Below are 113,303 nucleotides of genomic sequence, written 5' to 3'. Positions count from 1 at the left end.
TTAATACCTCCTGGTCTGCCCTCCTATGAGGCCAGAATGATCCACTCCAGACTGAGGCAGGCAGCTTGGGGGGGGAAACTGCCTATCACCCAAAGAATCAGCCATCACATTGAGCACCTTCAAAGCCTGAGATCAAGGCCAAGGCTGGGGCTGCAGAGTAGGGAGGAGGGAGGGGAAGCAGGTTGCTAAGAGAGAAGCCTAGTTCTCTCTGCCTGAGTGACAGGAAGGGTGACACTGTTGACCGGAGTGGGTTGATGACGTGCTTGGCACTCTCTGGAATGAGAAGCTAAGGGGAGGGCTTGGCCGGTCCTTCTGCGTCCCCACGGGAACAATGGATCACTACTTCGCAAGGCCAAGCTCCCAGGTCTCAGGCTGCACTTCCAGGGTGCACAGACAGCCCCTCTTCTGCTCTCCCCACCTCGCTGCCCTCCTCCACCCCTGACCTCGTCCCAGATCTCCCCCACCCTTCCCAGTGAGGTCAGGTTGGTGCTGAGTCACTTCCAGGGCTCTGCCCTGCTCAGTGCACCCAAATCCAATCCCTTTCAGAGCTGGTGGCCCCTTCCCAGCCACATGGAAATCAACTCCTCTGGAAGCTAGGCACCTTCTCTCAGGAACAAAAGGCTAGCCTATCCCACTTGCCTGAAGCTGGAGTCAGTTCTGTGGTACCATCATGCTCTGATGCTCCCCTGAGAACCAGGCTGAGGACAGTCTCCAGATGAGAACACTTCCAAATTCATGTTTAACTTTCTTCCTCTTGTCCTGTGTTGTTCTCCTCACTCATCTACTCCCAGGAGCACTCCTTAAATAAATGTAATAAACAAATAAATAATCTGTTAATTAAGATTGATTCATTAATCTTAATTAAATTAATGTCTTGATGAATTTAAATTAAGATGTAAAATAAATCTCTTACATAAGAATCTTAAGTAAGAACCTCTAGAGCTTCCCTGGTGGTCCAGTGGTTAAGAATCCATCTTGTAAAGCAAGGAACACCTCTTCAATCCCTGGTCCAAGAAGATTCCAAATGCCTCGAGGCCACAACTATTGAGCCTATTCTCTGAAACCTGCAAGCTGTGCCAACTACTGAGCGCACGCGCAGCAACAACTGATGCCCACACCCCCTAAAGCCTGTTCTCCACAAGAGAAGCCACCGCGATGATAAGCCTGCACACTGCAGCTAGGGAGTAGCCTCCACTCTCTGCGACTTCAGAAAGCACATGCATAGCAACAAAGACCCAGCACAGCAAAAAATAGTAATAAAAAATATTAAAAAAAAATCTCCATTGCAGACTCTGTTCTAGGGACCCCACCCTATGAGAGCCTCTTGTTATTCATTATTAGCATCAGCCACAATTTATTGCCTCAAAAATTCAGCTTTACTCAGGACCTGAGTGAGTGAGTGAGTGAAAGTCACTCATTTGGGTCCGACTCTTTGCGACCCCATGGACTGTATAGTCCATGGAATTCACTAGGCCAGAATACTGGAGTGGGTAGCCTTTCCCTTCTCCAGGGAATCTTCCCAACCCAGGAATCCAACCCAGGTCTCCCACATTGCAAGCAGATTCTTTAACAGCTGAACCACAGGGAAGCTCAAGAATACTGGAGCTAGAATACTATTCCTTCTCCAGAGGATCTTCCCCACCCAGAAATCTAACCGGGGTCTCCTGCATTGCAGGTGGATTCTTTACCAACTGAGCTATCAGGGAAGCCCACACAGTATCTAGTACCTTGTAATACATTCCTTTCTTTTTAAACTGAGTATTAGATTCTGTAGTTTGCACAAATCACTTTGACCAATACAGTGATTCACACCAAAATAGTTGCAGCAATAAACGCTCAAGGGACTGAGAGTCTGGCATCCTTAGGGGTGAGATTGGTCATCCTCTCTGGTTGAGTTTGAAGGCAATGGAGATCCTATGAGTAGTAAAGGATGATATGGTGAGGACTATTCATTTCTTGATTTCATTTTTTAAAATAATATAATGAGAACCCATGAATTTGGTACTCATCCCAAGAGCTAAACTATTATCAGTTACTTAGGTCTACCATGCACTCCTCTTCCATCCAGTACTCATGCCTCCCCCAAGAGGTCACAATTATCTGAGGGTTTTATCACATATATTGATGCCTAAATAACATATTGTTTTGTTTTATTTGCTTTTGATCTTAGTGAAAAGAGTAGTCTTTTGACACTTGCTTTTCCACTCAAAATTATAATTATGAAGATTAGCCATGTTGTGGCACAAAAAGGAATATCATTTTCATTTTTACTGCTGCATAGTATTCCATGTGTGACTACACCACAAACTATACATTCTGGGGTCCATGGGCGTATGAATTGCTCTTTTCCTGCTCTCTTACAGACAGTGTTACTGGCACTAGTTTGTTCTCCGTATCTGTGAGAATGCTTCTTTTCTCTTATGTTCACTAGTTTGTTGTAGTTTTTTAAATCCCACCTATAAGTGGTGTCATACAATATTTGCCCTTCTCTGTCTGACTTATTTCACTTAGCATAATGCCTTCCAAGTCCATCTATGTTGCTGAAAAAAGGCAAAATTTCATTCTTTTTTATGGCTGAGATGTGGTATTTTCTGTACCCATTCATGTGTTGATAGATATTTACGTCGCTTCCCCATCTTTGCAATTATAAATAATGCTGCTATGAACATTGGGATGTAGGTATCTTTTAAAATTAGTATTGTTTTTTTTGGGGGGGGGGATATATACCAAGGAGAGGATTCCTGGTTCATGTGGTAGTTCTGCTTTTAGTTGTTTGAGAAACTTTCATACTGTGTTCCACAGGGACTGTACCAATTTACGTTTCATCAACAGTGTACAAGGATTCTCTCTTCTCCATATCTTCACCAACATTTTTTATTTATGTTATTTTTTGATGATAGACATTCTGACAGATTTGAGATGATATCTCACTGTGGTTTTGATTTGCATTTCCCTGACTGATTAGCAATATTGAGCATCTTTTCATGTGCTTGTTGGCCATCTGCATTTCCTCTTTGGAAAGATGTCTATTCAGGTCTTCTGCCCATTTTTTAATTGGGTTGTTTGATTTTTGTTTTTGATGTCAGATTGTACGAGCTGTTTACATATGTTAAATACTAATCCCTTGCTGATCAAATCATTTGCAAATATTTTCTCCTATTCAGTAAGTCGTCTTCATTTTGTCAATGGTTTCTTTTGCTATGCAAAAGCTTTTATGTTTCATTAGGTCCCATTTGTTTATTTTTGCTTTATTTCCTTTACTGTAGGAGGTGGATCAAAAAAAAATTATGCTTCAATTTACGTCAAAAAGTGCTCTGCCTATGTTTTCCTCTAGGAGTTTTATAGTATGCTGTCTTACAGTTAGATGTTTAATCCATTTTGAGTGTATTTTGGTATATGGTGTTAGAGAATTTTCTGATTTCATTGTTTTATATGTAGCTCTCCAGTTTTCCTAGCACCACTTATTGAACAGACTGTTTTTTCTCCATTGTATGTTCTTGCCTCCTTTGTTGTAGATTAATTGACCATTAGTGTGTGGGTTTATTTCTGGCCTCTCTATCTTGTTCTGTTTATCTATTGTGTCTCTTTTTGTGCCACTACCATAACAGTTCTTGTCTTTTAAACAATATAAAGTTCTTTCAAAAGATACCTAGTTAACATACTTTCTCTTAAAAATGACATTAACTATCAACCTATTTTCAAATTAAATTATTTGAAAGTTCTTTGTCAGTGTTTTTGTACACAATCAACAGCTTTCAAACCATCATCAATTACTATAGCATTTTACTCATGAAAAATGACATATATATTTATACTTCAACTGGATGTTGGAGTCCAGCCCCAGCAGCCAGGGAATCAGCCTGAAGGGATGAGCAGTGTTGGCGAAGAATGATGTAGCCTCTGACTCGAGGTAAGGGACTACATGTTTATTTCAAGCATCAGGTCTTCTTTTATACTTTGAAAAAAGCATTAGGTCAGAGATTTTACATTTTCAGCTCCCCCTCACCCAGATTTATTGTCTCCTGGTTGCCCTTCAAACAGAGTTCCTGTTTCAGTGATTCTCTCAGAATCATGTTTACTTGTGATTATATTGTAACTCATACTTACCTCTGGGCTGCATACCACATTCCTCAGTTTATTTCTTATCTTTCTAAATCCTGCTGCCCCTAGTATCTTAAGCTCACTATCTCCTAAAAAGGCTTCTAGCTATTCTTAATTATTCCTAAACCCTAAGCTCAGCAAACTTCCTTTGCCATAAACATTCCCCTCACAAACAGGTCTCAGATAACAATCCTTCCCATGGCCTCAAGCTGCAGCCTACATGCTCATCCTGGAACATTCTTTGTAAAGATCCTTGAACAAATGTCAATGGTTACTTTATAGATTATTTTCTGGGCACAACTGCAGAAGGCTTTGTGCTTTCTCATGCTTCTCTCAAGAACAATAAGCACCTTAACATTCTTTCCAGCCAACTCAACCAAAGAAAGGAAAGAATAAGGCAGAATCGCAAAACTTAACTCCTTCATCCTGGGACCGTGCCTGCGGGATGAGGAGAGGGGGCTGGGGCCATGCCTCCATTTTGTCAGTAATGCCTAATGCGGCTCCCGACAAACTGACTGATAGAATTTCAACATATAAAGCAAAAGAAGTACACTTTCACTGAATTACATCTTAAATAACCCTTACATTTGAAAATGAATATTCAGACACTAATAATCAATCCAAGTAATGTGGCTACTATTAGGTTGACAAGATGTGATAGAAATATACACAGTGGGTCACACACAAGTTCAAGGATGTCAGAAGTGATATTGCTGTAGGTTGAAGATGATTGTTTTGGGGTAGTGGCATTTGGGGTAATTAAAAAAAAACTTTTTTTAGTACTTTCTGCATTAATTTTTATGAGGAACATATGTGTTTTAATGATCATTTATTTAAGAATCTTTCCACAATCATGATATCAAGAATTATTCACACTTAACCACAAAGAGTATTTTCATGTTACACTGCAATGTCAACAAAATATAGCATAAGACTAAAGCTGCACTTGGCACAAAGATCTGACTCAGTAACATCTCTCTTAATAGCAGGCAGTCACAGGACTTTTTTCTTCTTATTGGCATAAAATTTAGATACAGTAATGAGTACAATATCAGTTTTAAATACATATATCCCATAGAATCTCCACCCAGATCAAGAATAGAATAGCCCAGCCTTGCAGAAGACTCTCTCGTGGTTCCTGAAAGTTAGTACCACTTTCATGGGTGACTTCTACCTGGCCTCTCCTACTGTATTGGTTAGTTGTGCCAGTTTTTAACTTCCTATAATTGGAATAATACAGTATAGCCTCTTGCATCTGATTTCTTTTGGTCAAAATCATTGAGGTTCACCTCTGTGGTTATACTGCCATACTTTGTTCCTTTTTCATTGCTGTGTAATATTTCACTGTATGGGCACATCACAGTGTATTTCCTCCTGCTGCTGCTGGACTTCCGAGTTGTTTCCAGAGTGGGTTATCATGAAGACAGCTGCTGTGAACACTTTTGCCCATGCCTTCTGGGGGATAGAAGCACTCATTTCCATTGGGCACATATTCAGGAGGAGAATTGTTGGTCAGGGGTATATGTATGTTTAGTTGTAGGAAATATTGTGGGAGATTTCCAAGGTTATTGTACCAGTTAACACTTGCACCAACAATGTAAGGTTGTCCTGGCTTTTCCTCACCCTTGACTTTAAGATGTACGGTTTGGGACTTCCCTGGCAGTCCAGTGGTTAAGACTCTGCATTCCCAATGCAGGGGGCATGGTGTTCAACCCCTGGCTGGGGAATGAAAATCCTGCATGCTGCAGAGCAAAAGGAAACCCTAGTTGAGTCAATAAAACTTAAAATTTTCATAAAAGTATGTGTGATTTTGAAAAGACTGAAAAATAAATTTATCATTTTTAAATTTGAGGGGTATATGTGTATAGAAAGTAAAAGATATCTGATTGATTGTATATTTGATCTTTAAAAAAATTTATTAGAGAATAGTTGATTTACAATGTTAAATTAGTTTTGATCTTAATAAAATAAAAACAATACCTTTAAATTCTGTCTTATACTAGAGTTAAAATACATTCAATTAAAATTTTGAACTAAAATATTTTCTATTATTTCTTTTGAGGGGAGAAAAGGACTGATAATACCAAGAATTGAAAAACATATAAAGTTTTTGTGACAGTGTGTATTGGCAGTGGTATAATGGTAACTATTTAACAGCTGGCTCACTAGGAAAGAAAGTGTGATTTGTAGAAGTTGCCAATTTCTGTGGGATAAATACTTTTACCATGGCTGACTCTCACAATTTGTTGGTAGGAGTGTAAATTGCCACAACTACTTTATAAAACCATTTGATGATATCTGTAAAAGTTGAATGTATGCAAATGCTGGGAAACAGCAATCCAAACCCTAGGTATGTGTACCAAAATATTTATATTTTCTGGTCATCAAAAACTGAAAAACTAGAATGAATAAATAGTTGTGTATTCATGCAATGGAATAGTATACAGCAATAGAAACGAATAAGCTGCTTTTACACATAACAACACGAATGAATCTCACACACACAAAAGCATATATACTGTATAATTCTAACTATAAAAAGTTCAAAACCAACCAAATCTACTGTGGGGGATCAGCAGTCAGGGTAATGGTTGCTTTGGGAAAGACAGAGAAGGTAGTGATCAGGAGCATCTTTCCTGGATGGCTAGTGTATGGACTGAATGTGTTCCCCCAAATTTATGTTCAGTTTAGTTCAGTTCAGTGTTTATGTGTTAAAATTTATGTGTTGAAACCTTAACCCCTAATATGATAATATTGTTACCGAGTCTAAGCTCATACAGCTCACCACATGACAGGTGTCCCAAAGAACCATCTTACCCAAGCTAGAATTCAGGCATCTTTTATACTGAAAGGGTAGGGGATGTGGCTGGTTGTCGCAAACTTCTTGGTGCTGACCCGACCCCAGAGGGAATGTGATATGCTTTGGTCTTGTCCACTCTAGGTCTCGTCACCATATTCCTATAAATCTCCAAAAGAGAAAAATTATCTCTATATGAAAGTAAATTGTGATATCTTGAATAGTCCAGCCTGGAGTCAGAGCCCTGAAAAGGAGCTATGATATGTGTTTCAGGCTGTAGGTGGCATTTCTTTCCAGGGTGCAGAGCCAGCAGGAGTAAGCACAGGAAACAGAAAAGGTTAGAGCTAAAGCAATAGCTCCAATATGGAGTCAGGTTTGCTCTCTGTTACATTATGAGGTGGGGCTTGGGGGAGGTATGTGTGTGGGTTTAGATGAGATCATGAGGTGAGGCCTCCGTAATGGGATTAGTGTTTTATGAGAAGAAACCAAAAACTTTGTCCATCGTTCTCTCCCTCTCTCTCTCCCTTCGTCCCTCCCCACCACGTGTACGCACAGCAAAAATGTGACTTTCCGCAAGCCAGGAAGCCAGGAAGAAGGCTCTCACCAAGAACGGAATCTGCCAGCACCTTGATCATGGATGTCCCAGCCTCCAGAGATGTTAGAAATAAATGCCTGAAGTTTGAACCTCTCTGTGTATGGTATTTTGTTACGACCTGAAGAGAGTGAAATAGTTATGTTTGCACAGATGTGTTCAAGTTATAATGGTGCATTAATGAGCAATTTCAATTAAATTTTATTAACCTAATCGATTATTTGCACACACAAAACCAAAAACATCTTCACATCATTATCAGAATAACTCAGCTTTTTCAATGTCTCTTAATTCGTCTTACTGTGTTCATAAATGAAACAAATTATACCTTGGCCAGTTAAACACATAAAGACAGTTTTGCCAAGAGCAATTTAGGCTCATAGTAGAGCAATTCATTTACATACCTAAGAGAAGCCATTCAAGCAAACAGAATATTTTCTAAATCCCCAGATACTAATTTTTAACCAACTAGTTCTAAATCCAATTGGATCAAAGACAGTTTCTGGCTGGAAACAAAGAGTATGGTACTGAAGGAGAAAAAGTTAAACACATATTTAAAGACAAAAATATTCACCATTAAGATGAAATCTCTAACTCATTTCCTCTTACATGCCCTTCCCCCCAAACCCTTCTATTTTCTCATCCTGACAAAAGATGTACTTTTACTTACTATGGGCATACTATCTCTTGGTCCTTCTCTTCTTTTGCCTTTTTTTTTTTTAAATAATGGCAAAGCACTTTTTATTTCTTGTTCCAGGTGAATCAGGGGAATTAGTGGAATTGGAGTATTTCTCAGTTTAACTAACATCTAGAATCACCCAGGCAGTCATCCAGTTCTGCTTGGAAAGTTACTGGCTGTGCCTTCTTATTTAAATCACCTTACTTAGTCTACATCAAGCGAGGGGAGAAGTTCCTATCTCCACAGCCTTGTTTTTCTCACATTTTAAATAAAATCCTTGGGTTATTGCCAACTACTCCCACATCTTTCTTCTCTAACCATTTCCTGATTTCTGCATGGTGAAGTTAGGGGAAGCTGCATAGCTCCCAACACACACACACTCACACACACACACTCACACACACACACACACACACACACACACACACAGAGTGTTTCTTATGGGCCTGCTTCCCAAACACTCTGAAGAGGAACCCCTCGGTTAAAACCAAAACCAAAACCAATTTGCCACATCCAGTCTGATATTGTGTAAATTCACAACGTGTCCATTAGAGAGCACTATAACCTCACCTCTGATGCCAAATTCCCCAAAAGAAACTTCCTCTTCCTAGTCAACCCACTCACATGCTTTCCTCTGGTTATTCCTTATACTAAGCACCTAAGAAGCATTAGGTGATATGAATAAGGATGTAAGTAGCACACCTATCTATCTATGCCCCTTGTCTCGCACCCTTGGCCCTAGGGCAAGATAAATCTCACAATGCAGGCATTCTTTCCCTCAAGATGTGTGCAACTGACAGCAGATGTATTATTAGTGAATTATTGATTTGACCGTCAATGCTTCAGGGAAAGTTGAAAGGTTGAGTCCCATCGTGGGTCATCATCCAAACAAAGAATTTGTCAACCATGGCAGTCCTATCTCAGGACAAGGACAAGTCTAGATTCTATCTAGGCTTAGTTTTGCTCATCACCAAGGTCCCTTCCTCCCTCCTACCCAACCCTTCACCCCAGGACCAGCTCTTATTGTTTTCAATCACCAAGAAAATCACAACCATTCTCTCATTAGTCCACTCAAGAAACCAGATGACTAATGACTAATGCAATTGCTTTATCTTAGAAAGATAAGAATGAGCAACTCTTTGTAATGAAAATGCTTCTGTGAATGCATCTTATGAACATATACAATGTTGCTTCTTTTTGCACATTTAAAATAAAACCTGATATATCTAAATATGAACAATCAAGATGGTGGCTGTGAAAGAAGGGTGCATCTTTTAAAACCAGACTACCCTGATCCAATCTTGGGTTTGCAAGTTACTGAACCTCTGGGCATCAGTTTCCTTAGCTGTTAAAAGAGGAAAGTAAGAGTTCTACTCCAGAGAGTTGTCATGAAAAATTTGTCATTGTGTTTGACTGTTTGAGCCCCTATGGCCTATAGGCCTCCAGGCTCCTCTGTCCATGGTATTTCCCAGGCAAGAGTACTGGAGTGGGTTGCCATTTCCTTCTCCAGGCGATTTTCCTAATCCAAGGACCAAACCTTGGTCTCCTGAATTGCAGGCAGATACTTTACTTCTGAGCCACCAGAGAAGTCTTCATGGAGAATAGAAGAGTTAGTCTATTTATGTGATGTTCTGCAAAACGTGGGTGGTCAGGTGACCCAGGCTTTGCCAATCAGGGCCATTTCTTTGGGATTTATAGGAATTTGTCTCTTTTCCTCAGAAATCACTACATCTGCATGACATGAAAACACCAGCTGAGATCTGGGACCTGGGACCCTTTGCTGCAATGCTTACATCTGGACAAACGTTCCTGGAGCAACAAAAATACAAAGAAACTATAAGGCATGAGAAATAAGTGTGCACATGCAGTTAGGGCAAATTATGGACAAGACATAAAAAGGCCAGAAACCCAAATGCCACTTCTAAAGAGCTGGGAACAAAAGCGGGGGTCAGGAACAAAAGCAGGGTATTCCATATGCCACCTGCACTCAATAGCACCTAAGGATGGGCAAATCACCCAAGGCACCCTTCTGGCCCAACCCCTGGACAGAGCCCTAACTTCACCCCATATACGGAACCATCTTGCCCTCCCCACTCAGGGAGCCAGCAAGGGAAACTTAATTGTTTTTGTTTCCCCTTGCTGCAATAGAAGCCCCAGTAAAGTCCTTGCATGAATTTCTTGTCTGGCCTCTTACTTTTTCTTGAGTAAGGAAGGCCAGTACTTTGGCCAACTGATGTGAAGGGCCGACTCATTGGATAAGACCCTGATGAGGGCAGGAGATTGAGGGCAGAAGAAGGGAAAACAGGAGGATGAGATGGTTGGATGGCATCGCCAACTCAATGGATATGAGTTGGATGTGAGCAAATTGCAGGAGATAGTGAAGGATACAGAAGCCTGGCGTGCTGCAATCCATGGTGTTGAAGAGTCGGACACGACTTAGGGACTGACCCACAAGGAAGGCCAAGAACCCTGGTTGGTAACTTTAAGACAGGAGCACTTTTGGCCATGGGTTTCCTGATGGAAGAAGGCTATCTGAAGTAGAAACTGTAACGAGGAAGGGAGAGAATGTTTGGGTCACTGAATTTAACCCTACCCTTGTTCTTTCCAGGCCTGAGTCAAAAAACCCCTACTCTGTGCCAGGCCCAATTCTAAACATTTGACAAGAGTCAGCTCAGCAATCCAAGCACTCCAGAAGGGTACTGCCTGTGTACTCCACATTAGACATAAGATTCACCCTGAGCCACAGAGTGCAGAGCTGGGATTTCAGCCTGGCAGTCAGGTTTCAGAGTTGGCCCCATATTTAGGTCCTTCTGCGGGACCAGCCTGTGGCGTGGCCTGTGGAGCAACATCCTGGCTCTACACGCCACGCGCTAATAGCACAGCTTCCCCTCAGATGAGATGACTGAACGCATCTCCACACACAGCCGAACGTCCCTGGAGGGGAGGGACAAACTGCCCTAGTCAAGAACCACTGCTGTCGCTCCGCTGCCCAAGAATTCATTTTGAATTGCTCTGAGTCACCAGATCCTGTGTTAGCCAAAAACTCAGACTCACCCAGTCTGTGTGTCAAGTATGAACAGCCCAATGTCCCTCAAACCTGGGCCACCCGCAACGCGTTGCCACCGAGACCCTGTGCCGTCCAAGACCTCACATCACCTACCAGTCTGTGTCTCCAAAGACTTGCTGTCGCCCGCGGCCCTGTACCTGAGGTCTGTGCAGCCCATTTCCTAGTGGTGTCCGTGCCCCTCTGTCAACCCACCAGGGTTTCAGGGAGCCAGGGCCACAGAGCTCTTCACAAAGACAAGGCACGAAATACATGAGGAGTTGGGGAGACCAAACACAGAGGCACCACACAAGGCAAGGCAGGCAGAGGAGTCCCAGAAGCAGGGAGACTCACAGAGACAGGGCCGGAGAGAGGCCTGACCCCCACGGGGCCGCAGCTGGTTATGCTACATGGGTCAGTGGGGACCTGTCAAGGCCTCCCCCGCTCACCTCTGGATTAGACTTAGGGGTGCAGAGGCTCGAGTTCCAAGGGCAAGGAGCTTGGCCCAGCGTGACAGCTCATCGCCTGCCCAAGGCCTCTGTCTAGGTCACGGAGCCCTGAGCAGCCCCCGCCTCGCACAGTCACTCCTCTGCTCCTCCCATCGGGTACTCAGTTGACAAGGTCTGATCCCTAATACGTCTCAGCCCAGAGGGGCAGAGGCAAGGGGTCAGCCCCTCCCTGCCTCCCTTCCTGCTCTGCCTCCGGAATGCCCGGAGAAGACGTTCACCAGCATCCAGAGTGCAGGAGTGGGGCGGGCCTGGACAGAGGGCCTGAATTTCCCCTTGGACTGTGTTGGCAAGGACCTGGCTGAGACCACAGAAACTTCCTTCCCTGAGTTGAGAGACACGGAGGGGAGCAGATGGTCCCTGCTGGTCTCGATCTCCCAGTCCTCAGGGTCCCTGAACACGGCCACAATGAGAGGAACAGGCCTATTCTTTTTTTTTTTTTTTCAGGCCTATGTTTTGAAGCAATAAAAGTCTTTAAAACAGTCCCACCACACTCCCATCCTGTCTGGCCTGGTTGCTATGGTGATGGCCAGTCGCTCCAGAGGCAGCTGCTGGTCCTTGAAGTGGGAGTGGTGGGGGCTGTGGATCCTGAGCTGAAGAGGGCTGGGCTGCACTGTCTGGGAACATTCCTGGCTGTGGCTGGGGGCCAAGAGCCCAAGGTTCCTCTCCATGCTTGCTTCTCTCTGCTTACACTCCATCTCTACCCACCCCCTCACCCTCCAGCCCCCACTTCTTCTGCTGCTGCCTATTAGGTGCCATCCTGGAGTCTGAACCCACCCAGATCTCAGCTTGAGGAGTGAGGTTCTGGTGTGAGGGTGGATGACAGGGCCCAGGCATACAGGATGCAGAGAGGAGCTCAAGCATGTTGCCCCAGGTAAGGGCTCAGAGAGACCACTGCAGAGGATGTGGCGGTGAGGTGGGGGTGAAGGCTCAGCATAAAGCTTTTGGAAACAGTCCAGGCAAGACATTGTCAGCAGGGCTCAGACATGCTCTCCGCAAGGGGGGGTCTCAGCAGCCGGGCCCCAAACATCCTTAGGGCCCTGGTGCGGATCTGTGCTCATGTCTCCGTCAGTGGTAATTTATTACTAAGAACAATTGTTGAAGTACCAAAATTAGCTGGGCAACTTTCCGAATGTGTGAATTAAAAGGGCTTTCCAAGTCATTTCCATTTCTAGAGGGTTCTCCTAAGCTTTCTGAGGTTGAGTTTTCTTACCTATAAAAGGAGAATCATAGTTTCTAGCCTGTAGAATCATTGTGAGGATTAAATGAGAAAAGAAAGATAAAATTACACAGTCCTTAACAAATAATTGCTTTTTTAAAAGGGTGTTTAGAAATAGGAGAGATGGGATGAGGAGTGCCAGGAATTACAGACAGCCCAGCCAGACGACTGACCGATGTCAGCGCTCCTGGAGGCAGGAGCTCCTGAGGGATCAGTTTTTCTTCTCATGAAGGAAGACCAGGCTGTACAGGGAGAAGGTGACAAGGTGAACATTCCACAAGGGAGAGACAATGCCACCAGGCACACCGTGGAAATGCTGAAAATCTGTGACTTCTTTGCATTGTGATGGAAGCAGTAAAAGCAGCTTATTCTCTAATAGTACATTAATAATGACAAGAAAAAATTAAGTCCCCTTTAAAAAAAATGAGATATAATTAACATATAACACTGTGTACATTCAAGGGGACCACATATTAATTTGATACATCTATATATTGCAAGGTGATAGCCATTGTAGCATCAGCTAATGCCGCTAGTGTTTTACATAATCATTATTATAGAGACGAATTAGATCTAGTTTCTCAGCAAGTTTTTCAACACAGTTTTGTCCTTTTTAAAGTAAAACTCTAATTCAATGGTTCTCAAACTTTTTCAGCTTAGGAACCTTTACACTGAAAAGTAATTGAGGACCTTCACTGTATAGCACCTTAAAGGTGTGTGGCTCAGATGGTGAAGAATCTGCCTGCAGTGGAAGATACCCAGGTTCAGTCCCTGGGTCTGGAAGATCCCTGGAGGAGGGGCACGGCAACCCACTTCAGTGTTCTTGCCTGGAGAATCCCATGGACAGAGGAGCCTTTTTTTGCAACAGGCAAAAAAAGTTCACAAAAGTGTCGGACACGACTGAGCCACTAAATAACAACTATAGCCTTTTAGTTTGCTGTGGCTATTCCTCTTTGATACTACACCAAAACTCATCGGATGTCATTTCTTAAACGTTAGTGACAGTGTGGAATCTGAAACTATATCAATGAACCGGTAATACTCTATTAAAATCCATTGGTCTGTCTTGCTTTTGTATGATTCCTTTATCTGGGCGTGTTTCTGGAACTCCTACCACGGTCATTCAGAAAATATTGGTTCACTGAGTTAGTTATCAGCTCTTCCAAATGTTGGCACATCTCATTATACACAATACCCAACAACCAACCAACCAACAACACAAAAATCCAAACAAACGAAAAAGCCTGTACATTCATTAATGTCATTACCAATCTCATCAAACTTGGGACACTTTCATCCTCACGGTAGCAGGTGGAAGTTTTCCATACTCTAATATTCACTTGAAAGCTCTAACTGTATCAGTGGCCACAAATACCAATCGATTTTTCCCCTTGAACTGACAGGCTCACTTCATTCACTTGAGAAAATCATGCCCAAAACTCAAGTCCGAGTAACTATTTTTATCATGTGCTCTTTTAAGTGAAAGAAGCCAGTCGGTGAGAAAAGTGACTTTCGGCTCACAACTCAATCGTTATGAGTGCTTTTCCTAGAGATAACTATCAGACTTCTATATGCACACTTCCCCTTTGTCACACGAAACGTTGAAAAGATGTACTTGAGATTTCATAAAATTTATAATTTTGTTGCTTTATCAACAGCTAAATCGGCCTTTTCTTCTTTTTTGGTACTGAGCTGGCACAGTGACGGAAAAGAAGAGAGAGGCTGAGCCTGCTGGTACGGTTGGGAGTCACGCCTTGATTCCTATTTGGGTGCCAGCAGCTCTACCCGCTGCTGCTCTGTGTCATCAGTGCAAATATCAACCAAGTGAAAATGGCAAAGAACAATTCAGTAGTATTATGAACACCATTTTTGCCTTGTAGATCCCCTGGAAGGGTCTTGGAGACCCCCAAGGATCTGTGAACAAGACCTGGAGATTGAATAAGAGCTGACACTTGAATTCAAATGAAAGAATTAGAAAAGCTCTATTTACTTTTTCTTTTTTAAATGATTTTTTAAATGGAGTTATCACTCAAAGGTTCATTAAATTCTCTCACAAATATCCTATGGAAAAACTGAAAGCCAATTCCATGGGCAGCACTATTTGCCTTACTTCCTGCGAAAGAAGTCGGGAGAGAGGGGAGGATTAAGAACTGCAAGGCCCAAGGGAGTGTAACAGCCATGTGGAGCCACCCATCAAGTGTGTCATGGTGAGCACACAGTCCTGGGACCACAAAGGCAAAGGGTGATGGGAACTCGGGGCCCTCAGTCAGCTTACCCCACACAATCTTGCTAGCTAGCCACACACCCCTCCACAACAGTCACACACATACAAAGAGGTGCACTTTGCCATGGCTAATTTTACACAATACAAACGACCAGTCTAACTACGGTTATACTCACACAGTATAATCATATAGCCACGCAAAACGTCTCCATAGTCAAACACCCAACCTCACTGTGCTCAAAACCAAGTCACACGATTTTGTATTCACAGCTGAAGAATTTCAATGAACGCACACCCAGGCATTGCTGCATTCCAATTATCAGTATGGCAGGTAAAACTTTGACTGGGTCACCACATGACCACTGTTAAAGGAGCCGCGCCCCCTTTCGGGCCAGTTCTCAGTAGGCCACGCCCCCTCGCTGTCCACTGTTAAAGGAGCCGCGTCCCAGTCTCTCTGACAGCTCTCAGAAGGCCTAGGTTTGTTTCTTTGCTGAAACAAGCTTGATGCTACAGCTCCAAGAAGATAAAGGTTGGGGGCCAAAGACTGGAGAGGGAGAGAAGGGCCTGAGAGGTTAACGAACCCCCAAGTGAGGGCGTGTCAGAAGATCGGAGGGTAGTGGGCAAGGGGGACTGGTTCTAGGAAGGGACTATTGGGCTACACTGAGCATGCCCAAGTGCTTCCAAGCAACTCAAGAAAACGCCCCCTTAACTCGGCCTACACTGAGACTGCAGCTCAGTGCCCAGCTCTGAGGATGCAGAAGAATCACACTTCTGCCCTGGGATCTCTCCAGCTGGTGGAGAAGGAAGATTTGGACACAAGTGACCATGCCACAATGGCTGCGTGTGAGGAACGTGTTGATCAGACGTACACTGCATGCACTGGATGTAACCGGGGGCACAGTGGAAAGACTGACTGCAAAGGCAAGAGAAAGGAAGGCTTCTTGGTGGCAATGGCTTTGGAACAGGTTTTGAAGATGGGTGGGGTATATACAGAAGGAAATGGGGACAAGGGTGCTCACGGAAGAGGGAATTGCCTAAGCCACGGAATGAAGGCAAGAACCCTCTGGGGGTGCTGCATAGTCCCACATGGCCCACAGGTAGCCATAAGTGGCTCGAGGTAGCTGGTTTTGGCTCTAGGCAGACCTAAGGGCCCCTTCCCCACTCCCACAGCCCCTCCCCACCCTCCTTTGCAGTGAATGGGAAATTATGCTTCCTCTTCTATCTTTCTCCTAATCTGTGAGGTTCTTGAAGGCAGGGAAACAAACTTTGTCACCTTTCCATCCCCAGTAAGGACTTCAAGGCTTGGCCCAGATGGACCCTTAAAATTGATAGAGCTGACAGTCCTGTCTGGAGGAGAGGAAGACTGAGCAGTGAGGCAGTAAAGATGGACCAGGTCCTATGACTATCCTCTCCCTATCCTCCCTTGGGTGGCTCACAGGCAACTTGAACCCAGCTCACCCAACCTAGCTCATCCCCTCCCCACTGCAAACCTGCAGCATCTCCAGGGTTTCTGTCTCTAGTCTCTGGCTCGGGCACTGGATTCTTCCTATTATACCATTAGAAACCAGAGACCCCTCCTTTTCCCTCACCCCCAAGTCCAATGCATCACCAAGGCCTACCAAACTTACCTTCTATATTTTTCTCAAATCTGTGCACCTCTCCCCACCCCGTCATCATCTTCCTGAGCCGGCCCCCTCTGGCCTTGCCTGGCCTGGCCTGGCCTAGTCCTAATCCATTTCCTTTCTTCCCCTCTTCCCTCCCTCCAGTCCTTTCTCCATACCAATCTAGGTTGGCATTTTCAAAATGCACACACCACCAACTGCTCCTCCACTCGTTATAACTCTGGTTTCAAGACTTCAGTGCCTGTCATTGGCCTCAGGATAAAGATCAAAACAAGGCCCCAAAGACCCTGACCCTACTTTTGCATCCACCTTCATCTTTGGGCACTTTCTCCCTCACTCTCTGAGCCCCAGGCTCCTGGTCTTTTTTTGTATTATTTCATTTGCTTGAATCTCTCTTCCTCTTCTGTTGCTCACTGTTGCCTAATCATCCCCCTCTCACTCTTAAACATCACTTCCTCGGGAAAGTCCTCTGTAACTCGCGGACAAGGCTGGGCCCCACTGGTGTAGACTCTGGTTACAGAGGATCGTTCGCTTTCCCACCCTTCATCGTAGGCTCTGATTATATGTATTAGAGTCACCTGTTTAACTGGTTTCTGTTTCCACCCAGCCTGTAAGCTGCAGGAGGCCAGAGACTGAAGAGTTCATGGCGCCCGGCACAGGCCTGGCCCAGAGCAAGCCCGAAATAAACATTTGTGGAATACGTGATTGAACTGTGGCCAGCCCCAGCTGCCTGCTGAATGATGTAAGCCTTATCCTGTTGGCTGTGGAAGACTATTGGAGGGAATCAGGGTTTTAGGAGTTTGGAACGATGAATGGATTGGAGGGGAGGAGAACGTGGAGGCCCTGTGGAGTCGAAACTTAAGCAGAAACCTCAAAGATGCAAAGGAAGTATAATTAGCCCCGTCTTCCAGATGGAGAAAGCAAGGGTCAGAGAGGTTCCGTGATTTGCCTGACGTCACACACCTGGTGAGTTGGCAGAGTCAGTTCCTCCTCCCAGGTCCCAGCGTCCAAGCTCTTCATCACAAGCCAACCTGACTCTGACCCTCATGGCACAGACAGCTTGTCAACAGTGGTCAACAGTGGGTGAGGGGCAGGCCTGGTGCCTGGGTAATGTGGATGCCCAACCCCTATCAGAGGGCCTGACCTATCATAGGCCTTCAGCTGGTACCTTTGGAATGGATGGATGGGGCCAGTTAACAGAAACAGCAGAGGCAGGAGAAGCAGCAAAGCTTTGCACCCAACTCATTGTCCTGGGAGCAGCTGCCAAGCAGTCTTTTTTCCACCAAGAGAGAGAAGCACCTTGAACACAAGGGCCATATTGCATTACTCAGGGATATCACCCTGTAGGCCAAGTTCCAGGACAGAGTGTCCTCAGGTTACTCATCTGACCAGAAGGCACGATGTCCAAGCCATGAGGTGGCTGTGCTTCATCACTGTCATCATTGTCACTGTTCTTTGTTAGCCACAGAGTGACAGCTTTGAAGACAATAAGTCTGGAGTTTATGGCTTGGAGGGAGGGATGCGGTGAGTGAGAAGAAGGGTATGATCACATTCCCTGTTCTCCTGACTGTCCCCAGAAGACCAAAGCCATGAGCAGGGACGACTCTAGAGAGGCAGGAAACCTGGCCTGGGTGACTAAGCAAAGGAAAACGGCCACAAGTCAGAGCCTTGCCTGGCACTGAGGAGGTTATGCAGGACACCTGGTGGCCAGGGCAAAGGCCAAAGGGAACCTAGGGGCGATTTGATTTAGGTCATACCTGAATAGTCTAGTGGTTTTCCCAGTTTCTTCAATTTAAGTCTGAATTTGGCAATGAGGAGTTCATGATCCCAGCCACAGTGAGCTCCTGGTCTTGTTTTTACTGACTCTATAGAGCTTCTCCATCTTTGGCTGCAAAGAATAGAATCAATTTGATTTCAATGTTGGCCATCTGGTCCATGTCCATGTGGAGAGTCTTGTGTTATTGGAAGAGGCTGTTTGCTATGACCAGTGCATTCTCTTGGCAAAACTCTATTAGCCTTTGCCCTGCTTCATTCTGTACTCCAAGGCCAAATTTGCCTGTTACTCCAGGTGTTTCTTGACTTCCTACTTTTGCATTCCAGTCCCCTATAAGAAAAGGACATCTTTTTTCAGTGTTAGCTCTAAAAGGTCTTGTAGGTCTTTGTAGAACTGTTCAACTTCATCTTCTTCAGCATTCCAGGTCAGGGCATAGACTTGGATCAACGTGATATTGAATGGTTTGCTTTGGAAACAAACAGAGCTCATTCTGTCGTTTTTGAGATTGCGTCCAAGTACTGCATTTCAGACTCTTTTGTTCACTATCATGGCTCCTCCATTTCTTCTAAGGGATTCCTGCCCACAGTAGGACATATAATGGTCATCTGAGTTAAATTCACACATTACAGTCCATTTTAGTTTGCTGATTCCTAGAATGTCAACGTTCACACTTGCCATCTCCTGTTTGACCACTTGCAATTTGCCTTGATTCATGGACCTAACATTCCAGGTTCCTATGCAATATTGCTCTTTATAGCATTGAACCTTGCTTCTATCACCAGTCACATTCACAACTGGGTGTTGTTTTTGCTTTGGCCCCATGCCTTCATTCTTCCTAGAGTGATTTCTCCACTGATCTCCAGGAGCATATTGGGCACCTGGAGAGTACCCTGGAGAGTTCATCTTTCAGTGTCCTATCTTGTTGGCTTTTCATACTGTTCATAGGGTTCTCAAGGCAAGAATACTGAAGTGGTTTGCCATTCCCTTCTCCAGTGGACCACATTCTGGTTTCTGACATTGTATAGGTGACAGGGATTGAGACCATCCCCAAGAAAAAGAAATGCAAAAAAGCAAAATGGCTCTCTGAGAAAGCCTTACAAATAGCCCTGAAAAGAAGAGAAGTAAAAAGCAAAGGAGAAATGGAAAGATATACCCATTTGACTGCAGATTTCCAAAGAATAGCAAGGAGAGATAAGGAAGCCTTCCTCAGCAATCAGTGCAAAGAAATAGAGAAAAAAAATGGAATGGGAAAGATTAGCAATCTCTTCAAGAAAATTAGAGGTAGAGATACCTAGGGGATATTTCATGCAAAGATGGGCTCATTAAAGGACAGAAATGGTAATGGACCTAACAGAAACAGAAGATATTAAGAAGAGGTGGCAAGAATACACAGAAGAACTGTACAAAAAGATCTTCATGACTCAGATAATCACAATGATGTGATCACTCACCTAGAACCAAACATCCTAGAATGTGAAGTCAAGTGTGGCTTAGGAAGCATCACTACGAACAAAGCTAGTGGAGCTGATGGAATTCCAGTTGAGCTGTTTCAAATCCTAAAAGATGATGCTGTGAAAGTGCTGCACTCAATATGGCAGCAAACTTGGAAAACTTAGCAGTGGCCACAGGACTGGAAAAGGTCAGTTTTCATTCCAATCCCAAAGAGAGGCAATGCTAAAGAATGCTCAAACTACCGCAGAATTGCACTTATCTCACATGCTAGTAAAGTAATGCTCAAAATTCTCCAAGCCAGGCTTCAGCAATACGTGAACCGTGAACTTCCAGATGTTCAAGCTGGTTTTAGAAAAGGCAGAGGAACCAGAGATCAAATTGCCAACATCCGCTGGATCATGGAAAAAGCAAGAAAGTTCCAGGAAAACATCTATTTCTGCTTTATTGACTACGCCAAAGCCTTTGATTGTGTGGATCACAATAAACTGTGGAAAATTTTGAAAGAGATGGGAATACCAGACCCCCTGACCTGCCTCTTGAGAAACCTGTATGCAGGTCAGGAAGCAACAGTTAGAATTGTAAATGGAACAACAGACTGGTTCCAAATAGGAAAAGGACTACGTCAAGACTGTATATTGTCACCCTATATATTCAAATTATATGCAGAGTACATCATGAGAAACGCTGGGCTGGATGAAACACAAGCTGGAATCAAGATTGCTAGGAGAAATATCAATACCTCAGATATGCAGATGACACCACTCTTATGGCAGAAAGCGAAGAGAACTGAAGAGTCTCTTAATGAAAGTGAAAGAGGTGTGTGAAAAAGTTGGCTTAAAACTCAACATTCAGAAATCTAAGTTCATGGTATCTGGTCCCATCACTTCGTGGCAAATAGATAAGGAACAGTTGCAACAGTGACAGACTTTATTTTGGGGGGCTCCAAAATCACTGCAGATGGTGACTGCCACCATGAAATTAAAAGATGCTTTTTTGCTTCTTGGAAGAAAAGTTATGGCCAACCTAGACAGCATATTAAAAAGCAGAGACATTACTTTGTCAACAAAGGTCCATATAGTCAAGGCTATGGTTTTTCCTGTGGTCATGTATGGATGTGAGAGTTGGACTATAAAGAAAGCTGAGCGCCGAAGAATGATGGTTTTGAACTGTGGTGTTGGAGAAGACTCTTGAGAGTCCCTTAGACTGCAAGGAGATCCAACCAGTCCACCCTGAAGGCAATCAGTCCTGAATATTCATTGGAAGGACTGATGCCGAAGCTGGAACTCCAATGCTTTGGCCACCTGATGCAAAGGGCTGACTCATCTGAAAAGACTCTTATGCTGGGAAAGACTGAGGACAGGCTGAGCAAGGCATAGAGGGGTCAATAAAACACATCCAACCCCTCAGGGAACTGCCCTACCCACAGTTGACCGACATAAGCAAATATGTCTGGAGTAAGTTGATAGGAACACTGGTACCACAAAACACAAAAGAGGCAGCAATGTGTTCATCCTGGAGTGGAGTGGGGGCCGTGTCAGGGACAGCACAGAGAAGCGACACTGAAGCAGGGTCGCCAAGGGTTTGTAGAATCTCACCTGGGGAGCAGGAGGGAAGGTGTCTGGCAGGGGCCCGCCTGAGCAGGCGCATGGAGGCGTGCCGCACACGCTGTGTTTGCTGTGCCCAGAGCTTCTGGTCCAAGTCAGTGTAACACCAGATGCCTGGAGCCCAGGCTGAGCAGCATCAGGATAGGGAAGGCCCATCCTGGCCACCTGGCTGGGGCGAGGTAGGGAGCATGTGCTGATCCAAGCTGACTCCCCTTCAGGGGAAAGGTCGAGGCCATTCACACAGAGGATGAAGGAATTGGACCCTGTCCCAGTTCTGTGTTCATTTTTTTGTTTTTATTTTTTTATAGAATTGGGTGTCTGGAGAATCAAAACTAAACCATTACCCATTGGGACAGGAAGCCTGGAGCCCAAGGGTTTCAGGGGAAGGGTTGGGAGAAGAGTGAGGTAGGAACTGGATTGAGGGTCATCCAGAAAGGAACAGGACGGGAGGGAAGAGCGGCAGGTGGTCTGGGCCCTGCACTAGCTATTCTGGAGAGCCACACATGTCCTGCCCTGCCCTCCCCGGGCCAAATCCTCACCTCATTCTCTGCTCTCTCCACAGCTCTGGAGGCCTGTTCTCTGAAAGGTGCTAGAAAGAAAGCCTGTGAGTGTGGTCCGGACTCCAGAGCCCCTAACCCACCACCACCATGGTAGGAAAAGGTGCCAAAGGGATGCTGGTGAGTACAGGGAGCAGACTGCCTCGAGGGGGTGGGGGTCATGAGCGCCGTCCGTCCCTTCTGGGGCCTGCTGTCAGCTGCTGGCCCTGACAGGAGGGCCGAGGAGGCTCCATGGGGCCCAAGTCTGGCACTGCCAGGACTCCTGAGTGCTAGGGCTATCGCAGGCTCAGGAGGCAGCCCCTCACCCAGGAGGTTAGATACCAGTGTGGATTGCAGCCCACAGCAGGCAGATTCTGCTACAGAGCCCGAAAGTCACGCTGGGAGGCAGGAAGCACACTCCCCACCCTCATCACAAGATACCCTGGAGATCAAGAGGCAGTCGATCCTGCCGGGAGGGCTGTCCTGTGGCTGACACCCGGACATCCTCATCCTGTGCTCTGCCTGCTGTGGGGGGCATTCAGTAGGGGCTGATCAAGGAGTCCTCAGAGACTGATTTTTCTCTTCTTCCACTAGAAAAATAGCATAGAGCATTTCATATTGAATTCTCTAGTGAGGTCTTTCAGGAAACATCCCTCTCCCCTTTCCCCAAGACATGGCTCTTCACTGCCCACTGCCTCAGAGCACAGGAGAGGTGGTGCGAAGCAGAGGGCAAGAGCAGGGCCAGCTCATGGATGGATGGCTCATGGATGGACAGAGCTGGCCAGCTCTGGAATCAGAAGCCAGGAAAATACCCCAAGGGTGGTCGTTGTATTCCTTCTCTGGGGATACTGCCTAAGAACCAGTGAGACTGGGCAGCTGCCCGGAGGAATCCAGTGGCTAAGCATGGCCCTTCCCTTGGCTCCTCCCTTCCCCACAGGGATTCTCCTGTTGCTGTTCTGATTCAGTAAAAGACTGACCCAGGGTCTCTTGCTGAGCCCTCCCCAAACAAGCCCTGTCCCACCAGGGATTTCTGGGACTCTTATGTCCTCGGTCCAGAGAAATGCTGTTGGGGAGGGAGCCAAACGGTTGTGCTCCAGGCTGAGGACCCTCTGTCCTGCCTGGTCCTGAACTTCCAGCATCCAGTCCCTCAGGCCCACTCTGGTCTGGCCCACTCCTGATTGGAACAAATTTGAACGAATTAGGCTTCTCAAAGTATTCCTGAGCCAGCCTGAACTCTTGAGTGGTCAGATGTGGGCAGAGACAGAGGTCTCCAGACCCACAAACTTGCTAGGGGGGGAGTAGATGCCATGATAGGATCAAGACTGGCTTCCTTCTCGCCAGAAGTGTTGGAATTGCCATGGGCCTGTAGCAGAAAGTGGAGTGCAGCTCTGCTCCTCCCTCCATGGAGATTCTGAGTTCTGTGAAACTTAAGAAACCCTCTGAGGACTTGCTGGCTGCTCTGCTTTCTCTGGAGTGGCCCTGAAAGGACTGGGGTGGGCAGGCAGGGGTGATGTGGGACCCACGTGGGCAGCACAGAGAGCTTGAATCCTAAGGTCCCAGAATCCCTGCCAGGGCTGAGCTTTCCAGACCCCAGGCTCTGCCGGCTAGCCTGTCTGTGGAAGGGAATGCCGCCTTGGGATGCCTGTTCCCAGCACCAGGATGTGCCTAAAGATAGCCAGAGCGTAGTTTCCTTCGTGCCCTTTGACCTTTGACATCTGCCCACTGCTGCTGCATCTGAAGCTCCATAGCAGGTCCCCTGGGCACCCCCAGTGGTTACTTGAGATTCTGTTCTTTCTCAGTTCTGCTTATGACCCTGGGCTACACTATTCTCAGGACTCAGTTGGAACCAGTGCTGCCTCCATGTAGCCCCTGTCTCTGAGGAGCGCCATCCCTCTTAGCTAACCTGGGCAGCTGTACCTGGAGTTCATTAGCTGCCCGTGGTCCCCTAAGGGCAGATCATGAAGGATGCTCCTTCTCTCGAGGCCACGGTGGGGCAGAGCAGAGGGAGCTGAGGGCCATGCGTGTAAACCAGGGGCACTTGGACCCTCCAGGTGTGTGGCTTCTGTCCCCATTTGTGTCCTGGTATCGGGAGCAGGCAGCTGGCCCTGGCCACGAGGTCCTCACTTCCATCTCCCTTTGCCCCAGGCTTGGGTGTGAAGACATGGGCCCCCTGGGGCTGCTCAGTGTCTACCAAGTGTCACCCTTGGAGCCTCTGCTGGACTCCCCGTGTGGCAGGTGCCCCGTGGAGGGCAAGCCACTTCCCAGCCTGTGCCTAGGCCCACTGCCTGCCGCATGTGTTCGTCCCCCCACTCCCAGCCCAGATGGTCTCTGCCAGGCCAGTGCAGCTGCCTCCCTCATGCCTCAGCAGCTCCTAGGACAGAGCCATGCAGGAACCCAGCTGGCCAGGGCACTTCCGAGCCTGGGAGCAGCTGGGATGCTTGGTGGCACCAGTGGTGGTGCGGGGAGTGGTTCCTTTCATGGAGACCTAGTGCCTCTATTTATACACATGTAGGGCCAGGTTTCCTGGGGCTCAGAGGACAGGGAGCTGGTAGAGAGGAGCCCAGGACAGGGGAGGCCCACTGGGTCAGCTTTAATCCCAGTCTCACATGAAGTCCAACTCAGTCCCCTTCCCTGCAGGCATGGAGGAGCTCCTGGTCTCTACTGACACTTCTACAGCCACCTGTGGTAGGGGTCAGCCCATGAGGGCTGCAGAGGCCCAGGAAACACGTGTCAATCCTGGGAGGCTGGTTCGAGCTGGGTTTTAGAGGATGAGGAACAGACATCCAGACAGATACAAAGAGAAGCGCTTTGCAGGAATAGGGAGAAGTACACGCAGATATGAGTGGAAGGGAAGACTTCATCCAGGGGTCCGGTGTCCCTCAGGCTGGGAGAAGACTGGGTTAGAGAGGGCTAGGGACTGAATGAGATAAATCAGCAGCAGCGTGTTCATCAGTGAATGGTAGCAACTTATGCCTCACACATCCTTATGAAGGGGCTAGTGTCCCCATTTTGCAGATGAGGATACTAAAGCTCAAAAAGGATGATTGACTTTCCTAGACTCACACATAGGAAAAGGCAGAACCCATGCGCAATCCCAGGCTCCAGATCTCCTCCTTTTAGTACCATGTTGTGTTGTCTTTGTTAGAAAGCATTAAATTATCTAGGAGAAATGGTATTTGTGTCCTGAAGGCCTGGAGTGAAGCAGCAGGGAGAGTGAGGTTTACTTCATCTGCCTGCAGCTGTCACTGGGACCTCAGCATCATCAAGGACCAGCTGAACATGTCCCACACTGACCAGGCTGCTGGACACCTGAGGTGAGGCCCCCAAGTGTGTGCAGTGGGGGTGGAGACAGGGAGGGTGGTACTGTGGATAGACCCTGATATTCCATCCCTCACCTGGAGGAGGGAGTCCCCATCTGTTCTCCTTAAGTGGAACAGGGCGTAGAATGTAATACAAATGACAAGGACAGAACCATAAGGAAGCCAATGACTTTGGCCCAGCTTGGATATTTCTGTTGTTTTTAGGTGATTGGCTTGGACTGATCTGAATTAGCCTGAGCAGAGGCTGGGGTCTACCCCAAGGGCGGGAACACTGGTCAGGAGGCCAAAGACTCAGGGTCAGGGACAGGTAGGGGACCCACTGAGAACCTCAGCCTAGGACAAAGTGTGGGGGCATCAGAGGCCATGTGAAGCCCAGCAGGCATCTGGGGACCTGACCTGAGATCTCTTCAAAGTGCTACTGGGCCCCCCAGCAACCCCCACATCACCCCCCCCCCCCAGCTGCCATCTTGGCATCCAAAGGACCTGTAGACACTAGGGACACGAGCACAAATGACCGTGCTAGCAGTGGTGGCCAAGGTGACAGGGGCCACCCCTGGCCAGGACGTGGTGGGGGCAGGCGGGGACGCCTCTCCACTGTCTCCCCAGGCTCTGAGTTGGGAGCACAGGGTGGGGGTGGGGCACTCCCCCAGCAGCTGTGCTCACATCTGGGAGTCCTGCAGACGGATGGGGTCATTACTGCCCACCATGGGAATCTGGGCCTTGTCCGGGTCCAGCGACTGGAACTCAAGCCCATCTTCAGGGGAGGGTGGAATGGTGGGGGCGTAGGGCCCTGTTTGGTGCTCCAGGAGGGCGGGACCCCAGTCTCTGCTTGGCTTTGTTGAGTTTTTCAAATGCTGCAGGAGAGGTAGGCATGGGGGAGGGAGGGACGGGCAGGCAGAGTGCATCAGAAGGGAGCCCTGGAGCGCCATCCATCCATCCACCCCCTTCTGATTCACCTGGCTGCCCCTGCCCCCACCCCTCACCTGGAGGAGGGTGTCCCCATCTGTTATCCGGAAGTAGAACAGGGCGTAGAATGGAATGCAAATAACAGAGGACAGAGCCATAAGGAAGCCAATGGCCTCGGCCCAGCTTGGATACTGGTATTCGTTGTAGGTGATTGTCTCATACTGGATCACCAGGAAGATGAGAATCAACTGCAAAGAGTGGGGGTTGGGAGTGGGCGTGAGTCCTGCCCAGCCCCACGCAGGCCTTAGGCCTCCTATCAGCACTGCTCCCCTCCCTCTCCAGTTTCCCAGACTAGAAAGAGGCATATCAGGGAGGGCAGGGGTGACATCAACGTTTGCATAGCAGAAGAAGCTGATGGCACCAGGGGTCCAGGGAATGATGGGCAGGTGGGCACTGCTGAAGGGGAGGGGTCTGGCTTCTGGAGAATCCTGAAGCAGGCAAGAAATTGTTCAGCTGCCGTGGCCTTTGGAAGTCAGTTATACTCAAAGACTTGCAGTGCCCCCCCACTGCCTGCTGAAGTAAGGCCAAATCCGTGGCTTTTAAGGCTTCAATGGCATTTCCCATCTAAGCCTTTTTTGAATGTTTCCTCCAGACCTGGGAGCTCCTGGGATTGTATCAGCTCTAGGTCTCCAGAGCCCAGCACAGCGCCTGGCACAATCTCATGTGCTGATCTGACCTGACTTGTGCAGGGAGGTGGGAGCAGTGCGGGAAAGGAAAGGGAGAAGTACTGTGAGTCTCTGGCTGCAGAGACGGCAGTGGACAGCCCGGGGAGGCTCCGAAGCCTGGAAACCGTGTCAGGCAGGGGGTGCTCTCAGGAACCGCTGTGGAAAGAGCCGAGGGACTCCAGAGATAAAGCCTAGGGTTGCAGCAACAAAAATACTACGGGAAGCAGCAAGATGGGCAGGTGGCTCATGGGGCACCTGGAGGGTCTGAGGTGCTGCTTGGTAGGAGGCTTCAGCATACTCCTCTCAAGCCTTCAGCCACATCCTGGAGCTCAGGCCCCACCAGCCTTTTTTAGGGACTAAATTCTAGAAGTCAAGACCTGCATCCATCCAAGGGACACTGCACTTAGAGGAGCTTATAGCAAGTTTCCTGAATGGAACTAGAGCCTGATCTAATGTGTGGACAAATTCTTTACTCGAGCTGACAGAAGGATGGAGTTTGTAAAAAAAAAAAAAAAGATCTTTTCAGTACTATGAAGAAGTAAAGCCTTCAAAAGGAAGCTAATAGCCCAGAAGCACATGGTCCACAGAGCCTGGCATCCTCACCCAAAGGTGATTCTAGCCTGGCTTTCTGAGCACAGAGAGGATGCTGTGGGCTTTGCCTCAGTGTCCTGGAGACACCGGATCCAGGCTGCCTCCTGCCCTGCCTGGGCGGTGCCCTGGGTCTCCCCATAGGGCAGCAGCTTGCTGGGAGCCCTGGAGGATGAGCTCCCCCAGGGCAGTTCCTCGGCCAAAGCCACAACCCTCGAGGGCACAGTGCTTGGGGGTGGCGTCTGCCCTCCGCCGCCTCCCACCACTTACAGAACAGCTTCAGTCCTGTTTCAAAGCTGGGCCAGTGGCTAGACCTGGTGCCTGTGCCAGGCTCGGGAAGATCCCACACCCCATGTGATGGAAGCCTCAGCCCTCAGGGGCCTTTTTTTTCTCCCCAGAAGCATGAGCCAATGTGGAAATCTGGTGCTGACCTCTCTGCAGCACAGAGGAACTGGCTCGACTCCAGACACTGCCCTGACCATCGGGCTGACCCCTCTGTCACTTAGAGACAGCCCTGCCTCTTCTCTGTGGAGGGACCATAATGCTGCTGGTGAAAAGACAAGGAAGGGAAAAGCCCGCGAAAATAGGACAAAGGCAGATCCGAGGACTAGAGTGAGGACCTCAGGCGGAACAAGCAGCACTCCTGGCTTGCCCAGCTTACATAGGGCAGGCCCGGGGGGAGGGAAAAACATAAGCGGAGCCAAAGAGCCAGGGCTCTGTCTTCTCTTCACGTCTCTGGGTCTGCATGCCCTCATGCCTCGAAGATGTATTTTCCTGCTCTTTTCTAAATAAAACTGAGCTGTAACACGGAGCTGTAACACTGATCTGTCTAAGAGGTATAACACGTTCTGTTCAAGACCCAAGAGCTAAAACACGGTGTGTCTGAGAGCTGTGATGCACTGAGGGCTTTAATGTCCGTTGCTTCAAATTTTTGTTGAGACGAGACAGAACTGAGGAGATTACACTCGCCTGACCAAAAGTACAAAGAGATCATAAAATATTCCACTACCTGCACTTTCAGCTAAGACTCTGAGAAAACTCTCAAATTCCAGACTGTGTTTAAGTGTGAGGGTGAAAGATCATCCCAAACTAGCAGAACAGGTTCAGAAAACCATAAAGTTAAGAAGAATGGAGGGTTCAGAAAGGTCTTGGCTTTGGCAAAACTTAGAAACCATTCACAAATATTTTCCTACAGAAGAGGCTCTCAGGACTTCCCTGGTGGTCCAGTGGTTAAGAATCTGCCTGCCAATGCAGGGTTCACAGGTTGGATCCCTGGTCCAGGAAGATCCCATATGCCACAGAGCAAGTAAGCCTGTGCACCACGACTACTGAGCCCACTCTCCTAAAGCCCGTGCTCCAGCAAGAGTCATTGCAATGAGGAGCCCACTCACCACAACTAGAAAAAGACTGTGTGCTGCAACAAAGGCCCACCACAACCGAAAGTAAATTTAAAAATTTTAGAGGTACTAATTTATGGAAGAAAAAAAAAAGAGGCTCTCATCTGAGTAGGAATGTAGCGGCTAAGTCTGAGATCAAGCATTGGAAGAAGTAAAGAAAAGGGGAAGACTTTTAAGACCACTGTTTACAAGTGTCAGGGATTGTCTTAGAAGTCAAGGGCAGTATTCCTTGACTGACTGATATTAAGGGAAAAGAGAAGAGATAGGTGGTAGAACTTCTTGAAACAGGACAGGATCCAAGAATCATATTTTTTAAAGATGTCAATTACAGTTCCAATAGAGAGAGCTCTTGAGTTGAGAAACTGGGAACATAACTCCAATATCTCTCCAGAAAAGACCAATCCATTCAAATATGAAAACCAAAACATGAGTAAAATACAGTATCCACAGAAGATACTAAAACACCAAAACAGAAATGGAAGATTGTAACTTCTCAAAAGAAAAAATTCACTAGAAAAGTGCTGTTGAAGATCGAGGAAAAGTTAACAATATTGAAATACAAAAAAAAAAAAAAAAAAAAAAAAAAGGAAAACAAAACTTAAGAAAGTAATTGCAGCTTTTACCAATTACAGGAACACCACAGGGCAGACAGAGGAATTCAAAGAAGTTATGTCCAGACAATAGGCTATGAGCAGTAATAGAGGGGAGGGTGGTGAGGGAAACTATAGGGGCTTCCCTGGTGCTAACAATGTTTCAAAGGTCTTTATTCTGTAATAACCCATTAGACTGTGTACTTACATTCACTTTTCTGTTTGAGTGCTATTTATCACAATAATAAGGTTTTAACATAATACTGTGAGAAATGCGGATTTTCAGCACAAGTGAAATTATAAAAATCAGAAACAAAAATAATGCTAGATTGAAATAGGAAATATTTTATACAAGCACAAATCCCTCATGCTGATTTTTGCCTTCAGTTCCACTCCTTACTAAAAGGAAGAGTCGGAGAATATTCTGACTTCAAGTCTGGGACAAGAAATAAGTGAACCTGGCGCTGCTTATTGTGCCAGAAAATAAGGGAACTTCCCAAGATAATTAGGACTGTGTCAAATGGACGTGGAGAAGGCAATGGCAACCCACTCCAGTACTCTTGCCTGGACAATCCATGGGTGGAGGAGCCTGGTAGGCTGTAGTCCATGGGGTCACTGAGAGTTGGATGTGACTGAGCAACTTCACTTTCACTTTTCACTTTCATGCATTGGAGAAGGAAATGGCAACCCACTCCAGTGTTCTTGCCTGGAGAATCCCAGGGATGGGGGAGCCTGGTGGGCTGCCGTCTCTGGGGTCGCACAGAGTCGGACACGACTGAAGCGACCTAGCAGCAGCAGCAGCAGCAGCAGCAGCAGCAGCAAATGGACGCAGCTGAAGTGACACCAGGGAAGATAGTAGAGTAGGAAGCACCAGGAATTCACGTCCTTGACTGCAGAATTTGCCTGATGTAATTACTTTGGAACGATGGAGTCTACTAAATGCTTATGACTTCAAGGGAAGTTGGGAAAGGTATACTGAAGTTAACTACAGTTTTAACACTTAGGCAGTTAGTGGCTGTCCCCAAACAGCCTGGGCCCCATACCAGGAGGCTGTGCACACTTTTCTGAAGCAGCCTGCCTCAGCTTGTGGGAGTCAGAGTGGGCAATGAAAACCTTGTGCTCCAAATCATGGGTAATCTGTGTTCTAATAGCTGCTTCTGATCATGTGCAGACAGAGGTGGGAAGCCATTGTTGCAACTCGCACTGCAATCATCGCAAACCACTCCTCTTCCAAATGGCAGAAACTACAGGGTATTTCAAAGGACTGGCACCTATTTCTCTGTCTCTCCCTCTCTGGCCATGTTGCATGGCTTGCGGGATCTTAGTTCCCAGACCAGAGATGGAAACTGTGCCCCCTGCAGTGGAGGCACAGAGTCTTAACCAGTGGACCGCTAGGGAAGTCCCTGGCATCCGTTTCTTTCTCCCTTCGTTTTTCCCTTTTTCACCTTTTGGGAACCATACATTTAAGAACCAGTATACTCAAAAGCTTCTCAGGTGGCTCAGTGGGGAAAGAATCGGCCTGCAATGCAGGAGACACAGGAGACAATGGTTCAATCCCTGGGTTAGGAAGATACCCTAGAGGAGGAAATGGCAACCCGTTCCAGTCTTCTTGCCTGGAGAATCCCATGGACAGAGAAGCCTGGTCTGCTACAGCCCTTGGGGTCGCAAAAAGTCAGACACGACTGGAGCGACTGCCACGCATGCACGCATGCACACACACACACACACACTCAAAAGCAACCACATATATGGAAAATTTAGAAAGTCACCACACATGCGTAAGAAAAGATCCAGACTCATAAAATATCTGGGAAATCTTAAGCTTACCTGTGCATCAGGTAACTATATTAGATAAGCATCAGGCTGATGCTGTCACAGAGACAACATACACCAGTTTAAATAAACTATAAACAAAATCAGTAAACCCTGAGGAAGAGGAAGAATTTGATTTCCAGAGTTCCTACATCATAAGATTCAAATGTCCTGCTTTCAACAACAAAAAAATCATGAGTCATAAAAGGACAGAAATATTATGACACATTCAAAGGGGAAAAAAACAAATGTCTAAGAAAGACCAGATGGTGAACTTCCTACACAAAGAATTTAAAACAACTGTCTGTCTTAAAGACGCTCAAAGAGCTAAAAGAAGTTGTGAACAAAGTCACAAAACTGATGCATGAGCAAAATGGTAACTTTAATAGAGAGAAAACAATAAACTAAAAAATTCTGGAGTTTAAAAACATAACTAAAATAAAACTGACTAGAGGGATTCAAAAGCAGATTTGAGTAGGCAGAAGAATCAGCTACTTTGAAGATAGGACAATTGAAATTGTCAAGTTGAGGAACAGGAAGAAAAAAAAAGATTGAAGAAAACGGAAATGAATGCCTAAATGACCTGTGGGACAACATCAAGCAGATCAACATATGCATTGTGGGAATCCTAGAAGAGAGAAAGGAGCAGAGAGACTGCTTGAAAAAATAATGGGTGAAAATATCTCAAATGTGATGAAAAACATGCACACAGCCCTCCAAAGAGCTCAGTGAACTTCAAGCAGGATAAAATCAATCAAGGAAATCCACACTGAGACACATTATAATCAAACTGTCTAAAGACAGAGAATCTTGAGAGCAGTAAGAAAGTAACTCATCACATATAAGGAATCCCAGATAAGAGTCTTAACAGATTTCTCGTTAGAAACCTTGGATGCCAAAAGGCAGTGGGTTGATATAGTCAAAATGCTGAGAGAAACTGTCTAACCATAAATCTCATAATTGGCAAAAAGTGTCCTTCAGATATGAAGGAGATATTAAGTCATTCCCAGATAAATGCTGGAAGAGTTTATAACCATTAGAGCATCTTTTGTTCTAATGAGGTGATTCTTGGTGACCTGGATAGGGGTGGTCACCAGAAAGACCAAGCCATCATTAGAAGCTTGGACTTTTGGGCCCTATCATTCTCCAGAGACAAGACAGGGCCTAGAAAATGAATTGGTAATTGATGATGTCTACATGATCAAGTCTCCATAAAAACCCCCAAAGTACAGAGCTCAGAGAGCTTCTGGGTTGCTGAACATATGGAGGTGCTAGGAGGGTGGTGTACCTAAGAGAGGGAATGGAAGCTCTGTGCCCCTTTCCCATACCTCGCCCTCTATGTAGCTCTTTACCTGGCTGTTCAGTTGTATTCTTTAAGGTATCATTTTGTAATAAATCACCAATAGCAAATAAAGTTTTCCTGGGATCTGTGAGCTGCTCTAGAAAATGATCAGATCTCAGGAGAAGGTCATAGAAACTGGTCCCAATTTACAGATAGTTGGTCAGAAGCCAAGGTGACAACCTGAGCTTGTGATTGGTGTCTGAATCAGGGGGTAAAGACTTCCCTGCTAAGATTCAATGTTCCCGACGCAGAGGGCCTGGGCTCCATCCCTTGTGAGGAAACTAGATGCCGCATGCTGCAACTAAGAGCTCCCATGCCACAACTCAAGGTCCCACATGCTGTAACTACAGAATCTTGTATGCCTCAACTAAAAATTCTGCATGCCACAATTAAGGTCCAGCACAGCCAAAAAAAATAAAAATAACAGGGTTTCTCTGGTGGCTCAGTGGTAAAAATCCACCTGTCAATGCAGGAGACATGGGATCGATGTCTGGGCTGAGAGGATCCCACAGGCCATGGAGTAACTAAGCCTGTGCACAACTGAGCCTGTGCGCTAGAGTCCAGGAGCTGTGGCTGCTGAGCCCACGTGTCACAGCTACTGAAGCCTGAGCTCCATAGAGCCTGTGCTCCACAACAAGAGGGTCCACTGCAATGAGAAGCCCTCAAACTACAACTAGAGGAAAACCCACACAGCAACAAAGACGCAGCACAGCCAAAAATATATAACATAAATAAATAAAATTATTTTTTAAATTAAAAATAAATATTAAAGAAAAGAGGAAATAAAGGGTAGGGGACAGTCTGTGTTGGATTAAGCCCTTAACCTGTAGGACTGGGCACTAATTCTAGGCAGTTAGTTTCTTGTTGCAGAAAATCCATATATCTGATGTCATAAGTGTTGTGAGAGAGAGAATGAAGGAAAACAGTTTTCTTAGGTACCAATGCATAAAAAATGCAACTACTTTGTATTTTTGGACTCTTAATACCTAAAGAGTTACCCAGCGTCCGAGGCCAAGGGCGGCAGCAGGAAGGAGCAACCCCACGCCCGAGGCCAGGGTGTCGACTGGGAGTAGCAACCCCACGCCCAAGGCTAGGGGCGGTGGCCAGGAGGCGCAACCCCACATCCAAGGAGTGGTGGCTGTGTGGGTGCAGGAGGGCTTAGAGGAGCCATCCCATGTTGAAGGTGAGGAAGGGCGGCGGGAGGAGATACCCCTCATCCAAGGTAAGGAGCAGTGGCTGTGCTTTGCTGGAGCAGGCGTGAAGAGATATCCCACGCCCAAGGTAAGAGCAATTCAAGTAAGATGGTAGGTGTTGCAAGAGGGCATCAGAGGGCAGACACACTGAAACCATACTCACAGAAATCTAGTCAGTCTAATCACACTAGGACCACAGCCTTGTCTAACTCAAGGAAACTAAGCCATGCCCGTGGGGCAACCCAAGATGGGTGGGTCATGGTGGAGAGGTCTGACAGATTGTGGTACATTGGAGAAGGGAATGGCAAACCACTTCGGTATTCTTGCCTTGAGAACCCCATGAACAGTATGAAAAGGCAAAATGATAGGATACTGAAAGAGGTACTCTCCAGGTCAGTAGGTGCCCAATATGCTACTGGAGGTCAGTGGAGAAATAACTCCAGAAAGAATGAAGGGATGGAGCCAAAGCAAAAACAATACTCAGCTGTGGATGTGACTGGTGATAGAAGCAAGGTCTGATGCTGTAAAGAGCAATATTGCATAGGAACCTGGAATGTCAGGTCCATGAATCAAGGCAAATTGGAAGTGGTCAAACAGGAGATGGCAAGAGTGAACGTTGACATTCTAGGAATCAGTGAAGTAAAATGGACTGGAATGGGTGAATTTAACTCAGATGACCATTATATCTCCTACTGAGGGCAAGAATCCCTCAGAAGAAATGGAGTAGCCATCATGGTCAACAAAAGAGTCCAAAATGCAGTACTTGGATGCAATCTCAAAAACGACAGAATGATCTCTATTCGTTTCCAAGGCAAACCATTCAATATTACCATAATCCAAGTCTATGCCCCAACCAGTAATGCTGAAGAAGCTGAAGTTGAACAGTTCTACGAAGACCTACAAGACCTTTTAGACCTAACACCCAAAAAAGATGTCCTTTTCATTATAGGGGACTGGAATGCAAAAGTAGGAAGTCAAGAAATACCTGGAGTAACAGGCAAATTTGACCTTGGAATGCGGAATGAAGCAGGGCAAAGACTAATAGAGTTTTGCCAAGAAAACGCACTGGTCATAGCAAACACCCTCTTCCAACAACACAAGAGAAGACTCCACACATGGACATCACTAGATGGTCAACACTGAAATCAGATTGATTATATTCTCTGCAGCCAAAGATGGAGAAGCTTTATACAGTCAACAAAAACAAGACCAGGAGCTGACTGTGGCTCAGATCATGAACTCCTTATTACCAAATTCAGACTCAAATTGAAAAAAACAGGGAAAACCGCTAGACCATTCAGGTATGACCTCAATCAAATCCCTAATGATTATACAGTGGAAGTGAGAAATAGATTTCAGGGCCTAGATCTGATAGATAGAGTGCCTGATGAACTATGGATGGAAGTTCTTGACCTTGTACAGGAGACAGGGATGAAGACCATGCCCATGGAAATGAAATGCAAAAAAGCAAAATGGCTGTCTGGGGAAGCCATACAAATAGCTGTGAAAAGAAGAGAAGTGAAAAGCAAAGGAGAAAAGGAAAGATATAAGCATCTGAATGCAGAGTTTCAAAGAATAGCAAGAAGAGATAAGAAAGCCTTCCTCAGCGATCAGTGCAAAGAAATAGAGGAAAAGAACAGAATGGGAAAGACTAGAGATCTCTTCAAGAAAATTAGAGATACCAAGGGAACATTTCATGCAAAGATGGGCTCAATAAAGGACAGAAATGGTATGGACCTAACAGAAGCAGAAGATATTAAGAAGAGATGGCAAGAATACACAGAAGAACTGTACAAAAAGGATCTTCACGACCCGGATAATCACGATGGTGTGTTCACTCATCTAGAGCCAGACATCCTGGAATGTGAAGTCAAGTGGGCCTTAGAAAGCATCACTACAAACAAAGCTAGTGGAGGTGATGGAATTCCAGTTGAGCTGTTTCAAATCCTGAAAGATGATGATGTGAAAGTGCTGCACTCAATATGTCAGCAAATTTGGAAAACTCAGCAGTGGCCATAGGACTGGAAAATGTCAGTTTTCATTCCAATCCCAAAGAAAGGCAATGCCAAAGAATGCTCAAACTGCTGCACAATTGCACTCATCTCACATGCTAGTAAAGTAATGCTCAAAATTCTCCAAGCCAGGCTTCAGCAATACGTGAACCGTGAACTCCCTGATGTTCAAGGTGGTTTTAGAAAAGGCAGAGGAACGAGAGATCAAATTGCCAACATCTGCTGGATCATGGAAAAAGCAAGAGAGTTCCAGAAAAACATCTATTTCTGCTTTATTGACTATGCCAAAGCCTTTGAATGTGTGGATCACAACAAACTGTGGAAAATTGTTCAAGAGATGGGAATACCAGAGCACCTGACCTACCTCTTGAGAAATCTGTATGCAGGCCAGGAAGCAACAGTTAGAACTGGACATGGAACAACAGACTGGTTCCAAATAGGAAAAGGAGTACATCAAGGCTGTATATTGTCACCCTTCTTATTTAACTTCTATGCAGAGTACATCATGAGAAACGCTGGACTGGAAGAAACACAAGCTGGAATCAAGATTGCCCGGAGAAATATCAATATCCTCAGATATGCAGATGACACCACCCTTATGGCAGAAAGTGAAGAGGAACTAAAAATCCTCTTGGTGAAAGTAAGAGGAGAGTGAAAAAGTTGGCTTAAAGCTCAACATTCAGAAAACGAAGATCATGGCATCCGGTCCTATCACTTCATGGCAAATAGATGGGGAAACAGTGGAAACAGTGTCAGATTTTATTTTGGGGGGCTCCAAAATCAGTGCAGATGGTGATTGCAGCCATGAAATTAAAAGACGGCTACTCCTTGGAAGAAAAGTTATGACCAACCTAGATAGTATATTCAAAAGTAGAGACGTTACTTTGCCGACTAAGGTCCGTCTAGTCAAGGCTATGGTTTTTCCTGTGGTCAGGTATGGATGTGAGAGGTGGACTGTGAAGAAGGCTGAGAGCCGAAGAATTGATGCTTTTGAACTGTGGTGTTGGAGAAGACTCTTGAGAGTCCCTTGGACTGCAAGGAGATCCAACCAGTCCATTCTGAAGGAGATCAACCCTGGGATTTCTTTGGAAGGAATGATGCTTAAGCTGAAATTCCAGTACTTTGGCCACCTCATGCAAAGAGTTGACTCATTGGAGAAGACTTTGATGCTGGGAGGGATTGGGGGCAGGACGAGAAGGCGACAACTGAGGATGAGATGGCTGGCATCACTGACTCAATGGACCTGAGTCTGAGTGAACTCCAGGAGTTGGTGATGGACAGGGAGGCCTGGCGTGCTGCGATTCATGGGGTTGCAAAGAGTCGGACACGACTGAGTGACTGAACTGAACTGAATACCTAAACATGTAACTTTGTGACATTAATAACTGAATTGGAATGGGGACAGGACTGGATGGAGCTTTTATTTTAATCACATTAAAGTGGTAAAAATTCAAATTAGTATGGTAGAGTTTTGGGATGTCAAATTTAATCCCTACAGTGAACACAAAGAAAATAGTTATATGATATATACAAAAGGAAATGAGAAGAGAATTAAAGTTTCACTACAAAAAAAATCAACTAAAAACAAAAAATATAATACAGATAACAAGGGGCAAGAAAGCTAAATGCATACTGAAAACAAAGAGCAAAATGACAGAAGTCCCTTCTTATCATTAATTACTTTAAATAAAAACAGTTTAAACTCTCCAATCAAGACAGAGGTTTGAAGAATGGATTCAAATAAACATGATATAATTATATGTTTTTTACAAGAGGCTACTTTAGATCCAGAGAGAAAAATAGGCTGCAAGTGACAAGGTGGGAAAAGATATTCCATGGAAATAGTAAACAAAAGAATTGGCATGGCTATACTCAGTTCAGTTCAGTCGCTCAGTCGTGTCTGACTCTTTGCAACCCCATGAATTGCAGCACGCCAGGCTGCCCTGTCCATCACCAACTCCTGGAGTTCACTCAAACTCACGTCCATCGAGTTGGTGATGCCATCCAGCCATCTCATCTTCTGTCGTCCCCTTCTGTTCCCAATCTCTCCCAGCATCAGTCTTTTCCAATGAGTCAACTCTTCGCATGAGGTGGCCAAAGTACTGCAGCTTCAGCTTTAGCATCATTCCTTCCAAAGAAATCCCAGGGCTGATCTCCTTCAGAATGGACTGGTTGGATCTCCTTGCAGTCCAGGGGACTCTCAAGAGTCTTCTCCAATACCACACTTCAAAAGCATTAATTCTTTGGCGCTCAGCCCTCTTCACAGTCCATACATGGCCACAGGAAAAACCATAGCCTTGACTAGACGGACCTTAGTCGGCAAAGTAATGTCTCTGCTTTGAAGAGTGAAGAAAGCCTACATGAATCACATGACACTGTTATGCAAACAATACAGTAAGAATCACACACATGAACCTTCAAGCTGAGAACTTTTGAAGATGCACATGTGCATTCTGTCAACATCAGGCTTGAGTGAAACTGCAACTTGCCCTCTGTCTCCTATTGCTGACAGTCCTTTAGCTCCAGCATCTCCGACCTCTTCTCCTCCAGTCAGTAACTTGCCTGTTCACTCAATGCCAGCCCCGTATGCCAGCTGTTGTACTGTACTCCTGTACTTTTCAAGGTACTATATTGTAAGATTTAAAAGTTTATTTTTGTGTTTATTTTTATATATTACTTGTCTGAAGAGTATTATAAATCTATTAAAGTGCAGTACTATATGTCAATTATGTTAGCCAGATATCTAGGCTAACTTTGTTGGACTTATAAACAAATTGAACTTATGAACATGCTCTCAGAAAGGAACTCATTCATATGTAGGGGACTTACTATATTTGCATTATGAGAGTCCCAGAAAGAGAAGAGAATGAGAAAAGTCTGAAAGCTTATTTAGAGAAATAGGAGTGAAAAATTCCCAAATCTGGAAGGAGATATGGACATCTAGGTACATGAAGCTCATAGGTCCCCATACAGATTCAACTCAGAGAAGACTTCACTGAGGCACATTATAATAAAACTGTCAAAAAACAAAAACAAAGAGAGAATTTTGAAAGCAGAAAAAAAATTATTTAACTCATCTCATGCAAGTGAACCCCCCATAAGGCTATCAGTGACGTTCTCAGCAGAAAAAACAAGAGCATAGAGTGATATGTACAAAGTGCTAAAAGAAAAAAAAACCAAACTTTCCACCTAAGAACCATAGTAATAAAACACTGCTCAGCTAAGTATCCTTTAGCGGGCAAACTTGTCCTTTAGAAATGAAAGAGAGATAAAGACTTTCCCAGACAAACAAAAGCTAGTTCACACCACTAGACCTACTTGTTCTAAGAACTGGGAGTTCTTCAAGCTGGAATGAAATGACAGTAATTAATAACATGAAAATATTGAAAAGTGTAAAGCTCACTGATAAAGGTAAGTATAGAGTCAAATTCAGAATGCTCTACTACTGTGATATGGTAAAGTGTTATCCATTTAACTCTAGTATAAAGGTTAAAGGACAAAAGTGCTAAATATTATTATAATAATTTTAACAAATGTACAATATAAAACTGTAAATTGTGACAGTAAAATCATAAAACGGGGGAGCAATCAAAGAGTAGAGGTCTTGTGTGTGATCAGTTATCAGCTTAAATAAAATTGCTATATTAATAACTATATGTTGTTTTATGTAAGCCTCATGGTAACCACAAAATAAAAACCCATAATAGATAAAAAGAAAGGAATCAAGGCATACCACTATGGAAGATCATCAGACCACAAAGGAAGGCAACAGGAAAAAAAGAAAGGAAAGATGGAACTGTAAAAGAGTCAGAAAACAATCAACAAGATGGCAAGAGTAAGTCTTTATCTATCAATAATTACTTTAATATAAGTGTATTCAATTCTCCAAGCAAAAGACAGAGTGGCTGGATGGATAAAAAACAAGACCCAATGATAAGCTGCCTAAAAGAGACTCACTTCAGCTTTCCAGATACACATAGGCTGAAGGTAAAAAGATGAAAAAATACATTCTATGCAAATGGAAACCAGAAGGAGAGCAGGTGAGCTATACTATATCAGAAGAATAGACCAAGCAAAGATGTTATGAGACAAAGAGGTCATTATATAATGATAAAAGGATCAATTAAGCAAGAGGGTAAAACGATTGTAAATAAATGCACCCAATAAGAGCACCTAAATATATTAGGCAAATAGTAACAGGTATTTAATTTAATAAAGGTAATAATATGTAACAATACAATAATTCAGTTCAGTTCAGTTCAGTTCAGTTCAGTTCAGGTGCTCAGTAGTGTCTGACTCTTTGCGACCCCACGAACCGCAGCACGCCAGGCCTCCGTGTCCATCACCAACTCCCAGAGTCTACCCAAACTCATGTCCATTGAGTCGGTGATGCCATCCAACCATCTCATCCTCTGTCGTCTTGTTCTCCTCCTGCCCCCAATCCCTCCCAGCATCAGGGTCTTTTCCAATGAGTCAGCCCTTCACGTCAGGTGGCCAAAGTATTGGAGTTTCAGCTTCAACATCAGTCCTTCCAATGAACACCCAGGACTGATCTCCTTTAGGATGGACTGGTTGGATTTCCTTGCAGTCCAAGGGACTCTCAAGAGTCTTCTCCCACACCACAGTTCGAAAGCATCAATTCTTCTGTGCTCAGCTTTCTTTATAGTCCAACTCTCACATCCATACATGAGTACTGGAAAACCATAGCCTTGACTAGACGGATCTTTGTTGACAAAGTAATGTCTCTGCTTTTTAATATGCTGTCTAGGTTGGTCATAACATTTCTTCCAAGATGCAAACAAGCATCTTTTAATTTCATGGTTGCAGGTGCCATCAGCAGTGATTGTGGAGCCCCCAAAATAAAATCTGTTACTGTTGCCACTGTTCCTTATCTATGTGCCATGAGGTGTTGGGACCAGATGTCATGATCTTAGTTTTCTGAATGTTGAGTTTTAAGCCAGCTTTTTCACTTACCTCTTTCACTTTCATCAAGAGGCTCTTCAGTTCCTCTTTGCTTTCTGCCATAAGGGTGGTGTCATCTGCATATCTGAAGTTATTGATATTTCTCCCAGCAATCTTGATTCCAGCTTGTGCTTCATCCATCCCAGCATACAGTCTTGACGTGCTCCTTTTCCTATTTGGAACCATTTTATTGTTCCATGTCCAGTTCTAATTGTTGCTTCCTGACCTGCATACAGATGTCTCAAGGGGCAGGTCAGGTGCTCTGGGATTCCCATCTCTTTCAGAATTTTCTGAAATTTTCTGATCCACCTGGTCAAAGGCTTTGGCATAGTTAATAAAGCAGAAATAGATATTTTTCTGGAACTCTCTTGCTTTATCAATGATCCAGCAGATGTTGGCAATTTGATCTCTGTTTCCTCTGCCATTTCTAAAACAAGCTTGAACATCTGGAAGTTCACAGTTTATGTATTGCTGAAGCCTGGCTTAGAGAATTATATATAACTTTTGTGTATATATAACTTTGAGTATCAAAAATCCAGGGATAAAAATACAACTCTCCTCTTAAACTATTCCTTCTGTTCATGAAGAAACTTTATATCTTAAAGTGGTTGGATCAATTCTCCTGGGACACTCACAAAGCCTGTGTTCCTCTTCTAGGAAGACTTTTGAAGTCTGAGGATGTAAGAAGAAAAAAAGTTGCTCTGGTTGCTGCTGGAATAGCACCAATAAAACTCTCCTAATGCACCCTGTACCTGGGGTACTTTCCAATACTTTCATGCTCTTTCTACAAATAGCCATCACCACTAAAAGGTTTTAATGTTTCATTAAAAATGGATTCGTTCCTGTGACCCAGAGCCAATGTAAATTATAATAAATGTTGTATTAATTCTTATGATATTTCCTTGAATTCAATACATCTCTGAATCTTAATGTTCTGCCATCCTGTTGTTTAATTGCCCAGAGGGCTGTGAGGAGATACCCCTCGTCCAAGGTAAGAGAAACCCAAGTAAGATGGTAGGTGTTGCGAGAGGGCATCAGAGGGCAGACACACTGAAACCATAATCACAGAAAACTAGCCAATCTGATCACATGGAACACAGCCTGTTTAACTCAATGAACAAAGCCATGCCGTGTGGGGCCACGCAAGACAGACGGGTCATGGTGGAGAGGTCTGACAGAATGCGGTCCACTGGTTAAGGGAAGGGCAAACCACTTCAGTATTCTGCCTTGAGAACCCCATGAACAGTATGAAAATGAAAAATTATAGGATACTGAAAAAGGAACTCCCCAGGTCGGTAGGTGCCCCAAATGCTACTGGAGATTAGTGCAGAAATAACTCCAGAAAGAATGAAGGGATGGAGCCAAAGCAAAACCAGTACCTAGCTGTGGATGTGACTGGTGATAGAAGCAAGGTCTGATGCTGTAAAGAGCAATATTGCATAGGAACCTCGAATGTTAGGTCCATGAATCATGGCAAATTGCAAGTGGTCAAACAGGAGATGGCAAGAGTGAACATCAACATTGTAGGAATCAGCGAACTAAAATGGGATGAGTAAATTTAACTCAGATGACCATTATATCTCCTACTGTGGGCAGGAATCCCTTAAAAGAAATGGAGTAGCCATCATGGTCAACGAAAGAGTCCAAAATGCAGTACTTGGATGCAATCTCAAAAGCGACAGAATGATCTCTGTTTGTTTCCAAGGCAAAACATTCAATATCATGGTGATCCAAGCCTATGCTCTGACCAGGAATGCTGAAGAAGCTGATGTTGAACGGTTTTATGAAGACCTACAAGACCTTTTAGATCTAACACCCCAAAAAAGATGTCCTTTTCATTATAGGGGACTGGAATGCAAAAGTAGGAAGTCAAGAAACACCTGGAGTAACAGGCAAATTTGGCCTTGGAGTGCAGAATGAAGAAGGGCAAGGGCTAATAGAATTTTGCCAAGAGAACACACTGGTCATAGCAAACACCCTCTTCTAACAACATAAGAGAAGACTACACATGGACATCACCAGATGGTCAACACTGAAATCAGATTGATCATATTCTTTGTAGCCAAAGTTGGAGAAGCTCTATACAGTCAGCAAAAACAAGACCAGGAGCTGACTGTGGCTCAGATCATGAACTCCTTATTGCCAAATTCAGACTTAAACTGAAGAAAGTAGGGAAAACCACTAGACTGGTCAGGTATGACCTAAATCAAATCACTTATGATTATACAATGGAAGTGAGAAATAGATTTAAGGGAGTAGATCTGATAGACAGACTGCCTGATGAACTATGGATGGAGGTTCATGACCTTGTACAGGAGACAGGGATCAAGACCATCCCCATGGAAAAGAAATGCAAAAAAGGAAAATGGCTGTCTGAGGAGGTCTTACAAATAGCTGTGAAAAGAAGAGAAGTGAAAAGCAAAGGAGAAAAGGAAAGATATTCCTATTTGAATGCTCAGTTCAAAAAATAGCAAGGAGAGATAAGAAAGCCTTCCTCAGCAATCAATGCCAAGAAGTAGAGAAAAAGAACAGAATGGGAAAGACTAGAGATCTCTTCAAGAAAATTAGAGATACCAAGGGAACATTTCATGCAAAGATGGGCTGGATAAAGGACAGAAATGGTCTGGACCTAACAGAAGCAGAAGATATTAAGAGAGGTGGCAAGAATACACAGAAGGACTGTACAAAAAGGATCTTCATGACCCAGATAATCACGATGGTGTGATCACTCATCTAGAGCCAGACATCCTGGAATGTGAAGTCAAGTGGGTCTTAGAAAGCATCACTACAAACAAAGCTAGTGGAGGTGATGGAATTCCAGTTGAGCTCTTTCAAATCCTGAAAGATGATGCTGTGAAAGTACTGCACTCAATATGCCAGCAAATTTGGAAAACTCAGCAGTGGCCACAGGACTGGAAAAGGTCAGTTTTCATTCCAATCCCAAAGAAAGGCATGCCAAAGAATGATCAAACTACCACACAATTGCACTCATCTCACACACTAGTCAAACAATGCTCAAAATTCCCCAAGCCAGGCTCAATAATATGTGAACCACAAATGTCCAGATATTCAAGCTGGTTTTAGAAAAGGCAGAGGAACCAGAGATCAAATTGCCAACATCTTCTAGATTATAAAAAAAGCAAGAGAGTTCCAGGAAAACATCTATTTCTGCTTTTTTGACTATGCCAAAGCCTTTGACTGTGTGGATCACAATAAACTGTGGAAAATTGTTAAAGAGATGGGAATACCAGACCACCTGACCTGCCTCTTGAGAAACCTGTATTCATGTCAGGAAGCAACAGTTAGAACTGCACATGGAACAACAGACTGGTCCAAATAGGAAAAGGAGTTTGTCAAGGCTGTATATTGTCACCCTGCTTATATAACTTATATGCAGAGTACATCATGAGAAACACTGGACTGGAAGAAGCACAAGCTGGAAAGAAGATTGCCGGGAGAAATATCAATAACCTTAGATATACAGATAAATTTCATTAAGTTTTACTGCTAGACTTAAGATATACATAAATCTCTTTAATGTTGGTTTCAGTCAAAAGTGAGCTGAACATGATCCTTAACCAGTGCATGTGGGAGAATGAATTGAGGAAAATTCAAATATGCGCCGTTGGAAACTTTATGACCACATCAGATGCAAGAAGGCGCAGAGCAAAATTCTTCAGACTCTAGTGGCCTGGGCACTTTTCTGCTCAATTTCCATACAGATGAGCTTTGTTCTAGGATGATAAGGTTGCAGTTTGGGAGTCTATCTGGGAAGCTTGCTCCTGTCTCATTAGTCCCTAAGCACAGAGCAATTTCAGCCGATACTGTTACCAGCTCCTAGCTGGGTTATGTGGTTAAATGCCTTGAGAGAAAAGAGCAAGCCAGAATAAAGGGACAAATGCAACCTACGCTCTTGTTCTGAGTGCCTATTGCTGTGAAATTACACTGGCGACTAATCACATGCCATGATGTACCATTAGCACAAACTCTCACTGCATGAGATATTATTTGAGTCTGGAATTACCTGACATCTCACAGGGACACATTGTCTCCCTGGTACAATTCCTCTGCAGTCTTGACTTATACATGACTGTAACTAGACAGATGTATTTCTTTCTGTGGCTCAAACACATGCTAGTCCTTACCTGCTTTCTTGTGAAATAGAAAAAAAAAAATCTCCCCCTACTGATGAGTGAGTTGCAAAACAGCACCTCCTTCTGGGGAACTTTGACTCTAGGGACATTTGCCGGCAAGGTGATGTCTCTGCTTTGTAATACACTGACTGGATATGTCTTAGCTTTCCTTCCAAGGAGCAAGTATCTTTTAATTTCATAGCCGAAATCACTGTCCACAGTGATTTTGAAGCCCAAGAAAATAAAATCTGTCACTGCTTCCACTTTTCTCCCTTCTATTTGCCATAAAGTGATGGAACCTGATGCCATGATCTTAACTTTTTGAATGCTGAGTTTTAAGCCAGCTTTTTCACTCTCCTCTTTCACCTTCATCAGTAGGCTCTTTAGTTCCTCTTAGCTTTCTGCCATTAGAAGAGTGTCATCTGCATATGTGAGTATATTGATATTTCTCCCAGCAATCTTGGTTCCAGCTTGTGATTCATCCAGCCCAGGGTTTTGCATGATGTACTCTGCATAGAAGTTAAGTAAGCAGGGTGACAATATACAGCCTTGTCATACTTCTTTCCCTATTTGGAACCATTCCATTGTTCCAGATCCTGTTCTAACTATAGCTTCTTGATCCCTAGATAGATTTCTCAGGAGACAAGTAAGGTCATCTGGTCCCATCTCTTAATTCTTCAGTTTATTGTGATCCACAAAGTCAAAGACTTTAACATAATCAATTAAGCAGAAGTAGATTTTTTCTGGAAATCTCTTGCTTTCTCCATGATCCACCAAATGTTGGCAATTTGATCCCTGGCTCCTCTGCCTCTTCAAAACCCAGTTTGTACATCTGGAAGTTCTCAGTTCATGTACAAGCTAGGGCTTGAAGGATTTTGAGCACAACCTTGCTAGCATGTGAAATGAGTGCAATTGTGTAGTAATTGGAACATTCTTTGGCAGTGCCTTTCTTTAGGATTGGAATGAAAATTGACCTTTTCCAGCTCTGTGGCCACTGCTGAGTTTTGCATATTTGCTGGCATAGTAAGTGTAGCACATTAACAGCATCATCTTTTAGGATTTTAACTACTCACCTCGAATTCCATCACCTCCTCTAGCTTTGCTCATAGTGATGCTTCCTAAGGTCCACTTGAATTCACACTCTAAGATGTCCAGCTCTCGGTGAGTGATCACACCATCATGGTTATCCAGGTCATTAAGACCTTTTTTGTATGGTTCTTCTTTGTATTCGTGCCACCTCTTCTTAATCTCTTGTGCTTCTGTTAGGTCCTTACCATTTCTTTCCTTTATTGTGTCCACCCTCGCATGAAATGTTCCCTTGTTATCTCCAATTTTCCTGAAGAGATCTCTAGTCTTTCCCATTCTATTGTTTTCCTCTATTTCTTTGCATTGTTCACTTAGAAAGGCCTTCTTACCTCTCCTTTGTATTTTCTGGAACTCTGCATTCATTTGGGTATATCTTCCCCTCTCTCCCTTGCCTTTTGCTTCTCTTCTTTTCTTAGCCATTTGTAAGGCCTCCTCAGACAACACTTTGTCTTGCATTTCTTTTTCTTGGGGCTGGTTTTGGTCACCATCTCCTGAACAGTTTTATGAACCTGTGTCCATAGTTCTTCAGGCACATTGTCTATCAGATCTAATCCCTTGAGTCTACTTTTCACCTCTACTGTATAATCATAAGGGATTTGATTTAGGTCATACCTGAATGGCCTAGTGGTTTTCTCTACTTTCAGTTTAAGCCTGAATTTTGCAATAAGCGGCTGATGATCTGAGCCACAGTCAACTCCAGGTCTTGTTTTTGCTGACTGTATAGAGCTCTATCTTTGACTGCAGATAACATAACCAATCTGATTTCGGTATTAACCATCTGGTGATGTCCCTGTGTAGAGTCGTGTCTTGAGTTGTTGGAGAAGCATGTTTGCCAGGATGTTCTCTTGACAAAACTCTGTTATCCTTTGCCATGTTTCATTTTGTACTCCAAGGCCAAACTTGCCTGTTTTTCTGAGTATCTCTTGACTTCCTACTTTTATATGCCAATTTCCTATGATGAAAGGACTCTTTTCTAAGACATTTTTTTAGTGTTACTTCTAGAAGATGTTGTAGGCCTTCATGGTCAGCTTGGTCAGCTTCAGCTTCTTTGGCATCAGCGGTTGGGGCATAGACCCAGAATACTGTGATGTTGGGATGGTTTGCCTTGGAAATGAATCAAAATCATTCTGTCATTTTTGAGGCTGCACCCAAGGACTGCATTTTGGACTCTTTTGTTGACTATAAGGGTTAGTCCAGTTCTCCTATGAGATTCTTGTCTGCGTAGTAGATGTAATAGTCATCTGAATTAAATTTACCCACTCCCATCCATTTTAATTCATTGATTCTTAAGATGTCAGTGTTCAGTCTTGCCATCTCCTGCTTGACCACATCCAATTTATCTTGACTCATGGACCTAACAATCCAAGTTCTGTACAACATTGTTCTTTACAGCATTGGACTTTACTTTCATTGCCAGACACATCCACAACTGGGCATCACTTCCTCTTCAGCCACACTGCTTCATTCTTTCTGGAGCTGTTAGTAATTTCTCTTCACTCTTCACCAGCAGCATATTGGACACCTTCCAACCTGGGGGGCTCATCTTCCAGTGTCATATCTTCTTCCTTTTCATACTGTTCATGAGGTTCTCCAGGCAAGAATGCTGGAGTGGATTGCCATTTCCTCCTCCAGTGGACCACGATTTGTCAGAATGGTCCTATGACCATCTGTCTTGGGTGGCCCTGCACAGCATGGTCCATAGCTTCATTGAATTACACAATCCCTTCTCCACCACAAGACTGTGATCCATGCAGGCAAATTCTTTCTGTAAAAGATAGTAAATATTTTAAGATTTGTAGGCTTCTGTCACAACCACTTAAATCTGCTGTTACAGTGTGAAAACAGCCATATGCAACCCATAAGCAAATGAACATGATTATGTTCCAATAAAACTTTATTTAGAAAAACAAGTGGTGGGCTGAATGTGGCTCAGGAATCATATTTTGTGACTTTTGACATAGATGATAAAAGCAGAAGTGCAAGGTCATCCATAGGGTGCTTCCTGGCTCATATCCCTTCCTTCCTCCCTTTTACCCTCATAGCAATAAACAGCTACCATTTTGTCATTTGCATTTTAAAGATGAGGAAAATTTCAGTTTCCAGAAACTATGAATATTGCCAAGACCAAATAGCCTGGTTCAGAACCAGATCTGTCTGATTTAATGCCTCTTTTCCTTTCCCTACTCCAATCTGACACCTGCAGACACATCCACTTGTACAACCCAGCAAGGAAAATAAAATGGTCCCAGAGCAGACAGAGTCCAGATTGGGAGATCAGAGTGGCAGTGCCAGAACTGAGTTCAGTCTCAAAGGTCTCAGAAGCTTCTCTGAATATGTTAAAGCAATTCAGACATGGTTGCTGCCAGGCCCACCACCAGCTTCTACGGTGAGACCCGCCCAAGCATCAGACATGCCTTTAATGGCAGTACCTCAGATATAAAGGGGTCAGAAGGTTTTGTGAAAATTTGTAAGTCCCTTGTCCTTACCAAGCCAAGAGGGCAGACAAACCAATCTTATGGGAAATGCACAGTGTAAACAGGCAAACTGGTAATTATTAAATTTCTTTTCTGAGAGCTAATCTTGTATTTGGGGGGCTCCAAACTCACTGCAGATGGTGACTGCAACCATGAAAATTAAAAGACACTTGCTCCTTGGAAAAAAAAAGCTGTGACAAACCTAGACAGCATATTAAAAAGCACAAACATTACTTCGCTTACGAAGGTCCATATAGTGAAAGCTGTGATGTTTCCAGTAGTCATGTATAGATTTGAAAGTTGGACCATAAAGAAGGCTGAGTGCCAGAGAGAATTGATGCTTTTGAATTATGGTGTTAAAGACTCTTGAGAGTCCCCGCCTTGGACTGCAAGGAGGTCAAACCAGTCAATCCTAAAGGAAATCAGTCCTGAATATTCATTGGAAGGACTGATGCTGAAGCTGAAGCTCCAATACTTTGGCCACCTGATGCAAAGAACTGACTCATTGGGAAAGATCCTGATGCTGGAAAAAGATAGAAGGCAGGAGGAGAAGGGGACAGCAGAGGACGAGATGGCTGAATGGCATCATCAACTCGATGGACATGAGTTTGAGCAAACTCTGGGGGATGGTGAAGGGCAGGGAAGCCTGGTGCGCAGCATGCAGTCCATGGGGTCACAAAGAGTCAGACATGACTCAGTGACTGTACACCAACAACAATCTCCAGGTGGCACTAGTGGTAAAGAAGCCACCTGCCAATGCAGGAGATGTAAGAGGTGAGGGTTAGAGCCCTGGGTTGGGAAGACCCCATAGAGTAGGAAATGGCAACCCACTCCAATTCTTGCCTGGAAAATTCCCTTGGACAGAGGAGCCAGGTGGGCTACAGTCCATGGGGTCGCGAAGGGTCAGACACAAGCATATGAGCAATCTAGCGTTGCTTTCTGACTATGCATTTAAGTATTCAGAAACTAAGACTTAGATAACTAATTACCGGATGTATTTTTTCCCCTGCACTCAACTCTTAAAGAATAAATGAGCCATTATCAGAAATTTCTTCCAGAAATAACTTGCAGCGATGCCCTGAGGTCATTTTGGATTCAACCCAATCTTCCAACTTTCTCTGCTATGTTACTGTTAATGGTGACTCTGAATCAGCCTGACCCTGAATCATCAATGATTAAATTATGTTCACTAAACAGCTAGTATTTTCTAAAGGAAAATAGACTAATGTATTTTTGGACAATGTTACAGAATTCAAACTAAAACAAGCTTCTGGTTTAGCCTTGGATTCCCAAGTATTAAATCTACAGAGACTCTACTTCCTCCCAAACATCCATGTTAATGGATATTTTAGAAAATTTCAGTATAATCCAAGGCCAGTTTAATTTATTCCTGTACACAGACAATTTTATGGATGACAGCATTGTAGTTCAGATCAATAAATGATTCAGTTTGGGCTATAAAATTATAAACAGAACCCTTGCAAAAAGTTGCTCATCCTTTCTTGCTATAAACAATTTGACTTTTAGCCAGAAAATATATGACCAAACAAAAACAACTGTTTGCCTTCCTTAATGCACAGTCTCAGCATAGACTATTACACAAGGAATTAGCATTAGTCATCAAATTAATTGTAAAGACAACAAATTAAAGTTCCTCTCTCTCCATCCATTTCCACCTTCAGAGGTGAAGCTGACCTTAGACAATACATGGTCTTTCTTCTTGCTATAAAAGTGGTCTCAGAGTCTGTGGCTTCTCAGAATCAAACTCTGTTGTCAGAATTCTCCAGTGCCTCCCTCTGCCCCAAACCCACCTCACTGCAAGCCATTTCCTCCAGAACCAGGACTTAGAGCCAAAGACCTCAGCCCAGACCTCAGGAGACAATTGTGAGTGAGAAACCTGGAGAAATGGGTGAGCTGCTTAGGCAGCAAACCCAAAAGGGCAGAAAGGCCTGATTTTATTTTTCCTCTAGTGGAATTTAATTTCTATCCAACAAGCTGCTCTACCAATGGTAGAAATTTGACATTGTCCTGCTCAAGTTGTGCCCCCACCTTCCCGCCTCCACCCTCAAGCTTCAAAGGACTAGCACAGGATCAAGAAGAGGGGGTGGGGTCCTAGAGCTCATGTCTCATCCCCCCTTCCCCTTGGAGCCGTCAGCTGCAGCTCCACCCCCACAGGCCTCATTCATCCCTTCTCGTATATTCTCTCTGAACCCTGGATCCTCACTGTCCTGACCCCTGAACTTCTTGGGGCAGCTTGTTCTCTCATCGTGTTCTCACTAATTTCAGCCTCCCAAGATTATTCCGCTGCTTCCTGCTCGGTGCTGTGTATCACACAGCACAGAGGGGGGCCACCCCAGGTCCCTCAGCTAAGACACCCCACAGAGCTGCTTCTGGTCCTCAGCTACTGTCCTAGGATGAGTCCCAGACCTCTCTGAGATTCAACATTCCAGTGCATCCCCTTCCCACTCCAGGAACCCAGCTCAGAAGAGAGAGGTAGTACTCAGGATCCCCTCTGAGGGCCTCAGGAGGGCTAGTCCATGAATTTTCCATTCAGCTCACCTTAGACTGGGGCCTTTTAATCTCTTTTACATAGAAACAAACCAAGCTTAGCAAATAATCTTCCAAATCAACTGTTTACAGTTTCAACCTCAGCTTTGAAACCCAAAAGATTGTATTCCTCTTGATATTCCCACTCCACCAACCCTACCTAAAGATGCTCTTGTCTCAAAAATTCAGGGAAGTTTAGAGGTAGCCAAACATACTTAGAGAAGAGGAAGAAGTTACTTTTAAGATAGTATCCCTTGAAAGAACTGAATCTAAATAGATCAAGAAAAGTCAAGGAAAAAAAAAAAAACCGCCAAATCTGAGAGGATCTTCCAAAGATGGGCTTATATTAATGGTGAATGCAGGTGATTTGGGTATTTGCCAATAATTATGACCAGTGGAGACAGGACGTTATCCTCTCTAAAGCCAGGAACTGAAGGAAGACCTAGATTCTAGAACACAGCCATGTTCAGTGCCCAATATACAATGACTGGTCCAAATTTTAAATGGAATAAGGAATTGTTTTTCAATGAATATGATGTTTCCTTTATACAAATGAATAAATTCTAGACCTCTGTCATGTAACAGTCAACAATACAGTATTATATACTATAAAATATGTTCAGAGGATAGATTTCATGGTAAATGTTCTCACCAAAAAGAAAGAACACAAGGACATTCTTAGAGGTGATGGGGATGTCGAGTGCCTAGGTTGTGGAGATGGTGTCATGAGTATATACACGTGTCCAAACTCAGCAAGATATACACATTAAATGTATGGGGTATTTTGTGTATCAGTTATACCTCAGTAAAGCTAAAACCTTTTAAACGAAAAAATTTTAAACAAATTTCAAGGTGACTTCTGCCCCAAGCACATTTATTTTAATACATTAGTATTACATTCAGGTCGTTCCAGCTACTGATGGCCCTTTGCCATCCAACAAATGGAAACCCAGACTCATGGAACTGGTCAATTTGCTCTTAAAAACATCATGCAAATGTCACGTAACACTATTACAAACTATAGTGTTTTGTCTCATAAAAGGGCACAACTCCTGAAAATGTCTCAGGGTGCCTTGGAATCGAGACATCTCCAAGCTGGAATACTCACCTAACCCAGGGATTCCCAGCCAAGTGGATACTGTGGACCAGGAAACCATCTGGGATCTTGGTTGCAGATCTCAAAAACAAAGGAGGGAGGGTGGGATGAGAAGAGAGGAGCTTCATGGAACTCCGCATCCCTGGGCAGCCTACAAGGCAGAGAGGAGGAAGGAAGGGATTAGCCACCCGATGGTGGGGGACTATCTCCCATCATGAACCAAAACAAAAGGCTGACCAGTTGAAGACCGAGATGGAAAAATTTAAAACATGAAATCACTTAGAGACAAATTAAGTGAATACATACTTGATTTCTGAGGGGCAAGACTCTCAGTGGGAAAAATGGAGGTGCTGGACTGCATAGAATTTAAACTCTTCATGGTAACCTGTAGGGTTAAGAAGACCCTTGTTTGCAATCCTGTATTTACTTGTTGGGTTGATATCTGTCCCCCCAATTAGGCTGTAAGTTACATGCGGGTAGGGATGTCACCACTGTATTCCCATCCTCGGAATGGTCCTTGATATATGAAAATGAAAAGTGAAAGTGGCTCTGTCGTGTCTAACTCTTTGCCACCCCGTGGACTGTCCATGGAATTCTCCAGGCCAGAATACTGAAGTGGGTAGTCATTCCCTTCTCCAGGGAATCTTCCCAACCCAGGGATCGAACCCAGCTCTCCTGCATTGCAGCTGAATTCTTTACCTTGTGAGCCACCAGGGAAGCCCAAGAATACTGGAGTGGGTAGCCTATCCCTCCTCCAGCGGATCTTCCAGACCCAGGAATCAAACCGGGGTCTCCTGCCTTGCAGGTTACCAGCTGAGCTACCAGGGAAGGCCTGGTATATATTAGACTCAATGATATTTGTTGAGTAAATAAATGAGGTTGATATTGTGGCCAGTGTTTGGGTCTTGGGTTTAACACTCGTAACCGTAAAGGAGGCAAGCCTCTGTCGGCCCAAAGCTGGGAGCTGGGAATGAGTTGTACATAAAGCAACAGGCTTCCTCACTTGTGACATGAGAACTAGAACCTTCTGGCCATCAGTCCAGGGAAGCTTAATGTGAGTCTTGACTCCAAGTGAGCCCCACTGACCCACAGCGGTCCCTCAACTTAAAATGGAGATGGTCCTGGGTAGCACCAAATTTGCTAACACTTTGAGCACCTGGAACAGGCTGGGGTGAGGGAGCTTGGAAAAGAGGATACCAGGAGAGGATAGAAACCTCCACGGACACATACCTGCTCTGTCACCTCTCCAAGGGCTGGTCCAGAAAGCAGGTTGACATAGCCCTGGGTGAGGGACTGTCCACGTAAGACAGTTGTGTCTCTTAGCATCTTCTCATTCCGGTGCTCTGGATTCATGACCTGATAACGCACCTAGTGTTTTGCAGAACGCTGAGGCGAGCTATGACTTCAGCAGCAATGATCCCCATCCATATCCTAGATACACAGACGACTGGTTTAACAGGTAAACTGGGCCTCTGGGGATGTCTGGGACATCAGGAGTGGGGTTTTAGTTCACTCTCTTCTGTGTTTTAAGGCTTGAATATCACCAGAAAAATAATCTCAGTGCTCCACGAAATTATACCGTGACTTTTCCCTTTGTTGTGGCTATATTTTTTAAATTCTCGAATTTTTTTTTAGTATGGCAACATTCTAGAATTTTCTTTCAACCATATTGTTCAGTTGAATAGGAATTACTTGCCACCTTTTTAAAGATAAAATAGGAGTAATAAGAAATCCTTTCTCAACACCCCACAAGGTGAATGTAAACATATGAGTTTCACTTGATCTCTTGAAACTGTTGCAGAGAACATTTTTGCCCCTCGGTCTGTGTCTGTATGTTTTTGGAAAGTGTTTTTGCTGTGACCTCATAAGCGCTCATGTAGTCCCTTTTGACAAAACAGTACATGTAATTGGCATAGGTTGGAAGTATTTTTTACTAAGGCATAATTAGTGTCAGGTATACAACATAACAGGGCTTCCCTGCCAGCTCAGTGGTAAAGAATCTGCCTGCAATGCAGGAAACCCGTGTTCTGTCCCTGAGTCGGGAAGCTCCCCTGGAGGAGGAAGTGGCAACTCAGTCCAGTATTCTTGCCGGGACAATCTCACGGACAGAGGAGTGGCAGGCTACAGTCCCTGAGGTCACAAAGAATCGGACACGTGCATACAACATAATGATTCCATATTTGTATATACGGCAAAATGATCACCACTATAAGTTCGTTAACGTCTGACACCCCCCATAGTCACATAAAAAACTTTTTTCTTGTGATGAAGATTTACTGTCTTAACAGTTTTCAAATACACAATACAGGATTGTTAATTCTAGGTCTGATGCACTGCTTGATATACTATTATGCAACACTACCCAATGGTAATAAGGAGTTCATGATCTAAGCCACAGTCAGCTCCTGGTCTTGTTTTTGTTGACTGTATAGAGCTTCTCCATCTTTGGCTGCATAGAATATAATCAATCTGATTTCGGTGTTGACCATCTGGTGATGTCTATGTGTAGAGACTTCTCTTGTGTTGTTGGAAGAAGGTGTTTGCTATGACCAGTGCATTTTTTTGGCAAAACTCTATTAGTCTTTGCCCCGCTTCATTCCATATTCCAAGGCCAAATTTGCCTGTTACTCCTGGTGTTTCTTGACTTCCTACTTTTGCATTCCAGTCCCCTATAATGAAAAGGACATCTTTTTGGGGTGTTAGTTCTAAAAGGTCTTGTAGGTCTTCATGAAACTGTTCAAGTTGAGCTTCTTCAGCATTATTGGTTGGGGCATAGACTTGGATAACTGTGATATTGAATGGTTTGCCTTGGAGACGAACGGAGATCATTCTGTCATTTTTGAGATTGCATCCAAGTACTGCATTTTGGACTCTTTTGTTGACCATGATGGCTACTCCATTTCTTCTGAGGGATTCCTGCCCGCAGTAGTAGATATAATGGTCATCTGAGTTAAATTCACCCATTCCAGTCCATTTTACTTCACTGATTCCTAGAATGTCGACATTCACCCTTGCCATCTCTTGTTTGACCACTTCCAATTTGCCTTGATTCATGGACCTGACATTCCAGGTTCCTATGCAATATTGCTTTTTATAGCATCGGATCTTGCTTCTATCACCAGTCACATCCACAACTGGGTATTGTTTTTGCTTTGGCTCCATCCCTTCACTGTTTCTGCAGTTATTTCTCCTCTGATCTCCAGTAGCATATTGGGCACCTAATGACCTGGGGAGTTCCTCTTTTGGTGTCCTATCATATTGCCTTTTCACACTGTTCATGGGGTTCTCAAGGCAGGATACTGAAGTGGCTTGCCACTCCCTTCTCCAGTGGACCACGTTCTGTCAGACCTCTCCACCATGACCCGCCTATCTTGGGTTGCCCACAGGCATGGCTTGGTTTCATTGAGTTAGACAAGGCTGTGGTCCTAGTGTGATTAGATTGACTAGTTTTCTGTGAGTATGGGCTCGATAAAGGACAGAAATGGCCTGGACCTAACAGAAGCAGAAGAATTAAGAAGAGGTGGCAAGAATACATGGAAGAACTGTACAAAAAGATCTTCATGACCCAGATAGTCATGATGATGTGATCACTAATCTAGAGCCTGACATCTTGGAATGTGAAGTCAAGTGGGCCTCAGAAAGCATCACTATGAACAAAGCTAGTGGAGGTGATGGAATTCCAATTGAGCTGTTTCAAATCCTGAAAGATATGCTGTGAAAGTGCTGCACTCAATATGGCAGCACATTTGGAAAACTCAGCAGTGGCCACAGGACTGGAAAAGGTCAGTCTTCATTCCAATCCCAAAGAAAGGCAATGCCAAAGAATGTTCAAACTACCGCACAATTGCACTCATCTCACATGTTGGTAAAGTAATGCTCAAAATTCTCCAAGGCAGGCTTCAGCAATACGTGAACTGTGAACACCCTGACATTCAAGGTGGTTTTAGAAAACGCAGAGGAACCAGAGATCAAATTGCCAACATCCGCTGGATCATGGAAAAAGCAAGAGAGTTCCAGAAAAACATATATTTCTGCTTTATTGACTATGCCAAAGCCTTTGACTGTGTGGATCACAATAAGCTGTGGAAAATTCTGAAAGAGGTGGGAATCCCAGACCACCTGACCTGCCTCTTGAGAAACCTGTATGCAGGTCAGGAAGCAACAGTTAGAACTGGACATGGAACAACAGAGTGGTTCCAAATAGGAAAATGAGTACATCAAGACTGTATATTGTCACCCTGCTTATTTAACTTCTATGCAGATTACATCATGAGAAACGCTGGGCTGGAGGAAGCACAAGCTGGAATCAAGATTGCCGGGAGAAATATCAATAACCTCAGATATGCAGATGACACCAGCCTTACGGCAGAATGTGAAGAGGAGCTAAAAAGCCTCTTGATGAAAGTGAAAGAGGAGAGTGAAAAAGTTGGCAGAAAGCTCAACATTCAGAAAACGAAGATCATGGCATCTGGTCCCATCACTTCATGGGAAATAGATGGTGAAACAGTGGAAACAGTGTCTGACTTTATTTTTGGAGGCTCCAAAATCACTGCAGATGGTGACTGCAGCCATGAAATTAAAAGACGCTTACTCCTTGGAAGAAAAGTTATGACCAACCTAGATAGCATATTAAAAAGCAGAGACACTACTTTGCCGACTAAGGTCTGTCTAGTCAAGGCTATGGTTTTTCTTGTGGTCATGTATGGATGTGAGAGTTGGACTATGAAGAAGGCTGAGCGCTGAAGAATTGATGCTTTTGAACTGTGGTGTTGGAGAAGACTCTTGAGAGTCCCTTGGACTGCAAGGAAATCCAACCAGTCCATTCTGAAGGAGATCAGTCCTGGGATTTCTTTGGAAGGAATGTAGCTAAAGCTGAAGCTCCAGTACTTTGGCCACCTCATGCGAAGAGTTGACTCATTGGAAAAGACTCTGATGCTGGGAGGGATTGGGGGCAGGAGAAGGGGACGACCGAGGATGAGATGGCTGGATGACATCACGGACTCGATGGACATGAGTCAGAGTGAACTCCGGGAGATGGTGATGAACAGGGAGGCCTGGTGTGCTGCGATTCATGGGGTCGCAAAGAATCGGACACGACTGAGCGACTGAACTGAACTGAACCCAATGGTAGTATGACTTTTCTTCAACCTGTTTTGCTACTAAACATGAAAACATAGCCTCTTTCTTCTCCAAGTAAAATTCATGCCTAATTTCCCACAGGTTAGAAATATCAAGAAATTGAGACAAGTGGCTTGTCAATCAATATCAGTTAAGTTTGAAACCTAATACTTCCCCATTATTGATGTTTTTGAGTGAACTTGATAGAACATGAAAGTGAAGTCACTCAGTCATGTCCGACTGTTTGCGACCCCGTGGACTGTAGCCCCCAGGCTCCTCCGTCCATGGGATTCTCCAGGCAAGAATATTGGAGTGGGTTGCCATTTCCTTCTCCAGGGGATCTTCCTGACCCAGGGATTGAACCCAGGCCTCCTGCATTGCAGATAGATGCTATAACCTCTGAGCCACCAGGGAAGCCCATATGAACTTCAATTAATGACTGAAGCTCACTTTAATCACTTCTGCTTCTTTATTCACTTTACTTATCTCTTCTACTTCTCATGACAAACTTATGGTAATTGAAATAAACGCTGTCCTCCTCAGTTTAGTGATAAGGAAACAGGCTCAGAAAGATTGCCTGACTTACCTGGTCAAACAACCAGTAAATCTCAAAGCCAACACTGGAACCCAAGCTCTGTGTCTGAGTCCAAGTTGTACCATTATTTTATAAGCATCGTTTTTATTATAAAAGACAGAAGTGTATTATAAAAGAACAAGGAACGGCCAGGGACAGGTCCTGAGTGGACCAGGTAGATTAGACTGTGTTCCTAAAATTATTGAATTGACCAGAGACTGTCTGGGGCATAGGCAAAGCACACAGGGCTTGGTAATTACAGAAAAGGCAGAAAAGAGTAAAGGGTCCAATTTGTAACATTTTTAAAAGATCATTGCTAATATGCAAAAGCATAGTCCCCACTCTCTATTAACCTTACTTGCAGTTTAAAGTCATCATGCAGAATTGGTAAGTGTGTGTTTAGGATTGGTAAAAGTGTATGAGCTTGAAAGTGTTAGCCACTCAATCATGTCCGACTCTTTGTGACCCTGCAGACTATAGCCCACCAGGCTCCTCAGTCCATGGAACTCTCTAGGCAACAATACTGGAATGAGTAGCCATACCCGTCTCCAAGGGATCTTCCTGACCCAGGGATCAATGGGACCCAGGAATCGAGTCCACATTGCAGGGAGACTCTTTACCATCTGAACTACTAGGGAGGTTATATTAAAAAGGTTGGAGAACTTTTGATTTGAAGTGTCTCTTACTCCCTGTGACTTACAACCCTAGATCCTTGCTAATAAACTGCTTTCAGACACAGGGATGTGAAGCCACCAAATAGAAGTCACTAAACCACAGACAAGACATTATTATAAATGGTGCCTGGAACCTTGCTCTGAGAAGGACCATGAGCATGGGCCTGGTTTCTGCACTGTCAGTCACCAGCTGTCCACAGGCCATCAGAAAAGGCAGTAGCTATATAGGACAGGGAATTCTGCTCAGTGTTATGTGGCAGCTTGGACAGGAGGGGAGTTTGAGGGAGAATGGATACATGTATGAGAGTGGCTAACTTGCTCTACTGCACACCTGAAACTATCATAACGTTTTTAATGGGCTATACTCCGATATAAAATAAGAAGTTTTAAAAAAACAAAGAGCAGTAGCATTACATGTGCCAGCTATTGCCTCCCCTTCTACATGCTAGGTTGCTTCAGTCCTGTCTGACTCTGTGCGACCCCACAGACGGCAGCCCACCAAGTTCCCCCTTCCCTGGGATTCTCCAAGCAAGAACGCTGGAGTGGGTTGCCATTTCCTTCTCCAATGCATGAAAGTGAAAAGTAAAAGTGAAGTCACTCAGTCATGTCCAACTGTTAGTGACCCCGTGGTCTGTAGCCTACCAGGCTCCTCCCTCCATGGGATTTTCTAGGCAAGAATACCGGAGTGGGTTGCCATTGCCTTCTCCCCCTCTACAGCTAGTAGATACTAAATTCATCTCTGATGGATTGATCCAAGCACAAAAATATAAACAACAGAATGGTTTCCCCCCAACTCATTTTCTGAACCTGAACACGACCACCCCCCCAAGTAAGTCTTCCGTGTAATGAGCTATAAGAATATTCTTTAAACAAAAACAAAAGCAAAGTGGAGGTGTCCTCTATCTTAAATAATTTCATTTGCAAACTTGTTCTTGCAAGTTCAATTTTAAATGGGCTAAAGTCCTCCAGGACTAATGAGTGCTTAGGGTAATGAAATTCTTCATTGCCAGCGGTGAAATCCCCAAGTGTCCAATTGCCTCAGACACAGTCATCGTGAGTCAGGCAAGGATGATCCTTGCCTGCTAAGGCACCAATAACTCAAGACACAGTGGACACTCTGACTAGTAAATGAGATTTTTCACAATTATCAAGTGATTTTCAAAAATCCTCATCCATCATGGCTTTGTTATTACAAAGCCTGGATGGTACCACAGATCAGATCATGGTCTTTGCTTACTGGTTTACAAAACCAGTTAAAAAATTAATTAAAAATAAATAAATAAAAACTACTATTGCAAGTGATTATGGGAGGAAGGCAGGTCAAAGTTCAGGCCCATAGCACTGGGAGGTTCTGTGGTCCAAACAGTAGGGTGCTGGAATCCTGGAGGTGATTCCTGCTTGGCAGAAGGAGAATGTGAATATATCATCCTTCCCAGGAGTATAGGATAAGTTCATTAAAAAAGTCACCCTTGGGAGAAATGTTATGCCTAGTATTTCCTTCAGTATAGCTAGGGGCCTGGGGAAGAGGAGAACAGAGTGAGGGGGATTAGAGAAGATAAAACTAGCCATGAGTTAATAATCATAGAAGCTGGATGGTGATATTTACAAGAGATTTCACTCTAGTTTTGTGTATTCTGATGTTTCCTATAGCAAGAAGTAGATTTTAAAGGCAAAGGGCACAGGGACTTCCCTGGTTGTCCAGTGGCTAAGACTCTGCACTCCTAATGCAGGGGGCCCAGGGCTCACCCTGGTGAGGGAACCAGATCCCACTGCTGCTACTAAGACTCAGCACAGCCAAATAAATAAAAAACATTAAAAAGAGTAATAAAGTTTTAAAATTAAGTCATAGGGCATAAAAAGAGATAAAGAGAACTGGGGCTTTAGTGCGGTGCTCATGAAACTATTAGTTTTGGTGGATAAGCTTCTGAGGAGCCTGCAATGTCCCGTGAGGAGGCCAGAGAAGCCTGAATCACTGAGTGCTAAGTATACCCAAGGTTGAAACAACGCAAGGAAGCATAACGCCTGTTAAGCAGTCACTTGGGCTTCCCTGGTGGCTCAGACAGTAAAGAATCTGCCTGAAATGTAGGAGACCTGGGTTCAATCCCTGGTTTGGAAAGATCCCCTGGAAGAGGGCATGGCAACCCACTCCAGTATTCTTGTCTGGAGAATCCCATGGACAGACGAGCCTGGTGGGCTACAGTCCTTGGGCCTGCACAGAGTCAGACACGACTGAATGACTAACACCCACATGTGTTTAAGGCACTGTGTTCATGTTTTGTGTCTATTAATTCTCAACCTAACCTCCTGAAATAAGTGTGGACATTATAATCCCCATTTTGGAAACTGAAGCACAGCAAGATTAAGTCATGTGTGCAAGGTCACACAACTGGTGAGACAGGAGACAGGACTTGCCACCAGTGAGGGGGATGGTTACAAGCACTGCCTCACAGTAAAGGAGAGTGTGGGGAAATGCAAAACTCTTGCCATCTCTGCCTGGGGAAATGGGGACAGGCCTCCTTGAGAGGTGGCTTTTGGTCCCGGATCTAAACGAAGGTACTAGGCAGACTTTGGAGGCGGGGTGAGTGCATTCTGGGTGAATAGGGTATTAACAGAAATTAGGCAAAGAAGTAGAGGCAAGGGGTACAGATGTATTCAGTAGCTGGATAACTGGTCCGGGAGTTAGAGGCTGGCGCACAGGTTAGCAATCCGAGAAGGCTCTGTGGAGGAGGCAGGCATGAGATGTTTGGATGATTGCTAGGAGAAGAGAAGAGCTCTTGTGGTTGCATGGGGTGGGCACAGAAAAGGACCCTCCAGGCATGCTGCTGCCTGAGGTTCTGAGAGCTTTGAGCCCTTGTCTCTGGCCAGAGCAATGTTTCCTGTCCAGGAGGCATGAGTCTCTGGTCAGCTGTGTAGCCCCGAGGCCTGCCAGTTTCTTCAGGCATTCTCTTCTGCGCCTGGAGAAGGAAATGGCAACCCAGTCCAGTATTCTTGCCTGGAGAATCCCATAGACAGAGGAGCCTGACGGGCCATGGTCCATGGGGTCGCAAAGAGGTGGAAGCAACTGAGCGACTATCACTCACTCACTCGCTGTCTTCTGGGCATGGGCATAAAACCCAACACCCCATCATTGTTCTGCAGACTCGGGCTTTTGGATAAGACAGTTTCAGCATCAAAACGCCCACGAAGGGCTGACAGGTACTGACTGGCAATGGGCTTGCTGCTGCTGTCGCAGCTCCAGCCAAACCCCCTGGCCACAGAGGCTGGTCAGAACTCCGAGGCAGTAGCTGCCCAGGAAAGCTCATGCTCTCCATCACGGTCTCCTCACCACCGTGGAAAGTAAAGGAGAGGGTGGGACGAATGGAGAGAGTAGCATGGAAACATATACATTACCACGTGTAAAATAAATAGTCAGTGGGAATTTACAGCCAAGGACTTTTTCTGAAGGCAAACTTCATACATGTGCAGGACAGCTTTTAGAGGAGATGTGTGTTAGAACCCCTTGCCCTGCGCTTAATTTGATTTTGTTGGTTTCTTCCTTTTTCAGCAGAGAAAGTATATTTATTCTACTGCGAACCATTTAATAATTACATGTGGCATCTGCGCTCCAGGGATGTATTTGAAACACAGTTGAGGAATTTGGAAAAGGAGTATAATTTCCCCTCGCTTGCAGTCAGAGAAATACAGACTTGGGCCAAGCAAAATAATAATAGTAGCCACAGTAGCAACAATGACCCGAACTGCAAGCAGGCAGAAATAACACATATTTAATAAGCCTCCATAATACGTAACCCAGCTACAGCTGACTGGTCAGGATCCAGCATCACATCTTTTTCTTGCTGGCATTCCATAAATATTGATTGGCTGCTTGATGGATGGGTGGCACACCTTCTCAGCCGGGCCAAGATGTTGAGTGGCCTTGACATCTGTCCATTTGAGGGCTGCCAGCTTCTCCCTAGGCTTGCAGCCCATGCTTTGTCAATAATCTTCCAACCCTGCTGGGTTTTAGGTCAGTGTTTGGTGATGCATTGCAGACCCGAAGTCTATTACCATGCTGCTGTCCATAAAAATCTCTCTTGCATAGCATTTCTTTGACAGGCGTGTACCACTGAAATGTCATCCCCACCATCGGCAATATTTACGGAGGATCACCGGGTGCAGCGTGCTCTATCCATTACGTCCTAAAGAGTAAGAGGTTCTGGATTTGATGCACTTCCTGGTTACAAAAAGTTTACTATAAATTCAGCAAGAGAGAAGACATTTATTATTCAAATAACCAAAATGAAGGGAAGGAAGGATAAATGGATGAGAAGGATCGTCTATCTCTAGGTGAATGTATTTGATTGATAGCATTAGTTAAACCTTCAAATAAGAAAGATTTTCAGTGATTAACTTTTTTAAATTAAAAGTCATATTTCATTTTGAAGAACCCAATGCGACAGGCCAAAAAAGAACATGTGAGAAGAATGTCCTCTCTCGTTGGCTATTAGCACAGTGATAGAAACCAATACTTTACCCTGGTGACATCTAATGGTTTAGAAATAGATGAACATCTTTCCCTTTCATCTTCATGGACTAATTCTGAAATCACCTCCTGGATAATAAAATCCAAACTGCCTTCAAAGACCTAATCTAAGTTTTTCTTTCATGTGAGCATTGAGACTACCTCATAAGCTGATATTAGCTCAAAGTTTGCTGCTTGTAATCAATGCTCTCTCTATCCAAACCAAAGCACGGTGAAATCCAACACAGTTTAATGTGGAGAGCTCTTCTGAGCCACTGAAGAAATTCCACTAGGACTTCTCAGTGACCCAGATGGTAAAAAATCTGCCTGCAATGCAGGAAACCCAGGTTCGATCCCTAGGTCGGGAAGATCCCCTGGAAAAAGGAACAGCAACCCACTCTAGTATTCTTGCCAGGACAGAGGAGCCTGGTGGGCTACATCCCATGGGGTCGCAAAGAATTGGACACAACTGAGCGACTAATATTTTCACACTTTCTGAGTCACTGGAGAAATACCACAAAGTTCCAAGTTTTTCTTTTTCTATTCCCCTACCAGGATTATACAAGTTTTCATCATTTAAAATTTCCCCTTCAGCTAAAAGAAACAGACATAGTGCAGATTTGGGAGTAATGGAGAGAGTGATATGGATTGCAATAGAGATATATTGGAATAATCTTTCTACTTTGGAAACTGTTCACCATATTAGGGGGATTTTATGGTCCCCTGGTGGTAATTATTCTTAACAGAGAAAAATTCAGTAGATTATAATGGACAAATGCAGTAGTATATTATTAATTGCTTGGTATGAAATAAGAGATCCCTGAATTGAATCAGTTTTTCTTATCTGTAAAATGGGACTAAACTCCACCCTGAAGTTTTGCCTGAGGTACTAGGATATGCATACAGACTTGATACAGTGTGGCAAATGGTAGGCATCCTCTAAGCACCAGAAAATGTAACTGTGAAATTCACGGAGAGAATTTCTATAGGATCTAAATCAGAAGTTCTCCACCTAGACAGAAAGTGAGGAAAGTTTATGCCAAAGGGATAAATGAATGTTCCTGCCATTTTTTCTCAGACATCCATTCTCTCATCTGAGCTTTTGAGGTTTGTTATTTCTTAAAAAAAAAAAAAAAAAATCTAGGGAATTCCTGGAGGTTCAGAGGTTAGGATTTACTTGGCACTTTCACTGCCAAGAGTGTGCGTTCAATCTCTGGTTGGGGAACTAAGATCCCAAAAGCCACACAGCAAGGCCAAATTTTTTCTTTAAAAAATCTCTGCCAGTATAAGACAGAGGGATGTGCCCTTGTAATTACTGACTCCTTTGGCCACAATGAAGTCTAGGATGCCCTAACGTGTTGTGTTCAGAACCACACACTGCTTTGCTCAGGAAAGTGGGAATTGGGCTGTGGACCATAACTTCACTACATATTTGCTCTGCTGTTTAACTTTCTTCTGTGACCAGTGTCTCCATGACAAATAAGGTAAATATTCTTTACCTGTCCTTTGTTCCCTCAAGGGTTCATTTTCCTCAAGACATATTCTTTAAAATTAAAACCATATGGACTACAATAGGATACAGGTGGGTACATGATCAAAAGAGAGCTCATCTACCCTCCCTGGAGAATTGAAGGTGTCTCAAAAGAGCCACAGTAGAAGTGCTCGTTATAAGTTAAAGTTCTCTGAGCAACATCCCTAACTGTCCTCTGAATCAATTTCCTGTTTTCTCTGCACACCACCATTGCCTTAGTTTTCATCCTTAGCACCTCAGCAATGACCTTCTCATCTTAAAAAAAAAAGAAAGAAAATATTTTATTGATTAAATAGCACATTCTGTTTAAAATCAAAACATTAGCCAAATAATTTTGAAGCATCAGAAAGCAGATGCAATAGAACAGACTACTGAATCAGCAACACGGAGGATAAATAGAGAATCATTTATAGAATTCAGAACAATTTTTTTAAAGATACATAAAATGTAAATGAAGGCAGCTGACATGAACAGTCTATAGAGAAGTCTCTGCTGTGAATGATTCTCTTTTTGCTCTCCCAGAAAAACAACTACCATTTTGTTAATTATGTTATGTGTGTGATAATGCTCTAGTGGTTATGTAGGATATCATCATGTTTTAGAGATATATATTAAACAATTTGAGGGAAAATAACATCTATATTTTCCTTTAAACTCATTCACAAAAATGATTAATCAAATATGGTAAAATATTAACCGTACATGTATACACAACGTTAATCATTTGTATTTAACAAAAGAATGGAGATCATTTAGTAGCTAAGTCTTGTCTAACTCTTGAGACCGCACGGACTGGAGCCTGCCAGACTCTTCTATACATGGGATTCTCTAGGCAAGAATACTGGAGTTGATTGCCATTTCCTTCTCCAAACAGAAGAAAAGAGACACCCAAATGTCTATTATTAATAGGGTTCTGATGAATAAACCATAGTATACTCACAAAAAATCTAAGTTATGAGAAGCCTTTGACTTTGATAGACTTGAGTGTTGGCCATCTGGGATTCATTCTGTTATTCACCGACTTTGTCTATACTTTTTCAATATTTCCTGTTTTTAAAATAATAAACTGAGCTAAATCGGTTATCCCTCCAGCCTTGCTTGTCCAGCATATCAGTTATCTATTGCCTAATAATGCCTCATTACAAATCCCAGAATAAATAAGCACCGACATTGCTCACAAGTCTGCAGGTCAGCTGGACAGGTCTGTTGATCTGGCTGCCCGTGCATCCACGGTCGGATGGCAGGTGGGCTGGGGACTGGCCAGCTTAGATTGGCCTCTCACATTTCTGGGGGATGGCTGGCTATCAGCTGGGGTGACCAGCATGAAGGGTTACGGTCTCTCATCATCCAATGGGGCAGCCTGGGCTTGTCCACATGGCACCTGGGCAGTTTCAGGAGAAACAACAGTTGTGGTCCTCGTGGGGGCCAGGCTCATCTCTTCCACCACATCCTTTTGGACAAAACAAGTCATGAGGCCAGACTCAAGAGAGAAATGAGCTCCATCTCTTCATGGAGGAGCAAGAGGACCACACTGCCAGGGGCCTGGACATGGGGGAGCGGAAGAACGGGCCACTCTGGCGACATGACATACCCGTGACTCCTGCCACTTGCCCCCGATGACCTTTGTCAGAGGAGGCCAAACAAGCCACCATAGGTGTCCCCCACCCCCACCAACCGCTATTCCCACTTTTGACAGATCATGTTTTATTCTAGAGGCAAATGGAGCTACTGAATGTTCTTAAAAGCCGAGGGGCCAGGTGAATATGGAATTGGAAAATGATTTTCCCAACATTCAGGGGAGCGAGGATGTTTGCCTGAGATGATCAGGAAAACAGGACTGAGGGGAAGACATCTGAGGCTGCGGGAATGAAGTCCACAGAGGCCCGGGGCCTGGTGAAGAGGCCTGGTATCACCAATAGGGAGCCACAGCCACTCATAATTAATTGTCATCGCCTAATTTAGCAATGCGCTCCCTGATAGCTCAGTTGGTAAAGGATCCACCTGCAATGCGAGAGACCTGGGTTCAATCCCTGGGCTGGGAAGATCCCTTGGAGAAGGGAAAGGCTACCCACTCCAGTGTTCTGGCCTGGAGAACTCCTGGACTGTGTATCCAGGGGGCTTCCCCGGTGGCTCAGCAGGTAAAGAATCCACCAGTAATGCAGGAGATGCAGATTTGATGCCTGAATTGAGAAGATCCCCTGGAGAAGGAAATGGCTACCCACTCCAGTAGTCTTGCCTGGAGAATCTCAAGGACAGAGGAGCCTGGCGGGCTGGAGTCCATGGGGTTGTCTCAAATTTTCCTGTGGAGGAACCATGACCAGCATCTCCCCATTTAAAAGCCAAAATTAAAGACACAGAAGCCTTCAGTGTCTCTAGTCTGCTCAAGGAAGTTTGCACGATTTCGTCCTCCAGGTTTCCATGAGCAGTTTTAGGGCAGAGAAGGTTTGTTCTTGGGTGGGAGGGTGGTGGGGGGTCCAGTCTCAGTCTCACTGCGTCAGGGAGCCTTGGTCTCAGACCTGGCCCAGGTCCGCTGAGACTCAACTTGGACATTTGCGAAATAGAACAGTGCTTGCCCCGGCAAGGAGTACCGGCGGTGAGGCCACAGAGGCAGTGAGCACATCACGCTCAGTCCACGGCAGGGGGCTGGTCGTCCTCTCACCCCTCAGAGCTGGGCTCCCTCCGCAGCAATGGTGAGGTCTCCTCCAACACAGTCATTCTTGTTCCCGAGGGAATTCGGAGTCCCTGTGGTGTGTAACCTTCATGGAGGCAGAATTTGCTTTTGTTCATGTAGAGAAAGAAAATATGTATATTTCAATCCTCAGATGTGATTTCTGTTGATGGACTGATGTGGTAGGTTTGCATGTCCCAGGAGAATGTAGCAACCAGTCTACACTGCAGAAGCAGGACTTTCTGGGCTATGCAGCCAATAAGCCCCTTCCCCACGTGCCCTCCTGCACCTGCCGTGTAAATAGCAAGCAGGCAGCCCTCACTGCCATCACCTCCACGGGCCAAGCAGATGCTGTTCCAGCTGACTTCAAATTTGGCTGCTTCTTGGAGCGCTAGGAGGGCCTTGCAGGGTTGGGGCTGGTGGCTTGCAAAGACATGAACACTAGGCTCCTCCATAGCTGGGATGCTGTTTGGAGTCCAAACACACATTCTGACTGACTTCAAGCTTACGCTTGGTTCTGTTGCCATTTAACAAAAGGCCCGCAAACCTAGTGGCTTAAAAGAGAACAAACGCTTGCTTGCTTGCTCATCATGCTGTTAACGTAGGTGGGGCACCTGTCTCTCTCCATGTGCTGCTGATGGGGCGATTGGCTGGGTCTGGAGGAAGAAGACCTCCAGGGGCCTCCCCTCAGGTGCTGTCCGGTCATGCTCCCCTCGGGGCCTTGTCCGTGCCCAAGCTCCTCTGTGCACTCCACTGCATCCCGTGGGCCCAAGCCAGCCAGCAGGCGGCCTTGCTCAGTGGAGGGGAAGTGCTCACAGAAGGGAGAACTGTTTGGATCCCGTTGGTCTAATGGAAAAGGGAGCAGAAGGGAGAAGCTTAATGAAATTACGGTGCCTACTGCAGAACTATGTAGCTCCCAGTGCCCCCTGGGCCCCTGCACTAACATGAGCAAACAACTTGCATGCCTTCAGTGATGGGGAACTCACTCCCTCACAACGAAGTCTGTTCTGCCTTTGGACGTATGACAGTATCTAGAACATGAGCCCTAAGAAGGCCTTGCTCAGAATTGTAAGCTTCAGGCCAGCAAACTTCAGAAAGATGGATCGAATGACTGTCCAGGGTTCTTAATCTGGTCAGCCTCAAAGTTTCTGTGGAGCCCTTGAAATTGAATGTGAAATGTTGCCAGTGTGTGCTTTTTGATTCCCAGAGGAAGGTGGGGGTCTGTGTAGCACATATCTTAAAGGAGCTGTGCTGTGCTTAGTCGCTCAGCCATGTCCAACTTTTTGCGACCCTATGGACTGTAGCCCGCCAGGCTCCTCTGTCCAGAGAGATTCTCCAGGCAAGGATACTGGGGTGGGTTGCCATGCCCTCCTCCACAGGTTCTTCCCAACTCAGGGATCGAACCCCAGTCGCCTGCATTGAAAACAGATTCTTTACTGTCTGAGCCACCAGGTAAGCCCAAGAATACTGGAGTGGGTAGCAGTTCCCTTCTCCAGGGAATCTTCCAGACCCAGGGATTGAACTCAGGTCTCCCGCATTGCAGGCAGATTCTTTACTGTCTGAACCACCAAGGAAGCTTTAAAGGAGGCTAGAATCCAACAAAGGTAAATAATCTTTGTCCCACAGCTGACAGGCAGCATTCACTGCCTGGTGGCCAGAACCAGCCTTGAAAATAAACACTAGCCCACAATTCTAGCTGTTCAAAAAAAAAAAAACAAACAAAGTCAGCTATTTAGACCAGCACCAACCTGTGAGTCTCATGTTCCCTCTTCGCAGAAAGCCTATGACTGCCTTCTGCAGGAAGACACTTTAGATTTTATTTATTTATTTATTTATTTATTTTTTGACACTTTAGATTTTAAAGTAGAGATCACCTTTCAAGGTTGAAATGTTCCGAGGAGACTCTTCACAGGGTGGGAGGTGAAAGGGGTGAGAGGAGAGACTCAGACGGAAGATGCAGTGGCCTGGACTGGCTCCAGGCTAACAGAACCACTCAAAAGCATCAAACTGCTTCAACTGACAATTTAAGAAACATTCTCCAAGTTGTCTGACCCTCTGTCTGACCCATCTTCACTTCTCTCCGCAGCCACGGGACGAGATGTGCCGGGGAGGTCTCTGCGGCTGCCAACAATAACATCTGCGGGGTCGGCGTGGCCTACGGTTCCAAGGTCGCAGGTAGGCTGGCCCGTCCCTGCCAGACATCCCCAGGAGGCATCACACCCAGTCTCTGTCTGGCCAGGGCCCGGCAAAAACTCCCAGTGGGGCAAGAGAGCAGGGTTGGTACAATTTAGCAAGGGTGGAAAAAAAATATTTTAATTTAACCTGTATGGTAATATCAGTAAACTTTAAAAATTTTAAGGTGCACAGATCATGAGCCCACAGGTCAATGAAGTTTCACAAGCCAACCACACACACTTAACCATCAAGAATCAAGACATTATCAGCACCCCAAAGCCTTCCTTGTGTACCCCTCAGTTGCTGCCCATACACACAGGAACAGTCATGACTCTGGCTTCTAACAGCAAACACGGGTTATTCCCAGTTTTTGAACTTTATGTGAATGGAATTGTCCTGTCTGTCCTCTTTGTGTATCAGTATCCTTAATGTTGTTTAAAAAAATTCTATCAAACTGTAGTTGATTTACAATGTTGTGTTCGTTTCTGATGTGTAGCAAAGTGGTTTGGTTACACATGTGTGTGTGTGTGTGTGTGTGTGTGCACGCATGCGCACACGCGCATGCATAAGTGCTTAGCTGCTCAGTCGTGTCCAACTCTTTGCGACCCCATGGACTGTAGCCCACCAGGCTCCTCTGTCCACGGGGATTTTCCAGGCAAGGATACTGAAGTGGGTAGACTATCCATTCTCCAGGGGATCTTCCCGACCCAGGAATCCAACCAGGGTCTCCTGCATTGCAGGTGGGATCTTTACCAGCTGAGCTACCAGGGAAGCCCATATACATATATACACACATACATATATTCTTTTTTATATTCTTTTCCATTATGGTTTATTACAAGACACTGAATATAGTTCCCTGTGCTATACAGCAGGACCTTGTTATTCATCCATTGTATATATAATAGTTTCATCTGCTAATCCCAAACTCCCAGTCCTTCCCCTTCCCAATACCCTCCCCCTTAGTAACCACAAGTCTGTTCTCTACGTCTGCGAACCTGTGTCTATTTCATAAATAAGTTAATTTCTATGGTATTTTCGAGTTCACATATAAGTGATCCCATGTGTGGAAACAACCTAGATGTCCATCAGCAGATGAATGGATAAGAAAGCTGTGGTACATATACACAATGGAGTATTACTCAGCGGTTAAAAAGAATTCATTTGAATCAGTTCTGATGAGATGGATGAAACTAGAGCCGATTATACAGAGTGAAGTAAGCCAGAAAGAAAAACACCAATACAGTATACTAACACATATATATGGAATTTAGGAAGATGGCAATGACGACCCTGTATGCAAGACAGGGAAAGAGACACAGATGTGTATAACGGACTTTTGGACTCAGAGGGAGAGGGAGAGGGTGGGATGATTTGGGAGAATGCCATTCTAACATGTATACTATCATGTGAATTGAATCGCCAGTCTATGTCTGACGCAGGATGCAGCATGCTTGGGGCTTGTGCTTGGGGATGACCCAGAAAGATTTTATGGGGAGGGTGGTGGGAGGGGGGTTCATGTTTGGGAATGCATGTAATAATTAAAGATTTTAAAATTTAAAAAATAAAAAACTAAAAATTAAAAAAAAAAAAAAAGTGATCCCATGTTACGCTTACCTTTCTCTTTCTGACTTGTTTCACTTAGCGTGATAACCTCTAGGTCCACCATGTTGCTGCAGAAGGCACGATTTCATTATTTTTTATAGCTGAGTAGTAGTCCCGTCTATGTGTATGTGTGTGTATATATATGTATACACCACATCTCTTTATCCATTCAACTTTCAGCGGACGTTTAGGTTTGTTTCCATGTCTTGGCTATTGTGAATAATGCTTCTATGAACACTGGGGCACCTGCATCTTTTCAGGTTACAGTTTTGTCTGGGTATATGCCCAGGAGTGGGATTGCTCAATCATATGGCAACTCTAGTTTTAGTTGTTTGAGTTTTAGTTTGTTTCCATAGTGACTGCACAAATTTACATTCCCACCCACAGTGGAAGAGGGCTCCATATATTTTCAAAGTATAGTTTTGTCCACGTATCCATAAGATGTAAATAGAACTCAGATAAAGATGGTAGAAAATGAGGAGGAATGCACAAATTATTGCAAACGTACTCCAAACTCTTCAAAATGCTCTTGGTGGCTTGTTTTGTTTGTACCAAGCATCTCATTTTTAAGGGAAAATACTCTACCTAGAAGAATCTTTTTATTAAGTTCTACAGGAAAGATGTTTAACAAATTCCCCTTTATGGGGTCTTTAGAAACCGAGGGTGGCAGTTCACTAGAAACTTAGAAAGCAACACCTTCCCCCTGCCAAAAATGAAAGGGAGAGAGAAGATGAATGAGGGGATAAGATGCTAGAAAAGGAAGTGGCTCCTCATTCATTCCAAGTTTTGCATCAAATTTGATTCTTAATTTATTCAGGCTGAGTCATCCAACCTTGTTTTTCTTTTTTTTACAACCATCTCTGTGTGTCCCCCCCCCCCCCCCCCCCGGTGATTTACTGGAGCCATAAACATACTTTGTGCTGACACTTGCATTTCCAGGGACCTAAATAAAGCAAGAGAAACCAATACAAATCCATCGTTAACCTCCTTCAGCACTGTCTGCTAAGGTCTGCCTGAGGTGGGTGCTGAATTTCACAGAAGAATGCATCTGGAGCGTTCTGAAATGTAACTAGGGAGGCTTTGCCCCTCGGGTTTCAGCGATCTGTGTTTGGTGAGCCTCCAAAAAGCTGGCAGCAAAACGTCAGAGGCTGCTATGAGCTCAGGGGAAAATATAGCACCCAATTAATATTTGATAAGCCAGGCTCACAGGTCGGCTGCTATCTGAATGGGGGGAGGGGCGGTTTCCTATTCACAAGACAGGGTGGAAGCAATGGAGAATTTCAAACCTGGATTCCTCACTTACAGTGAGGTTTTCCAAAGAGTTTTTAAATTTTCTTCATGCCCACAGTAACTGGGTTTTTGAACAAGCGATTCTTAAAACTACTTACTGCAAAAATGAAGAGTTGCGATTAGTTCACGGCATTCTGGGATCCACTGGGGTCTGTTTCTCCATTGGCTTCTTTTTCTCTCGTAATTTGTGCTCTGAAAGCATTTGAGTGTTAGTCGATCAGCTGTGTTCAACTCTTTGCAACCCTACTGGGTTGTAGTCCACCCGTCTCCTCTGTCCATGGGATTCTCCAGGCAAGAATACTGGAGTGGGTAGCCATTCCCTTCCCCAGGGGATCTTCCTGACCCAGGGATTGAACCCAGGTCTCCTCCAGTGCAGGCAGATTCTTTCACCATCTGAACCACCAGGGAAGCCCCAAAGTACCTAATTCTCTGGCTCTTTTTGTTTGAATTCCTTAAAAGCAAACCTGAGGCAAGGATCTGGGTGCAAGGAATTTATTTAGGAGGCAATTCTGGGAAGCCAGTGAGGGAAAGAGAAAGGAAGATAGTGGGAAGACGGACCAACAGAAGGTGTGTAGGTGAGCTGGGGCTTCAGGGGACTGTGGGGACACCCCCTCAGCATTGCCCTCCCCGAGGGGAGGAGGCTGGGAGTTTACATCAACTCCAATCTGTCTTCAGTGGAGAGGTAGGGGTCCTCAGCCATGAACCCCTGGCCTCTCCAGCCTGCAGCTCACATGGACTGAGCTCCATCCCCAAGGCAGAGGACATGCCCAGGCAAAGACCCCCCCTCCACTCACCCCAGACGGGGCCAGCAGGGCCAGGTGGGGTGTGCCAGCCTCTGACTGACCTCCGATCCCCAAGGCAAGCGAATGCAGCCTGGCACCTCAAAGACAGAACCTGACTGGTGTCTGTGAACCCCGAGAGCTCACAGGTCTCACAACAATGCTCTGAAAATCCAGAAACTAGGCTCAGAGCCAGTGGGAGGCATTGCAGCCACCCAGAGACCCTGAGCAAAGGAGCCGCCTTTTTCCACTCCCTTAACCCAGCTCGGCTCCTTTGTATCCATTCCTATGGGTCCTAAGTGCTCAGAGCCAGGCAGGTCTAGTCCCATCCTGTGTGCATCTAGACATGCCAGGGGCCTCTGGACTCCGCTGGAGGAGCAGAAGGAACACTTGCTGATGAACCCCTGGAGAGGTACTCAGGGATCACAGCAGAAGCAGAACTCTACCTTTCAGACTTGGCGACACATTTTGCTCATCCTGGCTATCAGTTCCAAAAGTTGGCTGGTTTTCATTCTAAATAAGGAATCAATTCCGAAAGCTGGCTGGTTTTCATTCTAAATGAGCTGTCAATTCCAAAAGTTGGCTGGTTTTCATTCTAAGCGAGCTATACCCTCTAGACAATCTTTTCAGGAGCTTTCTGAGCTGGGGTCTGGGGCGCCACCTGGTGGCCAACCAAGATCACCACAAGTCTCAAGGAGTTGAGTTAGCGGGGCAACGTCCCGAAGGACCTCTGTGTGTGCGAAGTTGCTTCAGTCGTGTCCAACTCTTTGCGGCCCTTTGGACTGTAGGGGCTCTGGCGCTTGCTCTCTACTCTCTCTCTCTCTCTCTCTCTCTCTCTCTCTCAGTCGCTAAGTCACGTCTGATTCTTGCGACTCCATGGACTATAGAGTCGTATCTGACTCTTGCGACCCCATGAACTGTAGCCTGCCAGGCTACCCAGTCCATGGGATTCTCCAGGCAAGAATATTGAGGTAGACTGTCATTTCCTTGTAGGGACTCTAAATTGCCTTATCCTGAAGACCCACTGGCATTTACATAATGATAACAACACTAATAATAGCATTTTGACTCTTTCAACAAGTCAGGCAGGATGCAAAACCCTTTACTCACTTTACTCTCTTTGCAACTTTATCGCACATTGTTGCGTATTTTATATACGTGTTCCTGCTAAGTCGCTTCCGTCATGTCTGACTTTGCATGACTGTGTCATGTCTGACTCTTCGCATGACTCTTCACCACCCCATGGACTCCTCTGCCAGGCTCCTCTGTCCATGAGATTCTCCAGGCAAGAATACTGGGATGGATTGCTACCCCATCCTGCAGGGGATCTTCCCACCCCAGGGATCAAACCTGCATTGCTTAGGTCTCCTGCATTGGTAGACGGGTTCTTCACCACTAGCACCACCTGGTAGAACACGAACATGTTTACTATCTATTATTATCCCTATTGAACACGGGGCCACACAGCTAGTAAACTGTAGGACAATGTAGCACCCAGAGCAGCCTGGGCCCCTGCATTAACATGCAGCAACCAGCTTGCATGCCCTCAGTGATGGGGAAGTCACTCCCTCACAAGGAAGTCTGTTCTGCCTTTGCGCCTGTGACTCTTAGAAATGTCTTCCTGAAGATGAGCTCTCTCTTTTTGTTGCCTATTCCATGAGCACAGTTGTTTCCACCTCTTCTAGGTAACACTTGGCAGGAAGGCAGGAAAATTCCAATCAGTCCAACTCCTATACATTCTCTGTAACATGCAGACCTGTACATTTGAGATGCCCCAAAGTCTTAGCACTGTCTCAAAACCTTCAATTCAGTTCAGTCACTCAGTCATGTCTGACTCTTTGCAACCCCATGGAGTGCAGCGTGCCAGGCCTCCCTGTCCATCACCAACTCCCAGAGCTTGCTCAAACTCACATCTGTCGAGTCAGTGATGCTGTCCAACTTCAATTTTTTTTAAGTTTAATTATTTACATTTCCTTATCCACTTATTTACTTTATAAATTTTGAAGAGAAAAGTTAATTTCCATTTTTTAAAATTTTAAACATGGCTGTCTCAGACAGTAAAGAATTTGCCTGCAATGCCAGAGACCCAGGTTCAATAACTGGGTCGGGAAGATCCCCTGGAGAAGGCAGTGGCAACCCACTCCAGTATTCTTGCTTGGAGAATCCCACGAACAGAGAAGCCTGGTGGGGCTTCCACCAGAACCCCAAGTTCATGGGGTCCCAAAGAGTCGGACACGACTGAGCGACTAACACGCTTATCAAAATAACTCTTTAAGAAGACAGCCTATTTCTTTCCTTAGTTTTAGCATTTAAACCAACGTTTGGCATCTTTAGTCAAAGGGATCGAGACAAAATAATCAAAATTGAAAAAGTCTTATATGATTTCACAAAGTCCAATAAATGGACATGAAATATAATGAACTCTTCAATTGATATTTCTTGCAAGTTTGTCAGATATTTACTTCTAGGAGTATTAAACATGCTCAAACTGCATCAAGCCTTTTGGGAGATACTGTCTCATGCTTCCAGTGCCTTCCAGGACTCAGCAGTCATGACCAGGGGGTCTACCAGATGCCAGTCCTGCTGAGGGTGGGAGGATGCAGCCATGAGCCAGCAGACAAGATGCCTGCCTTCACACAGCTTTGAGTCTAAGGGGCAGACCCAGACCAGGAGCAAACAGACACAATAATATCAGATCATGATGCCAGGGGGATGACTCAAGGGTGGGTCCTGTAGCATCACTTCTGCGGAGCCCCTCAGAGCAGCCCCGGGAGGGGGCCAGGCCAGGTGGCATTGGCCTTACCTGCCTTCCTCTGAAGGCAGAGCAGGTAGGCTTATGCACCTGCTGTGGTCTCCGTACAAGCTCACCTTTCATAACAAGAGGAGAGGCAGAGGATTTAGCACAAATCCTTGGGCTGTGGAGGCCCTAGAGCCCAGGACTGCGATCGAGCAGTGCAGCAGGCAAGAGGCTCAGACTCTGAAAGGGAGGAGGGAACCGCCAAGTCACCACGAGTCATGATGGTGGGGACAGAAATGCTGGCGTGCCTGTCGTCTTGCCATCACGTCGCATCAGCCAGCAGAGCATTTTGCAGATGCTAGGATGCTGAGTCCTGGCTCCCTGGGCTTCCCTGTTTCTCTCCCTTCCCCCTGCCGGGACTCAGTAGCTCCTAGAGCATTGGACAGAGTCCCTCCCTACAAACCCTTGGGTCACCCTGAGCCTTGGTCTTGGCCCCTAATGCTGCTGTTGCCTGCAAACATTAATCTGTATCTCATTCAATTCATGCATACCTCATTCCTCCCAGGCTTAATGAGATTTAAAAAATGCCCAGGCCCTGTCCCCTGAATACAAATGAGAACTTGGCTCCCAGCCTGTGGCCATCCCCGCCTAGATGCCAAGCAGTCAGAAGATGAACACACAACAGGCTGGCATTCTGGGTGGCACAAAGGCAGCCAGGGTGGGATGAAGAGGGAAAGAGGCAAACACAGGAGCTGCAGAGAGAGGGCAAAGGGCACCAGCTGGTGACAAGATTCAGGGGGGACAGTCCAGGCCCACTTTGGCCAGAGTTGAACTTCTGCTCTCTTCCTGTGGAGGCAGGCTGCTCAGGGCTGGTCATCTGGGCACTGGATGACTTCAAGACCATCTGAGCCTTCTCCTGGCAGTGAATCCCGTCTCCCTGCAAAGTCTCCCCCTCCACAAAGTGGATATGACTTAGGAGAAGAAGCTGTGGATTCAGTTGATTCCGTAAACTGTTGGCCACCTTTGTTAAATAGGTTTTTTTTTTTTCTTAATGGGCAGAATATAGTTGGACCAAGAGCAAAATGTGGAATTTTGGATTTTCTATCCCTAGTGAAATGAACCATAAAACTTAGCTTCTGGAAAGTTCAAACCAAAGACTATGCTTATTCTGTAGGAGATTTTTTTCCAGGAGAAAGAATGTTAACTAATAATTAGTTAACGCTGGCAAAAATGGTGACCTGATTTATGCGTAGAGGATGGAAAAGTCTGGACCTGTTATCTCTGTTTGGGGGAAAATCAACTAAACGGTGGCCCAGGCACAGTGTTTAGGAAATACTTTCCAAATGACCCTGTAATTGGCTTTAAGATAGGTAGCGCTGTTCCCTGCAACTAGAAAGGAAAATCAAGGCGGGCCTCTAACTTTGTTCAGCTCTTAGCAGTTAGTTCTCAGGAACTGTCTGTCGATTTTAGGAAGTGGTGTCATGTACACAGGTAGCCAACACACACGACTCTTCCTTCTTTAAGTTGGTGCACACACCACGTTTCAGGCTGGCCCTTGTGTAATAAAGTCCTCGGACCACTGGGGACAAATAAGAATTGTGGGAAGCCAGGCTCCGCCTGTATACAGCTCAGGCCTTCACTCCAAATTCCAGTGAGAAGACTGACCAACACTCACCAACACTCTAGGCTCCTTGACTAGAAACAGTGTATGGAGCAGAGAACAACACTGCTTCCAACAGCCGATATTCTGAGGGTAACGGAGAAGGAACAAAACCCCTTTCCGCTGGCTGCTGCTCGGTGAACCCCCAAGAGGTATTTTTTAAGCAGTCCCAGGGAGGGGGGCTGCTGTGAACCCCAGTTCCCCATATGCTCAGGCCTGAGAACAGAGGACCTCTTCCTCCAGAGTCCCTGGACACACAGACACACAATCACACAATCAAAGAAAAGCTCCCAGCAGGAAATCACTCCTTCCAGGCATCTGGGTAGCACAAACTTTACAAAGGTGACCCGGGGGGGAAAGGGGTGTCTTCTGCACCCATTTCAAATATACTTTAGAATTACCTCTTGGACATTTCTGTGACCCCAAAGCCCCTTCTCAGTTATGATGCCACTGAGAGTTCTTCTTAGACCTGACCCTCTTCTGCCCCCTGTCCCCTGATCTCTGCCCTCTGCCCTCTAGAATCTGTCCTCAACTATCTGAGAGCAATTGCCTCCCGCCATACTGTCATGCACAGTAGGTCTACTTCTCCTTTGAAAGGTGTCCTCCGTCAGCCCCCCAATCCCTGGAGCAAGCTTCCACTTAGAAACTGGCCTCATTTAGGAATTCTAGCAACCTTTGTCAAGGGTATAAAATTGCCTCCCAATAGGAACATAAGAAAAGGGGTGGGTGAGGAGCAAGGAGATGGGGTGGGTGGTTCTGTGCACCTTCCTGACCCCCGATCACCCCACTGTGTGAGGCTGCACTCAGGGTCGCCCCTCCAGGGCACAGCCTGTGGCAGACCCCCCAGCCACATCCAGGACCTAGCCCCCTTCCCCACCTTGTCTCCTGTGAACCCAGGACCCGCCCACAGTGCTTCCCTGCCCCCGCGTGTCCACAGGTATCCGGATGCTGGACCAGCCCTTCATGACAGACATCATCGAGGCTTCCTCCATCAGCCACATGCCTCAGCTGATCGACATCTACAGCGCCAGCTGGGGCCCCACCGACAACGGGAAGACGGTGGATGGGCCCCGGGAGCTCACGCTCCAAGCGATGGCGGATGGCGTGAACAAGGTAAGGTCACTCCTGTGTCCTCACGGGAATGGGGCAGAATGGGACCGGGTGGGATGAGGTGTGTGGGGGTGGGGAATGAGAGGAAGTAATGATGGAGTGGAACAAGGGGCAGGGCGGGGGTGGAGCTGGGAACTGACACCTTGTGCAGTCGCTCAGGTCCTTTGAGAAACAGACCCCAAAATGGGGTTCAAGGTGCAGACTTATTGGAGGAGTCGCCTGTGAAAGCCAAAGGGGGGCAATGAGGCCCTTCAGAGGGCGAGGCTACCCTGGCCCCTGCAAAGAGGAGTGGGGAACAAGGGTGTCGCAGAGGGGCTGGGCTAGCGCCCCCACCGTACAGGCATAGCTGGAAGCAGCCCCAGGAGAGATGGATCTTTGTGCAAACCAGGGGACTTCAGGGCACAGCAGGGGAGCTGCATCCAGCTGCTCCCTTGGCTGGACTCAGCCATCCGTCCCTGGGATCAGCCCAGGAATGGACAGAGCCACGGAGAAGGGATCAAAGCAGCATCTCAAAGGGAGGCAGCCAGAGCCCTGGGGTCACTGAGCAGGTCAGCAGCCCCTGGGGAGGGGAAGGAGGTGGCCTCTGGGATCTCAGGGCAGAGTCCACTGCTACTTAACATAGCCAGGCACCGGGGCAGAGTCTCCCTGGGTTCAGGCCCCTGGTCTGCTGCTCAGGGTCTGAGTGTCTGTCCGAAGTGACCTGACCTCACAGCGTATCCGTGTGCCTGCCTGTAATATAGTGACAAGGGTGCATTCTCCTGGGGTCCCCATCAGCTGTGAGATAGACATGCAAGTGTTGGGCCCTGGGAGGTGCCCTGCAAACCACCAGTGTGTGTCAGGGTCATTAGGGACCCTTAATCAACTGCCCCCAAACTCCAAGGCATAAAGCAGCAGGTTTCCCTGGGCTTGTGGACTCTGTGGTCCGAGAATTCAGATGGGATCGTGGGGAGAGACTGTCTCCGCTCTAATCCCTGGGCCTTGGCTAGAAGGCAGGGGACTGGATCTTTAGGCTAGGTGTGTCCACCTGTCCCTGAAAGGGACTGGATTACTCACCCTTGATCCCACTGCAGCCGCTCCTCAGGGCACTTGGTCATTTTGTCTAAGTCATCTTAGTCTCTTCCCAGGACAGGACTTGCCCTCGGGCTGATGTAGTGCCCTGTCCCCTCTCTTGGCTGGTCTGAGACGCCACGAAGTTCCCTGACACTGGAATGGCACAGTGCAGTATACAGAGGGGGTTACTGATAGCATTGGGTAGTGGGGTAGGAAGTGATGCCGCTACCCCCATCTCAGTGCCCAGACCCTTAGGTGTTTACAGGGTGAGACTTCTGACATATAGACAGCTACTTCCTTATTGAGTTATTCACGGTGTGAAGGAGAGAGAAGGCTGCCCATGAAGCCCAGGATCAGGTGACAGCAGGGACCCAGGGGAACAGACGCCCCTCCCCATCGACACGGATTTTCACAGAGAGGCATTTTTTTTTGACACCCAGAGGCCAAGAGAGTCAAGGAGGAGGTGACATTTGGCCTCAGTCAGAATTTACAACGCAGATGGGCTCAGTGGAGGACCTCCTGGGGCGGGTCCTGTCATTCTCCAGGAGCTTCTGAATGGCTCCATCACTTCCCCGGGCAGGGGAGTTCTCCCTCTTCCATCTGTGATGTCCCCTGCTGCAATGAAAAAGGCTCTTTCAAGTGTGATCCTTCTGCAAAGCATGCCAAGTATGCCGAAACTTAGAGAAAAAAAATTGTTATGACATACCGTCAGACAACAGCATGTAAATATTTTACAAAGTGGAGAGTGGTGAAAAACACACAGCTTCTCATTTGAATCTCCCTCAAACCTTGGGAAAGACTCTTTCCTCGTTTCAAGGTAAAAATATTTTTGGACAAGTTTACAGACTTGTGTGAGCAATGGGGTGTTACACATGAGCACAGCCTTTCTCCTGCTTACTCAGCTGTCTGGTCTAGTCTAAAGGAAAGCACCCTCTGAAAGGTGATCTCTACCTAAACAAATTCCCTGGTGGCTCAGCTGGTAAAGAATCTGCCTGCAATGCAGGAGACCTGGGTCCGATCCCTGGGTTGGTTCTCCCTCCTGGAGAAGGGAGCGGCTACCCACACCAGTATTCTGGCCTGGAGAGTTTAATGGACTCTAGTCCATGGGGTTGCAAAGAGTAGGACACGACTGAGCAACTTTCACTTGGACCTAAACAAAGGTGTCAGACAATTACCTGTTCCACTAAAGCAGTTCTGATGCTTGTCTTTGAATTTTAGCATCTTGCAGACAGGTTTGTTTCACCAATATCGTAATGATGAAAAGCAAGAAGAGGGACTTACCCTGAGGTTTGGTGGGAGTCTGCAGTGGACATGGCTTCAATCCCTGGTTGGGGAACTGAGATCCTGTGGGTCGCATAGGGTGGCCAAATGCATAAATAGATTAAAAAATTGTTTTTTAAAAAAGAGGAAACAGAGGATAAGAGAATTTTCAGGAATGTACCATGTGCCACAAACCACACCACTCCCAATCATATGATACCTTCTTCTCACATGCACATCACCTACCTGGCTCCTTAGGGATTTCAGTCAGTGTTTCCTAAATTTGCTCAGTAAACACTTCAGGGAGGAAGCAAGGAGCAGGCATGAAGGAAGAGAGGGAAACCTTTCCCCCTTTGTTTCCCATCTTTCCTCTTTATAGTCTACGTGCTGAATTTCCAGTAAAGACATTCTTCACATTACATATGAGAGTAGGTGACAGACAGAGATCCCTGAATTATGATAGCCAGGAACTGACTTCTCAGTTCAGGCTAACTCAGACACAGACCCTGAGACAACAGCTGAGTTCAAGTGGTTACTTTGGGAGGTGAATGGGACGCCAGGAGTGAGCGGGGAGGTGTAACCTGGAAGAAAGGGGCCAATAAAGGATTTGTCTTCGAGTCAGCTACCGCTGAAGCTAGGACCCAGCTTGGATTAACTGGAGCTTAATCCCATGGGAAAACTGGGAAACTTTGCATAACACACGCCAAAGCCAGCAGTACGGTAGCTGGCAGAAAAGTCAGTGGTTGAGGTGGTTCCCAAGTGGTACCTTCAGCCCAGAGGCAGGTGTGCAAGGCAGCCTTCAGCCTCTTGGGAGAAATCCCTTACACCAAGACCTGGCTGCGCTGACATCTGCAGACCCCCAGTGCGCAAGCAGCCATGAGGCAGAAGGCCTGCGGGCGACAGCCACTACCATCTGCCACAATCTCCAGAGTGCAGCTCGGGCAAAGCCTGGTTGAGCTTGGAGTCATCTTTCTCTGGGTAATAAAGGACCAACAAGGTAATGCATTTGTTGGTTAGAAAAGGGTGTAGCCCTGGCAGAGAGACTGATGGAGAACAAAGGGCTGTGGATACAGAGCACAGCATGTGACATCACTCTGACAACCAGAAGAGGAATTCAGAGACCACCGGAGGCTCTCGAATGTGACAACTGACTCACAAACTTCTTTTCACATCTTAAGGAAATGTACCCAGGGCAACCCTGGCCCATCTTTGGCTCTGATGACTATACCCCAACCTCTTATTAATCATACCTCAGGGTTGCTATCAGAGGGAACACCTTAGGAATATTTAAAGATGAAGCAACAGAAAATGTCTGAGGCCCAGATGAGGCAAAGCATTGAATGCTTATTTCCTGAGCATGGCAAGGAGGGTTGCAAAGAGCACAGACACAGGTCCCAGATCTTGGAACTGAATTGTACGTGGGGTCACTTGCAAGACCCTGGCTTGAAAGGCACCCTCCAGGAAGCGGTGGTGGGGTGCGGGCAGGCTTCCCAGGGAGACAGTGATTAATCAGGATGAGCAAGGAGAAGCCTGGTGACCCTGCTGAAATTTAATCAGAGCAGCGGGTGGACATGGAGATGCAAGTGCCAGGCCTCTGGCCACAATGACGCCTCGTGCCAAGGAGCTCTCAGGACTCCTCCCCAAGCCCTGATTAACGCTCTGAAATGAAGGTTTCAGACAGAGGTTTCCAACTGAGTGGCAGCTGCCGCTGTGTAGAATGCTTATCACAGTTACAACCCCTCCTTTCATTTCTGAGAAGGAGAAACGGGAGCAGAAGCTGGTGGGTTTTTAGTGACCTTTCCCAAGTGCCAGCCGGCCTCAGATGGAGTGGTCAACAACCCTGGTTGCTCAACGCTTTCCGGGTTTTAGCACCGAGAGCCCCACTTCCTGGGGACTCCCCAACTCTGAACAAACCAAGGCGGCTACCACTCCCCTTAAATAAGCCTTCTTGATGGTGGTGATTACCTGCACCCAGGGAGAAACCCAACTACCTGCTTCACAGACTGATGTGAATGTCAGCCTTTGACAGCCCCCATGACATCAGAAAGGCTCATCACAGTGTGTCTGGATCTTGTTAGAAAGAGACAGGATGGCCCAGGAGCCTGACCTCCACGGTGGACGTACAGCAGGAGGAGCCATAGTTAGAGGCAACCGCAGGTGCAGTGAAACGCAGGCTCGGGTGACGGGTACAAGCAGAGGCTACAGTGCCATCCTCGTCTGGCTTTCTTGGGACTCAGATACCCCACCCACTCCTGCTGAACTCCGAGGAACCCGTGGGGCACCATGCAGACACTAGGGTCCGGTGGTCTGGCTGCACCTGCCCAGGTGTGGCTTCCTACCCATCACTAGCTGGCCTCTCCCAGTGCCGCTTGTACTTGGGACCTGATAGCACTGTGGGGGCTGTCCCAGGCCCCGTGCACACAGCCCAGATCATGCGGGAAGGTTCTCAGGGGTTTCCAGAGGCTGGGGGGGCTCCTCATCAGCTCACCCGTGGTTGGCCTTTCTCCCACTCCTTCCCCAACTCCCACCTTGTACTCACATGTGCTTCCTGAGGTCACCCCCAAGTCCTGGTCTCAGCAGCTGATTTTGAAGCCACAGAAATTGGGACCAACCACTTCTCCCTATAGGTATGGCCTGCTGTTCTCTGGAAGTTAACCACGCTCCCAGGAGGGGACCACTCATCCATCATCCTCATTTAAAGCACTGTGTGACTTCACCCCACACCCCCAACACTCCATGTGCAGAAAGGAAGTGAATAAAGTATGAAAACATAAAACAGCTACACAGAAATATAATTCAGTCCCTGATATTATGCCAGAGAGGGACTTTCTGAACATACAAGAGAGCATATTTACCCCCAATAAAGAGTAATAAATATTACTCATAAAACCTTTCAAAATTTCTGCAAGTCTGGTCATTGTCAAAGCTGATCAATAGATACATGGGGATTCATTATACTAGGTACTCTAATTTTTGTGACGCTTAATGTTTTTCAAATTAAAAGGTTTTTATTCACACTAAAAAGAAAAAAAAGGCAATTCAGTAGGTGGTTAAGTTGTCAAGAGTCAGAATATACATCTAGGGAAAAGTGAGAATAGGAACTGTGCTAATATTATACAAATGGCTACTTATGGCTCAGGATAAAATTTTCAGAGACTGCATGATACAGAGGGGTTTTTCAGTTGAGGGGAGCCTGTTTTTGTACAGCATGCAGGATCCTAGTTCCCCAACCAGGGATGGAACCCTGACCCCCAGCACTGGACACACAGAGTCCTGAGCCCTGGACCACCAGGGAAGTCCCCAGAGAGTTTTTTAAATGCTGTATGTTTTTAATGTTACATCTATATAAACTGAGTGGAACTGAACATGGCCAATTATATCAGTCAAGAGAGGCTCTCGGATGCTGCAATAACAAACAGCCCCCAAAGTTCAGAGGTTTGAAAGCACACAGGTTTTTACTCAATCAGTGACTCCTCCATCAGTCAGTAGAAGGCTTTGGTCACCACAGTCTCCTGGAGGTCAGAGCTGATATCTGAAACATTGCTGTTTACTGTGCAGAGGGAAGGAAGAGCTCTGTGGGTCTGGCATTGACCAGTAAATGGTTCAGAATGTCTTACAGGATCCCATCCAACCACAAGGGGATGCTATCATGGGCCCAGACAGCAGGCAGCTAGAAATACTTGGCAATCAATTCAAAAGCACAATAATGTGCCCAGAAAAACTGCTCAGTGACCCAAGATGTAACCAGTGATCATGTGAGGAAGCATACAAATGTCAAAGGTATTTATGAGTAGTTTGAATATAATTCTTCCATGAACTGTGAGTACAAAAAAGCAGTACTTGTAAATCAATACATTTTTTATGTTATTTAAATTAGGTGTGAAAAAATAGACTAAAGTAATTAAAGGGAACATTTTCTACAAGTCAAAATGCAGGCAAAATACAAAAGAAAAGAGTATATCTACATATGTGTATGAATACATATGCAATATTTGATGACAAAAGTTTGGTTAAATTCTTTAACATAGGAAGAAATTAAATCTAACAAATCAACTAAAAAAAGATATGAAAGAAAAGATATGCATAGGACATTATCTTTGGAGACATGGTGCTTTGCTAAGGTATTTATAAAGAATACAAATGAGCAGTAAATGTAGAGAAAGAAAAACTCAACTGATGGTGAAAACATACAAAACTCAAAACAGTGAGTTTCATTTTTGTTCACTAAGCTGGCAAAACTATTTTTTTAATGATTCTAAATCTTGACCCAGATGGGCTGAATACTGAGTTCTTATGTGGTACTGGTGAAAATATAGATTATTACTAAGCCTTATAAAACCAATAATATGGCACCATGGGTCAAGAATCTTCAAACATTTGTTACTTTTCACTCTACATTCCCTATTTTAAAGACTCTGCTTGAGGAAATAAATAGAAATACAAAGACATATATAGAATCATGTTCACGTCAGCACTTTAAAATTTAGAAACAGCCTTCTATGTATATCTAAGAAAAAGAGTAAATAAACTATGGAATGGCTATCTAAGAAGACTAATAAAAACTAAGAAGACTAATAAAAACTTATGGTGTATAATTATGTAAGGAAATGTTAATGTCATTGTAAGTGAGAAATATATTTTAAGCAGAAGCCACAGAGATAGATGGATTTTATGATCCCATTTTCATTCTTAAACCTGTTCTTATGCTTTGCATATATATATAACTGGCAGAAATCCACCAAATATTACCAGTGATTTTATATTCATGGAAGACTACATAGGGTTTTTATTCTCTTCTTCACAGTCTAGATTCCAGTCATTCTACAAAGAATATGATTTTCATAATACAAATACAATGACTTTTTTAAGTATATCTGTGTTCTATTAAGATGTCAAGGTGACTAGAAAATAAAAATTAGTGTAATTAAGTGTCTGGGAAAAGGCAAACTGTATCAGGCTGGCTTCGTCAGTATCTGCAAGCAGATACCACCACTGGGCCAGGGCCTGGCGGGGGCGGTGGTGGGGGACCACAAGGGAGGGTAGTCATTCCTCCAGGTCACTAGGCATTGGGTAGGATGAAGGGACCAACTCACTTCAACCTCAAGCTTCTCAGAGAAGGATTTCCACCTCCTGGCACAGGTGATGTGCTGAGAGTACATGGAGCTAATGTACCAGCCTTGAGCTGGAAATTTACATTAGCCAATTGTAAGCAATTTGTGCCATAATTTTTTTTAATAATAATAAATTTTTATTTCTTTATTTATTTATTTTAATTGGAGGCTAATTATTTTACAATATTGTATTGGATATTTTTATATTAAAAGTTGAAGCTTGTTGCTGAGCCATGAAAGACGCTGGGATTCTTGGCCTCTGGAGAAGGGGAATTCAAGCCAGGGCCAGTGACAATGCTTGATCCCTCAGAGCTTTTGTGTAATAGAATTTTATTAAAGTATAAAAGAGATAAAGTTTCTGACATGACATCAGAAGGGGGCAGAAAGAGTATTCCCCTGCTAGTCTTTAGCCAGATGTTTTATAGCTACTGGGCTTCCCTTGTGGCTCAGCTGGTAAAGAATCTGCCTGCAATGAAGGAGACCTGGGTTTGATCCCTCGGTTGGGAAGATCCCCTGGAGAAGGGAAAGCCTGCCCACTCCAGTACTCTGGCCTGGAAAATTCTATGGACTATATAGTCCATGGCATCGCAAAGAGTCAGACATGACTGAGCAACTTTCAGTCATTAGCTACTAGCAGTCTGCTAATTAGAGAAAGGGAATGTCTCAAAACTCAGAAACTGGAACCAGGCCCTTCACCCACAACATGCATTTAGAGAATAACATTGGCACAAGGTGAGTCATCCCAGGCCATAAAACTATTGACATGAATCTTGAAGAAAGGCAGGTTTCCAAGTAGATATATAGTTTCATTAACATAGATTAGGAGAAAAATGTATGAGTAAAACAAACTGGTTTGTGGAGCCCCTATCGGTTCTGAGTCTTAAGCGGAACCAACTTGAAGAAAGACAGAGTCTAGGATAAATACATAGCTCATTCAGTTCAGTTCACTTCAGTCGCTCAGTTGTGTCCAACTCTTTGCGACCCCATGAACCACAGCATGCCAGGCCTCCCTGTCCATCACCAGCTCCCGGAGTCTACCCAAACCCATGTCCATTGAGTCAGAGATGCCATCCTACCCTCAATCTTTCCCAGCATCAGGGTCTTTTCCAATGAGTCAGCTCTCTGCATCAGGTGGCCAAAGTATTGGAACTTCAGCTTCAACATCAGCCCTTCCAATGAACACCCAGGACTGATCTCCTTTAGGATGGACTGGTTGGATCTCCTTGCAGTCCAAGGGACTCACAAGAGTCTTCTCCAACACCACAGTTCAAAAGCATCAATTCTTCAATTCTCAGCTTTCCTCACAGTCCAACTCTCACATCCATACATGACCACTGGAAAAACCATAGCCTTGACTAGACGGACCTTTGTTGGCAAAGTAATGTCTCTGCTTTTCAATATGCTATCTACGTTGGTCATAACTTTCCTTTCAAGGAGTAAGCATCTTTTAATTTCATGGCTGCAATAACCATCTGCACTGATTTTGGAGCCCAGAAAACTAAAGTCAGCCACTGTTTCCACTGTTTCCCCTCTATTTCCCATGAAGTGATGGGACTGGATGCCATTATCTTCGTTTTCTGAATGTTGAGCTTTAAGCCAACTTTTCACTCTCCACTTTCAGTTTCATCAAGAGGTTTTTAGTTCCTCTTCACTTTTTGCCATAAGGGTGGTGTCATCTGCATATCTGAGGTTATTGATATTTCTCCCGGCAATCTTGATTCCAGCCTGTGCTTCCTCCAGCCCAGCATTTCTCATGATGTACTCTGCATAGAAGTTAAAGAAGCAGGGTGACAATATACAGCCTTGACGTACTCCTTTTCCTATTTGGAACCAGTCTGTTGTTCCATGTCCAGTTCTAACTGTTGCTTCCTGCCCTATATACAGGTTTCTCAAGAGGCAGGTCAGGTGGTCTGGTATTCCCATCTCTTTCAGAATTTTCCACAGTTTATTATGATCCACATAGTCAAAGACTTTGACATAGTCAATAAAGCAGAAATAGATGTTTTTCTGGAACTCTCTTGGTTTTTCCATGATCCAGCGGATGTTGGCAATTTGATCTCTCGTTCCTCTGCCTTTTCTAAATCCAGCTTGAACATCTGGAAGTTCATGGTTCACATATTGCTGAAGCCTGGCTTGGAGAATGTTGAGCATTACTTTACTAGCATGTGAGATGAGTGCAATTGTGCAGTAGTTTGAGCATTCTTTGGCATTGCCTTTCTTCGGGATTGGAATGAAAACTGACCTTTTCCAGTCCTGTGGCCACTGCTGAGTTTTCCAACTTTGCTGGCATATTGAGTGCAGCACTTTCACAGCATCATCTTTCAGGATTTGAAAGAGCTTAACTGGAATTCCATCACCTCCACTAGCTTTGTTCGTAGTGATGCTTCCTAAGGCCCACTTGACTTCACATTCCAGGATGTCTGGCTCTAGGTGAGTGATCACACCATCATGATTATCTGGGTCGTGAAGATCTTTAAAACCCATTAGGTAGCTCAAGGTTTAAGAAAAGTTAAGTTCAGGTGGAACCAGGTATCTTCGTGGCAACACAGAATTTTAAGAGAAGCCCCCTTTAAATTTTGTATAGAGAAGGGAAAAAATCTGACACTAGATTAAGTGAGATAAAAATGCCTGCCGCTTAAGAGAGGCAAAAAATGTCTGACACTTGCAGCCTATTCCCTCTGGTTGGAGACCCTTAGCCTTCCTGCCTGTGACTCTCTCATACACTACAGAATCCATATGAACTTTTAAGAAACTTGCCCTGTGAAAGGCTGCTTTAGGCTATGCTCTTAAAATCACTGCCTTTGCCAATAGGTTAGAGCAAAGACTCAGCCTCTGCACTGTTGACACTTAGTCCCCCTCATTCTTAGTTGTAGCTGGTGGGGGCAGGGGGAGAGGCAGAGGGCTGTCCTCTGCGTTAAAAGTTTAGCATCCTTGGTCTCCACCCACTAGAGGCTGGTAGTGAGCACCAAAATGCCTCCAACTGTGCCAAATACCCCCTGGGACACAAAATCACCCCTGGTTGAGAACATCAGTGGTCAAATACCCTCAATAGTGCCTCGGTGACAAAGTCTCATTTCGTGAAATCTTTTAAGAGAGATGAATCCCGCTAACCTCCAAAGACTAATACAAAGAGAGAATTCAAAGTGGAGTTGCACCACATATTAAGTTTCATCTAAATGCACTTGCCTTAAAAAAAACGAGGGGGAAAAAAAAGAGCAGAGGGGTAGGAGAGGCAGAGAAGATAATTCCAGCCTAAACCAGATAAACATGGAGGCAGGTAGACAGCCAGTCTCCTCCAAGCACGTGCTGCAGAGTAAGGGCGGGAGATCCCAGCAGGCAGCCCACCCTGAGCAGTGCAGGCTCCTAGACCATCTCCTCCCTAATCTTTGGGTGACCCTCACACCCCAGTTGGGGTTTAGTAAGTAGTAAGTACGACTTACTCCCTGCCCAGCATGGCAGAATCTGCCTGATTAAGTCCTAAATGACACAGTGCATCTGTCGGGACCAAGTTAAATATGTAAGTTAACTTGGGGAAAACCAACCCTGTGATGCTGTCTTTCTCTCCACTGGTCATAGTCTCATCTGTGTCCCTCCCCAGAATTTCAAAGTCCTACTTAGCTCTTTTGTTTGTTTGTTGTGTTTCTTCTTACGTATTTTGTCTTCCCCGTGGCTGGTGTGAACGGTACCGCCACACAGGATGGCTGTAAGGATGCAGTGAATGACAATGTAAGGTATTCAGAGTGGTCCCTGCTTCACACTAAGTGCCCTAGAAGTGTATGCTGGGATTATTATCCTCATTTCTCCCCTGTACCCGCCAACTGATTGTTTGAATGTGAGTCCCAGTTGCTCTGTTTCAGTTTCATCCCAGCTGTGGTTCAGGTGAAGCTGGGGGGCAGAACTGGATCTTGGGGTGTCGTTTAAACAGGACAGTGTGGTGTGCCAGTAACAGACCCATCCCACAGTCAGCTCTCAGCCCTCTTATAGATGCCCCTTCCCCACTCAACTGCTCCCAGAACTAGGGGCTTCTCTTTAGTGGCCCATCTTGCCCAGAAGTCAGGGACTATTTGCTACTGATACCCAATCATTAGAAGCAACAATATAATTATTATTGCCCTTGTAAACACACACATACAAACAGCTTAGGAAAATGAAGTTTAAAATTCCTAGCAATCCAAATATTCCTGTGGGTTAAGTCTTACAATCCAAAACAAAACTAATGTTTGCTGCTGACTCTTCAGAAACATGCTGATACTGCTCTCTGTGTATCAGGGAGCAAAGCCACATAACAAACTTCCCCAAAACTCGGTAAGTAACAACCACTTAACTCTGATCTACAGGTCAGCTGGGTTGCTCTGCCAACCTGGGCCATCCCTGGGGAATCTCAGGTGGCCTCACTCATGCATCTGTGGCCAGCTGGAGGATGAGCCACAGACCGCCTGGTCTAGGGTGGCCTCCCATGTGGGGTCACTGTTAGCTGTGGCAGTGAACCTGACCAGGCTGTCTGTCATCAGCCACACGCTAACTCAGGTTGGTTCCCGTGGTCTCTGAGGGAAAGTGGACATGGGTTGGGCTTCTTGAGACTCATGCTTAGAATCGACCCAGCACCACTGTCCACCACATCCTGTTTGCTGAAGCAAGACAGGAAGCCAACCCAGACTCAAGGGTGGGAAACAGGCCCCTCCTCTTGGTGGGCAAGGCTACAAACTCTAATATAAAGGGGTCACGAACACAGAGAAACTTGACAGGTTAGAGTCACAACCAGTCTCCCCACATCAAGGTGAGAATGCTTCTAGCGTTGGTTTCCCTTTAGCAAAGGCTGCCTGTCTCACTAGCAGCCCACCTGTGGGCTGGTTTAGGGGAAGGTTCCCCAGGGGGTAGCCTCACTCACTGATGCTGATTCATGTCTGTTTCACTTTCCAAGGGCGGCATCCTTGACACTGAGCCCAAATCTGAGTCTGCTTGAGAGGGTTGCACCCTCTTGCACCCTCTCAGTTGTAAGGTTGCTACGGTTCCTTCTGTGTCTTGGTTTCTGTAGGCAGTTGCCTGTTTGGATGGAGTTTTCCAGGACAGATTTACCAAGACACTGAGGACACTTCTCAGCTAGTGGCTTAATCGATCTTTGTTGATGTATCGACTCAGCCAGTCACAGGCTAATTAACTCCAAGTCCTGTTAGAAGCAATCAGAATGTCACTTCTCATTGTCAGGAGGCAGGAGACCTTGGAGGTAATTCAGACATCTCCTTTCCTCTGGCCTGTGTGCGTGCTCAGTTGCTAAGACTGTCTGACTCCTTGCGACTCTATGGACTGTAGCTCTACAGGCTCCTCTGTCCATGGGATTCTCCAAGCAAGAAGACTGGAGTGGGTTGCCATGCCCTCCTCCAGGGGATCTTCCCAACCCAGAGATCGGTATCATATACATATATATATATAATCTGTAAGTAAATGTGTATTTTGTACTCACAATATCTATCTATATATATATGTGCTGCTGCTGCTACTGCTGCTAAGTTGCTTCAGTCGTGTCCGACTCTGTGCACCCCCATAGACAGCAGCCCACCAGGCTCCCCATGGGATTCTCCAGGCAAGAACACTGGAGTGGGTTGCCATTTCCTTCTCCAGTGCATGAAAGTGAAAAGTGAAAGTGAAGACACTCAGTCATGCCCAACTCTTCGGGATCCCATGGACTGCAGCCTAGCAGGCTCCTATGTCCATGGGATTTTCAAGGCAAGAGTACTGGAGTGGGGTGCCATTGCCTTCTCCAATATAAACATGTAAACTTATGTAATATATACATGTAAACTTATGTAAAAATACATACCTATAAAATGGAAGCTCTATATAAATATCTTTTACATCTTACATAGATAAGTATAAATTTACAAGTACATTTGCATTTTTACTGAAAAATGTCTGAAAGAATATGTAAGAATTACATGCAGAGGGATTTGTTTTTTTCATTTTCCTTTCCATATACTTTGACTTTTTATCATGAGGATTATCAACGTTTAAAAACCAGTCCATTTGTCAGTTTTAAAGAGATTCTTCCAGTCTTTCCCACCTTGTTATTCCCAGATTAAAAGTAAATTGAGATGACTTATATTGAATCCTTCCTGAAAAGAAAAATTCTCAGGCTGCCTGTCCAGAGGGACAGTGGATTTCAAGGACAGGTAGAAACCAAGCCAGTCCTTGGGTTCAACTGCTTAAGAAGCCAGGTAGACCCCACTGCAGCCCACGCATCCCTCTCTGTCCCTCACCCCCAGGGCCGCGGGGGCAAAGGCAGCATCTACGTGTGGGCCTCGGGCGACGGCGGCAGCTACGATGACTGCAACTGCGACGGCTACGCATCGAGCATGTGGACCATCTCCATCAACTCCGCCATCAATGACGGCAGGACCGCGCTCTACGATGAGAGCTGCTCCTCCACGCTGGCCTCCACCTTCAGCAATGGGCAAAAGCGGAACCCCGAGGCTGGCGTGGTGAGTGAGGGCCAGGGGTGCGCGAGGACATTAGTGACGTCATACGCATTCACCGTGACATCCTTCAAAGATTCAGTCCCTGTTCCGAGGGGAGATGCACCCCTCTTCTAGGCTGGTAATGCTTTGTTATCAAGATCAAGGCCTCACGAAAAACAAGAGCGTCATGACCTCCTTCCTGCTCATGGTCCATAGATTTTCCTGTTCATTGTTCAGGCTTACAAATAATGATGAACTCTAGTTTACCAAGATGTTGCCCCAGCACGTTGCTTGTAAGGTAACTAATATTAAGAACTGGAGCATCACACCTGCACCCCCTCTGAGCCAAGAACACGTCCATTTTTTAGTGTAATTTAGAAATGGCATCCAGGGATGGACTTTTCCCGGTCCCTAGACCTCCCCAGAAGTGGGCACATGTGTGTTTTTGCAAAGGAAGAGTAGTGTGTTTAAACCGGGTCCGCAGTTGAGAAAACCAAAAGGTTAAGAATCATAGACATTTATTGCACTCTTCTGAGCAACTCTTCCTTCCTGGGCACCTAGGTTTAACAGTGAATTTCCAAGTCCGCTAGGCATACAGCCTTTTCTCAGTCCTCCAAGCTAGGAATTTAGTGGGTGACTTGGTAGTCGGGCTGGGCTACATTCTGCCTGGCCACCACCTCCTCCAGGGTTGGGAAAAAGGCAGGAACAAGAATGCAGTCATCAGTACCAGCCAGCCCTTCAGTCCCAAGGTCCTGCCTGGGCTCCTCCTGACTAGCTCTCACATGAGCTGGCGGAAGTCCTTTCCCTGCAAGAGACCCAGACCTTAGCCTAGCTCCCCCATGAACCCCCCTGACTTCTCCCATGAGCCCCGTCAGCTCCCCTTAGTCTTGGGGAGGATGGAAAATGTGTCAGCTCCTCCCAAGTGGAAAGAGGCTTCACTTTCTCATCTTCTGAGCTGTGTGGGCAGAAAGGGACGAGGAAGGATGGCCCCAATCTTGCTCTGCTTGTAAGCCTTCTCCCAAACACCCCCCAGAAGCTCCCCTCCCTGCCCCAAGGGCCTTTCAGGGGTATCACTCTGTCCTCAATCCCTGTCTGTGACTCTACTCCAGCTGCAGAGGAGCACTGAATTCTCTTTGAATATAGTCACTTTCTCCAGGAGACGACTTTAAACTGCCCTGATGATTTGTCCCCCAAAATAATAGACCCACTCAAGGAGCCTACAGACAAGCAGGAGAAATGAGTATTCTCATGATTTATAAACAATCTTAATGAAAACCCTGTCTCTCACAAACATCGAAGATGAGGATTTTCTCTGTAAAATCCTTTAAAACTCAGCTGATCAGCCTCCCCACTTGGGGTAATCACTGATCTAGCAGTGGTCTTGCTCACTGTGTTCCAGAATCTCTTGGTGGACTTTAGATGTAGAGAATGTACCGTTTTCTCTTTAATGGCTGTCCCTCTAGGCAAACTTTAGCTGAACTTGTTTCATTTTTCCTCTTTAGGAATGCCACCCTTTTTTCCTGAAGGGAAAATAATTTGTTGATGAAGTGGCCCTGAGCTTTCTGAGCCAATCTCATTTTAACAAACCCCACCATTGGAAAAGGCACTGGCACCCCACTCCAGTACTCTTGCCTGGAAAATCCCATGGACGGAGGAGCCTGGTAGGCTGCAGTCCATGAGGTCGCTAAGAGTCGGACATGATTGAGCGACTTCACTTTCACTTTTCACTTTCATGCCTTGGAGAAGGAAATGGCAACCCACTCCAGTATTCTTGCCTGGAGAATCCCAGGGACAAGCGAGCCTGGTGGGCTGCCATCTATGGGGTCACACAGAGTCAGACACAACTGAAGTGACTTAGCAGCAGCAGCAGCACCATTGGATTGAGTATGGTGGTGGTATTGGCTTGTCACTTTTCACCTATAATGTTTCCTTTTAGGGTCCAGAAAATAAATATCTCTTTATTAGAATAGCTGCAGAGTTGCCTCTCTAAACAGTTGACTTGCTTGTATCTTATGGACACTGTAACTATAACTTATTGTGTTTCCCTTTTTGCATAGGCTACTAGGAAGCTCAGAAAAAAATGTCTGGCAAAATAAATACATGAGTGCTAAGCTTATTCTTGCCTCCATCTAAATCATCTTCAGAACAAGGGAGACTTTACGTAAAAGAAACAGAAGATCTTCTGCTCTGTGTTGTTTTGGGTTTAACGCAGTGGGGCTTCTTCACTCATTCCTCACTCTCTTCCCCTCCAGGCAACCACAGATTTATATGGCAACTGCACCCTGAGGCATTCTGGGACATCTGCGGCTGCTCCTGAAGCAGCTGGAGTGTTCGCACTGGCTTTAGAGGCTAAGTATGTTTCCAGCTTGGGACCAAGGGCCAGCTCTGCAGGGTGAACTAACACAAGTCTCCCAACCCAACACCAAGTGTCCATGGAGGCAAAAGTGGGTGTGAGAGTCAGTAAAAAGTCAGGGCCAGTGAACTCTGCTGGGTGTTGCTAATGATACACACACACACACACACACACACACACACCCCACAAAACTACATCCTAGAGAGCACAAGAGTCCAACACCCAATCACACATGGGGGCACAGAGATATTTTCTTTCATCTGTGGATTTCATGGCTGTTTCACTCTAATAATACTCCCAATCAGCTAAATGAAAGATCATTGCCAAGCTGGTTATCTAGCAAGGTTTTCAGAACATGTCATGGAAACAGGATGCTCTCGCTCCAGATTTGTTAACTTATATGGTGAACTCACTTTAATACTGAGACAATGTGGGCAAAGTCACACAGTGTAGTCCAAGAAATGGGCTTTGCTGCTACCTTCCAGCTACTGGTGAGAGGCGCCCATCCTCTCTGTTCTCACCATCCCATGGAGAAGCCACACATCACTTCTGCTGGACCCACCTTGGATTTAAGCACCAGCAGAGGTCCCTGCCCACCTGCTCCCCTGTCTTAGTGCACACCAGAGACTCGCCTTTGGTTTGAGCAATGAACTTGTGGCTTCAGGCAACATCCATGTGGTGTAAGGGCAGATGCCCACTGTGCAAGGATTATCTGAGAATATAGAACCAGAAACTTGTAAGAAGTTGGATCCTGGCTCCTGGGAAAGGGAAGCTGAGTTCCCATCCCTGTTGGCTGTTGCTAGGCAACCAGAGCTTCTAGCATCAATCTTCAGGCAGCCCTGCTTGACTCTCCACAGTTTCAGTGCATTTTCTGACTTGCAAAGGAGGTAGAGCTGATTCCTAGAATAGGAAAGGACTTCAAAAGATTATTTAGTCCAACCCCCATGCCTTCAAGCAGAAAAAGACATCGTTATCCTCCTTTTACAAACTGGGCCCCAAATTGGGGATGACTTCTGTCTTTGGGCCAAGCCAAACTTTGATTCTGTTAACAAAACTCAGGTGGAAGATTTAAGAAAGAAGAAATGGACACTGTCTTCCTATTAAGCACCAAGACAAAAAAAACTTATATATTATGTGCATTTCCTAAAAATTAAATTCTTCTCAGGACCTGCCGGGTCCTAAAGTCTGAGTTGGTCTCACTCACTCTGGTTGGGAACAGACAAGCAGAGGGAGGCTACTCCTGCCACAGAGTCTCACAGAAGACAGGGAATAAGAAGGAGTTTCTTGTCTCCCCTTAAATCGAAGAGGGTAGAACTCACCTTAAGGTCTCCCTGGATACTGACAAGCAAAAAGGCACTTGCCCAGGCATATATGCCAACAGCTTAGCCTACCAGGCTCCTCTGTCCATGGGATTCTCCAGGCAAGAATACTGGAGTGGGTTGCCATGCCCTCCTCCTCCAGGGGATCTTCCCAACCTAGGGGTCGAACCCACATCTCTTATGTCTCCTGCATTGGCAGGCGAGTTCTTTACCACTGAGCTACCTAGGAATCCTATATGCCAACCAAGTGACATCTAGACCCATCAATGTGCTTGAGCAGGCTGCTGGACCTTTCAACAGATCTGTGGGCTCTGCAGCAGTTATTCCTCATTCTTTACCACACTGGGCAGCTTTCCTTGCAGAAAAGAATGCAGTCGCTGCTTAGGCATACTTCATTTTGGAGCAGTGGTCATCAACTGAGCACTCTCTTGCCATAAACAGGGGGAAAAATGATACCTGGTAGTAGGTGGTTCAAACCCATCTTGGAAGCCAGTCCTCAGATTTCTTAGAACACCAGCCACCTGGATTGGAAACTCTGAGATTAGAGTTTGGTGCAATTCATTAAGAATGGGCTCCCAGCAGAGACCAATGGGAAAGAGAGAGAGCGGGTTAGAGATGGGAAAGGATCTAAGCAAGGGTGCTATTCCAAAGGTTCTGTCCTCAGCCTGACTCCAGGGGGAGTTCTGGAATGCCAATCTTGCCTCAGAGTTTATTCCAAATCAAGACAAGGGAGTGGGCTGCATAAGCCCTTCCTGGGGTGGTAAATCCCAAGACTTTTCAGTGAGCAAAAGGGCTCCAATATTCATTGGAAGGATGAAGCTGAAGCTCCAATACTTTGGCCACCTGATGCAAAGAGCTGACTCATTGAAAAAGATCCTGATGCTGGAAAAGATTGAGGGCAGGAGGAGAAGGGGTCGACAGAGAATGAGATGGCTGGATGGAATCGCGGACTCAGTGGACAAGAGTTTGAGCAAACTCCCAGAGATAGTGAAGGATAGGGAAGCTTGACGTGCTGCAGTCCATGGGGTCGCAAAGAGTCAGAAACCGCTGAGCGATTGAACAACAACAAAGCCAGGAGTTAAAACCTCTGATCAGCATGAAATAGCCCCGGGAGAGAGCCCAGAGGAAGGAGGCCAGAAGGCTCTCTTTGTGGACACTTCCTGCTGCTCACCTCTCTTTGTGTTCAGACGAGGCACCTGGGAGTCCTTGGGGACATATGTGGCAGCAGTCAGGGCTGTTTCCCACTCGGAGGGCCAACGGGAAAGCTTTTCCAAAACAACCTGAAAGCAGAAAACAAATCATCCTGTCTAAAACATCTGCCCATCAGGACCATGAGAGAGGGAGAAGGACCATCTCTGTGGCTCCAGGGGACAAAGGGACCCAGTCCTCTGTCCTGACCAGTCATCACCTTGTTGTTTAATCTCATAAAATGCTTTTCTGCCAAATGCCAGAATATACCTTCTTGATTCCCCAGCGATCACTGCTCACATTTCCCAGGGAGTCCAATATTAGAGAAGTTTTGCAGGATATCTCTAGTGGGGGTTGGGTGGCGCTAGTGGTAAAGAACCCGCCTGCCAATGCAGGAGATGCAAGAGATGTAGGTTCAGTCCCAGGTCAGCAAGACCCCCTGGAGGAGGAAATGGCAACCCATTCCAGTGTTCTTGCCTGGAGAATCCCTTGGATAGAGGAAACTGGAGGGCTGCAGTCCACAGGGTTGCAGAGAGTTGGACACAACTGAAATGACTTATTGCTCTTTACAGCATCGGACCTTGCTTCTATCCCCAGTCAAAGAAATAGAGGAAAACAACATAATAGGAAAGACTAGAGATCTCTTCAAGAAAATTAAAGATACCAAGGGAACATTTCATGCAAAGATGGGCTCGATAAAGGACAGAAATGGTATGGACCTAACAGAAGCAGAAGATATTAAGAAGACGTGGCAAGAATACACAGAAGAACTGTACAGAAAAGATCTTCATGACCCAGTTAACCACGATGGTGTGATCACTCATCTAGAACCAGACATCCTGGAATGTGAAGTCAAATGGGCCTCAGAAAGCATCACTACAAAGCTAGTGGAGGTGATGAAATTCCAGTTGAGCTAAGTGCTGCACTCAATAATCCAGCAAGTTTGGAAAACTCAGCAGTGGCCACAGGACTGGAAAAGGGCAGTTTTCATTCCAATCCAAAAGAAAGGCAATGCCAAAGAATGTTCAGACTACGACACAATTTCACTCATCTCACATGCTAGTAAAGTAATGCTCAAAAATAACCAAGCCAGGCTTCAGCAATACATGAACCGTGAACTTCCTGATGTTCAAGCTGGTTTTAGAAAAGACCAGGAACCAGAGATCAAATTGCCAACATCCGCTAGATCAGGGAAAAAGCAAGGGAATTCCAGAAAAACATCTATTTCTACTTTATTGACTATGCCAAAGCCTTTGACTGTGTGGATCACAATAAACTGTGGAAAATTCTGAAAGAGATGGGAATACCAGACCACCTGACCTGTCTCTTGAGAAACCTATATACAGGTCAGGAAGCAACAGTTAGAACTGGACATGGAATGACAGACTGGTTCCAAATAGGAAAAGGAGTATGTCAAGGCTGTATATTGTCACCCTGCTTATTTAACTTATATGCAGAGTACATCAAGAGAAACACTGGACTAGAAGAAACACAAGCTGGAATCAAGATTGCCAGGAGAAATATCAATAACCTCAGATATGCAGATGACACCACCCTTATGGCAGAGAGTGAAGAGGAACTCAAAAGTCTCTTAATGAAAGTGAAAGAGGAGAGTGAAAAAGTTGGCTTAAAGCTCAACATTCAGAAAACGAAGATCATGACATCTTGTCCCATCACTTCATGGCAAATAGATGGGGAAACAGTGGAAACAGTGTCAGACTGTATTTTTTTGGGGGGGCTCCAAAATCAGTGCAGATGGTGACTGCAGCCATGAAATTAAAAGACGCTTACTCCTTGGAAGAAAAGTTAGGACCAATCTAGACAGCATATTCAAAACAGAGACATTACTTTGCCGACTAAGGTCCATCTAGTCAAGGCTATGGTTTTTCCTGTGGTCATGTATGGATGTGAGTGTTAGACTGTGAAGAAGGCTGAGCACCGAAGAATTGATGCTTTTGAACTGTGGTGTTGGAGAAGACTCTTGAGAGTCCCTTGGACTGCAAGGAGATCCAACCAGTCCATTCTGAAGGAGATCAACTCTGGGATTTCTTTGGAAGGAATGATGCTAAAGCTGAAACTCTACTTTGGACACCTCATGCAAAGAGTTGACTCATTGGAAAAGACTCTGATGCTGGGAGGGATTGGGGGCAGGAGGAGAAGGGGATGACAGAGGATGAGGTGGCTGGATGGCATCACTGACTCGATGGACGTGAGTCTGAGTGAACTCCGGGAGTTGGTGATGGACAGGGAGGCCTGGCGTGCTGGGATTCATGGGGTCGCAAAGAGTCGGACATGAGTGAGCGACTGAACTGAACTGAACTGAAGTGACTTAGCACACACACACACAGCTACCTTCCCATTTGTGGGGTTCTCTCCATGACCCCAGACTTACTGTGGGGTTCTGAGGGGATCATAAGGAGGCAAAATTATGGACCAGGAGAACCATCAATAGTAAAGCAGCCCATGTTCTGGGCTAGAGCAGTGTTTCCGAAAGTGACTTCCAAGGAATGATTTTCTCATGTAAGCCCCATCAAAGTATAATAGACACAGAGACAAGTGCACACATGTTAAGGAAAGCTCAAAGACTCCTTATAAAGTTAACACATCCATGTAGTATTGGTGTTAGTTGCTCAGACATGTCTGACTCTTTGAAACCCAATGGACTGTAGGCCACCAGGCTCCTCTGTCCACGGGATTCTCCAGGCTGGAGTGGGTAGCCATTTCCTTCTCCAGGGAATCTTCTCCACCCAGGGATCAAACTCATATCACCTGGATTGCAGGTGGACTCTAAACATCTGAGCCACCAGGGAGGCCTTACACATCCATGTAACCAGCACCCAAATTAGGAAATAGACAATCACCTAAGTATCAGTATGGGCATTTTGGTTCAACATTATGTCTGAGAGATTCCTCCATACTGCTGTTAAATATTACTTCCTTCCAGTCCCACACATCTTAATTCCTTCTCTGGGTGATGTTTCTAAAGATCAGCTCAAGCGCCTCTGCCTTCATATCTGTGCCTCAGATAAAGTTCTGATGTTCTAACATGTGGTTCTCTCCTGCCTCAGTCCCTGGCTCTCCCTCCCTGACACTCGGGGCTCCTGACCTCCTGTGCTTTTTAAAGTTTATCACTTGAGTAATGCTTGCCTTCTCCCGCCTCTGGATCCTTCAAGCCTTTGGCAGATGTATGGACAGGTCCACGGAAGCAACAATTCTGGGTCCTGTCTGACGTCATCGTTGTGTTCACGCTGTCCACACGTGCAGCCAAGGCTGTGAACCACCATCTCAGACCCGTGTGCTCAAACCCCGTGTACAGAAGCATCACCCGGGTGCTGTCCTAAGTGTGCATCCTCAGGCCCACCGCCTCCAGGAGGTCCGATGCCGGAGACCTGAGGTTGAGACCAGGAATCCATGTCTATCACAGGCCCCCACATGGTTCCAAAGCTGGTCCACACTCTGTGAGATGCTCTCCTTGGGATAACTCCGGGGCGCCATTGTTGGCTCCCTCGGCATGACAGGGAGGGAGCTCAGCTCCCCCCTTTTTAAATATTGAGCTGTCTGTCTGTCTGCCCCCAGCCTATAAGCTCTGAGACCTTTCCACAGCCTGCTCAGAACTAGTGCAGAGCCTGGACATGAAACACACTCAACAGATGCTCATAGAATCACTTCACTGTGCAGTGCTTTTCCGTAGGTCTGCCTTACTTTTCCAACTCTTACATAAAGTATTTAAAAGCACAACCATTCCTTGCCTATAACACTGAACACAGTGACTTCCATACTGTAGGTATTCTGTACATTTATTTTGTATTAATAGGTGTCACCTACAACCCTTGAGCAGCCGTAGTAGGATTAAAGCTTGAAGCAGGTTGTGAGATCCCTGTTTTACACAATGGGGCTTCTCTGGTGGCTCAGACAGTCAATAATCTGCCTGCAATGCAGGAGACACGGGTTCGATCCCTGGGTCAGGAAGATCCCCCTGAAGAAGGGACTACCAGCCCATTCCAGTATTCTTGCCTGGACAATTCCATGGACAGAGGAGCCTGGCAGGCTACAGTCCACAGGGTCCCAAAGAGTTGGACACAACTAAACTACTAACACACTGTCTCTGTCAGGCCTTCTCAGGTGGTGCCGGTGATAAAAAACCCGCCTGCCAATGCAGGAAACATAAGAGACATGAGTTTGACCCATGGGTTGGGAAGATCCCCTGGAGAAGGGCATGGCAACCCACTCCAGTATTCTTGCCTGGAGAATCCCATGGAGAGGAGCCTGGGGTTACAAAGAATCAGACACGGCTGAAGTAACTTAGCGTATATGCATATCTCCTGTCAGTTCAGAAGTTGCTCAGAATGCAAAAATAGGAGGGACTCAGTGTTACTTTTCAGGCATAAGCAAATGGTTGTTCAACCAGTGTCACAGATTCTGACGCTGGAGTATGGGCCTTGCTCTGATTTAGTTTAGACATGAGAACATCCTTGTTCTAACACATTCTTTCTCTCTCATGCGCCCCGTGAGAGTAAATGCACGGAGAAAGGTCTAACGGGGATCCTTCAGGAAGCATAGCACCTTACTGTGGCAGAACCCCTTGCAAAGGTGAGAGCTACTCCACCTGCCAGCCAGCCCTCTGATCACCCTGAAGTTAGCAGTTTATCCACACTTTGGGGTTATCAGCACTTTCTGGGTTTATCAACACCTTTTGGGTTTATCAACATTTTGGGGTTAAATGAATTCAGAATCCTGTTCCACCAAAGCACTGAGCTTTTAGCCACGATCAACGTCAGGAAATTTCACACTATTAACCTAGTCCACATGTCCAGGGGACCATATGTCCAAAATAAATATGTTCTTAAATTTCTCAAATAAGCATTGACTTTCCTTGAAACTTTCTCCTTAAAACCTGAAAGTCTACATTTCAAGAGTGTATGAATCACTAGCGTCTTCTGGCTCTGATTCAAAGCTCTGAACCAATGAAATCTGCCCGTGATGAGATTTTATCAAATGAGTGATGTTCTTTGAATCATTTGATTCTGAGGAGAACTGTAGTGCAAGGCTTTTCCAACATTGTTGACCATGACTGTCAGAAATACATTTTGCATTCCAACCCAACACATAACACACACACACACACACACACACACACTTTTCCCATATTACAGTCACACTGGCATTCTTTTCTGTTCTCTTCCACTTGTGACAGCTTCATTCATAAAGAACCTGGTTCTCAACCTCAGCTGTCTCCTGGAATGACCTGAGAAGTATTAACAATTTCCCAAGCCTGGGTCCCCTGCCCAGACATTCTGATATACTTAGCCTAAGATGTGGCCAGAGTGGTTTGGTCTTAAGTGTCCCACAAATGATTTTACTGTGCAACCCAGATACATAGCCCATGCAGTCAGTCTGGCTGATATTTTCAAAAACACAGACGTTGAGTAATAGTAGACACTAATTTCCAAAGACACTTCTGCAAGCCAACTATTTGCTGAATGAAGAGTGTGCCAAGGAGGGCCATCCTGGGCCTTGGGGAGACAGATGTTGTGGCTGCTGTCTCTGCTCTTGAAGAGCTGACAGCCCCTGTTCCCATATGGAATGCTTGCAAGTAGCCAACACTCGGGTCCAAAAACAAAGCTCAGCTAGCACCCAGAAGCCCCTCGTGTCCCTTCCAAACACCACCGGGCAAGACCCACCGTTAACCTGACTTCCGACAGCACACATTCGTTGTGCTGGTTTCCTTCTTTAAGTGACTGTGATCGTCTCGTGTGTTCTCCGCTGTGTCTGCCTTCTCTGGGCCAACATTCCCTTCTCCCCCGTTATTCTGAGTAGCTGTAGTTCCTTCTCACTGCAGTGCAGTGTTCCGTGTCCAATAAGTACATCTCAGTCGGCTTATTCACTTTACTGTGGATGGGCATTTGGGGGCTTCATAGTTCGGGCTTATGGACATTTCCAGTACATGTAGTCTGGTGAATATATACACACATTTCTGTTGGCTACACACCTAGAAATGGAATTTCTATGCCACAGCTTAAGCACGTGGGCAACATTAAAAGATAGAGTCAAACTATTTTCCAAAGTATTTGCAATAATTTACACTCCCTTCTGCAAAATACTCAGTTGTCCCTCATCTTTGGCAACACTTGGTACTGTCAGCCTTTTTCATTTTAGCCATCCCAGTGTGTGTCAGCTTTTGCATTTGAAATATATTTAAGTAAGAAAGGCAAGACTTTTAACAGATGCACAGCTATACCTATATTATAAATAATACATGGATACTCCTCCCTTGACTTGGGGGTTCATACATGTTCCAAACTCTTACTGGAGGTCTACGTGCTATCTTAGTCATTGTGTCTCTTTTTCCTTGCCTTCACCCCGTCCCATGCCCTCGTCCTTGAATTCCCTGCCTCCGGTCCACAGTCTGGGTCTGACCTGGAGAGACATGCAGCATCTGACTGTGCTCACCTCCAAGCGGAACCAGCTTCACGACGAGGTCCACCAGTGGCGGAGGAATGGGGTCGGCCTGGAGTTTAACCACCTCTTTGGCTACGGAGTCCTAGACGCGGGTGCCATGGTGAAGATGGCCAGAGACTGGAAGACGGTGCCCGAGAGGTTCCACTGCATGGGCGGCTCCGTGCAGGACCCAGAGTGAGTGGAAAATACCCCAGAGACGCTGCCACCGCGCTGGCGACTGTGTCAGATGCCCTCTCTGTGTCCTCCCAAGATGCACTGGGTTTGATTCGGGGACAGCCAGCTTCCAGGCAGAGCTGTAGCTTTGGGCAGTTTCAGAGTATCTAGTCTCCAGAGTCCTAGGGCCTGGAATTTCCATCCCTATTGCCAAGAGGGAGAGATTTACAAAGGGGGACTTTGCTAAGCGGAAGCCCTCCAGCATCTGTGCCTTTGCAGGCTCTGGGCCACAGCAGGTGGGGGCCGTGGGCAGTGTGAGGAGAGCAGGATGTAGTCAGCTGCGTCTTGGCTTACGTTCCCAATTAGCAGAAAGGTGGTACAACCGCAGTATCGAGGAGAATGAGCACTGGGGCACCACTTAGTCGTGGTTTGCGTTGACATCAGACCTTGTTCTTGGCGACGGCCCGGGACAGGAAGACTGGGTTTCTGTTGGTCCTCACACTCTGTGCTTTGGGGAGAGGGGGGAGGGAGACAGAGAGCGTATGCCAGGATGAATGACCATCTCCCTCCCAGGTCCAAGTGCACTGAGCGCTCTGTCCTAATTCAGATACTTTCTGGAATTTGGAGCCAGAAGCAACACTGGAAAGAGGCCGTCTAATGCCCTCATGTTCGTTAAGGAATCTGAAGCCCTGAAGTGTGACTGTCCCAGAGGCTCACAGCCAGCTGGGGGCTTACCCAGTGTTAGCAGCATTATTGTTATTTTTTTAATTTGGAAGTCTTTTATTATGTTTCAGTTGTTCAGGTTAAATTCATCTCACTATATATATAGATGTTCTTGCCTATATGTTTCTTACAGGGCTTTCTACAAATTCATCAAGAATTTTACCTTTCCCAAGTGATCTTCTGTTGAGACAGTTTTATTCTCAGCAAAATACACATGTACACATATACTATGACAGAAATTTTAAACTTTAAAATATATAGAAATTTCTTAGAAAAAAAAAAGGGGGACTTCTCTGGTCATCCGTGGTTAGAACTTGGCGCTTCTGCTGCAGGAAACCCAGTTTCGATCCCTGGTTGGGAAACTAAGATCCCACAAGCCACACAGTGTGCCCAAATAATAGAAAAAGAAAGTATATAGAAATGTGTTGGTTTGTGTGGTGAAATACATCTCTCAAGGCCCTACTCCTCAGAGGTTCTGATTTCTGAGATTTTGGATAAGGTCCAGAAGACTGAATTTTGTGGGTGGTCTCGGAAGTATTATTTTAATGAAAGGAAACTTGAGAGCTCTTTTTTATAAAATTTATTTAATTGGAGAATATATCCTGTACAATGTTGTGTAGGTTTCTGCCATACATCAAGGCAAGTCAGTCATGAAAAGTGAGTGTTAGTTGCTCAGTCATGTCAGACTCTGAGACCCCATGGACTATCGGCCGCCAGGCTCCTCTGTCCATGGGGATTCTCCAGGCAAGAATACTGGAGTGAGTTGCCATTCCCTTCACCAAGGAATCAAACCCACATTTCCTGCATTGCAGGCAGGGTCTTTACCATCTGAGCCACCAGGGAAACCCCAAGTGAGGCATAACTATATATATATATATACCCTCCCTGAGAGCACTTTCACCATGAACTCAGTTGGGCTTCCCGAGGACAGGAGCCTAGCCTTTCCTGTTTGCTGGTGTGTCCTCAGGGCCTAGAACAGCGCCTGGAATTTAGCAGCCATGGGATCAATATTTGTGGAATGAATGAATGAATGACTCTTCAGCCAGCTTCACCCGGGCAGAAGGAAGGCATCTAAACAGTGGTGACAGGCAATAGGGCTGTCAGACCAGCCAGGGAAATTTGGGGTGGGGGAGGTCGGGCCTTGTTGGAAGGGCTCTGGTCTCCTGGGTGCCCTCTGCCCCCTCGCCCACCTGCCCCCCCACCTGAACTTGATCTCAGGGGCTGATGAGCAAGGTCTGGGGCAGATGCCATGCTGGAAGAACTCAGAGGCTGAGCAGAGAGGTTCCAAGGGCAGCGCCCAGGCCAGTTGGGCCTCTGGCAGAAGCAGCCCTTACTGCCAGGAATCAAGCTTCTTTGGGGCCGGCCGCAGGGCTCTATGACCCCCCCACGCCACCCCCACCATCCCTCACCCCACCCCCACCCCCGGCCCCCAGCAGCGGCCAAGTCTACACTGGGCTGTGCAGAAATGGTCTGGGAGCCACTGAGTGGCAACTGTCGGGTTTATGAGTCTCCTCAGCGCTCATCTTCCCAGAGAAGCAGTCAACTCGAAAAGCAATTTTCTAAAGAGACTATCAGGAGAATCCATGAAGAGTGCTTGACTAAAATAAAAGGGAAAAATAAAACTGGCTGTGAGGCATCTGCGCTGGACCATCCAAGTCAGTGGGCAGAGGCAGCCTGGCCCACCCCGGCAACAGCATGTTCCCCGAGCACCCTGTTCGGCTCAGCCCCCACCCTCCCCTGCCCACTCAGCTCCTTGCGCAGTGGTGTTGGACTCTTTGCAACCCCATGGACTGTAGCCCACCAGGTTCCTCTGTCCATGGGAATTCTCCAGACAAGAATACTGGAGTGGGTTGCCATTCCTTTTTCCAAAGGATCTTTCCCACCCAGGGATTGAACCCGGGTCTCCCGCATTGCAGGCAGATTCTTTATTATCTGAGCCACCAGGGAAGCCCCTGAAGGTGGTAACAAACTCTGAATTTTAAGTGAGTTTGGAAATCAGCGTTAACCTGAAGAGCAGAAGCAGCTCTATAGAGAGTGGAGGGCATGCTGAACCGCATACCAGTCAGGTGTGGCCATGACCAGCCCCTTCTGAGCTGCAGTCACATTGCTGTGCTAATCATAGCAATCACTTGAGCAATAATTTCTCTTTATCAAAGTACTTATCAAAGTGCTGTGAAAGAAAGAGTTCTGAGCTCCTGTCTCACTCTCAGTTGCCCTGGTGGGACTTAGGTGCTGACAGTTGTTTTTGTTTTCTTGGAGAGATGATCTCAGGAGACACAGGTGAGGAGGAGGCGATGTAGACAGGGAGAGAGCGCAACCCAGTAGAGAAGACACTGAGGATGCACTGTCACCTTGCTGCCCTGGGCAACTAGGCTCAACCCCACTGGGGACACTGAGCTGTCCCCACCAGCAGTGAGGAACGCAGGCTGTATTGACTCACCTCCTCCTGTCAATCATTTTCCCTTCCAGATCAAATCCCTGACATTTTGCCGTCAGGGTCCACACGGGCCTAGGCTGCAAGAGAACCCAGCAGAGACCTGGGAAAAGTGGGAAGGGGCTTAACTGCATCAGCCGCATCCTACATCCAGACAGATCAGAGACTGCAGGTGACTTTCTCAGGGTCACACAGCTGGTATAATAATTAACCCCAGAGTCCCTGCTCTCCCCAGAGTGGCCTTCAAAACCCCTAGGAATCCCCAATCAGTTCAGTGATCAAGACTCCAACTTCCAATGCAGGGGGCGTGGGTTTGATCCTTGGTGGGGGAACTAAGGTCCCACATGCCCCAGGATGCAGCCAAAATATTTTTAAAAAACAACAAAACACCCTGGAATAGTGTCCCCACCACTCACTGTGTCTCCTCACCACTCTGCCCTCAGGAAAATTCCAACCACTGGCAAGCTGGTGCTGACGCTCACGACCGATGCATGCGAGGGGAAGGAAAACTTCGTCCGCTACCTGGAGCATGTCCAAGCAGTTGTCACGGTCAACACGACCAGGAGAGGGGACCTGAACATCAACATGACGTCCCCATGGGCACCAAGTCCATCCTGCTGAGCCGGCGCCCCCGGGACGACGACGCCAAGGTGGGCTTCGACAAGTGGCCTTTCATGACCACCCACACTTGGGGGGAGGATGCCCGGGGCACCTGGACCCTAGAGCTGGGCTTCGTGGGGAGTGCACCCCAGAAGGGGGTGCTGAAGGAGTGGACGCTAATGCTGCACGGCACGCAGAGTGCCCTCTACATTGACCAGGTGGTGCGGGATTACCAGTCCAAGCTGGCCATGTCCAAGAAGGAGGAGCTGGAGGAAGAGCTGGACGAGGCGGTGCAGAGAAGCCTGAAGAGCATCCTTGGTAAGGACTAGCTTCCGGGCCCCCTCCCCTGTCCCCACCGCCCCCTCCAGGCACCTAGCAGTCACCCTCTCCCTACACCAGCGATGCCCACGTCTAGATCTGAAGCTTTGCTCACTGTCAGTGATTCTTTTCACTCCCACGGAAGCAATCTTTTCTATTCTGTGCCCTAAATACAGTGCTCCCACCCACACCTCTGTCCTGTTTGTGACTCCAAGGTCTTCATTTCTATCCTTCAGATAGGTGATATTGTGCCAACCAACCCAGGACAGCTCTCCCCCTCCATTTCTTTCATAGAAGAGAAGAGAATGCATTTAAGTAAGTCAGGCCTGGGGACTCCAAGGACGTTTTATTCATGATCTCAAGGGAGGACCCATTATGTAAAGGGAGGAGCCAGGTTTATGACAGAGGTGAACTCTGAGTCTCTTAAAGCCCAAATGCTGTAAATCCTTTAGGGAAAGATGTGTTAACTTTTAGCAAGATTTTCCAGGGATGTAAATGAAGGTGGCGTGAATCAAAAGGTCCCCTAGTTACCAGATGGGGAGGAGAGAGTCCGAAAGCTTGAACACAGGAAATCGTACCACCACAGTCAGCATTGTAGCTTGTCTGTCTCGCCAGTGTAATAGGCATAAGATCTCAGTGGCCTGGCTGCCTTTTCATCAGCCGCTGCTCTGAGTTATGGTAAACTCTGGGAGATGCCCCCTTCACTCTCCATGTGCCTAGCCTTTCTCCACCCCCATAACTATGGGCTCCTCCCATAGTTATGCAAAAAAAAAAAAAAAAAAAAAAGGAAGGCAGGATGGAGACACATCTAGGAAAGAGTAGCTTAGTAGTTCTTAGCACAGGGATGTTCCTTTCTGATGCTGCTCTGGGGCTTCTTAATCTGATGGAGGGGAGAGAAGGTGAGCATTTTCTAGAGCTTTCCATACATAATTGGAGGAAAACAGCTTCTGCAGTTGATGAGTTGGGGAAATGGCCTCTGTTCTGGAAGAGGTATGTGAAGGCAAGGGGTCAGGTTTGGAGAGGTGGGCAGCCACTTCACAGGAACCCCCATTTGTATGGAGCCCCTTCCCACGGAAGGGGGAAAAGCCAGCTCATCTCCCCATAACTTGAGACCCAAAGGAGGCAGAAGCCCTTCGCACGGAAACCACTACAGTCAGCTACAATTGTGGCAGCCAAGCAGTCCAGGAGGGCTTTAACCTGCAACCCAAAGGTGACATGCCCCCTTCCCCCGGTCACCCCCAGAGACAGCATCTTATCACCAAGTAGAAAGGCTTTCTTAGAGGCTGTCACTTTGTTCTCCTACCCAAGGAATAGCTCACCAGTACCCACCCGACACCCCAGAACTGATGTGTTGGTTTGATTTGATTCCCAAGAACTGATCCACCCCTTCTGGCTACATTTCTCCCTTCCCGTGGGAGCAGCCTGGAGTTCTCACCTCAAAGTTGGCAACACAGAGCAGGAGGGCCCTTCCTTGAAGGCAGAAAAGCCTGGAAAACCCATGTTCTTTCTTTTCTCCCATGTTGGCATGGATTTCTACCTTCTCTAACACCATATGATCTTCTCTACAGAATGCTTTATGATGGAATAACATTTATGATTTTTAAAAGAAATTTATTACATGTTGCAAAGGTCTTTTTAAACCAGTTTAGACTTAAAGCAAAAATAAATGGAAATCATCAAAATTTCATTTCTCATTAACAGTCTAAAAATAAACCAAAGGACATTAAGTGTGCATGTATGTTTAAGTGCACACAGAAATATATATACATATGTAGACTAATATATGTGTGTATATATGTGTATATATCTTCATATACACTTGTATAACTGTATATACACACCTATACCTAAAATGTGTGTATGTGTATTTACTGAAGAAACACATTCATTTCTAAAAGCATATTCAAAGGATATCAAAATGATTCTGGCTGAAGAAAAAGGCCAGTGGAAATTCAGGTGAAATGTTCATGAATTCCCAATACTTCACCTCTGTGATATTGCACCTTTCTGTATAAACTTTAAGTATCTTATATAGCAGCACAGATACAAAATAGTTGTCCATGTTTTCATAGTTGTGGTCTAATTTATGAAATTAGAGAGTAACTTATCAGCTTCTTAATAGATATGGCAAGTTTTGATACGAGTATACAGTATATAAAATATATATAGTGCTATTTAAAAATATTTGGTCTCTATTCCATTTTTTACATCAGTATTAACACTAAAATATGTTCAGCTAGTGAGGTTTTTATGATATCCTGATTCTAATGCAAGAGATAGTTATTTATAGTCATTTATTTAAAAAAAGAAAATAAGTGAATAATAATCACGTTGACATCGTTATTCCCTGTGACAACATTTTATAAGCAAATTTAAAAATACATGATGTAAATTAGGAGATTCAACAATAAAACATTACCTTCCAGAAATTATGTGGGATGTGATATGTATTACATAAAAACACTTCCATCCATTCTGGGAGAGAAAATTAAAAATTGCCAGAGAAAGAGCTAAAAAGCTTGCTTTCATAAATATGCATGAAAGATTTAAAATTAGCAAATAAACCATACACAAATTGTGATCTACAGCAGCAGTTTTCAGACTCAGGTTATACCGCATTGGCAGTTGTCATATAAATTTAGGAAGTTAAAACCAGCATTTTGGAGTAGAGTAGGATAGCATAATAACAGATATGCATATTAATGATAACAATTGTTTCCTGATTTGTTTTTTCCAGAAATGCGTGTGTGTGTCTGAGTGTATTTGTACTACATTTCTTATTGGAGTCATGGCCAAAGATCTTTCAGAACGCTCTTCTAGAATATATTCGCCAAGCTAGACCAGTTCTACTGTAGTAAAAGAGCCCTGAGTTGTCAGAGGTTTCACACAACAAAGGTGTGTTTATCATTTACACAAATTTCATGGAGGATCTGGGTAACTCCCCAAGACCATAGGTTGCCATGGAGTGACTCAGAGATTCAGGCTGCTCCAACCTTCACCCTTAGGTTTGGCATAACAGCACGAGGCTGTGACGGTCAGTGGGCAAGAGAAAGAACCCATGAACGCTCACTCCCTCTTCTACGTTCAGTACGGAGGAGACGCACAAGTCATTTGACATAGTGTGCGCTGGCCAGTCCTGGTCAATGATGCTGCTACACAGGAAGCAACTGAGAGATAACAGGACAACTAGCAGAATCCTCGGTGAGCACCAGGGTCTCTACCACGGAGAGGACTTGATAATCCCTTAAAACATATTCTTACATAATGATTTACATGGCAACCTGTTCATGAAAAGTCTCTCAAATGGCTCCACCCATGTGACCACACACTATTCTAGCAAATCTGCAGAGTTATTCATAAAAATACAAACATCTTACATTTATCATATTTGTTGTAAAAACAATTTTCAGTTTTGTCCTGTGATCCACTACTTACAAAACCCAACTAGTAAAATCTTTAAAAAAACCTGTGGCTAAAAACATACCAGTTCAGTTCAGTTCAGTTCAGTCGCTCAGTCGTGTCTGACTCTTTGCGACCCCATGAATCGCAGCACGCCAGGCCTCCCTGTCCATCACCAACACCCGGAGTTCACTCAGACACATGTCCATCGAGTCAGTGATGCCATCCAGCCATCTCATCCTCGGTCGTCCGCTTCTCCTCCTGCCCCCAATCCCTCCCAGCATCAGAGTCTTTTCCAATGAGTCAACTTTTCACATGAGATGGCCAAAGTACTGGAGTTTCAGCTTTAGCATCATTCCTTCCAAAGAAATCTAGGGTTGATCTCCTTCAGAATGGACTGGTTGGATCTCCTTGCAGTCCAAGGGACTCTCAAGAGTCTTCTCCAACACCACAGTTCAAAAGCATCAATTCTTTGGTGCTCAGCCTTCTTCACAGTCCAACTCTCACATCCATGCATGACCACAGGAAAAACCATAGCCTTGACTAGACGGACCTTAGTCAGCAAAGTAATGTGTTTGCTTTTGAATATGCTATCTAGGTTGGTCATAACTTTTCTTCCACGGAGTAAGTGCCTTTTAATTTCATACGGAAAGGCATAATATTCAATCTGATCTTTTGACAGACTGAGTGCTGCTTTTCAACACTTAAGTCCAAAGAATGATTTTCCAAAGATAAAATTTAAAAACTGATAATTCTTGGGACTACCCTGGTGGTTCAGTCGTTAAGACTTCATCTTCCAGTGTAGGGGCTGAAGGTTCAGTCTCCTGGTTGCGGAGCTAAGACCACACATGACTCAGGGCCAAAAAACCAAACATGCAACAGAAGTGATATTGTAACAAATTCGGTAAAGACTTTAAAAATAGTCACATCAAAACATATTTTTTAAAAAACTGATAATTCTTACAGACTCACTACCATGCATCATTGTTGCTGTCACTTATAAATTACGAAGAGTGGTTTTCATGAGAGCGATGCCTTCATGGGTTGGCATCACCTGAGAACCACACGTTACAAAACCTTTAGGAAACGCAGCCAAGCATTTTCTATTTAGAGAGAAAAGTGCATCAGGAGGATTGGTGAACTCATAGCCAGAGTAAGTTTTTGGATGCCAAGAGTCTAATTTGATAGAAATTTCTAGAACTCAGAATGCCAAGATTAAAGACACTGGCAGTGAGAGAGGACAAGGGGGCTGAAAAACACTGGGAGTTTGCTGTAAACACAAGCACAGGCTGGGTCTTGGGCCAGCTAAGGTGATTTGATTGTAGCTGCCATGTGGTCTTCTGTCAAAGAAGGACCGAGTTGCGGTGGGGCGGCGGGGAGCAGCGGGGGAACGGCGGGCATGTAGGAGGTGGGAGCTTAGGAAGTGCAGAGTCATGATGGAAGCTGGGGACAGTATCTGAGTGCTCGGTGTAGGGGAACACAGAGGCAGGTATAAAGGGGGATTCTAGCCTCTAAAGAACTGATGTCAGTTGAGGACCGGGCACAGGGAGGCCAGCCCCAGGCGAGCTCCTGGAAACCCCTCCACCTGCCAACGGTGAATCCAAGCCCACGCACAGCCTCCCAACACCTTATTCAGCTTCCCAAGGACACCGGCACCGGGCGAGAGGGTGACCACCACCTGGACATCTAGGAAAGAGGCTCCCTCTTTGCTTTACAAATTAATCAACTCC

The 113,303-nt window shown here is 45.6% G+C and overlaps 1 protein-coding gene across 1 annotated transcript; it reads left to right on the top strand.

Moving 5' to 3' along the window:
* The first annotated feature begins 52,673 nt into the window (after nt 1-52,673).
* LOC138416848 (neuroendocrine convertase 2-like) lies at nt 52,674-108,185 on the top strand. Its single transcript, XM_069546337.1, is given in 9 exon segments — nt 52,674-52,712; nt 53,715-53,791; nt 69,485-69,573; nt 78,582-78,757; nt 92,436-92,651; nt 94,880-94,980; nt 103,893-104,120; nt 107,700-107,845; nt 107,848-108,185. Coding segments are annotated over 9 exon segments (1,410 nt in total).
* Nucleotides 108,186-113,303: the final 5,118 nt, after the last annotated feature.

The sequence above is a fragment of the Ovis canadensis genome, chromosome 13 (genome assembly GCF_042477335.2).
Source record: "Ovis canadensis isolate MfBH-ARS-UI-01 breed Bighorn chromosome 13, ARS-UI_OviCan_v2, whole genome shotgun sequence".
NCBI lineage: Eukaryota > Metazoa > Chordata > Mammalia > Artiodactyla > Bovidae > Ovis > Ovis canadensis.
The sequence above is the reverse complement of the archived record's forward strand: the minus strand, read 5'-3'. Positions and strand labels throughout refer to the sequence as shown.